Raw genomic sequence first — 116,489 nt, 5'->3', positions numbered from 1 at the left:
CACAGACGCATACACACACTTCTGCAGAGAGGCAGAACGGGCCATATTATCCTGTCTAATGCAATCTTTCTCACATCTCCACAGTTAAGACATCGCTTAGCTGGGCAGTGTCAGCCCAACCTTTAGTTCCAGCACTTTCGAGGCAGAACAGGCAGATCTCTGAGTTCCAGGCCAACCTCGTCTACAGACTAAGTTCTAGGATAGCCAGAACTACACAGAGAAACCCTGCTTTGACAAACTAAAAACACTGCTCAAGTGAATTGGGTGGGAAGCCAAGAACACAGCTCACTGAACCAAGGGCTTCAAATGCCTGAGATGTGAGAATGAAGCCACACACTGAACCTCAGGGCTGTCCACCCGTTCTTCCTTTTATTATGGTTCCTGCCTACTGGAAGCCTGGGCATAGCTTACAGACATGAACAGCCCTTCAGTGTGCTGACAAGACAGTAACACTGAGACAGAGGAAGCCACCTACCTGTCACACAGCTGATCAAGAATGACAAACTGATGTCTTGTGAGTCCCTCACTTCTGTCCATTGTACTTGCCCAATTCCCTTGTCCCTTTCTGTCCTCCAAAGAGGACTCAAGAGTCATTCCAGATTCCTTCTTGACCGCTGGCATCGGTTACTTGTCCCTATTCAGACTCAGTGGGACCTTCTGCTTCTGATGTCATCCACAAAGCATCCTCTGAGAACATCTTCCAGTGGCTGTAGGTTCTGGAGAAAGTTAAGACCCTCCAACATCCTCATCATGATGCTAGGCCACAGATCCAGAAGCTCAGTGTCAGATGTGACCAGTGAAGAAGCTGGCTGTCCCCTGGTAGACTGTCCAGGCTGAAATCTCAGTCAAGAAAATGGCAACATCAGCATGGCCTTTGAACTCCTCACCCAAGAGATCTACAAACTGTGTCACATCTTGAACCGAGCCACAGGAAGATGATGAAAAAAGCAGGGACCAAAAGTAGGTGTGGTTGTGCTGTGGTCCCTAGGTCAAGCAGCCATCTTCCCCTAAGCCCATGGGGCCCTCACAATCCACAAGGCTTGTGCTAGGTGTGGGTCAGGATGATGCCTGGGAAGAACATCCTGCTGTTGAGACAGGGCCTGCTTCCCTCTGGTGACAGAATCCTAGCAACAGGACTTTCCCCAAAGCTACTCGCATCCTTCTTCAGGGACAAGGATGAATACAATCTTCTATGGAGATCCGGAGAGGTCCAAAGGGGCTCTCAGAAGCCAGACGTGATGACACACACTGTGCTCTCAGTTCATTGAGAGGGGAGGCAGGAGGGTCAGCTCAGGCATAGCCCCAGCAAGACACTGAGTTTGAGCCCACTCAAGAGCTTGCCTCAAAACAGACACCACACATACATGCACACACGTATGCATGCACGCACGCACACACACTCCCACAAAAAGGTCCTAGGGACACTAACATTATCAAAACTAGAATGCTTGTTTATTTTGGGGCTTAGCAGAGTTCACCGTGTCTGGTGACAGAGAAAGTGCTCCAACTCCTACTGCTGGCTTGTTCCTTTGGAGTAAAATGGTGGGAAATCCCTGCCTGTTCCTCTAACACGATCACCCCTGTGCTGCCACCTGCTGACTGCAGGGACCCTGGCATTTCAAAGGCTCTCAGCTATGCACCCTGTGTCTTCAATTAATAACTCCTTTATTCTGGAAAAGCAAATCAAGTTCATAGTCATAGAAACACTGACATTACAAAGTACAGGGATGGGGAAGGAGGAGACAAACCCTCTACAAATCTACTAACACTGTCTCACCCAGCACGACCAAAACGCTCTTCCTGCAGCCACTCACTTATATAATAAACCACGGGCAAAATCTTCTCCGGGATGCACTGCTTCTCTTTGAGACGGCAGGGAAAAGGGACCAGAAGGTGGGGTAGGAGGCTTTATTCTTTTGGCAGATCTTCTCAGTCATTATAGATATTGCTGCACTGTTAATAAAAAATATATGCTTCTCTGTAAAGCATTTAAAAAAAAATCCAAGGATGAGATGGCTGAGGTCTCAGCTCAAGTATCTGCAAATACATGTCGTCCATTCCTGACTGTTCCCTGTGCTATTTCTTGGTTGTTTTCCGGATCAACGCCATTCTCTGAAAGGAGACAGAGATGAGCAGTTAATGGGGTCAGTGTTAGGAGCTTTCTGGAACATCCAGATGCCACAGCACGTAGTGCGGTCTGTCTTTAGGGAGCAGTGCACAGGGCTAAGAGGTGGCTGCAGAGGCCACTGGGCCCAGTTCAAGAACCAGGAGACCAGCCTGCTCACCGCAGCGCACACTCCCATCAGGGCAGCTGTGAGATCACAACAGAAGGATGCCCGGTTTGTCAGTGGGAGGCCAGTGCCCTTTTTGGACTAAGGACAGGGACAACTGGTTCTTGATCAGAAATGATGTCCTCTCAGTGTCGGGGAGGGCAGAGGACAGCTGCTAACGTGGAACATACATAACCCAGAATGTCGGGCAGAAGAGCCAGGGTGGCTCAGCACAGGCCTGACATAACCCAGAATGTCGGGCAGAAGAGCCAGGGTGGCTCAGCACAGGCCTGACATAACCCAGAATGTCGGGCAGAAGAGCCAGGGTGGCTCAGCACAGGCCTGACATAACCCAGAATGTCGGGCAGAAGAGCCAGGGTGGCTCAGCACAGGCCTGACATAACCCAGAATGTCGGGCAGAAGAGCCAGGGTGGCTCAGCACAGGCCTGACATAACCCAACTCCTTCCTCTGACCGGGTGGTGGGTGCTATTCAAGCCAGTTCTCAGTGAGAGCAGTGGACACGCCCGCAGGGATCTGGAGTCAAGAGCTCTAAATGGAAACTGAAAGGCACGCACAGCAGCACGGCATCAGGGCACCTCTGATGGAGCGTCCCTGACCTCTGACCTCTGGTGCAGCGAAGCTGGCTATGTAGGGGACTGACACCCAGCAGGCAGCTGGTTGTACTCCCTGAGATGCAGTTCTAGGGGCCAGTCCTGGCTGCCCCAGGCTCCTTACCTGTTTGTGAGCTTCTGTGGTACAAGCTTTTTTGTAGGGCCGGATCTCCTCAGAGCCAAATCCTGGGATCCACATGTTCCATTGGCGCTCTGCAAAGAAGACACCAGCACAGAGCTGAGGCCCCAGCCAGACGGGCAGTGAAGCTGCAGCAAGCAGCAAAGACAGACTTGGACTGGGTTATACACACGTGGCCTCTGCAGGCCTCTTCACTGCTGTTAACACTGGGTTTACTACACACGCATGGAGTTATGTGTTTCATCTGCATGTATGGATGTGTATGGTGTGCAAGCTTGTCCCCAAAGAAGCCAAAAGAGGGCGCTAGATTCCCCGGATCTGGAGTTAAAGACAGTTAGGAGCCACCATGTGGATGCTGGGAATCAAACTTGAGTCCTCAGGAAAAACATCAAGTATTCTTTTTTTTTTTTTTTTCTTCTTTTTTTCGGAGCTGGGGACCAAACCCAGGGCCTTGTGCTTCCTAGGCAAGCGCTCTACCACTGAGCTAAATCCCCAACCCCAACATCAAGTATTCTTAACCACTGAGCCATCTCTCTAGCTTTTATTTTTATTTTTTAATTTGTTTTTTAATATATGAGAACACTAAACCCATCTTCAGACACACCAGAAGAGGGCATCAGATCTCATTACAGATGGTTGTGAGCCACCATGTGGTTGCTGGGAATTGAACTCAGGACCTCTGGAAGAGCAGTCAGTGCTCTTAACCACTGAGCCATCTGTCCAGCCCCCATTTTTATATTGCGGAGGCAAAGATTAACATGACCTGAGCGCACAGTGACCTCCCTGCCTGTACTAGCTGCGTAAGTGCTGGGATGATGATGCTATGCTGGCTACTGCCTATCTTACTTCTTATGTTTTTAAATCTTTATTATGTTTTTATTTATTTTATTTTTGGCTAGGCATGGTGACAAATGATTTTAGTTCCAGCAGTAAGGAGGCAGAGGCGGAGGCGGAGGCGGAGGCGGGGGCGGGGCGGGGGCGGGGGCGGGGGCGGGGGCGGGGGCGGGGGCGGGGGCGGAGGCGGAGGCAGAGGCAGAGGCAGAGGCAGAGGCAGAGGCAGAGGCAGAGGCAGAGGCAGAGGCAGAGGCAGAGGCGGATGGGTCTATGTGAGTTCCAGGCCAAAATGATCCTTTCTTTCTTTCTTTTTTTGTTTTTCAAGACAAGGTTTCTCTTTGTAACATGCCCTAGCTGTCTAGGGAGGTGACACTTTCTTTTAAAAAAGTGTACAAAAGGGGTTGGGGATTTAGCTCAGTGGTAGAGCGCTTACCTAGGAAGCACAAGGCCCTGGGTTCGGTCCCCAGCTCCGAAAAAAAGAACCAAAAAAAAAAAAAAAAAAAAAAAGAAAAAAAAAGAAAAAGTGTACAAACACACTTCGAGAGAAAAGTTCCACTCAGAAGGGTTTACCTAGACACCACTGTTCCTTTCTATATTTTTACCCTATTTTCATATTTAATTACAACATGAGATTTCTTTTTTTTTTTTTTTTTCCGGAGCTAGGGACCGAACCCGGGGCCTTGCACTTGCTAGGCAAGCGCTCTACCACTGAGCTAAATCCCCAACCCCGGAGATTTCTTTAAATCAAAAAAATACATTGAATACAATATTACAGGCCTAAAAATTCAGCTCCTAACTTGCCCCTAGTTGTATACAAGTGGCCCCTTTATCATTCCTCCATTAGTGTTCCCAGAGCATAGGAGACACGGTTTGTCTTGTAACTCTAGACAGACCAATGACTTAAATCAAACTGGGGTTGTATTATATATGCGTGTGTGTGTATGTGTGTGTGTATGTGTGTGTGTGTGTGCACGCGCGCACAAGTGCACATGCTCCTGTGTGCCTGGGGGTTAGAGGACAGCTGGTGCCTTCCTCTCTAACTGCGCACCTTTTTCTGAGACAGGATCTGTCACTGAACCAGAAGCACATAGTTTTCCAGACAGGCTGGTCGCCAGCAGCCCAGAAGCCCTTCTGCACATCCCGACTTCCTAGGGCTTTGAATACAGGAATGCACAGCCCTGACTTATTATGTGGGTGCATGGAGGTCATCACGCATCCACGGCAAGGGCTCTTACCCACTGAGCCATCTCCTTGGCCCTTAAACAGAAATTTAATGACTTTATGATTGTATGTTACATCTGATGCACATACATATGATGAGAGTTATTGTGTTCAGTTGTAGAATATGCCCATTTTTTTCCAGTTCATCAATATAATCAGTAGTTCTCATAATTACCTTCAAGTGAGACATTATGATCCTCACTTTCTGAAAAGGGAGACAGACTCAGAAATCAAGCACAAAGGTTGTTGTGCAATGGAAAGTGGAGGGATGTTTTAAATCTGATGTCCTGGGGTATCCCCCTTCCATAAAGGCCTTTCTCTCTTCTATTCAGAAGGTGCTGAATGGTAAATTCCAGACCTAAAGGTCTGGTTGTGGCATGAAGGTTTCTCTGACATTTGTCAGAGGTCCTACCAACGAGTTATGAGGCTACTTCAGGGAGAAAGGAAACAACATACCTAGATGCAGCTGGACATCTTTCACCTCCAGGGTGCTGGACTTGCGGTGCCGAGCGAGCTGGCAGGCAGCTGTCACCACACTCTCGATAAAATCATCAGCGATCTGCAGCAGCATCTGGAGAGGTGGAATGGGAGATAAGCCAGTGGCAGGGCAGGCGCCTGCTGCTGGGACAGCGGTGTGCTTTCTGAGTCTCATTTGGCAAGATTTGCTTTCTTTCTTTCTTTTGTTTTTCTTTTTCTTTTTTCTTTTTTTCGGAGCTGGGGATCGAACCCAGGGCCTTGCGCTTCCTAGGCAAGCGCTCTACCACTGAGCTAAATCCCCAACCCCCAGCCCCATATTTTTATTTTCTATTCATCCATGTAGGTGTACGCATATGCCCCATGTGTGAGGATGCCCCAGGAAGCCAGAAGAGGGCACTAGATTATTTGCAGGTGGTGTTAAGGCAGTTTGTAAGGTTCAGTAAATGCTCTTAACTGCTGAGCCATTTCCCAGACCCAGCATCTCTGCTCCAACTCACCACGATGCCTCAACCGCAGGGACAGGTGCCCGAGTCCACCTTACCTCTTCCACATCTTCATCCAGCTGCTCGTTAGGATCCACTTCTCTTACTAGGTCTTGTAACTTCTTCTTGGTCAATACCTATAGTGAATTGAGGAGAGAGTTTTCAGAAGTATTAAGGAAGCAAATCTCATTATGGCTACAGAAGACATGATGTCAAATTGCTGGGTTTAGTCTCGTTCAGACAGCCCTACCTTGTGGTACAGCTATAAAGGTACAATCCAGACAAAAGCTGTCATGGGAAAGAGAGCAAGAGCGGTTTGGAGGGAGAGGGGAATCGTTTAAAGCGGAGGCCCGCGTCCCACTGTCGGGCAGTTTATGCAGTTCCAGCTTTCACCCTCTTCTCTGCATCTGGCTAACAGTTCGAGCTGGGTGTGGTGGGTGGCACAGATCTTTTTTTTTTTTTTTCCAGAGCTGAGGACCGAACCCAGGGCCTTGTGCTTGCTAGGCAAGTGCTCTACCACTGAGCTAAATCCCCAGCCCCAGCACAGATCTTTAATTCCAGCACCAGGTAGGTGGAGGCAGGCAGACACCTAAGTTTGAGCCATCCTGCCCTACAAAGTGAATTCCAGGACAGCTCTGGCTACACAAAGAAACATTGTCTCAAAACAAACTTACACACACACACACACACACACACACACACACACACACACACACACACACACGCGCGCGCGCGCGAGAAACAGAAAAGAGAAGAAAAGAAAATGAAAAAGAAAAATCTAACAGTTCCATGAGGACAACCAGTGTGTGGCCATCTCTGTAACCTAAGTAATGTGGAGCAGCTACAGTTAATCTCCCTCTTCTCCGCGGAAAGGCAATCGCATCTGGATTACATTAAAACATGACGAGGAAGCTCAAGACTCAGCTTGGTCATACACTGCTTGTCTGACTTGATCCTGCTGTAGATCCCAGCATCAGGAATAGAAACAAACAACAAAACGCAACAAACAGTCTGCCCGCCCCTCTATGAGAACTGCACTGCTCCCACAATGCAGCTCTGGTTGTCCTGGGGCTCACTCTGTAGACCAGGCTGGCCTTCGACTGGGATCTGCTTGGCTCTGCCTCCTGAGTGCTAGGATTAAAGGCTTCTCTTTACCGTAATTTAGGGGTATGTTGTGTTTGCACGTGCCACAATGCATATGTAGAAGAGGATAATTTGAGGAACTAGGATCTCTCCTTCCACCATAGATTTAGAGACTGAACTCTGAGTATGAAGCTTGGCAGCATGGGTCTTTACTGGCTGAGCCATCTTGGTGGCCCTCTGTGTCTTTGAGACAGGGTCCTGACTTGCTTTGTAGTAGAGGATGAGGAATGACCGACTTCCCTCCTCCCACCTCCCAAGTGCTGGGATCACAGGCGTGACCACCACACCCACTTTCTCTCTCTCGCTCTTTTCCAGCGGCTTCAAGAGTCAACGCAGGTTGGTTTCTGCTCCTTTCCCAAGCAGCTCAGCTAGTCCTTCGACCCACTTCCTTGAATCGCTCCTCACCCACCCTATGCAGCCTACAAGATCCAAGGCAAAGGTTATACTTCTTTTCTTGTTGCCCTAGAAGGTGGAATCAGGGTCACAGGTTCAGAGAGGGGATCCCTGCTGACATTGACAGCAGCAGTAAGATAAACTACCAGAAGGAACAACTGAAGAGAAGACTCTCATTTTACGAATATGGAAATACAGTACAGTATAGACACTATACTATACTATACTATACTATTACAGATAGCTATGCTGTATAGGTAACTCTGAAATATGTGCTACTGCTGAGTGTGCTGGTTCACTCCTGTCATCCCAAGGCTTGGCAGGAGGCTTGCCTATGACCTGAGGCTGGCTGGGGCTACGCAGTGACTGGGGTTCCAGTCACTCTGGGCTACAGACTAAAACACTAGCTCAACAAAATAAAACCAGAACTCCAGCCACCTGCCATATGAAAGCATGTTATTACATGTGTTTATGTGGATACACACATACACGTCTATGCAGCCATATGTAACAGAGTAAAAACTGACACTGTAGACAATAATTAAAAAAAAAAAAAACAACAATAACAACAAAAAAAACCCAAAAGAACCCCAAAAAACCACTAGAGCGGACGACCTTCTTTAACAGAAAGAATGAGAGCCTGACAACGTCCATCTTTGTGTGGACAGGGTCAAACTAGAGAGGGGGCTATGAGGAAGAAAGGCTGAGAGGTACCTGGTTGTTTTCAGGGCTGAGACGACCACCTGTGCCAGGAGTGCCCGGCATCTTTCCCACGGTGGTGCTATTGGCCATGGAGCCTTGTGGTGGGGTGCTGGCTGGCTCTGGTTTTATAGAGGAGAAGCTGGAGAGGTTGATTAGCGCTGAGGGGCCAAACTGGTTCATAATCTGTCCAGCTTTACACTTCAGCTCATAGAGCTTATCAAGATCCTGCTTCTTTTTTGAGCTGTGAGGACCAAGGCCAATCAACTGTAGAAGGAAAAGAGTCAGAGTTACTCTGGGGACACCTGCAGTAGTGGCTGAGTTTTGAAAGTAACATGAACTCTGTCAGACTTTGAGTCTTTCTTTTTTTTTTTTTTAATCACTGGTCTTTTTTTTTTTTTTTTTTTTTTTGGTTCTTTTTTTTCGGAGCTGGGGACCGAACCCAGGGCCTTGCGCTTCCTAGGTAAGCGCTCTACCACTGAGCTAAATCCCCAGCCCCCAGACTTTGAGTCTTATCTGAGAGGGTGACCTCTTGATGATGACAGTAAAACGGAGGGAATAAAGAATTTCATTGCTCTCACCTGGTTTTTAGAAACCATCTTGTCTCCAAAACCGAAATGAAATAGTTCACAAAATTGAAATAAGGACAAAAGTAAGTGAAATCAGCAATCTTATTTAAAAAAAACAAACATTTTTGAGGAATTCATACAAGCAGAATCCTGGGTTAAGTACTTACATGCATTATTTTAAGTATCAAATAATGTTAAATTCAAATAAACAGAAGCACAATCAAATACTTGAAACTCAGTCACAAAGCTTAAGAAAACCATTAGTTCACTTTCAAAACGAGTTGAAGCTTTTCAAAACATGCTTAAGTCCAAGGCAGGCCCTGCCCAGTGAACACAACCTTTAGCAGCTGTGAAGAGCTCTGCTTTCCCAATAGAGAACTTTTCCACTTGTGTTTTAGTGTTCTTCAAGACATGCCAAGGCCCTTGCCTAAAGCAGCCACAATTCCTAAATCTCAGAGCCACTAGGCTGACTCTGTGGACATCGGCTGTGGTGTCAAGACCAGAAGCACATTCACCAAGTTCTGCCCAAGGCGGCCTCGAGGAATTTACTTACTGCTATCTGAGTGTCTAGATCTTTAATTACATCAGCGACAGCTGTAAGCCCGCTGTACGGAGAGGCAGCCATTCTCAAAAACTACCTGTAAACAAATAACTAGGATCAAGAACCACCCTGGCCACAGAAGGCTTCCAGTTGTGTGGCCCAGTGCAGCTTCCCAACGGATCCAGCTGAAGATGCAGTTCAGCATGCTAGCCTAGTGTGTGTGAGCTATGGCTTCCTAACCCCATGAAGACAGTAGAGTCAGGGGTGGCAGCTGAGGCAGGAGGATCTTGGGTATAAAGCCAGAATCAGCTATCCAGGTCCATGTTCTCACCCCAAACAACAAAACTGTACACCCAGCATGATTGAGAATTCAATTAAATAACCAAGTCTAACCCGCCTCATCCCATCTGCTGGGGTTAAGCTGGGGTTGGCTCACAGGAGAATAGCATGCCCTAATGGCTTTTCTTTTTAAAAATCTTGTACCGCGAATAGAATCCAGTTGCTATCCTTTGTATGGTGATACGAAGAGGACCTGATTTCTCAGAGAATAGTGGGTATCAGACAACAGAAGGAGCCCCTCCTCCTCTGGGCACCTGTTCCATTAACTCTGTGTGTGTGTGTGTTTTGTTGTTATTATCACTGTTTAAAGTGATGGTGGATGTTTTTAATGTCATCATTCAGGAGGAAGAGGCAGATCTCTATGAGTTCTAGACTAACCAAGACTATACAGTGAGTGAGACCTGTCTCAAAGAAAGAAAAGGAAGGACGGAAGACAAAAGGAAGAAAGGAAGGAGGGAAAGTTGGGAGACAGGAATAAAGACAGATTCTATTTAAACAACTTTACTTCTGCAATGCTTAGGAATTTTATAATTAAAATACAATATCAGAGTCAAGGGGACTATTTCCCTGGTGGCAGAAAAGTCTTGCGACTATGGTGCCCAGCCTGACTTAACTGAGTTTTACTTGGCTGTTTCCTCCCCAGCTTTTAGCTGTCTATACAAATTAATGTTTCATAGTCTACGTGACTGAAAAGAACCAGTTACTTGTGATCTGAGACTAGGGGGCAAAAGAAAAATTTTTTGTTTTGTTTAGTTTTTTCCCTTAAATTTTTAAAAATGATTTATTTATGTATATGAGTACACTGTCACTGTCTTCAGACACACCAGAATAGGGCATCAGATCCCATTACAGATGGTTGTGAGCCACCATGTGGATGCTGGGAATTGAACTCAGGACCTCTGGAAGAGGAGTCAGTGCTCTTAACCACTGAGCCATCTCTCCAGCCCCATTTTTGGACAGTTGAGCTTATGTAGATTGTTCTGAATTGGTTGAACCTGTGTATCTGGTTCAAGTACCAATGCCGTCATTTACCTGTACGGCCTTGAACGACGTTTTCCATCCTGTGTGTGTTCATGTTCATGTGCAGTTGTCTATATGGGCATGAGGAGATTAACTTCAGGTACAGTTCCTTACTCAGGCCTGCGGTACTTTTCTTTTCTTCACGATAGGGGATCTCTGTGTAGCCCTGTCTGCCCTGAAACTCAACTCTCTAGACCAGGCTGGCTTTGAACTCACAGATCTACCTCCCTCTGCCTCCCAGAGTGCTGGGACTAAAGGTGTGTGCTACCACCATCTGGTTCCCCCAGTTTCTTTAACTAAAAAAAAAAAAAAAAAAAAAAAAAAAACAAACAACAGTTAAAAAGTGTCATGAGACCTGACACTGATTTCTGAAATTTTCCGATTTACTGAGTTTCTGAAATGCAAGCACATGGAAGAGTGCATAAAAATATGAATGTTTTCTCTTGTAAATATGCATGTGCTCCATGCTCTTCTAAATCAGTTTCAAGAGTCAGTTTTGTGGGGGTTTTGTTTTGCTGAAGCAAGAACTCTATGTAGCCCTGACTAGCCTGATCTCAGCTCTGCCGCTGACTCCAGCGCTAGGATGAAAGATTAAAGACATCGGCACCACTGTCTTGTGGGATTCTCTCCCTGTTTTTGAGACAGGGTCTTATGCTCTTACTATCCTGGACGCACTGCAGACAAGACTAACCTGCTTCCCAAGTGCTGGGACTAAAGGCATACTACCTCATGCACGGTGGCAAGAGCAGTATATTAGGAAGTTTTGCTCATTTTGGTAATTCATTACACTACCCCATGCATTATAACCAGCCTGGGTTTGTTTTTTTGAGGAGGGATTTATTTCTTATTGTATGTTTTTAGGGTCTTGCTATGTACCCCAGATTGACCTAGAATTTGCTAGGAGACAACTGAACTCATAAACGACCTTCCTGCCTTAGCCTTCCAAATGCTGGCGTTACAGGCCTGAAGCACCGGACCCAGGTGTTTTCTGAGACAGAATGTTGTTACAGACCCTTGGTTAGATTAGCATTTGTTAGTAGCCTAAATTGACTTTGAATCAGGAGTGCTTCCCCTGACTAACCCCTCCTGCTCCTTGTGCTAAAATCAAAGTGTATACCACCATGCCTAACTTCTATAATCATTTTACAGCTAGAGAATCTTTTCTATTTAGTTCTTGTTTGTGTTGGGGAAGGGTCAGACATGGGTCATAGTGAGTATGGGGGTCAGAAAATAACTTTGGGCAGTTGGTTCTCTCATTTCACCAGGGTCATCAATCAAGCTTAGGTAAGGTTAGGATTGACAGCAAGCACTTTGGTTCTCTGAGGAATCTTCTTTTTTTTTTTTTTTCTTTTTTTCTCTTTTTCGGAGCTGAGGACCGAACCCAGGGCTTTGCACTAGCTAGGCAAGTGCTCTACCACTGAGCTAAATCCCCAACCCCTTCTCTGAGGAATCTTATTGGCTCTAATGAGGAGGGTTATTTTGGAGAGTTTTTGTTTGTTTGTTAGGGAAGAAACTGGATATTTAAGTTGGGGTAGGATATTTTGCCTTATGTACAAGGCTATGGGTTTGATCTCCTGCACAGGGAGTGATGGAGGAAGGGTTGAAGATGGCAACCCCAGCTACTTGGAAAATCAGGCAGGAGGATCACTTAAGCCCAGGCATTCAAGGGCAGCCTGGGCTACGTTGTAAGGCCCCACCTCAAAGAATAAAAATAAACAGCTGGATACGGTGGTGAGTGCCTACCGTCCCGGTACCTCTGAGGTGGAGGCAGGAAGTACTTCAAGGTAGTCTTGAGCTGCAGAATCAGTTCAAGGTACTGTGGGTTACATGACATACCATAAAAAAAAAGGACAAAAAGTATAAAAAGTAAGATAATAAAGGGAACCATGAAGTAACAAACTTTATAAATGCAGGGTGGTGATGCACACATTTAATCCCAGCCCTTGGGAAGCAGAGGCATGTGAGAGCTTGAAGCTAGCCTGGTCTACAGACTGAGTTTCTGAGTTCCAGGACAGCCGGGGTTACACAGAGAACACCTGTCTCAAATAAGAATAAGGTGAAGGGGGTTGGGGATCACAACCCCCAAAACCCCCATTTCTAGGGGATCTGACTTCTCTGATCTCCAGCAGCACCTACACTCACATATAAAGACAAATACACAAAATTTAAAAAGGAAAAGGTTGAAGTATTTTGTGAAATAGGTAAGAATGCTAACTCAGCAATCCATTATCACTGACTCAACTATCAAGCTGGGCACTGTGGTGCATAAATGTCATGCCAGCATTCAGGAAGCCAAGGCAACAGTCTTAGGTACAGTGAGACCCTATCTAAAAACCACAACCTCCCCCTCAATTTAAAATCAACAGGATGGTGATATGGGTCTGCTTTTGGTCATAATTTGGTATAAATAAATCCTGATCACTTTCACGCAGGCTTCTGAAAACAATATTGGAGCAGGAGATGGGTGAGTGGTTAAGAGAACTTGTTGCTTTTGCAGGGGACCTAGTTTTTGCCCCTGACATCCACACAATGGATCATAATCCAGTTCTAGGGAGACCCAATGGCCTTTTCAGGACTCTGGGAGAATCAAGCACAGAGGGACACAATCATATATCGAGGCAAAACATTCATGTGAATTTGAGGCCAGCTTGGTCTGCAGAGTTCTAAGGCAGTCAGGACTAAACAGAGACACCCTGCCTCAATGCCCCTTCCCAATAAGAAATGAACAAACAAACAAACCTTTAAAAATGGCACCAGAGGGGGTTGGGGATTTAGCTCAGTGGTAGAGCGCTTGCCTAGCAAGCGCAAAGCCCTGGGTTCGGTCCCCAGCTCCGAAAAAAAGAAAAAAGAAAAAAAAAATGGCACCAGAGGCTTTAGCTTTACAAATCCTCCCTTTGCTTTGTGGATGGTCTTTCTCGTGTGCCGGCTGTACAAGTCTCATCACCCTTAGTAAAAGTCTTAAAAACTAATAGTAGCGGCTAAGCTACCGGAAAAATAATAGCTTCAAGGATGTTAAAAACGACAATAACAAAAAAAAAAAAAAAAAAAAAAACTTTTTCAGAGGATAATTTTGGGGTTGGGTCTCTCCTTCCATCACTCAGGACTCAGAGACTGAACTGAAATCATCCCTCTTTGTGACAATCACCTCAGCAGAAGAACCACCTCACCTGATCTGCTTCTTTTTTTTTTTTTTCCTTTGAGATAAAGTCTCATGTTGACATCGAACTCCTAATTTTCCAGCCTCTACCTCCAATGTAATGGGATCACAGTCAAGCACTATGATGCTTGGCTATGTTAGCCCAAGCGTCCACATCTAGTACACACTAGCAATTAATGATGTCGCCCTAATTTTCAAAAAAATTAAATATAACCTGTTCTATTGTAGGAGTCTACAAATATTTCTCTTTCTACCTGGAATATCTATGCTTCTGTGAAAACACAGGAACTTAAGATCTCAAATACTATGGAGGTATCCTAAACGTCACAGTCCTTGACTTTAAAAGGAGTTAAGGAAGAAGCTGGGTATGATGGTGCAGCTTTGGATCCCAGGGCTCTGAAGGCAGAGGCAGGTGGCTCTCAGAGTTTGAGGCCAGCCTGGTCTACATAGCAATTTCCAGGCTAGGAGGAGCTAAATAGTTGGGGGAGGAGGGGTGTGCTTTCATTCAGTGGCAGGCTTTATAAATATTATGTATATTTTGCTCACATGCAAATTACACATGGAGGGGAGTCCACTTAGGAAAGTTCAAGACAGTTTTAGAGGCACATCTGGGGATAAGCTACTCCATACTATGCTGTTTAAGACAAACTCCTTATCCTCTATGGACATAAGACATAGTACAACATGACTAACCATACTTAACTGTGGAATTGTGATAACAAAGTAATGGAATGCTTGAAAGTGTTGAAGTTGTTCATGGTGGCACACACCTTTGATCCTAACACTCCCAAGGCAGAGACAGGAGGATTTCTTGGGGTTTGAAACCGGACTGGCCTACAGAGTGAGTTCCAGGATAGCCAGGGCTACACAGAAAAACTGTCTTAAAAAAGGAAGAAAGAAAGAAAGAAAGAGAGAGAGAGAGAGAGAGAGAGAGAGAGAGAGAGAGAGAGAAAGGAGGGAGGGAAGGAAAGAGAACAGAACAAACAAACAAAAAAAAAACCCAAAGTGATTAAGTTTTGCCCGATTCATCTGAGGAGGTTTCAGTCGTGGATCTTTATGAAGAGAAACGACAAGGTCCAAGTCACTCTTCTAAAAGCAATCCCTAGAAAATATTCTAGGTCACATTTACTTGTGAATTTCTCAACACATTTTTGAAAAGTAAGTAAAATGGGTTTCACTTAAGTTTGTTTCCTCACATTGTAACACAATGCCATAATAGGTACTAAAATATTAAAATCCATTAAAAAAATCCCTTCTGAGTTTGAGGGTAGAGATTCTAAAAGCATTTTATTCGAGTAATTTCAACCAAGCATCTCTTATTTGCTGTACATGGTAGAGGTCGGTATAACCGAATTGGCTCATAGTGATGCTAATCTTTCTTTGGCCCCTCTTTTCCTGAAATGTAAAAGAATTCAAAATGATCTTTTGCTGCCCTTCCATCTATGACAGTTTGCTTGTGATGCAGAGATCTGTGCTCCACAGGGACTGAATGGAATAGGGCTTAAGTAACATATATATATATATTTGAGTTCAACCGCTTTCAACTTTATATCTGATTCACAATAATGAAGAAAAACGAAGATGTTTTGTGTGGGTTTTCTAGATTAAGTATCTGACACAAGAAGCAGCCTAAATGCAAAAAGCCAAATAGGCAGCGCCAAGAAGTCTTCCCCCGAACATATCGTAACCCTCTGGGTACAGAGAACAGATCGCTAAATCTTTTCAACCTCTTTCCCTGGAAGGTTGATCTCCCAGCCTTCAAGGACCCCTTAGATCTTCCACTTTTAGGAGCTCGGGTCCTCACATCCCTGTCCCTTCAGAAACTCTTGAGTCTGAAAGCCCAGATCTTGTCCCCAAAGAAGACCCAGTCCTCACTGCCCATTTCTGTTCCCTTTCAAACTCAAGTCTTCTCTGCCTGCTTTTCTATCTCCAGTCCCTAAGTCTTTGCTGCCCTGTTTCTGAATCCTTAGGAGCTGGGACTTTACCGTTCTGCTTCTGTCTCTTAGGAGCCCGAGACTCGGGCTCCACTTTTACCTCTCTGGAGCCGGTGTCTTCACGCCCCGTTTCGTTCCTATCCTCGCTTCCTATAAAGTACAGGGTCTTCACCATCTGTGTCCCTCTCAGAAGGATTTCCCTCAGATGCTGCAGAACTCACATCCGTCCCCGTTTCCTAAGTCTCATTCAGAGCCCGAGTCCCCAACAGCCGCTGCTTCTGCGAGCCCGAACCCCTCAAGTCCCGTCCCAAGAGCCTGGCTCCTCACAGCCCCGTCTCTTCCACAACCTAGTTCTTCCAGCACTGACCCGCTGTGGGTCTGGGTCCTGACACCCTCCTCCCGCTCTTCATCCTCAACTGCCAGGGCCCAAGACTCACAGGCAGCAGCGTCTATCTCCCCATGATATGCGGAGACTGCCCCAGTGAAGCTTTCGTCTCAGCAGCCGGTCCGACTGCGCGGCCCTCCCCAAGCACTTCCGGCACCGCTCCCCGCCTCCAACCCGGAAACGCGCGGCTCTTCCGGCCGCCGGGCGCGCGCCTGACTAGCGCAGGCGCAGACCTTACTACAGCACGTGGTTGAGCTGTGAGCCTAGCGCCTATCTGGTCAGTTGTGTTTTCTGCTGTGTGTTGTGTGGCTGACTGGTGGACCAACTGCATCTCCTACCTCGGCGTGAATCCCTGTCCTAGATGTTTCTTTCCGACTCATATCTAGGTAACCAACGGCCTCGGAGGGCTTCCAAGTCGCCATTTTTGGTTGGTGCCTTTGTCGTGATATGAGGATGGGACCTCAGTTCGGCATAGATTTCAACTATTTGGCAGCTCGAGAACTTGGGGACTAGAGAGGCTGATTGTGCCTATTACTTAATTTCTAGCTCAATAACACTTGAACGAGAGCTGTCTGAGGAAGTGGTTAAGTCCTTCACTTGGAATGTCATGTACTAGTGGAAGAAACTTGTGTGAAATTCTACCTAAGAGATGTAGGTTCTCGACTTGAACTGAAAATTCTCACTCCAAAGCCCGGGATGGTCCAGTAACCGTTAAACCATTAAGTCCTGAGCTTTGAGTACATTTTTTGTTATTTTCCCTGTTCCAAGTGCTAGGCATGTAAGCAACACGCGGTTTTAGCCCCTGGCAAGGATTCTCAGTAAAATGGAAATCTTGCAAACCGATGTATACATGTCTAACATCTCAGCTACTAACGGTTCCCGCCCAAACAAATTCCATTCCATCTTTCCATCCTCTTCCTATTAGGCGCATCCACCCTCCCGGTCCAAAGTCCTGGATGCAAGAGCTTAGTTACCATTAAGTGGCAAACTGACTATAGTCTGATTTTTATTTTGGATTTATTTTATGCGTAAAAGTGTTTTGTCTGCATTTATATATGTATGCCATGTTCATGGCTGGTGCACAAAGAGGTCAGAAAAGGGCATCTGAAGCCTTGGAGTTGAAGTTACAGATAGTTGTGAGCCACCATGTGGCAACTGGCATTGACCATAGATCCTCTTCGAGAGTAAGAGATTCCTTAAACCACTGAGCCATCTCTCCAGCCTCAGCGTTATTTTTCTATCATGGTTCTCCTTAGAGAACAAATCAGTTGCTACTGTTGCATTCTTCCATCTTTTTTTTTTTTTTTTTTTTTGCTATGTGCTGGGTGTTTCCTGTGGGGGAAGTCAGACAAATTTGTCTTTAAGAGTTTACAGGCAAGTGCACGAGAGGTAAGAATAAGGACTGTGAGTGATGGAGGGTCCTGAGTCAATGCTCAAGACTAAGAGAGCCAGCATGGCTGAAGCTCGGTTGGGTGACAGGAAGGGACAGCTGGAAGAGGTGGGAGGGTTCTGTTCAGTGTGCAGTGAAAAGACATGGAAACTGAGGAGTGAGATGGGAATTTGTATTTAAGGAAACATCTGAAGTATGGCATCTTAGCTTCAGCTGTTGGTCCCTATTCTCGGGAGGCAGGGGCAGGTAGGAGTTTAAGGGTAGCCTGGTCTTCAGGCTTCACAGTAAGAGCACTGTGTCAAATGAAGGGTGTGGTGACAAATGAACACTTGGATTATAGAAGGATCCTTTTATGGACCGTTGGCAGCACCCACCCTGGTCCTCACCTGTTTCAACTACAGCATTCTTCCTGTTTAGCTCCTTTTGTAGCTTCCACTTTACAAAGGGCAGGGAACTCCATTATTAAAGCACTCAAAAAGTATTGTAGGCTTCTGTACGCCCTTTTTAACATAAAAACAGGAGTGGGGGGGAGGGCTCATAAAATGGTTAAAGTACTTTGTGTTCAAACTTAGGATCTGCATTCCATCCCCAGCATCCTCAGAAAAAGACTAATGTCTGTAGGCTCTGGGAGCCAAACACAGGAGGATCCCTGCAACTTGCTGGTCAGTCTAGGTGAGGACAGTTGAGTGAGAGACCTGATCTCAAACAATGGAAGTGACTGAGGAAAGACTTCAGATGTTGACCTCGAACCTATCACTGGAGGCTAGATTCAGAGTAGAGGGCCCTATAGACATGCAGCATAGCGAGAGCTAACACTTTAACTTAAAATGCATTCTGGGGAGGCTGGAGAGATGGCTCAGCGGTTAAAAGCACTGACTGCTCTTCCAGAGGTCCTGAGGTCAATTCTCAGCAACCACATGGTGTCTCACAACCATCTGTAATGGGATCTGATGCCCTGTTCTGGTGTGACTGAAGACAGCAACAGTGTATGCCCTCTTCTATGTTTCTGAAGACAGCGACAGTGTACTCATAAGTAAAATAAATCTTAAAAACAAACAAAGCACTATGGAGGCTGAAGCAGCAGGCACTCAAGTTCAGTGCTGGGCTACCTGATGAGATACTTGGCTAAACTTCCTTCCCTGGAGGAGACATAGTCTGCCCTTCTTCCCAGCCTGCGGCACGATTCCACCAAAATTCACTCTAGGCAGCTAGTTAGTTTATTTGGTTTATTTACATAGCAAGTGGGAGGTTACAACAGGGGTGTGTGGTTAATTTGTCCCCCAAAAGCCACACCTTAAAAAGCGCTATTTAGCATGGATAACGAGTGTCCTATAGTGCATGGATAGAGCCCTCTCCCTAGTGTTACTTGGTTTACAGACTATAACCTTTCTTGCACACCACAGACAATCAGTCACGTGTGATCTGTTGTTCATTCTAGAGCAGCTGGGTTCTCAGGTGAGTTTTCTGACCACCCCATCCACCTCTTTGAGGGGGATGTTAAAAATCAACAAACTGGGCTGTTCCTTTGCAAGTAGGCTCTGTTGAACACACCAAAATGGTGATCTCTTCAATCAGGGCCTAAGTCACACACAACCTCCGTCTCAGAGATAAGTAAATGAAAGGCTATCATTCTTTTCTGGGGTGCATTTTGTCTTTTGATACAGGTTCCTCAGGAAACCCAGGCCAACCTGGAAGTTGTAGGAGTCATTCTGCAGCAGCCTTCCATGTAGGATTACATGTGCCAATATACTCAGTCCAGTGGTTTCGTTTTTGTTGAAATGGGTGTCATGTAGACCAGGCGGGCTTGGAACTCAACGTGTACAATAGCCTAGCCCATAACTCACTGTAATGCTCGTGTGTCAGCCTCCTGAGTTCAGGGATTACAGGCCACACCTGGATTCCTTTTAAAAACTGTATCTGATTTCATTGAGGTACAGAATAAATCGTCCCGTCATATGAGCACAAGAGTCAGCTTTCTTTAACCCCTCCCCATCACCTAGAATCTAGGTCTTTGAGGATACATTTACTCCATTTTTGCTTTTACAATCACAGTCTCCTCCTGTGCGTCCCTGTCAGAAGACCTAAGTTCAATCCCTAGCCACCCATATGACAGCACAACGTCCGAACTGGAGGCTACGAGTGGCACTCGATTACACATTTTCAGTTTTGACAAGTTGGGGCACCATGTATCCCCAGTTAAGTTACCTAAACGCTCCTAGAACCCAACATCCCACTTCTAGCTGGAAGCAGCTGTTTTGCACTAGCGCCACCTACCTTTCTCTCCGCGCGGACCAGAGCCTTCCCGGCAAGCACTGCTCTGATTTGCATATTGACTCAGGGACATTCCGTTATTTTTATACAAAAATCGAAGACAACAGTTTTCTTTGTGAAGGCTTTCCCTCAGCTTGAAAAGAATCGAGAGTTTGCTTCTTAGCTTCGACAATAGACAGTTGAAAGTTGGTTAGATTTTTGTCACCTTTACCCTAAGATGGGTGGGATGCCAATGCCTTTGTGCTTCTGAAGTTGCTCGAGCAAAAAGGGCTTCTGTCGTGAGTGGCACACGCAGGGCAACTCGATTGCTCTGCGTGCGGAATCGACATCAAGAGATTTCGGAAGCATAATTTTTTGGTACTTGGGCAGCTGGTGATCGTTGGTCCCGGCGCCTGCGCGGTTGTGAAAATAAAGGTTTTCTTTAGTAGTTTAATAGTTTTAGATCTTTGTCTTTTCTGTGTAGTAATGAAGGGCTGGTGTTTATAATTTGTGACACCCATTTTTGTCCTGGACAACATAATTTACAGTGTTTGCAGGTTTTATTTGATATCCTTTTTTGGTACCTTAGTATTATCCTTGTCTGGTTTTATGCTGTGTGAGCTTTCTGAATATTGGAGTTAGAAGTCAATGTTGTAACACCAGATCACAAATATTTATTTGTGGTAATGTTAAAATAAGTGGAGTGTTCTCAACAATTGGTATTGTTTTCAAAGGTGCATGACTGTGTGCCATCATATGTATTTGTGTTGGCATAGAAAGGGAGGGCATGGGGTCCTCCGGAACTAGCGTTTACATTCCAATGTGTTCTGTCATATGGGTGCTTGGATCGAGCTCTGGTTCTGGAAGAGTGCTTTCACCTCTGAGATGTCTTTCCAGCCTGTTAGCTATTTCTTTTTCATTTAAATTATTTTTGTTTTACTTGCTTGTGTGCCTAGGCACTGGATTTCTTGGGATTAACAGTTGAAGACTGATAATGAGCCACCCTGTAGGTGCCTGAGATTGAATTTGGGACTCTGGAAGAGCAGCCACTGCTCTTAACCAAATGGCCATCTCTCTAGCCCTGCAACTGGATTCCTGAGAATTGGGTGTGGCTCTGCTTCACAGGTTAGAAAATTGAAGGTTATATTGTATTAATGCAGGCAAAAGGAATATCCCACTTCAAAATGCCTTCCTGTAAGAATAAGCAAATTAGGGCTGGAGAGATGGCTCAGCGGTTAGGAGCACTGACTGCTCTTCCAGAGGTCCTGAGTTCAAATCCCAGCAACCACATGGTGGCTCACAACCATCTGTAATGAGATCTGATGCCCTCTTCTGGTGTGTCTGAAGACAGCTACAGTGTACTCATATATAATAAATAAATAAATCTTTAAAAAAACTTTGAAGTAACTACTCATATATATGTGTCCATATACAGTACCAAGGTACCAAGGTGTGTATATGTATATGTATGTATGTATGTGTGTGTATATATATATATCCATACACAGTACCAATGTACCAATGCTGGTGTACCATTTCACCCAGCTTTTATTAGCTTTAGAAAAGGATGTGGGGCTAGGGAGATGGCTCAGCAGTTATGAGCATTGTTCAGTTACCAGTACCCAGTATTCCCACCTCTTCTGGTTTCCTTGGCACTAGGTACAAATGAAATATGTATACATGAATGCAAACAAACACACATAAGTTAAAGATTATATATACATAGTCCAGGTGTGGTGGCATTTTGTTTTGTTTTGGTTTTGGAGACGGGATTTCTCTGTGTATCTGTGTAGCCTTGGCTGTCCTAGAACTCACTCTATAGACCAGGTTAGCCTCGAACTTAGAGATCTGCCTACCTCTGCCTCCCAAGTGCTGGGATTAGAGGCATGGGCCACCACTGGCCCTGTAATGGTAGATCTCTTTAGCCTAGCACTCAGGAGGCAGAGGTAAGCGAGATCTCTGTGAGTACTAGCCAGGGTTGTATAGTGAGGAAGGCGTGAAGCAACAAAGGAAAACAAGAAAACAGGGAGGAAGAACAGAGTTCTTATGGGCTTTGACATTCCTGCACTGGGCTGGGAAGTGGTCACAGGCTCAAGGAGCGTATACCCCAGGGGACAAAACTGCATGTGTGGCACAGGCTCGTGTTATACCCAGGGCGGAAGAAACTCTGGTCCTAGCTAAGTTCCCATGGGCACCTGAAGGACCACTGTCTGGGCACGGCGGCATTGTGGGTAGGTAGATAGTAATAGGGATGCTGGCTGAACGTCTTTTTTGTTGGTGGTGTTTTTGGTTTTGTGACAGAGGTGCACCCTGTAAACCAGACTGGCCTAGAGCGCAGAGATCTGCTGGGATTGAACCAAAACACGCAGCTCCAGTGGGCACCCCTACCATCAGTTTGTTTATTTTTTGCTCTTTGAGACAGAGTTTCTCTGTGTAGCCCTGGCTGTCCTGGAACTCACCCTGCAGACCAGGCTGGCCTCGAACTCACAGAGATCCTCTTGCTTCTACCTCCTGAGTGCTGGGATTAAAGCTGTGGGCCAGTACTCCTGACGGCCATCTTTTTTTTTTTTTTTTTTTTTTTTTGTTCTTTTTTTCGGAGCTGGGGATTGAACCCAGGGCCTTGCGCTTCCTAGGCAAGCGCTCTACCACTGAGCTAAATCCCCAACCCCTCCTTCTTATACATAGGGATGCTGAGGTTGAGACAGAGACTCATAAGCACAGTGCCAGCGGGGCTCTCACCCTTCCTCCTAAGCCAGAAGTCAGCTTTTCCCTTTGATGCTGACACCTCAGATGGGGCTGAGGTGGCTGAGGCAGTGACTAACCTGTCCTCATCTACATTAGTCTCAGTTTTTGGGTTGGTTTTTTTTTTTTTTTTTTTTTTTCAATTGGCAGAGCTTCCTCTCTTTCTGAGTCTGCCTTCTTTTCTGATTCACATCCCATCTGTTACTAGTTTCTGGTTTCAGAGTGTGGATGATACAGAAGAGGGGGAAAAGCTGTTGGGGGTGGGGAGGGAGGGACAGAAAATGCAGTAGTTCTTAAGCAACAAATTCTTTTTTTTTTATTTTTTTATTTTTAGATCCAACTGGTAAGATATAATTGCTCACTTAAACATACAAAGCCCGGTACCATCCATCCCTTAGGAACATTGATAACAACCTGTAAATACACAGAGCAGAATCTTAACGTCACCTGCCATATTGTCCTGCCACAGCTTCTCTGCCCCTCTCAACAAATTCTTTTGAGAGTTCTGTGTACCAGGGAGTCCTCTGAGACTAATATAATCTGTCTGAACCTTCACAGAGAAAGTACGTATTATGGAGGGAGCAAGTCCAGGCAGGAGGAAGCCCTGTTGGGTATGGGTGTATTAGTCGGTTCTCTAGGGTCACAGAACTTATGGGTAGTCTCTAAATAGTAAGGGAATTTGTCTGTAGTCCAACTCCACAGCAGTGGTCAGCTGTGAATGGAAGCCCAAGGATCTAGCAGTTGCTCAGTCCCACAAGACAAGTAGAATCTTCCTTCTTCCTATATCCTCATGTAGGTCTCCAGCAGAAGGTATGGCCCAGATTAAAAGTGTGTACCACCATGCCTGGATCTTGGACTTGCTTTGTCCCAGATAACCTTAAATTCAGAGATCTCCTTGCCTTAGTCTCCTGGGATTCATAGCCACTATGCCTCAAGATCCCCATGCCAAGATCCAGGTCAGAAACTTGTATCTTAGGCTGGAGAGATGGCTCAGTGGTTCACACATGCTAACCAACTCACTCTGCAACGCAGGCTGACCTTGAACTTATGCTCTGTATGCCTCTCTACTGTAGCAGAGGTTGCAGGTACTGGGCTACCAGGCTGGGTCAAAGCATTTTTTTTTTTCAAGATACAGGGTTTCTCTCTGTAGCCTTTGCTATACTGGAACTTGACATGTAGAACAGGCTGGCCTTGAACTCAGATCTGCCTGCCTCTGCCTCTCCCGGGGTTTCCCACCCCCTGGTTGTGATGTACCTTTCTTAGCATGCACCAGACACTGGGTTTGATCCCAGCACCACAAAACCAAATCAAAGCTCAAATATCCTAACATCTCTTCAATTCCTAAGAAACGGCATTTAGTGAACTAAAAAAAAAAAAAAGTATAATTCAGAACTGTGTATGGATGAAGGTAAAGGAAGAAATTAATAGAAAAATATTGGCTGGAAATATGTCAGTTCTAAATAGAAATGCATTCTGTGTTTTTCCACCCTTTGTGAGTGAGCATTTGGTTACAGGAAGAATGATTAAGCGGGGGTGGGATCTTCCACATCACTTTCCTCTGAAAGCCAACAGTCATCCTATTACCTTGGTTTGTTGTTCCCTTCATTCCAGCAATATAATAAATATAATTACAGTTGTCGCTACCCAGTGTTTTCCGCACAAGCTCCATTTACTGCCATCCAGCTCCGTTTAGTCCCCTGCCTCAGAAAGGACTCCCTCCACTCCAGCAGGATCAGCTCCTCAGGTGCTGAACCCCAGTGGCTACCCCTTTTCCCTTCCAGAGTTTCTTGGCAGCTCTGATGTTGTTGGCACCATCTCCTCTTAGGAACATCCAGGCTGCTCTGTGGAATTCCTTTCTCCCTCTGCCCAGTAACCCAACCTTTCCAGCCACTTAGGCTGGCCCCTGAGGGTTCCTTCAGGCTCGATGTCCTCTAAGTTTGGGTACCTGGCTTCTACCCTATTTCTGTATGCTCTTTCTGGGTGGCCCCACTAAATGTCCCAGGCACAAAAATCAATCTTAAAAATAAACAGTGGTGGGGGCTGGAGAGATGGCTCAGCGGTTAAGAGCACTGTCTGCTCTTTCAGAGGTCCTGAGTTCAAATCCCAGCAACCACATGGTGGTTCACAACCATCTGTAATGAGATCCGATGCCCTCTTCTGGTGTGTGTGAAGACAGCTACAGTGTACTTATATATAATAAATAAATAAATAAATAAATAAATAAATAAATAAATAAAAGTGGGTGGGTAGGTGGGGGAGCACCCTCCTTGAAGCAGGGGGGGGGGTTGGGATAGGGGGTTGCCGGAAGGGAAGGGAATAACATTTGAAATGTAAATAAAGAAAATATCCAATAAAAGAAAAAGCAAACAAAAGACCAGGGGCTGACAATATAGCCCAATTGGAAAATGCTTGGCTAGCATTTATAAAGGCCTGGAGTTTATCCCCAGCACCTCAGAACCTGGGCATGGTGTTATTGGTATGTAATCTAGCACTTGGGAGTCAGAGGCAGGAGGAGCAAGAATTCGAGACCATCATCTACTGGAGTGCTGGTCTCATAATCATACAGATGTAAAGTACAGAGTCTCCTTATAGGGTTCTGGTGACAGTCTCCAGTGGGACAACTAACTGTTTTTTAGGTGAAGACAGCAGGGTTAAGCGAGCTGTGCTCGGCCATGATCCCAAGGCTGTCAACACCAATCACCAACTGTGGAATGCCAAATGTCACACTCGCGTGTGCACACACACACACACACACACACACACCACTCACACATTTAGTTCTGCTGTATGATTCCTGTCTCTGGGGGTGGCAGGAGCTTGAGATCTTATTTCTTATGTATAACTGTATGTGTGTTTGTCATGTGAATGCAGTATCACCGGAGGCTAGAACAGAGGTTGGATCCCCTAAAGATGATTGTTACAGGTAATGATGGGCCAGCCCACAGGAGTGCTGGGAACCCAACTCAGGTCCCCAGCAAGAAGAGTACACACCCTTAATTGCTGAGCCATCTCTCCAGCCTCCAGTGATTCTTTTCCTGCTTGCTCTTAAATTAAAAAAACCCTGTTAAAACCCTCTCACATACTTATATATGTGTGTGTTCTCCTTCCACTGTGTAAGTTCGAGTGGTGGAACTCAGGTGGTCAGGGGCCTGTACCCGAGGAGCCATCTACACACACAAACCCAGCCCACAATCTGCCCTTTGGCAGCAAAGAAGACAGACACAATGTATATAGGAAGCGACAGGGGGAAATAATTCTGGCTTTCCACATGTGTTCTACCTACTGACCTACTTTCCTCCTCATATCCCTCATCTCTACTTTTCACTTGCTTTTTTTGAGACAAGGTCTATGGTAGCCTTGGCTGGCCTAGAACTCACTATATAGACCAGGCTAGACAGGAATTCTATTGGAATTAAAGGGGTGTACCACCACGTGCTAGGGTTCCTGTTTAACCTTTTAAGATAAGAATGAAAGGGTAAGATGCTGCGAGGATTTTATAAACAAAAAGCATCTTCCCCAAGGCCTGACCACACTACACTGTGTTAAAGCTTGTCAGGATTCCCGGCCTCAAAAACTTGCCCAAGTACTTTTCTTTCTTTCTTTTTTTTTTTTTTTCCGGACCTGAGGACCGAACCCAGGGCCTTGCGTTTGCTAGGCAAGCGCTCTACCACTGAGCTAAATCCCCAACCCCCAAAGTACTTTTCAAGTATCATTTCATTCTATATGAGCGACATACACCACCTCGAAGTAAGTGGCTTAGAGTTGTCAAGTCACTCCATAGTTTTATCCATTCCAAGGAAGTTCAAACTTGAGCCCAGAACCCGCACAAGCAGGAGAACCTCGGCAAAGAACCATGGTTTGGACACAGGAAGGAGTTATTATCCTCAGCCACATCTTTTGATTCCACGTTGGTAACCTGAAACTCTGATAAACTGTAAGCATCAATAAAGAGCATTTGGGGAAAGAAAAGCCCCCGCCCTCCACAAGAGTCAAGGCAAATTGATCTTTGCATCTAAACCTTATTTAGTCCCTGGGCGACTTCTCCAACAATGCCTTTCAAAGGCCGAAGGCCTAAGCTCCGGAGCTGCCCAAATCGCTCGGCTAAGGTGGGTGTTCTCTGCGCAGCCCACAATAAGGACGCGTCCCCTTTAAGGCGCCAGCTCGCCCGCGGCGGCGGCCGGAAGTGCTGGAGCCCGGCTTCGCGGCGGCGGTGGCGGCGGCAGCCGTGGCGGCTTGTGCGCATGCTCCGTCGCCCGCCCGCCCTGGCCGCTCGCCGCCCGCCCGCCCGACGGAGACGGTGAGGAGGGGGAGGGGTGGGCGCGCGGCGCGGGCGCGGCGAGGGCTGGGGGCGGGGGGGCGGGCGCGGGGGCCGCGCGGCGGCCGGCGAGGGCGGGCGGGCACGCAGGGGGCGGGGGGCTGCTGCCTCCGCGGGCGCCTCCCCACGCCCTGTGCGTGCCGCCGCCGCCGCCGGGGAGCGAGCGGACGTCGCGGCGCCGCGGGGGGGGTGGGGGGACGCTGCCGCTGGGTCCGCCCGAGCAGCCGGGCCGCCCCCAGCGTGGCCAGCCGGGCCTAGGCTCCCGGCCCTGCGAACCCTGTGCTGGGCGGGGGTTGGGGGGAGGCTCGGCGCCCCCGGACCGAGGGGCCCGGAAGTCCTCGCGGAAGGGCCTGGGGAACCGGGAAACCCCCCCCAAATACGGGATCTGGGAGCTCGGGCCTTATGCGGAGGAGCTGGGTCAGGCCTGGGTCGTGCCGGGGGGAGAGAGCGGCGTGTTGGGGTGGGGGTGGGGTGCGGAGTGTAAGAAGTAGGGTCCAGCCTTTCCCAGAGGGAAGAGGCCTCGGCCACCGGTCCTAGGGGGAAGGAGGCAGGTCCTTTAGAGGGCTAGGAGAGGAAGGAACGTCCTTCCCAAGATGAAGGGCAGTAAAGAGAAGGTTCCACCCGAGGGCTTCGGAATACCTCCGGTGGCCAGGTGGAGAGCAGGGTGGTTTTCTTCTTCGGGAAGAGGGAAACCTAAGATTAGGAGGGTTGGTGAGAAGATATTTGTTGGGAAGAGGGTCCTCCTTGCTTTCAGAAGTAACCGGGGGAGTTAGCCAGGTGTCTTCTATTTGAGAGGCAAGAGAAATGTGGGCAGAATCTTACCCGAGGGCCTTGACCTTGCTATTCAAGCAGCAGGAAAACCCTGAACTCTCAAAATGAGACCTGTTACTGTGTCTAGGAGAACCAGGAAGTAGGGGTTTTCTCCGTATCTGCAGACTTCCCATCTGCAGGGCCCTCTTGGCTAGTATTCTGGAACGTTTTCATAAGAGCTTGGGCCTAACGCTTCTAGTGTTTCCACCATATAACTTGTTTTTCATTTATAAGTTCATTGGTTACTTACGCTGAGATTAGTTGGGTTGGTTTGGGCCCTGTTTTGATTTCTTACAATCTAGAGAGGTGACTTCCAAAAAAACACGTCCTTTGATTCCTCCAAATACATATATAGAAGTCTCCAGTCTGTGATCTATATAGAACTTCATTTCCTCTGCATACTTCCTGCAGAGTGGGTCTGCGGGATGAATGACCTTGGGTTCCTTATAACTGAGTCCACTTTGGCTCAACTACTCAGGGTATAAGAAAGAGGTGAACTGGGGTTGGGGATTTGGTTCAGTGGTAAAAGCGCTTGCCTAGCAAGCGCAAGGCCCTGGGTTGGATTCCCCAGCTCCGAAAAAAAGAATAGGAAAAAAAAAAAAAAAAGAGGTGGACTTAGTGAGTTTTGTGCTTAAGTAATAAAGTTGCAACTTGGAGACTGGTTTTTTTTGTTGATTTTGGTTATTTATCTATTTGAGATTGGGTTTCTCTGTGTGGCTCTGGCTGCTCCGGAACTCACTCTAAAGATGAGGCTGCTCTCCAATTATTTTGTTATTTGAGTCAGGGTATCTCTGTGTAGTCCTGGCTGCTCAAAAATTCGTGTAGACCAGCGTGGCCTTGAACTCGAGATTTACCTGCCTCGGCCTCGGGAGTGCTGAGATGAAAGGCACATGCCATCACTGCCTGGCTTTTTTGTTTCTTTTTGAGATAAGGTCTCATTATGTCGTTCTGGCTGGTGTCAAACTCCAAGATTCACCTGCTTCTACCTTCCAAATCTGCCAGGCTGTCCTGTAGGTTATTTGACACTGGGGCTCACTATGTTTCCCCTGCTAACTTTGAATCCACTATATAGCCCGGGCTGGTCTTGAACTTACGTAGTCTTGTCTCTGGTGCCCAGGTGATTGAATGTAGGTAGGAGGTCATTATATCAAACATGTGCTTGCTTTTCTTGCTTTTGTTTTTCTTGGCATCTTATTTTGTAGCTCCGGTTTGACTGGAACTTGCTATGTAGACCAGGCCGACTCATGTATCTTCTGCTTCTGCCTCTACTGGGTGAGGTTTTTTTTTTTTTTTAATTAAGAATTTATTTATTTTATTTATACGAGTACACTGTCACTGTCTCCAGACACACCAGAAGAAGGCATCCAACCCCATTACAGTTGGTTGTGGGCCACCATGTGGTTGCTGGGAATTGAACTCAGGACCTCTGGAAGAGCAGTCAGTGCTCCTAACCACTGAGCCATATCTCCCCCACCCCCCACCCCTTTTTTTTTCTGGGCTGAGATTTTAAAATTAGATTTATTACTTGGCACGGTGGTACATACCTTTTATCCTGTCCTCACTCACTTGTAAGGCAGAAAAGCAGGCCGATAACTGAGATTGAGGCCTACTACATTGCAAGTTCCAGGATAGCCAGGGCTATATAGTGAGCCCATATCTCAAAAAAACAACATCAAAAATGTTTATGTTCCTGTGGCCTGTACCTGTGTGTGTGTGTCTGTCTGTGTCTGTCTGCTGTGCTGTACTTGTGCAGGTCAGAGGACAACACCAGGTTTGATTTTCTCCTTCAACTATGTGTCCTTGGGATCAAACTCAGGCATTCACACTTCACTGTAGCCTGTCTTTACCTTTTGAGCCCTCTTGCTATGTGCAGTACCCTCTTCCCCCCTTTTTTTTGACAAAGGTTTCGAGTAGCCTCAGCCTTCTTATGTAACTGAAGATGACCTTGAATCCCTAACCCTTCTGCTTCCACCCCCAGAGTGCTGTTTACAGATTTGTGCTACTATGCCTGGCTTCCTGCTCACTTTAAATATTTTTCAATTTATAATACTGTATGCATAATGTTGGGAGGGGGTACATGTTCCGCGGTGTGCAAGTGGGTAAAGGCCGGAGGGTTTTATGGAGTTGGTTCTCTCCTTTTACCCTTACACGAGTGAGGTCTAGAGAGAAACTCAGGTAACCAGGCCTTTTTTTTTCTTGTCATGACAATAACTGCAGAGCAAGCATTAGCTCCTGTCTGTAATCCCAGCTCTCTGTAGCCTGAGCCAGGAGTATTGAAAACTCAATCCAGCTTGGACTACCTAGTGAGACTTTTGTCTCAAATGCCCCAGTAACTGGACGTGGTGGCTCTTGTCTGCAATTCCTGAGCTTGGTAGGTAGAAGCTGGAAGCTCAGTAGCACAAGGTCACCCTCAGCTACATAGTGAGTTCGAGACCAGCCCAAAGCAAACTACAGACCAACTCTGTTTTCCTGTAGGTTGACCCCCATGGCTCATGCCAAGCCTCTGCCCTGAGATGTACTACCCCAGCAATACTTTTCACATGATTGACTAAATTTTATTAAAACTGTGTCATGTTTTTACATGTTCTCTTAGAATTACAGCGCACACAGTGGTATGATGTCAGGCGGATGTTGCAAAGCCTCCTCTGTGAAGTACCCATGGGATGAGCTCCCTCGCCTCACCTCACCTCTGGAGTTTGTGTTGTTATAAACAAGGGGCAGTTTTGTGTTCACGCATCTTACAGAGATGATCCTGCAGTTAGCCATGTAGTCAGCTGTTGTACTAAGAATTATGAGCTGTCTTGTTGGAGTGGATTCTTCTCTGTCACTAAAAACATGTTCTAGATGACTCTTAGTCTCAATGGTTAGAAGCCAGAACATTCCTCCTCGGTTCCAAGGTATGGAAGGAATAAAATACAAATTCTTTAGAGGCTGTTAACAACTTAGCCACCCTACTTATTCAAGATGTCTACAGGACCTCAACCTTACTGGGTAGAAGGTTGAATTTGGAAGTTCCATTCTGATTCTATGACACAGTAGTTTATCTGAGCTATTAATGTTAAAAAAAAAAAGTTAGAACCTGGTGGTGATGGCACATGCTTTTAGCATTTTTTTTTTTTTTTTGGTTCTTTTTTTCGGAGCTGGGGACCGAACCCAGGGCCTTGCGCTTCCTAGGTAAGCGCTCTACCACTGAGCTAAATCCCCAGCCCTGGCACATGCTTTTAATTCCAGCAATCATGAGGCTGAGGCAGGTGGGTCTCTGGGTTCCAGACCAGCCTGGTCTACAGAGTGAATTTCATGATAGCCAGAGCTACACAGAGAAACCCTGTGTACCTAAAGGCAGTCTTTGACTCAACACGTAGAGCCCCAATACTCAAAGGCAGTAGGATTCTTATAAATTTGAGGCTAACCTGGGCTACATGTGAGTCCAAGCCAGGAAGCTATTAAATAACAAGATCGGTCCCACCCTCCTGTTTCCTCACAGCCTCCCAAAGTTAAAACTCTGCTCCTTTTCTGGTGGAATAAATCTTGCTTGGGAGTCAAATTTATACCGCAAATGTTATTTGTTTCTTTTCTTAATATTTACCTTCTTGGGGTTGGGGATTTAGCTCAGTGGTAGAGCGCTTGCCTAGCAAGCGCAAGGCCCTGGGTTCGGTCCCCAGCTCCGAAAAAAAGGAAAAAAAAAATTACCTTCTTATCTGGGCCTGGTGGCACACACCTTTAATCCCAGCACATGGGAGTCAAAGGCAGGTGGATCTCTGCAAGTTCAAGGCCAGTCTAGTGTACAGATAAGAGTCCCAGGACAACAGCCTAGTCTACAAAGAAAAGCCTTTTCTTGAAGAAAAAAAGATTTAGTTTCTTGTTTGAGGCCAACCTTATTTAGTGAGTTTCAGACTAGTCAAAGCCACATGATAAAATCCTATCTCAAAAAAACAAGATGAAACAAAAGGTCTATTATGCATAATATTTTGCCTAAATGTATGTATGTATGTCACATCCACGCCTAGGGAAGTCAGAAAAGAGTATCAGCCCCCGCCCTAGGACTGGAGTTAAGGTGATTGTGAGCCCATGTGGGTGTTGGGAATCCCACCTGAGTCCTCTATAAGATGAACAAAGGCTCTTGCCAGGCAACACATCTCTCCAGTCCCTACTTCAGATTTAAGATGCTACTATAAAGTAATATATCTAAAAGATGCAAAACCTCAGAGGGTTTCTCTTTAAGTTGTACTGCACAGCTGAGCACAGTGGCACACATCTGTAATGCCATCATCTGGGATGTGGAAGGAGGAGGAGGACCAGGAGTTCCAGATCATCCTCAGCGACAGGGTGATTTTCAAGGCCACCCCAAAATTAGTAAACCTATAGTTGAATGGCTCTGGAGGCTGTGGTAGGAGGGTCCCTGGGACCCAGGAGTTAGAGAGCAGCCTGGTCAGCACAGCAGAGACAAGCTGTGGGAAAAACAGCCTGTACTTAGAGCTAAGCAGAAGACCTTTCACCTCAATCCTCAATGCCCATCCACCCCCTCACCTAAAAAAGGAAAGAAGAGGGGGCTGGGGATTTAGCTCAGTGGTAGAGCGCTTACCTAGGAAGCGCAAGGCCCTGGGTTCGGTCCCCAGCTCCGAAAAAAAAGAACCAAAAAAAAAAAAAAAAAAAGGAAAGAAGAGCATGATGGGAAACTCATGAGCAGTCTCCCAGGGTTAACAGACTAGCCTGAAGGGAGGGAAGGACAATGCTGGGGGCAGAAAGCAAGGTCAGAGGCTCAGTCCAGGAAATGGGACCTGTTTGAAAGCTGGAAATCTGTGATAGGAGCCCAGGATGTGCCACCTTTGAGAAGGGGGCTGATTTGTAGGCCACGGTAAGAGCGCTTGAGCTTTATTTTCATAGTAATGGGTGCATATTAAGGTGCACTTTGGCAGGATCACTTTGTTATGTGGGGAATGAATTGGAATTGAAGACCAAAGGTTAGGGTATAGAGAAATCGCTAGAAAAACCAGGTGACAGTTGGCATCCCAGATAGAGTGTTGGTAGCACAGATGGAGAATGGGAGGCACGGAAACACACACACAGCCCTCACCTGCACATAGACATCAACCTGCAGAATAGGGTTTTGTGGCTGATTGGATTTAGAAAGAAGAAGCAAAAGTAATTCCTGACTTCCCTCCTTTTGAAAATGGATGGGGGCTAGCACTAAGGGAAACAGGAAATCTAAGAGCAGGTTTAAGAGATTATGGTTTGATGTAGTAGAGGCCAATAAATACAGAGATGTAGAATCCATTAAAAAAGAAAAGGAAACCACAAACACACTGAGCCTGATGTCTACACCTGAGAGGCAGACATTTGAGGCTAGCCTGAGCTACATAGCAATACTTTGTCTTGAAAAATCAAGAATAAGCTGGGTGTTGTGGTGCATACCTTTAATTCCAGCACTTGGGAGGCAGAGGCAGGGGGATCTTTGAGTTTTGTTTCACAGAGTAATTTACAGGACAGCCAGGACTACACAGAGAAACTTCTCTCAAAAAACCAAGGAGTAGTAGAGTGCTTGCCTAGCAAGCGCAAGGCCCTGGGTTCGGTCCCCAGCTCCGGAAAACAAAAACAAAAACAAAAACAAAAAACCAAGGAGTAAAGGGCTGTAATCCCAGCACTCTGGAGGCAGAGTCTAGCCTGGTCTATAGAGTGAATTCCAGGACAGCCAGAGCTACACAGAGAAACCCTTTCTTAAAAAAACAAATAAGGGCTGGGGAGATGGCTCAGTGGTTAAGAGCACTGACTGCTCTTCCAGAGGTCCTGAGTTCAATTCCAAGCTACCACATGGTGGCTCACAACCATCTGTAATGAGATCTGATGCCCTCTTCTGGTGTGTCTGACGACATCTACTTATGTACATAAAATAAATAAATCTTTAAAAAAGAGATTACTATTTTAAAAAAGCAAAAAAACAAAAAAAAAAAAAAGGAAAGAGAAGAAGCAAAGAGCTATGGTTTACAGTTTAGTGATAAAACACGCGCTGATGTGCATGGCTCTGTGTTCAGTCTCCAGAAGCAGCAGAACAAATGGAGAGAAGGCACAGGACAGCTATGGCTGTCAAGGTCTATACAGGGCACTGGGCAGTGTGAACAGCAGGAGAGAGTGACAGGCCACATGGGAAATTCTGAATAGCAATTGCAGGGATGGTGGCTTTATGAAGGGGTGAACTTCGCTTTGTGCTGGGCTTAGAGAGTAGACAGGTTAGAGGGCTGGAAACACATTAGTGCGTGTTCTGGGCATAATGAGTGGCTGATAGGGTTGGAGATGGATGCTGTAGGAAACTGGAGTATCCTGAGGCCAGTGAAGTCCACTTTGGACAACATGTTAAGTACATGTATTTTAGGCAAACAAGGCTGGCAGAGCTGAGGAGTGACTTGGGTCTCTGACCACCAGTTACAAGTTCCATTTTGAATCCATGATCAACGTGACTGTCTCCTGCTTACCTTCATACACTCATGTATACTGAGTTAGTAAGTTCAGTGAATTTTCTTGTTCCCTTTACCAGCCGCACTTTTCCCTCTCTCCCCTCCCTCCTTGTCCTCCTCTTTTTTAAAGACAGGTTGGCCTTCCATTTATGTATCAGGCTGTATTAAAATGTTTTCATAATCTTCCTGACTCAGCCTCCCAGTGTGAGTGACAGCACCTGGCCCCTCCTCTCTTCTCAAGTGTAGTGTGAAGGACTGCTCATTGCTAGAATGCTTACCCACCATCCACAAGGCTCTGATTTGGGTTCCTACCACTGGGAAAAAAAGAAAAGAATTTTCCTGAGCTCTGAAGTCTAACTGAGACCGTCTAAGTTTTCCTGACGATTGGTGCAGTAGGTAAAAGTGCTTGCCATTGCAAGCCTGAACCCCCTGGTGGAAGGAGAGAGCTGACTCCTGAAAGTTGTCCTCTGACCTCCACATGGGTATCTTGGCATGTGCACAGACATACAAACAAGAATTTAAAAAAACAGAAAGATCGGGTCAATACTTGTGCTTGCAGGAGCACATGGTCCTTGGGGGCGGTGTCCTCAGTAGCTCTGCGAGGAGCTGTCAGACAGAGTCATCTCCATTCACTCTGAGCAACTGATGTTCCTGTGACCCATGTGGGGGTGCAAAACTTGGTCCCAGCAGGAAGATCAAGAGTTCCAGATCATCCTCAGCTGCAGAGAAAGTTCCAAGCAAGCCTGGACTATTTGAGACTCCCTCTCTAAAAATACAAAAGAGCATAAAGTTCTTAGAGCCAGACTTGGTGACTTATACCCTGTAATTCCAGCACGTTGAAGCTGAGGCAGAAGGATTGCTTTGAGTTTGAGACCTTGTCTCAAAAAGAAAAGTTGTGAACTAGAGAGGTGGCTCAGTGGTTAAGAGCATTTAACTGTTATTCCAGAGGATGGGGTTTGACACCCTCACAGACATTCATGTGGGCAAAACAGAGATAGAAAGAAAGAGATAGGTTTTTAAGACAGTGAAGTCAGTATTTATTAACAGCTATGCAGCTGAATTCAGATACTTACTGAGTGTTTATTAAGGCTAGGGCACTATATGTATTATCACATACCTGATATGTTATGGCTACTTGCACTTAAAATAGGTATGATTCCTACTTTCCAGGGGCCACTCTTTGGGATGGAACTAGTCTATGCTGTAACCCACAGAAAAACAAGCCAGGTATGGTGCATGCTTGCAGTGCCAGCACTTGGGAGGCAGAGGTGGAAGGACCAGCAACCTGGAGCCAGCCTGGAATACTTACTGGGATTCCCTTCTCAAAACCAAAACAAAGAACAACATTCTTTGATCCCAGAACTCAGGAGGCAAAGGCAGACTCTTTGAATTTGAGGTCAGCCTGGTCTACATATTGATTTCCAGGTCAGACAACATTACACAGTGAGACCCTGTCTTAAAAACAAAACGAGAAAACCTCAAATAAAATCTTCTAATACTGTTAATTCCTGTGCTATCATAATCCCTCCCAGTGCCGATGATCCCAGGCTACCAATTTAATTTCTCTAAACTTGAGAGATGCACAGTTAGGTCTGAGGAGCTGGTAGAGTTGGCTCTGGCAAACCACTGGTGAGTCATAGGTACTGTGAAAACATACTAAGAGCCTGTGTGCCTGTCAGCTCCTCTCGGTCCTCATCCTTTGCAGAGGATAGTTTTCCAGGCACCCCGAACCGTTCCTTATCTCGCCATCCTCTCCTGTTGCTGTCTCTTTCAAGATGGAGTTTCTCATGCTTCTTGTTCCCCTCAGCAGCCCCAGCTAGCTGACTTCATGTGAAAGATGGCCAATGCGGAAGTGAGTGTCCCAGTGGGAGACGTGGTTGTGGTGCCCACTGAAGGAAATGAAGGCGAGAACCCTGAAGACACTAAAACTCAAGTGATCTTGCAGTTACAGCCTGTGCAGCAAGGGTGAGTGGCCAGAGGTTTGGTTTTTCAGACATTTGTTATGGGAGGGTAAAGGATGGGGAGACGAGGACTGTGCAGTGGTCTGGCACAGCATGAACGTTCGGCTTCAGTTAGAGCTGGCTCTTCCTCTCCGTCACAGAACTCCTTCCGTCATCTCAGAGCTGTTCCTAGAGTCCTCCTCTGCCTTGTCACTGTGAGCTCTCGGAGGGCGAGTTATGTGGCTCCCTCATCTTCTCTGTCCACACTATTTAGCACAGGGTCCAAGTATACTTCTCAAATGTGGTGTTGATTCAGAAACTAAGAAAGGCACATCCAAAAATATTCCTGCTGTAAGCTCTCAAACACTTACAGATTGGCACATTATCAAGCACAGTCTATCAGAAGTGTCTGTCCACAACCATTGTTGTAAAAATATAAAAAATAAAATGTTGTCTTTTTCCCGCTCTTGGTCGGGCACCACAGTGTCCCAAGATATCTGCTAGATATCTTAATTCTCAGTCAGCAAAGCCTCTCACCTACCTGCTTTGTTCCATTCCCCTATCACACTGCTAAAGGCCTCTCTCTGAGCCTGGCAGCAATCTCTACCTATCTAGTTCCCAAGGCAGGTTTCCATGCCAGAAACACACATCCCAATTCCACAGTGGCCCAATGTCTCCAGCCACTACGGACACTTTCTTACACTTAAACCATCACATAAAAGAACACACAACACAATAACCTTTGACCCAATTGATAAGATATATTTGCCCCCCTAAACATACAAAGCCCAGTACACATCCATCCTTTAAGAACATTAATAACAACCTGTAAATACACAGAGTGGAATCTTAAGGCCAGCTTCCATTTTCTCTCCCCTGCGGCTACCCTTTCTGTCCTTCCTATCTCCTCCTCTTTCCATTCCAGTCTTCTTCTCTTCCTTCAAGCTTCTCTCCCGCCCATCCTTCCTTCTCATCCAATGACAGGCCTCCTTCTATCCTGTAACTGCCCTCACCTGTATTTTACAAATTAAATGGGAGAAGGTTCTGGTGAAGTCACCTGAGTCCTGAGTACGTGACTCGCAGCCATGATGTCCTTGGAGCAGTGGAATTAGCATCAAAATACAGATAACTCCCGGGCAAACCACAACACCTTAAAGATGCACTAAGAAGGTGTTAGAGGAAGCAGAGTACCAGGTCCTCGCCAGCATGAAGCTTGTGTTCTAGTTGTAAAAGCCAAAAGAGCATGGATGTAAGTGTGGAAACCCTTACATAGTGAAGATGAAGAAGGGTGGAGTGGATCTCTATCAGTCAGAAAGAAAATGCCTGGTTGGGGATTTAGCTCAGTGGTAGAGCGTTTGCCTAGCAACCGCAAGGTCCTGGGTTCGGTCCCCAGCTCCCAAAAAAAAAAGAAAAAAAAAAGAAAAAAGAAAATGCCTTGGCAGTGTCCAGGTCACCTGGAACCTCTCTTGTGCTGCACAGATGATCTGTCCCTGAACTGTGCCATATGCTAGCCCTCGATTATAAGTTAAGTTTTTCTTTGCTAGGTGGTGGTGGCACACGCCTTTGCTAGCACTTGGAAGGCAGAGGCAGGTGGATCTCTTGAGCTGGAGGTCAGCCTGGTCTACAGAGCAAGTTCCAGAACAGGCAGGGCTACACAGAAAAACCCTGGAGGGGACAAATTGATGGTAGTGGTTTGTCTGTCTTCCTTCCTTCCTTCCTTTCTTTCCTTCCTTCCTTCTTTCCTTCCTTCCTTCCTTCCTTCCTTCCTTCCTTCCTTTCTTTATGTGTTTGAGACAAGGTCTTGTTATGTAGCCCAGATTGGACTCAAGTTCACTATCCTCTCCCTTAGCTTCTTCAGTGTTGAGGCGATGGGTGTGTGGTGCTGCCATGCCTAGCTTTAAATGGGTAACTAAAAAAAAAATGAAAAAGCCTAGTGGTGTGGCACATGCCTTTAGCCCCAGAACTCTGGAGGCAGAAGCAGGCAGATCTCTGTGAGTTCAAAGCCAGCCTTTTCTACAGAATGAAAAGGACAGCCAGGGCTACACAAAAAAACTGTTTTTGAAAACTTGTGTGTGTGTGTGTGTGTCTGTGTATGTGTGTCTGTGTGTGTGTGTGTTTATATATGTTATATGTAATTAGGCCAGGTGGTGGCACACACTTTTAATCCTAGCACTGAGGCAGGCTGACTTCTATGAGTTCAAGGGTCGCCTGGTCTCCAGAGCTATTTTGAATTACACACACTCATACACTCACATACTCACACACTCACACGGGCTGGAGAAATAGCTCAGCAGTTAAAAACACTGACTGCTCCTGAAGGGGACCCTGAGCCCACTCCTAGCCTTCTCATGGCAGTGGGCACAGTATGTATGTGGTGTGTATGCATGCATACAGGTATTCACCTATAAAAGTAAATCAATTTTTAAAATCACCAAAAGGAATAAACAAAAGCTAAGGTGTAACTGGACCCAAAAAGGAAAAAATAGAAAGCAAAAGGGACTTGGTGGCATGGTGACCACCAGGCAGGTAAGCTGGTTCTAGAGCTGAGGGTGTGGGCAAAGGGAGGCCTTCAGTGGAGTTTGATACTTTATCCTTTGTTTGTTTGTCTGTCTGTCTGTCTGTCTGTCTGAAGATGGTCTTGGTAGGTAGCACAGATTTGTCTTGTATTCCAGACCCTTCTGCGTCTACCTTTCGAATGCCAGTATTTGGGTGTAAAACACTGTCTCCAGCTTTTTGTTTGCCTAATAGTTTTAAATTTTTAATTTTTAAATTACTTCTTAAATTTTTGCATGGGAATGTGCACACGTGTGTAGGTGCACATGGAGACCAGAAGAGGGCGTCAGATCCTGAACCAGAGTTGCATTCAGTTTGAGCCAACAGACATGGGTGGGTCCTCTGGGAGCAGGCAGTGTTTTTAGCCTCAGAGCCAGCTCTTCTGCACAGCGCTCTTCTTTTGTCTTTGAAAGTAGAATCTCAAGCTGTGCTGGAACTCACCACAAAGTCTACACCAACCTCAAACTAGGATTGCTCCTGTCTCAGCTTCCCCTTGTCGGATTACAGGCATCCAGCACTAAACTTGACTTACTTGTACTTGCCCAGGTCTTTATTCTGTGCATGTTCTCAGGAATGCCTTAGGCAGCAAAGACAGGCAAGCATCTTCCCATGTGCACAGAGACACTGACAGTGTATGACATGATACTTTATAACACAGGCCTACAACCTAACCTTTGTTTATTCCATAGACCGTGAAATATCTAGAAGCCTTTTGCTAATTCTAGGGAAGGCCTGGGGTATATCTCAGGGGTTGAGCACTTGCCAAACGTGGGCAAGGCTCTTGAGTTCACACTTCTGTCACTGCAAATGATAATTCCCAGAACTTTCCATAATAGAAAGGATACTCTGTGTACGTGTGTGTGTGTGTGTGTGTGTGTGTGTGTGTGTGAGAGAGAGAGAGAGAGAGAGAGAGAGAGAGAGAGAGAGAATGCACACTGGGGATAAGTGGGGCACAGGGGAGCATGCCTGTGATTCCTTGTGAGTACTCAAGGCTCTGCTCCGGGCAGGGCAAATTGGAGGCAGCCTGAACTATGTGAAATCCAATCTGAGAACACACACGAACCTGGTGAGAATGACCCAGTAGGTCCCCCGCTGCTGCAATACTTCCCAGCGTGCGGAGGGCCTGACTTACATCTCTAGCATCACAAGTCACTTCAGAATGGTTATTAATTTTTCAAATAAATCTCTTTTACAACATTTTAGAGATCTCAGAGGAAACGAAGGGACCAAGACTCTGTCACCTTCCCTGACTTTCCAGGCATTTTGAATTTATTATAATTCATAATGAGTAGTGTATGCTTTCATTGTGTTGATGTTACCGACTTTTGTTATTGGGTTTTAATGTGTGTGAGTGGTTTGCTGCAGATGTGTTTGAGTACCATGTACGGCAGTGTTCACAGTACTAGAGATGGTATTTAGGTGCTCAGAATTAAACGGAGGTTGTTAGCCGGGCATGTATTCACCTTTAGCCCCAGCGCTCAGGAGGCGAGGCAGTCTGTGAGTTCAAACCCAGCTTGGTCTACAGAACGAGTTCCAGGACCACCAAATCTATGTAGTAAAACCATAGCTCAAAAAAAGGACAAGGGGTTGGGGATTTAGCTCAGTGGTAGAGCACGGAGACAAGAGTCTGGTTGTTCTGCGTTTTATTCTTCCACAGACATTATGTATATGTACCATACACACACTTACTGCCCTTGGAGTTCAGAGGGAGGCCTCAGAGACCCTGAAACTGGATTTACCAGTGACTGTGAGCTACCCACTGGGTGGGTGCGGGGAACTGAATGTGGGTCCTTTGCAGGGCCCTTCACCAGCCCCACATATGTTTTTTAGTGAATACTAAAGTGCAGTAACCAAAGCTCATGAACAGCCGTACCAAAGGAGGATGGGCGAGTTCTGGCGGCGTTAGAAGGAGAAGCGTCTTCTATTTATCTTAGTGATTTACTTTTATTTCATGTGCATTAGCATTTTGCCCGCAAGTATGTCTGTGTGAGGATGTCAGGTCCCACGGAACTGGACTTGCAGTCAGTTGTGAGCCATCATGTGGGTGTTAGGAACTGAACCCAGTCCTCTGCAAGAACCACTCATTTTTTCAACTGCTAAAGCATGCTTCCAATCTTTCTTGTTCTTTTTAATTAGCATTGTAAAATTTACAGTACGATCCATACCAGGAGGGAAGTTACAGTCAGCAGGGAAAATAATTTAAAATAACTTTAAAGTAGCAAGGAGATAATTTCATGGTTCAGGGGTCACACAGCATTAGTAGCTGTGTCAGAGGGCCACATCGAAAGGAAGGTGAGAACCTGCCCAGTAGTTAGTGAGGAAGGACTAGGAGGTAGCTCAGCAGGTAAAGAGAACGCGTTGCTCTTCCAGAGGACCCAACTGTGCTCCTAACACCCACATCAGGCAGGCAGCTAGCTCACCACCGCCTGTAACTCCAGCTCCAGGGTACCCTACATCCCCCCCCCCCCCCCCCGATCTCCGTCGGCGCGCACACACACACACACACACACACACACACACACACACATGTTTATAAGCAATCACATGGTTTTATGTACATAAGTAACACAAGTCTTTAAAATTATTAAGGAAGGGGTCAATATAGTCCAATAGCAAAGGGAGTGAGTGTAGCAAGAGTCGATTTACCTGGGGTGAGCGGAGTTGTGTTTTGTCTTCCTGGCAGTAACTGCCAAATGGTCTGGGCCTCTTGGAGTTTAGGTACAATGGGAAACTTGCCAAAGAATTAAAGTCGTGTCATAAAATACACGTATTTTACTCCTTTCAGATAGTTAAAACAAATGCCTTAACCTTGTGCTATGAATATCAATTTTTTCATGACTTATGTAGTTTCTTTATTGATGGACACTTTTACTACAGGATTTATGAAGCCGGGTCAGAGAACAGTGCAGCAGTTGTAGCCGTAGAGACCCACACGATACACAAAATCGAAGAAGGAATTGGTAAGTCTTTCTGACAGTCTATCCAGTATCCAGCTTGTTTGTATGTTTTTGCTTTGAAATCTCTGGAGATGGAACCCAGGATCTTGTCCACTACTTAGCTGTGCCCCAGCCTGTGATTTCTGGTCTTTTGTGCCTTATTTTCTGTCCCAACCAATGCAGTGTACCAACTGAATAATGCCAGTTAAGAGGGCAGACTTGGCAGGCATGGCGGAGCATGGCTTTAACCTCAGCACGCAGGGGGCAAAGACAGGCACATCTCTGAGTCTTAGGCTCTTGGACTACATCGAAAAACTCTGTCTCAAAAACCAACCAGTCTGGGTGGTGTGTGCACATGCCTTCTGCCCCAGTACTAGGGAGTTCAGAGGCCAGCCTGGTCTACAGAGCAAGTTCCAGGCCAGCTAGGACTGTACAGAGAAACCTTATCTCAACAAAACAAAACAAAACAAAACCAGAAAACAGACAAAAAGATGGTAGACCTGTCACTTGATTACTTAAGAGCAATATATTATAGTAGCCAAAAAGTTTGGTTTTTTTGGTCTAAAAAGAATCCTACAAGGAGAGGTGGGGTAAAATGCTTGGCTTGAGTCTCTATGTGGGAATCCCTTGGCACCATTGGGGGGGAAAACAAACAAAATACAAAGAAACGAACAAGCGTGGGCCTGTGGTGTGAGTCTGTAAGTCTAGCTATTTGGGCAGCTGAGGCAGAAGAATCACATGATTAGGGCCGACCTGGACTGCAGAGCAAGTTCAAAGCCAGGTCAGGGCATAAACTCAATAGCAAAATGCTTTCATCGAATGTACAAGGTCCTACGTTCAATCCTTAGTCACCTGTTCCCCCTTCCTCTACCCACACATCACAGTGGGCACAGTGAGGCACACTGCAAACAGTTGAGCACCCGAGACAGGAAGCTGGTGTTTGAGGTTGGGCTATATAACAAGACTTTGTCTTTAAAAATAGAAAGATCCCACGAAGAAACAGGAGCTGTAGATTGATCCCTTTCAATAGGTTAGGCTGTTGGTGAAGACCGAAGAGATATATTAACCGGAAATTTGTCACTGGAAGGAAACTCAGAAACTAAGTGAATCTGACTTTCTTTTTTTTTTCTTTTTTCTTTTTCCGGAGCTGGGAACCGAACCCAGGGCCTTGCACTTGCTAGGCAAGCGCTCTACCACTGAGCTAAATCCCCAACCCCGAATCTGACTTTCTTGCATTTCCGTGTGTTCCTGGGGAACTCCTCTTTCTGAAGCTCATGTATTTATATGTAAAATGTAGGAAGTGTTCCCATCTCAAAAGATTATAGGAAGAACTAAGAATTCTGGGCATTTTGGAAACAGTGGCAGCAAGATAGGAGTTCAAGGGCACCCTTTGCTACATGAAAGTTCACAGCAGCTTGAGGTAGACAAAACATTGTCTCAGAAAACAAACAAAAGAATCATAATATTAAAACAAGTTGGGGCTGGGGATTTAGCTCAGTGGTAGAGCGCTTACCTAGGAAGCGCAAGGGCCTGGGTTCGGTTCCCAGCTCCGGAAAAAAAAATAAATAAATAAAACAAGTAAAGGTTCGTGTAGGGTTGGCCATACCGGTCAGAGGTCCAACACTTAACTAGCGTGCACAAAGCCCTGGGGTTGATCCTCAACAACGTACAAACAAGAGAATCTGAGGGGCTGGAAGATGGCACAGCAGATAAAAAGTACTTGTGGTGCAAGCAGGCGAAAGTGCAGTGGGTTCACTCACCAGAACCTGCATGAAGGTGGAGGAGGAGAACGGAGCCTCGAGGGGTGAGCTGTTTTCTGATCTCTACAGGCGCGACACCGTGCTTACCCCCAATAAGGCGTAGCTGTTATGTCAAACTTCACAAGTATTCCTGGGGCTGGTGAGGTTAAGTAGTTAATCTTTTTTTTTTTTTACAAGGTTTATTTGTTTTGTGTATATGAGTACACTGTAGCTGTCTTCAGACACACCAGAAGGGGGCATCAGATCCCACCACAGATGGTTGTGAGCCACCATGTGGTTGCTGGGAATTGAACTCAGGACCTCTGGAAGAGCAGTCAGTGCTTTTAACCACTGAGCCATCTCTCCAGCCCCTGTACTTAATAATCTTTTTTTTTTAAAGATTTATATATTTATTATATATAAGTACCTTGTAGCTGTCTTCAGACACATGAGAAGAGGGCATCAGATCCCATTACAGACGGTTGTGAGCCACCATGTTGTTGCTGGGATTTGAACTCTGGAAGAGCAGTCGGTGCTCTTAACCACTGAGCCATCTCTCCAGCCCTGTAGTTAATAATCTTAAGTAAGCTGTGAGGATCTGGCTTAGATTCCCAGCACTCATGGGAGCTCACAACCATCGTAACTCCAGTACCAGGGGATCCAATGCTTTCTTCTGGTCTCTGCAGGCATCTTGCAAACAAGCGGTGTACAGACTTGCATGTAGACAAAACACTCATGCACATAAAATAAAATAAAAATTTTTAAAAAAAGGGGGAGTTGGGGATTTAGCTCAGTGGTAGAGCGCTTGCCTAGCAAGCGTAAGGCCCTGGGTTCAGTCCCCAGCTCCGGAAAAAAAAAAGAGTGCCTGTTGGTGCTGAGGATGTACTCAGTTGGTAGAGTGCAGGATCAGTGATCTGAGCTCATCATTGCTGTATACTCAGTGCAAGGCCAACCTGAGCTACATGAGACCTTCTCCAGAGAAGAAGAAGGAAAAAAAGAATCCACGGTCCGCAAGGAACCAAAAAACCTGTATTAGGACTTGTGTTAGGAAAGAGTCATTCAGTCATGTCAGATTCTTTCCCGTTCCAGATGCAAGCAGTATAGAAGCAAACGAGGACATGGAAATCGCTTACCCTATAACCTGTGGGGAGAGTAAAGCCGTCCTCCTCTGGAAGAAGTTCGTGTGTCCTGGAATAAATGTGAAGTGCGTCAAGGTAATCGTCTCCTGTCCTGAGGTTTGGCTTCAGTGCCTTATCTCTCTCCCTCACCAGATCAGCTTCTGCAGGGAAATGGAGGACTCTGACCCAGGGTCTCGAACATCCTAGGCAAGGGCTCTGCCACAGAACTGTCACCAGTTTTTATTTTGCAGCTATTTTCGTCTTTATTAAACATTTATTTAGTTATTTTGCATGGCAGCCATGCAAAAGTCAGCAGAAACTTGCCACCCCCTGTTCTGTCTTTTACCACATGGATTCATATGTGGATTGAACTCCGCCCATCAGGCTTGGCAGCATGGCTGCCGCTCCTAGGTGGCTTGGGTAGAACCCTGGCCATGGACATCCAGACAATGAAGAAAGGACAGCCACTTGTACCGTAAAGCTAGGTCAGGTGGGGTGCTCTTAGCGGCTCTCTGGAAACTTAGCACAGAGGGAGAGGTTTGCTAGTCTTGGGAGCAGGTCTCTGTGGATGGGCAATCTCAGGCTAGGAAACATCTCGGAGGGGGAAGCTGCCATTGCTGTTCTTTGCTCACACCGATCAATTATTCATAAGCACTCAGTCATACTGGGACTGGACCATCAAGATTTTGCCAATTGCCACATGGTCTGAGGCTTTGGGCTCCCTTGGCATGACTGTGGCACAGGGGTACACACCTTTAACTGCAGCACTTGGAAGGCAGAGGCAACCAGACGGTCTACAGAGTGAAACCCTGTCTTGAAACAACAACACACTCTCCGAGACCTTCACTGACACAGGCCCCTCTGCTTCCTCCAGGCAACAAATACCTTTATCTGTTAAGCTGTGTTGCTGTCCACACAGCTTTTTTGTTTTAATGCTATCACAGTAGAAAACATGAAGATTTTGAAGTAAAATGGGCCTGGCTCCAGTTCCACTGGAGCGTGAGTCTGGTCCAGGCAGAGTACATTGTCTGTTTTCACGGAGGCAAACCTAGTACATACTATGATGCCTTGTGCATGACAGGGCTGTCCCTGTGTGGTAGTTAATATATAATAGTGTTTGATAAGTACTGGTTCAACAATAAGTGAATGGCCAGAACTCTTCTCTATGTCTGCCTAGCCATGTGATTTTGAGCAAAGTATGTAATAATTAATATTTTAGAGTTTCACCAGGCATTGTGGTGAACAACGTTAATCCCAGCACAGAGGCAGGCAGATCTCTGTGAGTTTGAGGCCAGTCCGGTCTACAAAGGGAGTTCCAGAATAGCTGGGGCTGCACAGAAAAATCCTGTCTCCCAAAAAAGAAAAAAAAAAAAAATTCAGAATCTCATGATTTAAAATAGCAGTCTTTCTTATCAATATACATACACATAAATATGCACACATTTATATAGAACACACTGTGCTGTATGAAGTGAATGAAATCATATGTAATGTGCCTGAGCTGGTATGTAGCATAATAGCCTTATTCATAATCGTCGTGGATAAGAGTGAGCAGGTGAAATGTGTCGTGACTGTGACCATCATGGAGGCAGAGGATTGGTTTCAGTTTGTGGGCAAGAGGTAATGAGTGGAGCCCTCTAATCAGGCAGTTCTGCTTTGTGGAATCTTCTTTCTTCAACCTTCCTCATCACCCTTTCCACCCCTCACACTAGAGAAGAGTTAAAAGAGGGTAGCAAGGAAAGGAAAGAGGTCCCTGAATTAACCAGGCCTGAAAGAGGGCAGTGTATCAGTAGACAACTTCCTGCTGATTGGGCATCGAGTCCTTGGGGCAAGTTTGATCTTCGCCATCAAGATATCTAATTTTGGGGCTGGGGATTTAGCTCAGTGGTAGAGCGCTTACCTAGGAAGCGCAAGGCCCTGGGTTCGGTCCCCAGCTCCGGAAAAAAAAGAACCAAAAAAAAAAAAAAAAAAAAGATATCTAATTTTTTCTTCTCGTTTATTCTTTGTGCATGAGTGCTTAACAGAGACCAACAACAACCCACCTATCAAGACCCTCTGAGAAGTCCCCAGAATTCCAAAACATACAATCACAGAAGCTCTCTGTAGCTGGCAGAATCCTGCTCTGCCAGAGCAGGAGGAAATCATAGTCAGTGGCTGTGGACACTCTGAAGCAGCCCCGTGTCCCACTCGTGGGAGTAAAATGAAAACAAATTCTTATAATATTTCTGTGATTTTTAGAGAAACTAAAACTCAAAAATTCTCAATACAGACCCTGTCTCAAAAAACCCAAAAGGTTATGGTGGCTCATACCTTTAACGTCACCACTTAGAAGCAGAAGAAGGTGGATCTCAGTGAGTTCAGGGCCAACCTGGTCTACACACAGGGAGTCATAGACCAGCTTGGACTATATAATGAAACCAATATAAACAAACCAAAAACCAAACAAACAAATGAAAAAAAATCTCATGAGAGACAGGCATGGTGGTTTACACCTCACTTGGGGAGGCAGATTGCTGTGAATTTAAAGCCTGCCTGGTTCGCATATTAAGTTCCAGGCCAGCCAGAGCTGCACAGTGAGACCCCATCTCAAGAAAAAAATAAACTTTAAAAAAAAAAAAAAAAAAGGACAAACTCCCAAGTGTTAGGGTTTAAATCTCAGCCCGCACCTGGACAAAGCACACCAAGCCAATATGGTTCCACATGGAGAGGTTTAATGAGAGAAGAAGAGTAGAAGAAGAGAGGAAAGGAGGCCGGCCATGGGCATGTCAGGAGGAGAGGGGCAATGGGGAGAGAAGGGACAGGGAAGAGCAGAGAACAAAGAGAATGAGGAGGGGGCAAGCAGCCCCTTTTATAGTGTGTTAGGCACAGCTAGCTGTTGCCAGGCAACTGTGGGGTGGAGCATACCTGGCTGCTGCCAGATAGCTGTGAGGGTGGAGCTTAAACAGAATACCAACATTCCCCTGTTTTGATTCAATTAAAAAAGAAAAATTAGGGTTGGGGATTTAGCTCAGTGGTAGAGCGCTTGCCTAGGAAGCGCAAGGCCCTGGGTTCAGTCCCCAGCTCCGAAAAAAAGAACCAAAAAAAAAAAAAAAAAGAAAGAAAAAGAAAAATTAGAGGCAATGGTGGAGCAGGAATAGGGTCATCGTGATCTCTGACTTCTTCCTGCTTGCTTCAGGGCAACATGTCTCTAGGGAACCTAGAAAAATGGATATGGGATGTTTGTCCAGTCTTAGAATTGGCTGTTTCCTTGTTGTCCATGGTCTGTGGAACCATCTGAGGATAGGTCAGAAGGAACAGGTCCAATAGAAGCGTCTGTGTCTGTGAGAGGAGATTGGAACATCTGGAGGTGGCTTCTCTGGAGCTGCCCTGGGTGTAGTAAGCACCTGGACTTGACAAGATGCTAGAACACACATATATGTTTATTATAGGTAGAGAGTAAGATTAAGAGCATTTGGCAAAAAAGAAAGTTTTTTCTTAGATGTACATTTGAAACCCAGAGGAATCCCACCCTCTGGAATAGGTAGTAAGTGGGAACTCTAGGCAGATGTACTTATCTGGGTGGAGTCTATTTGGCTCATGAGAGGTAGATCCGAGTAGGTTTCCTGAAGCTTATAAGTTTACAAAAGAGATAGCAACATGAGTTAACAACGTGAAACAGTCTTTAAGATAAGCTTTTTGTGGAGCAGAAGAAAGAATTTATTCTATAGAACGTATCCTAGATGTCTTAAAACAGTTTGTCATGACAGAAAGACAGAGAAAGCAGTTTCCAGATCATATTTGGAAAGATTGTTTAGCAACAGAGGGGTTCTGGACCTCCCAGACCTGGGATCTACCTGAGAAGCTGGTAACGGAAGCAGCATGTCCGTGTTAGTAGGTTGGCTGGCTAGAGAGAGCAGAAGGGCTGCAGGCGAGCTTGAGTTTGGGCAAATGGGTGCAGCAAACCAGAGGCTCCCAACTTAGCTAGAAGATTCCTTCCCAATAAGGGGCAGGGAATGTTGGCACTACCAAAAAGGAATGGGTGAGAGGTACACCCCTAAAAATGTAGCTTAATGGTGGGGTTGGTGAGGAAGGTAAGATTACCCCCTACCCTGACAATGGGGAACAGGAGAGAGAATTGGGTCCTCAAAAGTCTGTTAGAACTGAATAAGTGGCCCCAGTGTCCAAGAGGAAGGAGATGGGCTTCCCACATACCATGATAGTTACCTGGGGCTCTGTTGGTGATGGCAGTGGTCAGGTCCAGGGAACTCAGGCCCCTTCAGTCGTCCATAGCCAAGCCTAGATCAGCTGGAAGGTTATCTGGATGTGATGTCCCTCTGTCGTATGCAACATGAGCACAATTGACACCCCAGTCCCTCTTGATGGCACCTAAAACATAACCCCTTGGCTTGCAGAAGTTAGGGAAAGCCCTTATCCAATGACCTTGTTAACCATACTTGTAGCAGGAGCCTGGTAATCTCTTAGCCTCAAAAGGCTAGGAGTTCTGGGCAGTGGTTGAGGCTGGTCAGACAGCCTTTGCTAGCATATGGTACTTTAGTCTGCGAGCCTTCTCATCCCTTCCATGGTGCACTTAAAGGCCAGTGCTAAAACTTCTGCCTGTGAAGTTAGGGGGCCCACATCAAACTCTAACTTCTTTTTTTTTTTTTTTTTTTTTTTGTTTTGGTTCTTTTTTTCGGAGCTGGGGACCGAACCCAGGGCCTTGCGCTTCCTAGGTAAGCGCTCTACCACTGAGCTAAATCCCCAGCCCCAAACTCTAACTTCTTAAGTTTGTCTTTTATGTGGAGGTAGCTCTGGGACAAGATCTAGGTCATCAGAAGTTGCTTACCTTCTGGGTTTTCAGGGTCTAGATTAGTGTATTGCAATAAAACCTTGGTAAGGCGTTCAAAAAATTGGGATGGGTTTTCCTGTTTTTCCTGGATGACCTTTTGTCATTTTTCAAAATTCACTGGTTTTAAGACTGTCCTCAGATCCAATTGGGTATGTTTGTCTGCATGTATTCTCGCCTGCTCCCAAACTTGCCAGTGTTCCTCAGGAAGTAAATTATTAATAAGGATCATATGTCAAGACAGGGTAGGAATGAAAAATCTGCAGAGCAAGGGAGAGGTGGGAGCAAGTGTGCGCAGGCGTGCGTACTGAGGCGCTGGTGTGCAGGTGGTGGGGTGAGCATGCCGGAAAAGACATTGTGAAAGCTGTTTTTCTCGAGGCTATGGTGGGCTGAGCGCAGGAGCAAAGTCCCAGAAAGAAAGAGAAAGCTCGCTTGCACTTGGGTAGCAAGCAGAATACCTGGCAGGATGCAAGGGGTGGGGCCAGACTCGCTTTTCCTGCTGCTTCGAACCAGGGGCTGCAGCAGCAGGCTAAGCACTGAAGCCCCACAAGAGTGTGAAGAGTGTGCCAGGTGTAGGGGTTGCACATTCGTGGGAAAGCAGGCCTCACAGACAGAGTCCCCGGTGGGTGGACGAAAGGGATGGGGCCAGACCTGCGTTTCACGGGGCGCAAACAAGGAGTTGCAGCAATGAGGAAGGGAGGAAGGGGAGGTCTGGGGATGGGGTCAGACAGAGATAATTGTTTTCTGCCTAGTGTAAATTAGACCAAAACATCCCAGGAAATGGGGACAGGCGATGATACTGACAGACCTGCGGTTGAGACTAGGGACTATTAATTGCCCCCACCAGTGCTGGGGCTACATATAGAGTCGGTGCTCCTGAGCCAGAGAGCAGTTTATCCAGGCCGGGACTGGCATTAAACTGTCTCAAAAAGAGAGAGGAAAAATCTCAACCAAGGGAAAAGGTCCTAGAACGAGGGTCAGTGAAAGGATCCATCTCCAGGGGCAGCACAGGTAGCTCCAAGCTCAAGAACGCTCCTCTGAGACCATGTGTACATCATGGAAAGTCAGGCTCTGAGGTAAAGAAAGCGCACAGAGGTTGAGTAGGTACTGCTCACCAACAAGTGCTTCTCTCCTGGGCGGGCAGCTGTAAGCAGGGCATCATGGCGATGAGGATGCCTGCTGGAGTGGTGGAAGTCCTGAGTCCAACAGCAGCCAGCAGGTGGTGGTGGTGGTGGTCGGATTGTGTAGATGGAGGCAGCAACTGCGATCGAATTCGGGCGCTCACCTCCAGTCCTCCTCGACACAGCTAGTACGAGCACGCGGCCCAGGTTGAGCGACCGCCACTGCTGTGGGCTGGCGGGCGCTGCAACAGGACCACGAGGCTCCAAACCTCCCCACCGTGGTCCCACCGCTCCGCTCGATCGGTGGGTGGCAGAGGCACTCAGTGGGAAAGACCTGTCCTCCGTCCTGTAGTCAGGGGAGGCAGGGTGCCAGGCCATGTAGGCATGGGGAGATAAATCTCCCCATACGGGCCACCAATGTTAGGGTTTAAATCTCGTCTTGCGCCTAGACAAAGCACACCACGCCAACATGGTTCCTCGTGGAGAGGTTTAATGAGAGAAGAGTAGAAAATTTGAGAAAAGGAGGCAGACCATGGGCATGTGGGGGGGAAGAGAGGATGGGGAGAAAAGGGATAGGGACAGAGAGGAAGAGGGCAGAGAAGAGAAGGACAAAGAGAATGAGGAGGGGGCAAGGAGCCCCCTTTGTAGTCAGGCACAGCTAGCTGTTGCCAGGCAACTGTGGTGGTGGAGCTTAGACAGAATACCAACACCAACAGCATCTGTAAGTAGTTGTTTGTTTTGCCTCCGTTGGTGGCCACAGTGATTCCTGCATATTGTTGTCAACTGGGCCTGTGTGGTGCCAGCCTAGGGCAAAGAAAGCTTTCAGAGTTCTGAAGCTATGCAGCGTTTTTATGGTTTTTACTATACTTATGTTTTCTAACATCTTGAATCCTTAAAAAATAATGAGGTAGGGGGCTGGAGAAACGATGCAGTGGTTAAGAGCACTGGCTGCTCTTTCAGGGACCTGGGTTCAGTTCCCAACACCAACATGGCAGCTCAGAACCAGTCTATAACTCCGGTATCAGGGGACCTTGCAGCGCCATACATTGCAAATAGGTTTTTGGTTTTGTTTTTTATTTTATTTATTTATTTATTTATTTATTTATTTATTTATTTATTTATTCATTCATTCATTCATTCATTTATTATGAGTACACTGTCCCTGTCTTCAGACACACCAGGAGAGGGCATCAGATCCCATTACAGATGGTTGTGAGCCACCGTGTAGTTGCTGGGAATTGAACTCAGGACCTCTGGAAGAGCAGTCAGTGCTCCTAACCACTGAGCCATCTCTCCAGTCCTGTGAATAGTTTTTTACTGCTCCACTTTGGAGCTCCCTGCGAGCCACAAGCGGGCACCTTCCCAGGGGCTATCTCAAATCCACAGATGAAGGACACACACATATTAGGTCATTTTTAACCTGCCTTACTGGCTCATTGACTGGGCTCTTCCAAGTCTCCTGCAGCTGGTGCGCCCTTACCTTCACTCCTGGCTCAACCTCTAACTCTGCCCTCAGCTCAGTTGCCCAGTTACCTTCTGTGAAGCCATTGATCTTGTTGCCCAAGATGCTTTCGGGGTGCCCTTCTGTGGACCGGTTTCCCTTTACCCCCACATTTTGGAAGCTCTCTCCTGTAGCTCTGGGCCTGTTTTTTCTCACTCTCCCAAGTATCTTGATTCACCTCCTCTTCTCTTTTAGCCTGCGGGAACCTAGAAGTCCCGCCTCTTTCTTTTTTTTTTTTTTTTTTTTTCTGGAGCTGGGGACCGAACCCAGGGCCTTGCTCTTGCTAGGCAAGCGCTCTACCACTGAGCTAAATCCCCAACCCCATCCTGCCTCTTTCTTAATGCCCAACATTGGCTGCTGGCATCTTTACTGATTGGTGAACCAGTTGGCGACAAGGACCTTTAGTGTCAGTACTCACAGCTTCCAGATTAAATCAAAGCGTTAGGACTACTCTTCTACAGGACCTGTCACCTTCTGGGCTCTGTGAGCACTGCATCATGGGGTGCACAGACACATATGCGGGCAAGAAAGACATCCATACACATAAGATAAAAATAAATCTTTAAAATAGTTTCCAGTGTGTGTACAGAGTTCAGGGTGTGTGTGTGTGTGTGTGTGTGTGTGTGTGTGTGTGTGTGTGTGTGTGTGTGTGTATGACTGACTGACTGACTGACTTCTGCTGTATTCTACTGAGCATTCCAAGCTGACTACTCTTCTAGCTTCTACGGGATTCTTGTGTCTCTGAGTTCTGTCTTATAATAAAAGTAAGCAGATGTTGGTGCAGGCCTTTAAACTCAGCCCTCAAGAGAGGAGGCAGAGGCAGGAAGGTCTCTGAGTAGACCCAGCCTGGTCTACAGAGTGAGTTCCTGGATAGCTAGGCCTACAGAGTGCTTCCACTCTCTCAAACAGCTGAACAAACAAGTAAAAAGGGTGTGGAACTACAGATCCACTTCCCTGCATCTGTTTTTTATGTGGTTTCTGGGATGGAACTCAGTTTGTACTCTTTTGCATGTAGCACTTTTACTGGTGACTTATCTCCCTGACCTGTGTGTATCTTTCTACTACTTAGACCTCCTCAGTTTACTTAGCCACCCTCTGGACCCGCCCCCTGCTTCAGACTGAGAATGGATGTGTAGATGGCGCCCCTTAGCGTGTTTGTTTTCAGCCTCATCCTCTGTGACGTTGTCCTAGGAAAGGACAGGGACTGAGAGCAGGAGACTGTCTGGTAACCTGGGTCAGGAGGTTGAGTCATACTGATTCGGCTTGTGGCATTGTCTGTGAGCATTACTTCGTTCTTCCCTTGCTATCCTCCCTGTGTTGACACTAGTTCACTTTGGATTTTCCAGTTCAATGATCAGTTGATCAGCCCCAAGCACTTTGTTCATCTGGCTGGCAAGTCCACTCTGAAGGACTGGAAGAGGGCCATCCGTCTAGGCGGCATCATGCTCAGGTAAGTGCTGGCAGAGTCTTCTCTTTGACCTGACACTTGTATCCTCTCTGTAGGGTTAGCCTGGGCAGTCTACACTGTTTGACTTTCATCAGCTTATCTTTCATTTTTTTTCCTTTGTGACTTGGGAGGGAACCCAGGGCCTTGTGCCTGAGAAGTCAGCACTCTACCGCTGAGTTACCCCTGCAAGTCCTAACTGTTCAATCAATTTGTATGAAGAGCAACTAAATAACAATCAAAGCAAACAAACTACCAGAGTCCACATCAGATGTTTTATTCTTTCTAGTTCAGGTGAGCCCTGAACTTGCCATGTAGCCAAGGCTGATGCCAGCATGCCTGGCTTAGGCTCCTGATATCAGGAGGTTCTCTCTCGGCAGAGAAACTCCAGGTAGCTGATAATCCTCCCTGTCCTCCTCACGCAGAGGCGGCTGTCTCGGTGCTGAGTAAAGGCCATGGCCAATAGATCCTGGGACCATCACTGTCTAACAAAAACAAGTGTCAGTGTGTAAAGTGGCACACCCACACTTTTTTTGCTCCAACAAGTTTAGTGTTGTGGTTTTCCCTCCTGAATACATTAGTTAGTATTTTTCGTATATTCGCCTTCCGATAGAAAAAAATTAAGTGCAAAGAGTGGAGCCATAAGATGACTCAGCTGTCATGGGTGCTGCCTGCTGTGCTAGAGGATCTGGGTTCAGGTCTCAGCACCAGTGACAGCTCACAACCATCTATGACTCTAGTTCCCAGGGATCCGGCACCTCCTCTCAGCCTTCACAGCAAGCAGTGTGCACATAGTGCACAGAAACACATGCAAACAATGCACCCACACACATACAATTCTAAAAAAAAGTCAAAAGTTAGTCCTGTCCAGCTAGATATGAGTGCACCTTTAATGCCAGCACTTGGGAGGCGGAGGCAGGAGGCTCTCAACTTAAGATCAAGCAGGACTACATGACAAGTTCCAGAGCAGTCTGGCCTATAGAAGGAGACCCTGTGTAGAGATAAAATACAGACAAGGGACTCGTTCCATTGGGCACAGTTTCTCAGTGGCGGAGACTCAACCTTACCAGAGCCCAGGCCCTGGGTCTGTTCTGTAGTTTGAAAGGAATGGCTTTCCTTACCTTTCTGTTCTGTCCTTCTTGACTTATTTATGTGCAGGAAGGCAAACATGTGCCACTTCCCACAAATGTTAAAAGGACTCGGAAGGCCCAAAGTTCTGTTAGTGGAATCCAGGTGACAGGATGGTATAGATGTAGTATAATTAAAGTGTGTCCTGGGGCTGGGGATTTAGCTCAGCGGTAGAGCGCTTGCCTAGGAAGCGCAAGACCCTGGGTTCAGTCCCCAGCTCCGAAAAAAAGAACCAAATAAATAAATAAATAAAGGTGTCCTGATGACGTAGAGTGTACCATAGTTATCTTGCTTCCTGGTTGTTCTCAGGGTCTGTAATAGACTCATGGGTCTCATTCCAAGGACATTTTCCAGAAGGGGCTTTATATCATCAATGTTGTACACTATTTCTAGGAGTCGTCTTACTTTTATACATTTTCCTTAGGGTTTTTTTTTTTTTTCTTTTTTCTTTTTTCTTTTTTTTGGAGCTGGGGACTGAACCCAGGGCCTTGCACTTGCTAGGCAAGCGCTCTACCACTGAGCTAAATCCCCAACCCCTTTTCCTTAATTTTTAATGGATTATTTTTTTGCTATTATATTGAACTGACTGTCTCATACATGCAAGACAAGGACCCCACCGCTGTGCCATAGCTTCTAGCAGCTAGAATGTAGCCCTTACTTTTTCCTGTCCTTCCCTCTTTTACTCCTCTCTCTTCCTCTGCCTTCTGAAATGTTATATCTCTAAAAGTAGCAATAAACTAGGCTTTTGTTTTGTTTTGTTTTGTTTTGTTTCTTTTGTGTGTGTGTGTGTGTGTGTGTGTTTTTTTCCCCAGTTCCTAAGAGATGCAGACAGGAATCGGGGGTTCAAGACCATCCTAGGCACCATAGTGAATTGAGGCCAGCCTGGACTAAGGAATAGTAATTTATCAGAATCTCTCAGACTCCACATTCTGAACATCATTTTTTAGTTGAGCTTTGATATATGCTAGAATTCTCATCTCCTAGTTGTTTTATTTTTTGTTTTGTTTCTGGGACAGGGTCTTACTCTGTAGCCTGGGATAGACTGGAATTTGCTATGTAGATCAGGTTGGCCTTGAACTCACAGGGCCTCTGCCTCCCATGTGCTGGGACTGTCAGGTTTGCTGTTAATGACACTCCTGACTCCTATAGTGTACTGCAGTGTGGTGAAGAACACTGACACTCCGCAAACCGCACAGTAGCATGTGGGCGGGACCAGTGGACAGTTGTAGTCCAATTAGAATTTTCAGAGTTTGATGACCTCAGATGTCGCTAGGCTTCTCTGCTTCTCTCATTTTCATCACTGATTCAGCAGGCTTGTCCCCACCTGCTCCACTGGCCTACTTCTCAAAGGGGAATGCAGGCTGACCTGCCCTTGTTTCCCTCCGTACAGGAAGATGATGGACTCTGGACAGATCGACTTTTACCAGCATGACAAAGTTTGCTCCAACACCTGCAGGAGCACCAAGTTTGACCTTCTGATCAGCAGCGCGAGGGCTCCAGTGCCGGGACAGCAGACAAGTGTGGTGCAGACGCCCACCTCGGCCGATGGTAGGGGGTAGGACACCACCCGGAGCCTTACCTTGTACATCACGGGGCACCCTTCTCTGTGGCTTTGTTGCTTGACTTTGGCATTTAAGACCCAGTCTCACCCACCATGTAGCCCAGGCTGGACTTGAACTTGCTGTGATTCTCATCCTTCTGCCTCCTAAGGCTTATGCCTCAAAAACATGCCAGGTGCCCCTGGTATTTCTCAGTTTCCAGTTCTTGTGAGCATTGATGTGCTCTGTTGTAAAGTATTACAGCAGTCTTAGGTGGTGTCTTACACTGGAAACAAACTCCTGTTTGGTTTTTTTTTTTTTGTTTTTTTTTTTGTTTTGTTTTTTTTTTTTAAAGATTTATTTATTTATTATATATAAGTACACTGTAGCTGTCTTCAGATACACCAGAAGAGGGCATCAGATCTCTTTACAGATGGTTGTGAACCACCATGTGGTTGCTGGGAATTGAACTCATGACCTCTGGAAGAGTGGTCGGGCGCTCTTAACCGCTGAGCCATCTCTCCAGCCCCACTCCTGTTTGTTTTGAGACGACGTTTCCATAGCCAAGACTGTCCAGGTACTTTCTGTGTAGCCCAGGTTGGCTACATAGTGTTCTCATCTCTCAACCTCTACAGTCACAGGCTTGACTCACCCATGCCTCCTTCTCTCTGTTCCTTCTTCTTTTTTTTTTTTTTTTGCAGGGGAGGTGGGGGCTGGTGGTTTTGAGACCGTGTTTCTCTGTATTGCCAGAGAGCCACCTTTTTCTGCCTCCTGATTGCTGGGACTAAAAGCATGTAACACTACTCCTGGCCTGCCTGGTTATCTGAATTGATGGTGGTTTGTTTGTTTTGGTTTTTTTTTCTTTGTTTGTTTGTTTTTGGTTTTTTTTGTTGGTTGGTTTTTCTTTTCTTTTCTTTCTTCTTTCTGTTTGTTTTGTTTTCTTTGAGACAGGGTTTCTCTGTGTATTCCTGGCTGTCCTAGAACTCACTGTGTAGACCAGGCTGGTCTCAAACTCACAGAGATCCACCTGCCTCTGGCTTCTGAGTGCTGAGATTAAAGGCACACACCACCACCAACTGGCTTGCTAGAATTTAAGTTAGAACTTAAATTTCCAGCATTCTTATTTCTTTTTCTTTTTCTTTTTCTTTTCTTTTTTTTTTTTTTTTTTTGGAGCTGGGGACTGAACTCAGGGCCTTGTGCTTCCTAGGCAAGTGCTCTACCACTGAGCTAAATCCCCAACCCCTTTTATTTCTTTCTTACAGTGCATACCAAGTATTATAAAAATGATGTTTTTTTTTTTCACAGTGCTCTCACAGTGCTTCTCACAGATGAACAGGGTGGGCCCACGCAGACCCTCAAGATTTGTTTGTTTAGATACAGTTTTGCTATAGCACCTGGATGGAATTTGCTGTGTAGATCGACTGCTCCCAAACTTAGGGCAGTTGTTTTGTCTTATTTACATGTAATCAGACATAATCTGATTGTGTGGTCCAAGCTGGCCTAGAGCGTGTGTCTCCTGCATCTGCCTCCTGAGTGCTGGGGTGACACTATGCTCTACTGACCTTTTCTTTTAAGATTTATTTATTCATAGAGTACTTTATTTGCATATGTAATTGCATGAGAGGAGAGGCCATCAGATCCCATTACAGATGGCTGTGAGCCACCATGTAGTTGGGAATTAAACTCAGGACCTCTGGAAGAGCAGTCAGTGCTCTTAACCTTTGAGCCGTCTCTCCAGCCTAGCCTTCAGTGGTTTCGAACTTGTATCTAGAGCTCCTTCTTATTATCTAGGGGAGAGGAAAAGGGAAGAGAGAGAGAGGAGAGGGGGGAATGAGTGTATATAGATATGAATTCTGACAGATTCAGTCATGACCTCTGGAGACACCCTACTTACATAAAACATGTCTCAACTACTATTTTAAAGCCTTGGTACAGTGACACCCGGGCTGACCACAAATTCATGGTGACCACTCTGCCTCAGCCTCCTGACCTACCTCGTATGGCCTTGTGGGGTTGGTTTTGGTTTAGTTTTTGCTGAACCCTCATATTCTGAGAGTAACCAATAGGTGGGTAAAAGGAAAATTCTCAGAGCCTAGATGCCCTTAACCAACAGTGCTCTTGACCACTGAGCCGTTCGTCCCTGCAGTCTCAGGCCTATGTCTATGTTCATGGATCGTTACCTAATTAATTGGGTTGGGGGTTTTGTAGTTTTTTGGCTTGTTTTGCCCTCCGTTCCTCTTGCGTTTGCACCCGTGAGCTGCACAGCCTCAGACGTGCTCAACACGTCTCAGGGCTCAGGGCAAGCAAGCTCCTCCTCGTCCTCAGCAAGTATGGGGCGGGCAGCCTGGTGGCCACGTCTACCCTCCGTCACTTTGGAGGCAGATTGTCCTCGCATGGCCTTCTCTTCTCTTCAGAGCAGGAGGAAAGCTTTTCCCTCTGCAGGGCAAGTTTTCTTTGCCTAGAGGTTCGGGTTTTTAGATGTGGGCACATAGGCAGGAGGCAGCGTGCTAAAGTACTGGGCCTTTGTGTTGAGTCTGAGAAGGTAGCTAGGAATGTTTCTCATAGACCTGACTGGTTTTGCGTCTAATGGACTCTCCTAGGGAACATCACACAGATCGCCATCTCAGAGGAGAGCATGGAAGAGGCCGGGCTGGAGTGGAACTCAGCCCTCACCGCCGCTGTCACCATGGCCACAGAGGAGGGGATAAAGAAAGAGTCTGAAGAGATTTCAGGTATTTTCCTGTACAGCTCAGGTCCTTTTGAAGGTTTATAACCTTGTTATGTCTGCTGGTTTTCCTTGTAAATATGAGTACTAATGTTGCTAATCGGCTCCTTTTACCCCAAGCAACTGTCTGCAAAATCACATTTTAAAAATGGAGGAATTGTGATTTAAGGTGGTCTGAGGCTGGTTATACAGTGCACACGGGCACTGGAACGCTGAATATTTGACCCCATTGTCTGTGCCCTCTTCCAACCAGTGGCCGGTCCCTAACACATTTCTCAGGCAAATCAAACCAGGAGATGAGAGAGAGAATTTTGGTAGCAGGTGGCACAGTATAGTGATTGTTAATATTAATTCCCTTAGAGGGCCCAAGAAAAGTGTCTCCACTTTCTTTTGCTAATCATTCATTTAATAGATATTTGTTGCTGGGTACATGCATAAAGAGACTTAGTGACCATCCTAGCGAACCTGCAGGCCTCTTATCCAGCTATCCAGCTGTTTGGTTTGATGTAGAACTAATAAAAATTAATCTTTAATTAATATTTAGCTTACTACCTTTATTAGCTAACTTTCATAACATTAAATCTTATCTAATCAAAAGCAAAATTAGAATTGAATTTACTCAAATAATACTTAACCTTAAATGTTGAATGCCTATTTAATATTTAACTGAATCTCTTTATTGGAGTAAGATGCCTGTTTTTATAGCTAGAATCATAACAAATCAAGGGTCTGACAAATTGAGGTAAATATCCTAAGCCCCTAGTGACTGAAGGGGCTAATTAGGTACCAACTCATGGAGGCAGCCAGTCTTTCATGTCCTAGTACAGAATCCTTTTGAATTGAGATGACACTGTAGCCATGTGCTGAGGTCTCTGCTAATGTCTCCATTCACCTCTGTCTTATCCGGCTCGGCCAGAGGACACTCTGATGTTCTGGAAGGGGATAGCTGATGTGGGGCTGATGGAGGAGGTGGTCTGCAACATACAAAAGGAGATAGAAGAGCTTCTCAGGGGTGTCCAGCAGCGGCTCATTCATGCTCCTTTCCAGGTCACAGGTGAGTCCACTGAGTCCAGAAAGTGCTGTCCTTTCCGACTGTGTCCTCACGTTACTGTTGGCCTCACAACTCCAGAGGCCAAGGCATAGCTACCTTAACATTTTACAGAGAGGAAAAGTAAGGCTTGTAGAAGTTAAGGCATTGCTTTTTTTTTTTTTTTATTTCATTTTATTTTATTTTTTAACTTGAGTATTTCTTATTTACATTTCGAGTGTTATTCCCTTTCCCGGTTTACGGGCCAACATCCCCCTAATCCCTCCCCCTCCCCTTCTTTATGGGTGTTCCCCTCCCCATCCTCCCCCCATTGCCGCCCTCCCCCCAACAATCACGTTCAGCCTTAGCAGGACCCAGGGCTTCCCCTTACACTGGTGCTCTTACTAGGATATTCATTGCTACCTATGAGGTCAGAGTCCAGGGTCAGTCCATGTATAGTCTTTAGGTAGTGGCTTAGTCCCTGGAAGCTCTGGTTGCTTGGCATTGTTGTTCATATGGGGTCTCGAGCCCCTTCAAGCTCTTCCAGTTCTTTCTCTGATTCCTTCAACGGGGGTCCTGTTCTCAGTTCAGTGGTTTGCTGCTGGCATTTGCCTCTGTATTTGCTATATTCTGGCTGTGTCTCTCAGGAGAGATCTACATGCGGTTCCTGTCTGCCTGCACTTCTTTGCTTCATCCATCTTGTCTAATTGGGTGGCTGTATATGTATGGGCCACATGTGGGGCAGGCTCTGAATGGGTGTTCCTTCTGTCTCTGTTTTAATCTTTGCCTCTCTATTCCCTGCCAAGGGTATTCTTGTCCCCCTTTTTAACTTTTTTTTTTTTTTTTTTTTCCGGAGCTGGGGACCGAACCCAGGGCCTTGCGCTTCCTAGGTAAGCGCTCTACCACTGAGCTAAATCCCCAGCCCCCTTGTCCCCCTTTTAAAGAAGGAGTGAAGCATTCACATTTTGATCATCCGTCTTGAGTTTCATGTGTTCTAGGCATCTAGGGTAATTCAAGCATTTGGGCTAATAGCCACTTATCAATGAGTGCATACCATGTGTGTTTCTCTGTGATTGGGTTGCCTCACTCAGGATGATATTTTCCAGTTCCAACCATTTGCCTACGAATTTCATAAAGTCATTGTTTTTGATAGCTGAGTAATATTCCATTGTGTAGATGTACCACATTTTCTGTATCCATTCCTCTGTTGAAGGGCATCTGGGTTCTTTCCAGCTTCTGGCTATTGTAAATAAGGCTGCTATGAACATAGTGGAACACGTGTCTTTTTTATATGTTGGGGCATCTTGTGGGTATATGCCCAAGAGAGGTATAGCTGGATCCTCAGGCAGTTCAATGTCCAATTTTCTGAGGAACCTCCAGACTGACTTCCAGAATGGTTGTACCAGTCTGCAATCCCACCAACAATGGAGGAGTGTTCTTCTTTCTCCACATCCTCACCAGCATTTGCTGTCAACTGAGTTTTTGATCTTAGCCATTCTCACTGGTGTGAGGTGAAATCTCAGGGTTGTTTTGATTTGCATTTCCCTTATGACTAAAGATGTTGAACATTTCTTTAGGTGTTTCTCAGCCATTCGGCATTCCTCAGCTGTGAATTCTTTGTTTAGCTCTGAACCCCATTTTTTTTTTGTTCTTTTTTTCGGAGCTGGGGACCGAACCCAGGGCCTTGCGCTTCCTAGGTAAGTGCTCTACCACTGAGCTAAATCCCCAGCCCCTGAACCCCATTTTTTAATAGGGTTATTTGTCTCCCTGTGGTCTACCTTCTTGAGTTCTTTGTATATTTTGGATATAAGGCCTCTATCTGTTGTAGGATTGGTAAAGATCTTTTCCCAATCTGTTGGTTGCCGTTTTGTCCTAACCACAGTGTCCTTTGCCTTACAGAAGCTTTGCAGTTTTATGAGATCCCATTTGTCGATTCTTGATCTTAGAGCATAAGCCATTGGTGTTTTGTTCAGGAAATTTTTTCCAGTGCCCATGTGTTCCAGATGCTGCCCTAGTTTTTCTTCTATTAGTTTGAATGTATCTGGTTTGATGTGGAGGTCCTTGATCCACTTGGACTTAAGCTTTGTACAGGGTGATAAGCATGGATCGATCTGCAAGGCATTGCTTTTTTATGGTTCATGACTGCTTCGTTTATGTGATCCCAGGGATTTAGCTTGGCCTCAACATGCGAGGAAAATACTCTCCCACTGAGGCATAGCTCCAGCCTGATTTCATTCATTCACTAACTGGGTTTTCAACTTTGGTTTGGTCATAGCTTGTTGTTTTAAAGATTACTTTTCTTTTTAAATTCTGTCTTAAAAGTTTCTACTACTGTGATAAAACAGCTTAACAAAAGGAACTTGGGTGTGTGGTGGGGGAAGGGCTTCTCTGTCACTGAGGGAAGTCGGGGCAGGAACGGAGCAGAGGCCACGGAGGAGTGAGTGCTGCTTATTGGCCTTCTTAATAACCAGGAGCTTGGGAGGCGCAAAAAAAAAAAAAAAAAAAGATAAAAAGAAAATGCTTCATGCCGGTTAGCACACTCCTTTAACCACAGCATTCTGGAGTTAAAGGCAGTAAGATCCCTGAGTTTGAGGCCAGCCTGATCTGCAGAGCTTCAGAACAGCCAGAGGTACACATAGAAACCCTGTCACTGGACTGTCTCAGGCTTGCCAGCCACCCAAATAATGGCACGAAGATCTTTTTATTAATTGTGAAAGCTTGGCCCTAGCTTACGCTTGTTCCCAACAAGCTCTTAAACTTAGTGACCCACTGACACTGACCTACAGCTCGTCACCTCCCGAATCCTGGCATCTGCCTTTTCTTCCTTGTCTGCATGGTGAATCTCTTGCCTCTGACTCTTTCCCAGAGTTCCTTTCTCTCCTGGATGTCCCGCCAGTCCTATAGGCTGTTCAGCTCTTTATTAAACCAATCAGAAGGGATGGAGAAAATGTTTACAAAACACTGAGGCAGGTGAACTATTGTAAAAATAAAATACCAAACTCTGGCCTGTAATCAGATCCCTGCCAGTACAGAAACCAGTATTTGAATAATAGAAAGACAACCTTTACGCAATGTGCAAGGAGATCACCCCTGCAAAACCCTGTGTGGGGAGTGGGGTGGGGTGGGTGGGAATGCATCGCGGGCTTGCCCACAGACCATACTGCTGGGGATATTTTCCAGACTGTCGTTTTCCCTTTGAAACAATTCTAGCTTGTGTTGAGTTGACATGAAACTATTTAACACACATGTGTGTGTTTGTGTATCTGTATGTGCACATCAGTGTGCGTGCTCATGGAGAGCAGAGGCACCAGATCCTCCTGGAACTGGCAGATGTGCAGATTGACATGGGTGCAGGGAACTTAGCACAGTGCTTCTGGAAGAGCAGAGTGTGCTCTTAACCGCTCTTCAAAGCCGGCAGGGCTTAGAAGGGGCTAAGTGCATACTGTACCATTTAGCTACTCAGTTGAGATGACTGTGAGGTCTTTGAATAGAAGCATCAGCTAATTAGAGGGGGTGTGAATGTGGAACACAGGAAACAGCAGATCTGGGGAACCTCGTGTGGGAGTTCTCAGCTTTTGTCTGTATAAAACCACTGAGTTGGACACACCAGCACCAGCCTGTGGTCTCAGCTCCTTGGTGGATTAAAAGGCAGACACTGATATATATCTATAATCCTAGCCCACAGGAAGTGGAGGCTCAGGAGTTTAAGGCTAGCAGGTTACATATTGAGACCTCTCTAAACACCAAAAGCAACACCTAGAACTGTGAAGGAACTGTGGAAAGGAGTGTACCTAAAGGGTGTGAGTTAAAGAAGCCAGTGTGTGTAGAGGGAGTGGTGATATTACTAGCAGTGTTGTATGCAGTAGTGTACCGTGTAAAACATGGCATGTGCATGTGTGTTTGTATAGGTCTTTGTTTAAGGTAAGGTCTCTCTTATAAATAGTCTTGGCTGTCTGTCCTGGAACTCACTATGTAGAACAGGGTAGCCATGATGATGTCTCTGCCACCTGAGTTCTAGGAAATACCACCACACCTAGCCATTTATTGGTTCTTTTTTTTCTTTTACATTTATTGATTTTTTTTATTTTTTTGAGACAAGGCTTTACTCTAACCCAGGTTGGTTGTCAACTCAAGGCAGTGATCTCCCCTCAGCCTCCCAGATGCTAGGACTACAGTGTGAGCTGTTATCCCTGGCCTGTTATTGTGTTATCCGAAGATGTAGTCTCACCATATTGCCCAGGCCGATCTTGAACTCCTAGGCTCGAATGGTCCTTCTGCCTCAGCCGGGGCTAGAGCTGCCCACGCACCCAGCTTTCCTGTTTCCTAAACAATGGGTCAGAATTTAAAACTTGATGCAAGTTTTAAAGTTTGTTGTTGTTGTTCTTTTGTGGCTTTCTTAAAAGATTGTTTCTCTTATTGCTTGACCTTTGCTTTTGTTTTTCCAGTGGTCAGGATGGAACCATCATACTAAGCAAGCACCCTACAACTGCCCTATACCCCTACCCCTGCGTGATTGTTCACGTAGGAAGACCTGCCAATATGTTAGAAAATCAAAGTGAATACATGTGATAAATCTTAGCTTAAAACAATTGCCAGACACGGTGGTGAGCACCTATCATCCAGAAGTAAAGATGCAGAAATAGGAGTTCAGTTATCTTTGGCCAGTTTGAGGCCAGCCTGGGCGATAGAACCCCATCTCAGAACCACTACCACCACAATTGTTGAAATGTATTCAAGAGAGTCCCATAAGTTCCTGGTTCTTTTCCTTGTGGTGGGTAAGGGAGTGTTATTGAAACAGAGCCTAACAAAGCTCAGGCTGGCCTAGAGCTCACCCTGTAGCTTAGGCTATCCTTGAACCCCTGACCATACTGCCTGTGTCTCCCAAGCGCTGGGTCTGCAGGCATGTACTGCTGCTCTTCTGGCTTCCTTCAGGTCCCTAACTAGCACAGGAGAGAGCTGGCAGGAGCTTCTGTTTTGACTCTGCAGGCCTGTGCTCTGTTTAATAGATGCTGCTGTTCTGAACAATGTGGCCAACACATTTGGCCTCATGGACACAGTCAAGAGAGTTTTGGACAACAGACGGAAGCAAGTGGAGCATGGAGAGGAACAGTTTCTCTATACCCTGGCGGGTACGTGGAGCTCAGCTCTTTCAGTAATGTGCTTGTTCTCGAGTGCTTTTTAGGGGTTGACTTGTCACTGGGTTATTCTAATAGTCTAGGAATGGTGGTCACAGAGAACACAAATCAGCTTTCCCTTTTCACATTCTTGTATTGCTCTTTTGCTAACTGTGGGTTTTTGTACATTTCCCATTTTTTGTCATAATCCTAAATTATGACTGGAGAGATGGCCGGCTGAGTTGTAATGTGTCGGCCTTATACACGTGAGGACTTCATGTTAGCCAACATGTCTCCAACAGCCACATGAGAAGTCCAGCCATGCATCTGCAGTCCCAGCATAGGGAAGAGGAGACAGGCAGATGCCCGGTGCTCAGTGGTCAGCTGCCGAGCCAAACTGTGGAGCTCCAGGTTCAGGGAAAGACCCTGTTTCAAAAAACTAAGGCAGAAAATGATCAAGGAAATCTCCCTCTCTTGTGCACATCCCTACACTAACATATGCCTACACCACAAACACAAAAACACAAAGCAGTCAGGAACTGTGAGCATCTCGGTCATTTAGTTCTTCCACAGACTTTGTTCATTTCCACAGAGGCTTAGAAATATAACACAGAACAGTCGCTGTCTCTTCAGGGTCTTTAAGGAACGTAAGGAAAAGCAAACGTAGAAACAGATAAAAACAAGAAAATGCTCAGGTGCATAGGCATGCTGGAAGAGCACAAAGAATCTTCACGCAGACCCGGGGAGAGCTGTGAAGGCTGTGGAAGTGGGGTAGCCTCGGCTGTACAGCATGTTAAACTGCCCAGCTGGTTTAAATGTTCTTAAAGGATTGCTTTAATTGGTACACTATTTAACTCAGCCTCTGAGACAGCCACTCCAGCCTAATTGATGAGTCGAAGGCTAATGAGAGACTTTGTCTTGAAGGAAGTAAACAGTGCTCCTGTGGTGACACCCGAGTTTGTCCTCGTGTCTGCACAAGACATTCACATGGATACACGTGTGCTCATACATGTATACATACACACACAAAACCTCAAAAGGTAAAAGAAAAATGTTGTGTATGCCTCATAAATATGTTCAGTTTAAGGGTGTTGGAGTGATACCTCTCAGTTCAGAGCTTACTGCTTCCTCTTCAGAGAACCCTGCTTTCGTTCCCAGCACCTACACACCTGAAACCAGCTGGGGTGATCGGATTCCCTCTCTGGCCGCCTCAGGCTCCTGCACTCATGGGTCATCCCCCCCCCCCACACACACACACATAATTAAAAATAAAAAAATAATCTTTAACATACATGTCTGAATACATGCAAGCTGGGAGCTGAAGCTCAGTGCTAAAGCACATCCTTAGGGTGCTGGTGGTCCTCAGTGTAAAGCACACACTTGTGAGAAGGAAAAAGACTATGGGAACTTCTTGGATTTGTGTTTTGGCAAGAGATGAAAAATTTGTAGGGGTGTGCGGTGAGTTAAGTAGGATCATAGTTTAAAGGCTCTCAAGTGTTGCCTGGCCCATAATCCCACCATTAAATGCAATTACTGAAGGTTTTTGTTTTTGTTTTAATTATCTCCAGGAGTTATTTGGGAAACAGTAGTGTGACGTGCCCGAGGTTACATAATGTAGGACCAGGACAGGACCCTGTGTCTCATGACCCATGGTGAATGTTCCCAAGATGACATTTCTTTCCACAAGGTCTGACTAGCTTTGTTTTTTTTCCCCATAGACTTGGAACGGCAGTTGGAAGAGCAGAAAAAGCAAGCCCAAGATCCCAGACTGAAATCCCAGACGGTTCAAAATGTGGTACTGATGCCTGTGAGCACCCCAAAGCCTCCAAAAAGACCTCGGCTCCAGCGGCCAGCCTCCACCACCGTCCTGAGCCCTTCTCCTGTCCAGCAACCCCAGTTTACTGTCATCTCGCCCATTACCATCACTCCCGTGGGTCAGTCTTTCTCCATGGGCAATATCCCGGTGGCTACCCTCAGCCAGGGCACCAGTCCTGTGACTGTCCACACGCTGCCTTCTGGCCCTCAGCTCTTCCGCTATGCCACAGTGGTTTCCTCTGCCAAGAGCAACTCACCAGACACAGTAACCATCCACCCTTCATCAAGTTTGGCACTGCTAAGCTCCACCTCTATGCAGGATGGGAGTACCCTGGGCAATATGGCCACCATGGTGAGCCCCGTGGAGCTGGTGGCCATGGAGTCTGGCCTGACTTCAGCAATCCAGGCTGTGGAAAGCACCTCTGAGGATGGGCAAACCATCATTGAAATCGACCCTGCCCCAGATCCCGAGGCTGATGACCCTGAGGGCAAAGCAGTGATCTTGGAGACAGAGCTGAGGACTGAGGAGAAAGTGGTAGCCAACATGGAAGAACGCCAGCACCAGGTCCACAATGTGGAGATTGTGGTCCTGGAGGACTGACCGGGACGGGGCCAGAGCTGGGTTTTGGTTTGGAATTTTAATTATGTTTATTTTTATCATTGTCCCACTCATTTCCACATAGAAACTTTTTTTTTTTTGTTAAAAAAACCAAACAAACTACAAAATCTTGTTGTAACTGAAAATGTTGGGTTCCTCCTACACCCTCATTGACAAACGGACAGAACAAGCTACCTTTCCAGATGTTAGGAACAGACCACCCAGGGTCCAAATCGTCTTTCCCCAAGAAAGGTAATTGCTTTTAGGGGAGGTGTCAGAATAACCAGGAATCCTTTCCAGAATAGTCTGTCTGTGTATACATGCATGGTTTCACTCTTGTAAAGATGTACTGACCAGACCCTGGGACACAGATCTGATGCCAGAAGACGACCGGCTCTGCTCTGGATCCAGAAGCCTGCCCACCTCTGTATCCTAGATATGATGGCCTCAGACACTGGTGCAAAACTCTGAAACAACAGGAAGTTGGCTCTGCTTGGGCAGAGAGTAGCATGATCAGCAGCTTAAGGGGAAGCCCTTTGACAAGGAGAGGGCAAGGAAGGGTCATCCACATGTGCATCCCACACCCCTCGAGCTCTCTGAGAGTTGGGTACCATTTTCATAAGAGGCCAGAGATATTCAGAAAGATACACAGCTGTGCTTTTGGGATAGCACACCTTGCCCCCAGCCCTGACCCTCCTCACCAAGGATTGTTAGTCCATTCCTTTGCAGACTGATGTGGTATAAATTGTTCTAGTTCTTGGACTGTGGCTGTCATGGAGGGGGGCCTCCAAGGCCATCATTTTTTGTTTCTTGACTCCAGGAATGGCAGAGTCCCTCATGTAGACTAGCTGCTATTTTCAGTGGATCCCTGCATGTGTGTGTGTGCGTGTGTGGTATGTGTGTGTGTGGATGTGGTGTGTGTATGTGTGCATGCGTGTGGTGTGTGTGTGTGCATGTGATGTGTGTATGTATGCATGCGTGTGGAGAGTGTGTGTGTGTGTGTGTGTGTGTGTGTGTGTGTGTGTGTGTGTGAGAACGTGTACATGTTTTGGCTTTGGAACCAAAAGCAGTCCTTCATTTGGTGCTTCCCCTTCTTTTACTTCAGTCTGCTGGATCCCACGCTCTGAAACCTCTCGGCAGAGAGCAGTGACAGGTGCCTGCCTGCCTTCATCCCCTTGGAGATTCTCCTCTACTGTTTATACCTCAGATGTTTCTGAGAGATACAGTACTCATAAAATGACTTCAACTTGGCAGGGAACCAACAACTCCAGCCTTTCCTGAGGCATGGACTAGATGTCTCCTGAGAGAGCTGGACTTCCTAGGAAAGAGACATTGTCTATGACAGTGTAAGAAATATGACAGCAATGTCAGTAACATCTGGGTGGGGCCTCTTTCTAAATGCTGTTTGTACATTCAGAACTCCTAGGCCACTTTTCCTACTGTGATCTCATTTCTTTGACTCTCTTCAGGGTTTGGGGAAGAGGGAGCAGTTTCTGATTTCTTTAATTATATTGTTTACTATATTAGAGGAAATACAGACACTCTCCTGGTGACTTTATAGGTCAGAAAGACATACAGCTTAGGAGTCGGATTTATTATTATTATTATTATTAAAAGTAAGATTTTTACTTTAGTTTTTAAAAAAGATGGAGAAGGATGCCTGTCTAAACTTGTCTTCCTACCTGCAGGTTTTGAAAATCCTGTAAGCAACCGAAAGTTGTACCTCCCATCTCTTAGATGGCCATGTGTCACCGGGGAAGCCCTTGGGGATCACTCTGAAGGCCCTTGAGAGTACGATTTCTGAACTCTATTCAGACTTGTTTCAGCTTTAAAACTGGACTTTTCTTTTCAGAATATTTAATTAGGCTGGGGACAGAACTGAGTAGATGAAGGGTTCACCTAGCATGCATGGAACCTTGGGTCCAGTCTCCAGCAGGAGTTAAAGTGGGCACAGGGCACATGCCTTTGACCCTAATGCTTAGGAAGTAGAGACAGGAGACTTAGAGGTTCAAGGTCATACAAAACAAGTTCAAGACTGACCTAGGATATATGGAATAATGTCTCAAGAACAGTTCTGGTTTTGGTCTGTTTTTGGACAAGCTTTTGGTCTCTTATATTATTAGTGAAGGAAGTAGAATTTATTTCTGGCTTCCTTAGACTCTCTGTTAATATATAGGAATTTTTATTACACTTATTTATCTGTGTGTGTGCATGTGTGCTGTGTGTGCTGTGCGTGTGTGTGTCTGTGTGTGTGTATGTGATGGAGAGCTTGCTATGGTATGTATGTGGAGGTCAGAGGAGTCCGTTCTCTCCTTCCACCATGTGGGTCCTGGGGATTGAACTCAGGTTGCCAGGCTTGGTGGCAAGCACCCTCATCCACTGAGCCATCTTGCCAGCCCTTAAAGTTTCAGTCTTAAGGCTGAAACTGTTACTTGAACCTAGAAAACCACATCTCATCCCCATTGTGCCCTTTAGGTCATTTCTCTTTTCCAGAGATGGGCGGACCAATTCAGGACCCGGGAGACACCCTAGAGAAGAGAGGCAGGCTCCCTCGGGTCCTGTCTTTTCGCTCTTCATGGGTCTGTAGCATTAAAGGTCGTGTGAGCATCATGCTTCCAAAGTCAGATTTCCTTCTTGAGACAGAGCTTGTTTACTTCAGACATTTCGGCGGGTGGATTACATGAGCTTTGCTGTTTTCCTGGTCTTCCAATTGCTGTCATTGCTAGCTGCTGTGGTACTTGTAGGGGTGAGATCTCTCACAGCCCCAGTCTAGATTATTTTAGATGGGGTGATCCACATGCAAGTTACTGATATGTGAATAGGCAGTTGCAATGAAGTTACTCCTCAGGCTGACTTGATGGTAGCTATCTTTTCTCTAGTCATTCATTAAATAAACATTTGTAAGTACTGTCTATGTATAAGTACTGAACGCCAATCGATTGCGTCACCAAGACCCCAGTAAGTACCATGAAGATGTAAGTTCTGTGCTAGACACTGATCTTGCAGACAATCCCTGTTCTCAAGAAGTCCGTACCCAGACATCTTTGCAGTTAATACTACTTTTTTGTTTGATTGGTTTGTTTTTAGAGACAGGGTTTCTCTGCATAGCCCTGGCTGTCCTAGAACTCACTATGTAGCTGACTCAAACTCACAGAGATCTGCCTGCCTCTGCATCCCAAGTTCTGGGATTAAAGGTGCGAGCCACCACCACCATGGTGAAGAGTCAACCATAGTTTAATGTCCTTTTGTAATCCTGTTTTATCTTAAGCACCGAGAAGGACTCTGAGACTTTAGTTCCTAGGTTTCAACAAGCTGGCGAAGTCACAGAGGTGAAGCCACCCCTGGTGAGGTGTTGTATTGAAGTGAATGTTGCTATGGACTGGAGTTAAGCACACAGGACCAAGCACCTCACTCAGCGTGGGCTACGAATGGGTTCAGCTAGTCTTAGGCAGTCTCTTGGAGGAAGTGTGTGCTCCAGCTCAGTTTTATTTTATTTTATTTTATTTTATTTGGAGCTGGGGACCGAACCCAGGGCTAGGCAAGTGCTCTACCGTTGAGCTAAATCCCTAACCCCTCCAGCTCAGTTTTAAATGTTTGGGCTTATGTATACAAGAGGAAACTTCTCTAGCCCCACTCACTCTTTCTACTAGAAGAGTCAGGCTCCCTGTCAGCAAGAAAGCACCCGACTGGATAAAGTGGGGTAACCATGAGATGGGGCATTGGGCTTTTTTTTTTTTAAAGGTTTATTTATTTATATGAGTGCATTGTAGCTGTCTTCAGACACACCAGAAGAGGGTATCAGATCTCATTACAGAGGGTTGTGAGCCACCATGTGGTTGCTGGAATATGAACTCAGGACCTCTGGAAGAGCAGTGAGTGCTCTTAACCGCTGAGCCATCTCTCCAGCCTTCGGGGGCTTAATCTACAGCATGGCTCGTTTTTCTGGTAGAAAGTGAATCTCTGAACTTGTGTCTCTGTATACCCCTATTTGCCACTGAACTTGGCTATGTGGAGCAGCCTGGCTTTGAACTCATAGAGGTCCATCTGCTTCTGCCTCCCAAGCACTGGGATTACAGCTACCACACTTGGCTCTGTTACTTCTCAGTTTCTAGGCTTCCAAAGAGTGGCGGTGGTGCATGTGTGCCCGTGGCCTCAGCCCCAGAGGGCAGGTGCAGGAGGATAGAAAGCTTCAAGATCCTGTCTCACAAACCAGAAATGTCGGCTTCCACGCCCAAAACCAAAAGGTTACTCTGCTTTTGTTTGTGTTGTCCCTCCTCCCCCATGGATGATAGACGTTCAAGATTCAAAACCACTTTGGTGTCTACTTCCTTCTCCCGCCATAGTAGGAGGGGGAAACGATATAAATGAAAGTATTTTGGAAATCAATATCAGACAGTTCTTTTATTGTTGGTGTCTTGTTCCATCTCATGAAAGACACTGAAGGTGAGTGTATATGGACAGTATTGATTTTATTTACAGAAAATGTACATGTACCCGCGCGCATGCATGCGTGCGTGCGTGCGTGCGTGCGTGCGTGTGTGCGTGCGTGCGTGCGTGCGTGCGTGCGTGCGTGTGTGTGATGCCAGGGTGTTCAGTATCTTTGTCGAAGAACAACTTCTCTGCTTCCACCATGTGGGTCCCAGGAATCGGTTTGCCTGGTTAGGCAAGCAAGCACCTTTACTCACTGAGCCATCTTGCTGGCCGAAGAGATTTGTTTGTTTTAGACGTATTTATTTTTGTTTGTGTGTATAAATGCTGCTCTTAAGAGTATGTATGTGTGGGGTTGGGGATTTAGCTCAGTGGTAGAGCGCTTGCCTAGCAAATGCAAGGCCCTGGGTTCGGTCCCCAGCTCCGAAAAAAAAAAAAAAAGAACAAAGTGGTGGTGGTGCACACCTTTGATTACAGCTCTTGGGAGGCAGTTGGATCTCTGAGTTTGAGGCCACACGGTACAGAGAGAGTTCCAGGACAGCCAAGGCTACACAGAGAAATCCTATCTTGGAAAAATAAATGACGTTACGGTTTGCTTTGGTCAATCCTGAGGATAAATAAACTCAGTGAGAGGAAGTCCCGATGCAGCCCAGTCCCTGCACCTCCAGATGATTTCCTAGTAGTTGATCACTTGGAGGTGAGGCATGTCCCTTCCACCTAGAATAATTCTTACCTGGGAAATCCTGGTGTAGAGGCAGTGGGTGTGATTCAAAAGCCCTTGCCTAGAAGGCACAACGCCCCGGTTGATAATTCTAGTATAGTCTATGATGTGCTAGCGAGCAACCAAGGTGGCCAGGTGAGGTGCATTCTACCCTCATCCCAACTCTCCCTGCTGAGTCCCGAGCTTGAATTTGAGGTCAGCTTGGGTTCTAAAGCAAAATCCTTTTTTTCTTTCTTTCCTTCCTTCCTTCCTCCCTTCCTTTCTTTCAGATTTATTTATTATATATAAGTACACTGTAACTGTCTTCAGACACACCAGAAGAGGGCATCAGATCTCATTACAGATGGTTGTGAGCCACCATGTGGTTGCTGGGATTCGAACTCAGGACCTCTGGAAGAGCAGTCAGTGCTCTTAACCCCTGAGCCATCTCTCCAGCCCCACAATCCTGTTTCAATTAAATACTCAGAACCAAGTTTGTCAGGGACTCCAGGGGACTCTTTCCTCTTCAAAGTCTGTTCCCTGTCCCTCTGTTCAGGACTGAGGAGGACACCTGGAAAGAGCTCAGAATCCCAGATCCACACTTCTGCATCATCTTTTCTCCTCAGCTCCTAAAAAGCCATAGTTTGATTCTTGTGCTTTGCCACATTAGTAACTCTGCCTGCCCATCTTGGTTTATTAATATATTTTTTTTTTGGTTCTTTTTTTTGGAGCTGGGGACCGAACCAAGGGCCTTGCGCTTCCTAGGCAAGCGCTCTACCACTGAGCTAAATCCCCAACCCCTATTAATATATTTTTTAAGATTCATGTATTCCTATATTTTATGTATATAGGTTTTTATCTGCCTATGCATCTGCACACCAGAAGAAGGCATTGGCTCCCATGTGCCTAAAGTTATTGATGGCTGTGAGCCACCATGTGGGTGCTGGGAATTGAACTCAGAACCCCTGGAAGAGCAGCCAGTGCCCTTAACCACTGAACCATCTCTCCAGCCTCTTTTCTTTTTTTAATTATTACTTTTATTTTACGTGTGTGAGTGTTTTGTTTGCCTGCATATGGGCATACTCACTTTGCAAGTGCCTGATGCCCTCACAAGTCAAAACACAGTGCCTTAACTCCTGGGACTGAAGTTAAGGACTGTTGTAAGCTGGCGTACGGGTGCTGGAAACCAAACCTGGGTCTTAGATTTAAGCAAGTGCTCTAAACCATTGAGCCATCTCTTCAGCTCCACTTGTCCTCTTTATTATTTATTATTTTTTGAAAATATTTTAAGAGATTGATTATTTTGTCAGGTGGTGATGGTGCACACCTTTAGTCCCAGCACTTGGGAAGCAGAGGCAGGAGGATCTCTCTGAGTTAGAGACCTGGTTTACAGAGTGAGTTCCAGGACAGCCAAGACTACACAGAGAAACCCTGTCTCAAAACAAACAAACAAACAAACAAACAAACAAACACAAAGTAAGAGAGAGGGAGATTTATTTTAAGATAATGTATTTAATGCATACGAGAGATTTATTTTTTGAGTATGAGTGTTCTGTCTGCATGTGTAGATTATGCTCACTTTGTGAGTACCTGGCACCCTCAGAGGCCGAAAAAGAACATCAGGTCCCCTGGATCTTCAGGTACAGATGGGTATGAGTGTAGGTGCTAGGGATTGAACCTGCGCCCTCTAAAACAGTAGTCGATGCTCCTACACCGGGAGCCGTCTCCCCAGCCTGCATATTTGACATTTTGAAGCAATCTTTTTTTTTTTTTTTTTAAACTTAAGGCACTGTCAGGACTCCAACATATCAGTATACATTCACACAGTATCAGCTTCACCGGCTGAGAGACAGTCTAACGCCACTGGTCACTGAACTAAGTGCGTTGTTGTTGCTGTTGTTGTTGTTGCTGTTGTTGTTGTTATATGGTGCAGTATTGGGGGTTGAACCTAGGGCCTGCAATGTGATAAGGTAAACCCTTTGCTACTGCGCTATAGCCCCAGGTCTCTGGTCTCTTTTTATGCATCTTTTTTCCTTTGTGTGTGTGTGTGTGTGTGTGTGTGTGTGTGTGTGTGTGTGTGTAGAAGGAGCACGGCACATTAGTGACATTAGAGGACAACTTCTGGAAGTCTATTCTTATCATTTGCTCTTCCTTTTTTTTTTTTTTTTTTTTTCCCGGAGCTGGGGACCAAACCCAGGGCCTTGCGCTCCCTAGGCAAGCGCTCTACCACTGAGCTAAATCCCCAACCCCTTATTCTTATCATTTGCAATGTGGTTTCTTTTTTATTTTTCTTTAAAGATTTATTTATTTATTATATGTGAATACACTGTAGCTGTCTTCAGACACACCAGAAAAGGGCATCGGATCCCATTACAGATGGTTGTGAGCCACCATGTGGTTGCTGGGATTTGAACTCAGGACCTTTGGAATAGCAATCAGTCCTCTTAACCGCTGAGCTGTCTCTCCAGCCCCCTGCAATGTGGTTTCTAAGAATTGAACTCAGATCGTTATGGTTGACAAGAGCCATTTTACTGACTCCAGACCTCTTTTTGAGAGAGAAAGAGAGAGGGGGGGGGGAGACAGAGAGAGAGACAGAGAGACAGAGACAGAGAGAGAGGAGAGACAGAGACAGAGGCAGAGGCAGAGACAGAGAGAAATCACTTAGGTTGTCCAGGCTGGTTTCGAACTTCCTTTCTCAGCTTCCTAAGAAGCAGTGATGACCAGTCTGTACCACCAGATCTGAAACACCTTTTGTCATGTACTGTGCACACAACATAAGTTTTCCAGAATACACAGACTCTAAGAGCATATCTGGGTCCAGGAGACGGCTCACTGGGTTAGAGTACTTTCTGTGTAAGCTTGAGGACTTCAGTTTGAATTCCAGCATCTGTGCCAAGAGCTTGATGTGTCCTCGTGCACACAGATAACCCACTGCTGTATGGGCAGAACCGGAAGTGTTGGTAGTCTGTGAGTCTAGCTCCAGGTTCAGTGAGAGACCCAGTCTCAAGAAAATAAGGTGAGGAGGGATAGAACGGAACACCTGACATCTTCCTCAGACTTCCATACGTGCATGTGATATGCATACCTGCATATACATGTGTCCCTGCATACATAAATGTGTGTATCTTTATATACCTGTATGCTTGCATATATCCATATATACGTATACCTACACATATATACAAATATGGAACACACACACACACACACACACACACACACACACACACACCTATAAAGCCTATCTTTTACACCTGCTCCTTCTTTACCCAGGATCACAATTACCTGAAATTCCTACTATGTCTGGTAAGCTGCTCAATTGTAATAGAGCTCTGCCTTGGAGAATTGCCCTGGGTTCTCACACATCTCTAGTCTCCCGATAGCTACAGCTTAGCACATGTTGTGCGTGGCTCTGTCACTAGTGTGAGAACCGGAAGGCCAATGCGTTTGAATATGTATAAACTAATAAAGGTAGCTGGCAATGGTGGCCTACACCTGCAATCCCGACTAAGACCCGTTCCCAGAAATCCAAACTGAAAGTCAGCTGCAGATCCAGCACTCAGGTGGCCAAGGAGGGACCGGAACCTCAAAGACAGTGCTGGCTACATACCGAGTCGGAGGCTAGCCAGGTTTGTGTGAGCCCCTGCTTCAAACAGAAACAAACGCAACTGCTACCAGAAGTTCTGATAACAGTGTTTCCTCACAGAGCCCTTGAGACGTGTCTTACCTGGCCTCTTCATAGACCTCAGCTGCCTATGGCCAACCATATCTCCTGATGTTGGCACTGTATGGTTTTGCTTCTGCAGTCTCTTACGTCACCCCACAGATAGCCGCCCAGCTCCTCTCCTCACTCTTTTCAGTCTCTGTTCACATGTTGTCTCGTTAGAGAAGATAACCTGCCACTTCCTCCTGCCCCTTGTTCTCTGCTTCCTGTTCTCATTCATTCTGCTTCGCTTTATTTCTCTGTTTGTTATTGTTTTGTTTTTTTTTTTTGTTTTTTTTTTAAAGATTTATTTATTTATTATATATAAGTACACTGTAGCTGTCTTCAGATACACCAGAAGAGGGCATCAGATCTCTTTACAGATGGTTGTGAGCCACCATGTGGTTGCTGGGAATTGAACTCATGACCTCTGGAAGAGCAGTCGGGTGCTCTTAACCGCTGAGCCATCTCTCCAGCCCTGTTGTTGTTTTGTTTTGAGACAGGTCTCTCTATGTAGCTCTGGCTGTCCTAGAACTGGCTATAGAGACCCGGGGGCCTTCAACTCAGAGATGTGCCTGCCCCTACCTCCCATGTAACCCTAGGTCTGACCCAGGCTACACTAAAAAGAGAGAGAAAGAATGGACCATGAGCCGGGCATGATGGTGCATAGCTTTAATCCCAGCTTGGCGGCAGGGCTGGGTGTATTTAGGCCAACCTGGGTGGTATAGTAAAACCTTGGCTATAAATAAATGTTTTCCTCAGTATAAGAGTGCATACCTTTATTTCCAGCACTCGAGCAACAGAGACTAGTGGATGAGTAAGTCAAAGCCAGCTATAGCTACATAGGGAGTTTTACCAGCCAGGGCTACATAGTGAGATACTTCCTCAAAGGAAACTAAAAGAAACGAAATAATAAAGTAAAATAAACTTTGAGATCAGGTTGACCTTGCCTCTCCCTTAATCTTGGTTCTATCTCCCAAGTGCTCAGACTGCCCACGCGCTGCCACAGGCCGCTATGAAGATTGGTTCCTCTCTTTTACTTCCTTCTTCCAGATTCCTTTTTTGGATCCAAGACTTTTCTCTTTAAGATTTATTTATTATATGTAGGTGAGTTCACTGTCGCTGTCTTCAGACACACCAGAAGGGGGCATCGGATCCCATTACAGATGGTTGTGAGTCACCATGTGGTTGCTGGGAATTGAACTCAGGACCTCTGGAAGAGCAGTCAGTGCTCTTAGCCACTGAGCCATCTCTCCAGCCCCAAGACTCCCTTTAATTATATGTTTGTTTATTTGAGACTGGGTCCCTCTGTGTTTCTCTGGCTGTCCTAGAACTCAGAAATCTACCTGCCTCTGCCTCCTTAAATGCTAGGATTAAAGGAATGCCTTTGTTTTTTTCTTTTTTGAGATAAGGTTTCTCTGTGTAGCCCTGGCTGTCCTGGAACTTGCTCTGTAGACCAGGCTGGCCTGGAACTCAGAGAACTGCCTGCCTCTGATTCCTGAGTGTTAGGGTTAAAAGCGTGTGCCAGGGTTGGAAAGATGACTCAGTGGTTAAGAGCACTAACTGTGCTTCTAAAGGTCTTGAGTTCAGTTGGCAGCAAAGGCATGGTGGCTCACAACTATCTGTAATGGGATCTTCTGGTGTGTGTGGAGAGAGCCAAATGTACTCGCATACATTAAAAAAAAAAGTGTTTGGAGTTGGGGATTTAGCTCAGTGGTAGAGCGCTTGCCTAGCAAGCGCAAGGCCCTAGGTTCAGTCCCCAGCTCCGAAAAAAAAAAAAAGTGTTTGCCACCACCGCTTGGTAGCTTTGTTTTTTTTTTTTGTTTGTTTGTTTTTTGTTTTTTGTTTTGTTGTTTTTTTTGTTTGTTTGTTTTTTGTGACTTCAAGACTTTCAAAAGAAAAACAAGTACTATTGTAAACAGGTTTTTTTTTAATATTTATTTTTATTTAAGTGTATGTTTATGCCATGTGAGTGCTGGTGTCCTGGGAGGCCATGGGTCATAGGTCATCTGGAGTTGGAGTTACAAGTGGTTCACATGCAGCTTGACACAATTTAATGGAAATTGTGTCCTCTGGGCAAGCCCTAAATGGTTTTTAAATACTAAAACGAATTCCCATACAGTTAACAAAGAATCATACACCTCATTTCCGTCTGAGGGGGAAGAAACAGATTTCACTATCAAGGATATTTTGGGATAGAGAGCAGTGGGTGGGGAAGATAACATTCCAGGCAAGATCGAGCTCAGATGGTCTGACCTTACAGGAAAGATTACATTTCAGGTACAAAGAACTGGGGATGTTGGGCTGGAGAGATGGGTCAGTGGTTAAGAGCACTGACTGCTCTTCCAGAGGTCTTGAGTTCAATTCCCAGCAACCACATGGTGGCTCACAACCATCTGTAATGGGATCCGATCCGATGCCCTTTTCTGGTGTGTCTGAAGACAGCTACAGTGTACTTATATATATATAATAAATGAATAAATCTTTTTATTATTTTTTATTATTTTTATTTATTTGAGTACATACTAGCTGTACATAGTTAAGTACATACTTAAGACACATCAGAAGAGGGCATCGGATCCCATTACAGATGGTTGTGAGCCACCATGTGGTTGCTGGGAATTGAACTCAGGACCTCTGGAAGAGCAGTCGGAGCTCTTTTTTTTTTTTTTTTTTTTTTTTTTTTGGAGCTGGGGACCGAACCCAGGGCCTTGCGCTTCCTAGGCAAGCGCTCTACCACTGAGCTAAATCCCCAACCCCGCAGTCGGAGCTCTTAACCACTGAGCCATCTCTCCAGCTCCCATGAATAAATCTTTAAAAAAAAAAAGGGGGGTTGGGGATTTAGCTCAGTGGTAGAGCGCTTGCCTAGGAAGCACAAGGCCCTGGGTTCGGTCCTCAGCTCCAAAAAAAAAGAACAAAAAAAAAAAAGAACTGGGGATGTGACTGTGTAGAACGCTGCCTACCATGTGTTGGTCCCTGGGATTCTATCCCCAACAGCACTGAAGGAAAACAACATAGAGAAGCAAGTCAGATATAAACAGCCTGTAACTCTGTCTGTTTGGGAGCCTGAGGCAGGAGGATCATAAAGTCAAGGTCTACTTGGGCTACTGAATAAATTCAATGGCTAGGCACAGTATCGCACACCTTTGATCCTAGTGCTTCAGAGGCAGAGGCAGGCAGATCTCCGGGAGTTCAAGGCCAGCCTGATCTTCAGAGTAAAGATCCATGACAGCCATATGTTCCAGGACAACATACATATGTTCCAAACCAAAGGAATTAATAAATTAGTTAAAATGTACTTCATTTTTAGCAGAGTGTGGTGGTGCAGGCCTTTTAATCCCAGCACTCAGGAGGCTGCAGAGGCAGATGTATCTTTATGAATTTGAGGCCAGCGTGGTCTACATAGAGTGAGCCTCTCTCGAAAAACAAAGAGGTTTTATGTGTTTGAGTGTTTTATATGTATATATGTAAATAAATACACCAGAAGCCATACACACACACACACCATAGCCCCTGGATTTAGAGTTAACAGATGGTTGTAGCCTCTGTATGGTGGTGGAGGTCAAACCTAGGGCTTTGTAAGAGCAACAAATGCTCTTAAAGGCTGAGCCATCTTTCTACCTCCAACTGAGGTTTTTTTTAAAAATAGTTTATTATTTTAAAGTTTATTTATTTCTTCTTTTTGTTTTTTGTTTTGTTTTTCTTTTTTTTTTTAAGATTTATTCATTTATTATATATAAGTACACTGTAGCTGTCTTCAGATACACCAGAAGAGGGAATCGGATCTCTTTACAGATGGTTGTGAGCCACCATGTGGTTGCTGGGAATTGAACTCATGACCTCTGGAAGAGCAGTCAGGTGCTCTTAACCACTGAGCCATCTCTCCAGCCCCTTGTTTTGTTTTTCTAGACGGGGTTTCTCTACATAGTCCTGGATGTCCTAGAACTCACTGTGTAGATCAGGCTGTCCTTGAACTCACGGATTTAAGGATATGGTGGTGTGCCACCACACTTGGCAAATTTTATTTTGTTTTTATTTGTGTATGTGTGTGTATGGAGACCAGATTCTCTCCAGTCCCTGTGGATTTTAGAGAGACTCTCATGCAGGCAAGGCTGCCCCTGAAGGATCCTGCCTCTCCCTCCTGAGGACGGTGTTATAGGCATGGCCCACCATGGCTGGTTAGATTTCTACTGTGCCTACAAGTTAGTCTACACTGAATTTGCTGCTGTTATTTTTGGCCTAGATTTAGTGTCATGATCTTTTAATCCCTAATCCCTCTTTTCCCACAGTGCACTGGGACTTAGTATACTTTTAACCTCTTACTGGCTAATCAAAATTTGTAGCAAAAGAATGAGGTCCTTGCGGCTTTTCTGCTTAAATTCTCCACCCACCCTGTCGTGATGAGCCAGCCATGGCAACCTCCTATCAGCCCTGCTGCTGCCTGCCTCTTCCTCATTTAGGGTCTTTGCACATCGTGTCTCCTTGCTAGTTTCCTTCCTTGTCTGGCCAATAACTCTTGGTCCTTCAAGTCTGCATTATAGCTCACTCCTCAGTGAGAACTTTCACGCTCTTCTCAAGAGGCCATTTGCCTGTACTTCCTCATTGCACTTTGCACAGCTATAATTGAGTCACTTTGAATAACTATTTGCATGGTCTCAATGTCCTTAACTAGTCTATAAACGCCAAGGGAAAGTGAATCGTAAGCCTTTCTCCCTAGCACGTTGCTGAGCGCTCAGTGGATGCTGTTAAAACGCTCCAGTGGGGAGCCTGCACTAGAACCTAAACTCAGTTCCCGTGTCATAGTCTCCAAGCCCTAAAAATACTACCAACCACTCCAGCCTTCCCTTCCTGCTTCTCAGGGATTAAACATATCGGTTTGGTATGTTTATTTAGGAGTCTGTGAAACCAATCTGCTAAACAAACCCAGGGTTAGCATTACTCTACCCACAAGGGGGTTTTAGCGTTTAACCCAGGAGCTCCTGCAGAAGAGGTGCTCTCACAGGAGGTAATCAAGGTTCCCTGTACCCGAAGAAGCTGTCAGAAGCACTCCCACCCCCACACAAAAGGAACCTACAGCATACCTGACATTTTCAAATGTTTTCAACTTATTCATTTACTTTTGCTTTCAATTTTTTTTAACCTTTATTTTTTTGGGACAAACTTGGTGGGCAGGAGGTATTATCTTCTTTCTTAAAGGAGGGAATCTGGGACAGGTGTAATAATTTTCCTAGTGTTGTACCTGGACTCGGGAGACCAGTGTTTACACTCTCTCTTGCTCTCAGGGGATGATTTCCAGTCTAATTCTCTTTTTGCAAAACCATGCTGCCTCCAAGCGTAAGCTATTGCTGATACAGTTTATATACAAATCTGGGCCGGGAGGTGACCCGCTACTTATCGTTCATAAAAAGCATTAGGCTTCTCTCATTCAATTAGCGGGATCTCCACTCTGAGATGGGACATTTTACTAAGAGTTCTTCAACTTTGGTGCCTGATCGAGTTCACTTAAGCCGTAAATGTGAGTATCAGCAGAAAAGAAATGCTTTTGCACTCTGAGCGACTTATGAAGTAAAATCCAAGAATCTTGGCCTTTTCCTCCTGAGTCTGTCAAATCAAAACCTTCTCTATCTAGCGAGCAGATGGTGTTAGGTTAACAATATCGCATTGCTCAGGTGTCTGCTATTTGCAATAACAAAACCTACTATTAAATATCCCTGTACAGTGATGATGATGATTAAGAGTGCATTTAGGGGGCTGGAGAGATGGTTCAGTGGTTAAGAGCACTGACTGCTCTTCCAGAGGTCCTGAGTCAATTCCCAGCAACCACATGGTGGCTCACAATCATCTGTAATGAGATCCGATGCCCTCTTCTGGTGTGTCTGAAGACAGCTACAGTGTTCTCATATAAATAAAATAAATGTTTTTTTTTTTTTTTTTAAAGTGCATTTGGATGGTGCATGCCTTTGATAACAGCATTTCGGAGGCAAGGGCAGGCAGAAATATGAGTTCAAGGCTAGCCTGGTCTACCTAGTGAGTTCAAGGACACCTAGAGGCACCCTGTCTCAAAAAACTAACCAAAACCCCCTACAAACAAAAAGTCTTTGCTCATCCTTTGGATCTCTTCTGGATCTTAGTTCACGAATAGATGATTTCTTTTCGAGCTGTTGTACGGTGACATTATGTTCTTCTTCGGGTCAAAAGCAGGGATCTATTTAATAGCTTGGTAACTTCCACAGCATGCTTAATCTCGATCTCCCCAGCTCTAACACCGGTTGGTAGCCACTTTGAACTTGAGAGTCTCTAAGATTAATGTGTCAGAAAGCACTTAATGGCAAAGCCCTGCACACAGCACGTCCTGGAATAGTGTTCATTTTCCTGTCCTCAGATCAAGAATATTTCCTCTTAAGGTCTGACAGACTCCGTGGAAGTATGTGCAACATTGTGTGCACACGTGTGAGGTGTCTTTTTCTTGGAAATAAAGTCCAGAGTTTACTAGATTATTTTGGGGTCACTGCTCTGCAAAGGGACTGTCTATTTTTTTTTTCCCCTCAAATGCCAAAGGAGTAAATGTCTTGTGTACAGGGCAATGGCGGCGGGCTTTTTAATATTTAGTGGAAGTGGTGCTCCTGGGTGCTTTTTTCAAGTCCCTGAGGAAGAAAGGTGACAAAAGTCCTAAGGAAGGGCGCTGGTGTCTTCTGGGCGGACCTCCGTGAAGTTTTCTCGGTGAGCTCTTAAGATCTCTCTCCTGGTTCCTTTTCAAATTGGGGGAGAGTTAGCAAATGCAGTTATGAATTAGGGCTCAAGTCTCGCAAGTAGCAGAAGCCTCTGCAACATTAAGAAACGCGCTTCTGCGTGTTTTCTTAAGACAAAGCAATTTTCCTCTGCACGTTTCTTAAAAAACTCCAGTCGCGACCCCGGCCACTCAGGGCTCCTAGGCCCAAAGTAGTGGCGGTGGGGGCGGAGAGACCGCGCGCGCCGCTTCCGCTCCTCCAGCCCACCAGAGGGCGTCACGGGCACGATTCTACCTTCCCGAGATGCTCCGCGCCGGGCCCCTTCCGCGTGGGTTAGTGAATGTGAGAGTCAGCGCTCGCGCCGCGCGCGCCGCCCGTCTCTGCCGCTCGGCTCCCACATCCCGGCTGTGAGAGGCGGGCGCGCGCGCCAGAGCATAGAGACGGGCGTTGAGCTGTCCGGCTAGAGCGTCGCTGAATCGGAGCCGGAGCCCGAGCCGCGCGCTGTGTCTCCGCTGCGTCCGCCGAGGCTCCGAGTGTCAGGGACAAAAGCCGCCGCCGCGCCCTCTGCTCCTGCCGCCGGGGCTCATCCGCCGCCGCCGCCGTGCTGACGAGGAGTCCGCCACCGACGTTACCAGTGAGGATCCGAGAGCCATGTCGGCCAGCAGCCTCTTGGAGCAGGTACAGGCCCAGCCCGCATGTCTCGGCCATTGTGTGAGGCGAGATGGGGCCCGACTAGGCCCGGGCCCGCCGCTCCGGGCCGGGCCGCGGCGTCGCCTCTCGCGGGTCGGGATTCGGGCCTCAGGCCGGCCGCGCCCTGAGCCTCCCCGCCTGGCCCGCTCTTCCCGCTCCTCCCCAGGCCTCGCTCGCCGCGCCGCGCTCCGTCCCATTAGCGGCCAGGGCTTCCCTTCCTCGTTTCCTTCTCCTTCCCTCGTGTCGCTGCCGGCGCTGCCCCGCTGACTCGCCGGCCTAGCGCTCTTCCCCGCCTTCCCCTCACCACGCGTGCCCCCCAGGCCTGTTCCTTTCTTCCCGGCTCGGGCCCTGCTTTCATTTGTCTTTCCCTTTCCGTTTTCTTCCCGGACGACTTGCTGCTCGGCGACGTCCCCTCCTCTCGCAGAGACCAAAAGGTCAAGGAAACAAAGGTAAGCCCCGCTCCGCCGGTGACCGCCGGCCGGGATGTTGGGGGGGGGGTACGCCGGGCAGTGGGGGCGGTGTCTCGGGGACGTGCCCCGGGGAAAGGACCATTCCGAAGCCGCTCAGTTCGCAGGTGCCTCGCGCGGGTTGTTCGACCCTTTTGGTGTGTTCCTGCAGCTGGCGTGTAGCTTTTTCGTTAACAACGAGTAATTCATGAGCGGGTGGGGGTGGAATGCATTTTGAAAAGCACCAGGTCCTTAGTTTCCCGTAGGTCTTAGGAGGCCTTTGTTTTTCCTCCTCGCGGATCACTTTCTGGAAGTAACTCACATGTGAAAGGGGGTAGAGAAAGCCGGAGGGAATTGAAATTCGAAGGAGCCAATAAACTGACCTTTTAAAAAGATCGGCTTGCTCTGGGGTGGAGAGACTTTTTACTGTTGAATCTTGCTTTAGCCTTGGCGCCCATCGTTATCTGTCCGTTCCCCCCCACTCCCCCGGAGCTTCAAACTAAGTGGCTCTCTGAACTAGCATAGTTTCTTCTTGGGGAGGATGTAAATTGATGGATTTGGAAGGGAGTTTGTCAGACCAGGGCATTACTAATTTGACTTTTCCCCTCTAGTACAAAATGGTTCTGTGCATCAAAAGGATGGTCTAAATGATGATGATTTCGAACCTTACTTGAGCCCACAGGCAAGGCCGGTGAGTAGTTGATCTTTATTATCTGAGGATCTGAGGGGACAGTGTACTGTTAGACATTCTCTGCCCTATCAGTAAGTCTCACTATTGTGTTGGGGGGTGGTTGACTCTCCTAATATAACTTACTAACTTGTTATATGGAATATTTATTGGAAGCATACGCTGTGTGGTCAAGAAATCGTGTGCTCTGAAACCGTAGTACTGATAACATTCGTTGTATAAGAGCGATAACACTGGCATGAGTAATTGCCCCTAGTTTGCCAGGAATGGATCAGTGCAGAACTTAAGAATGTTGACCAGTGTTTAGCTTGAGCTCTAAAGAAAACAAAACCTTTTTTTTTTTTTTTTTTTTTTTTTTAGGAAAACTGGGATGATAATGGGAGGAAAATCTAGTGAATTATCACTTGAACTTCACCTATACAAAACCATCATCCCTTTGGTCTCTAATTAGGCTCTTTGTGTATTAAAACTATTTCATATGAGACAGTATGATGCTTGCTCGTTTGATTTTTTTTTTTTTTTTTTTTTTTGTTATTTAGTGTCCATAGAGAACAACCTCGTTCCTAGCTCTTTTGGCTGATGTGTTTAGGAAATGGAGTTCAAGGAGGTTAAAACACTGTCGAACTGTTGACACTTAGACCAATAATGATAACAGTTGCAGGTAGGGGTCAATGGTAGAGGGTTTTTGCATCAGTGTGTCCTTTAGCATAGTCCCCATTGCCACCAAGAAAAGTTTGAGACACATTTATTATTTTTGATGGGAAGATTAGTTGCATATGTATTTAGATACTCCTGATATGAACTGTAGGTATTGAAATAGATTCACCAACTTTGTTTCTCCATCTCAAGACAGCCACAAAATTTTAGTTAACATTAAGTCTGTAGATAAATGTACCCAAAAGAATTGAAGATTTTGATTTTAAGATGCTACAGCATAAATTAAGAAGTTCAAGGAGGGGTTGGGGATTTAGCTCAGTGGTAGAGCGCTTGCTAGACAAGCTCAAGGTCCTGAGTTCTGTCCTCAGCTCCGGAAAAAAAAGTTCAAGGAGTGGAACGTTTACATACAAATTTTAACCTATTCTGTAGGAAAGAAATATAGCTGGTTTTTAGTGACTTGACATTGTGTATGTGTTCAGATTTGGACCTGATTGTTTGGTAAGATTTTTGAGCCTATCTAAGATTTTCACATTGAGAGTACAAAAACTATCTAGGAAGTGATTGGCAAGAGTTTCCACACTGGCCAAACAGCCAGTCAAAAAAAGCAGAGACAGAAATAGAGGAATGAAATATTAATAGTTGCTACTAATGGTGTAGTTTGCTTTCCTAATCATTGTTACTGAGTGGGAGCATTTAGAACCCATTCTAGGTAGTTCTTATAAAGTGTTGTGTAATTCAGATTTTTGAGCTCTGTGGCGTGTGTGAACTTGCTACTTTGAGTATAGCCATTCACCTATGTCTTGGCATAATCTGTGCTAGTAAGAACATTTTGTTTTTCTTAGAGAAGCTGAAGCTTAATGACTTTTTAAAAATTTTGTTTTAAAATAATGTGTGGTTATAGACCTTGAAGAAGTGTGGGTGTGTTTTGTGTTCTTGTGTTATATTATTAAGACTAATTCACATAGCTGGGTATTGTACCTCATGCTTTTAATTCAAGGACTAGGGAGACAGAAATAAGTGGATCTTTTGAGTTTCAGGCCAGTTTGGTCTTAAGAATTCTACCAGTTCCTCTCTCTCTGCCCCAGGGCCAATTTCTCTCTTCCTCCCTAACTCTCCCTTCCTCATGGCTACTTCTCTGGCCTTGGTCCTTAGGGCCAGTGAACCTGCCCACGGAAGAGCAGCTTCCCAATAAACCTGCCTTTAATATTAAAACATTCTGGGCCAGCTTGTGGATGGTGATGTAAGTCTTTAGTCTCCCAGCATTTGGTGGGTAGAGGAAGGGGGTGGTCTCTAGTTTCAGGGCAGCTAGTACTGTTACACAGAGGTTTAAATTATGTCTTAAAACAAACCAAAACAAAAAATATTCCAAAGAATTCTAGGCTAGCCATGACTATATTTGTAAAACCCTATCTCAAAATAAAAAAAGTAATTTATGAGGGTTTCTGTGTTTTTTTAATTGAATATATATACTGTGTCCAATATTTAGCCTCATGCTAAATATTTTCTTTTTTCTTTTCCTTTTTTTTTTTTTTGAGAGTCTCTATGTAGACTAGCCTCATACTGAGATCTGTTTGCCTCTGTCTCCTGAATCCTAGAACTAAAGGTATAAGGCACTATACTTGGCCTTATCACTCCATTAGTTGAAAATTTTTTTATGTAGATGTATTTAGAGCTAAATAATACAGTTTATATTGTTTCCTGGCCTTGGTAACACAAGTTTAAGTACTAAAGTATTTAGTTTTCCAAGTTTCTTCAGGTCATATCTGCCTGTTGGTAGCTAATGGATTGGTAAAGAATGAGTGCCTTACATTACTAGAACTATTACAACTAAGGCAGACTACTTTGAATTGGGCTATGTATTTATGGGGATCAAGATTATATACCTCTCGGTTTTCACTTGATTATTCTGTACACTGTGGGTTCGTTGAGTTTTGAGATAGGGTTTTAGCAGTCTTGCCCAGGCTGACTTGGAACTATGTCAATGTAGGCCAAGTTGTCTTCCAATTGCTAGACATTTACCTGCCTCTGCCTCTCCAGTGCTGTTCTGTAGTAAGTTTTTTGCAATGCAGAACAAAACAAAACAAAAAACCCCAAAACAAAATTATCACAAACTAAGGTCAAGAATGATTAAGGCTTTCAAAGAATAATAATCTGTATCCTTGATATGGAAAGCAATTGTACATAATGGGAGTCTGAATTTCAGATGGTAGCCATTTATTTTATAGGTGAAATGAAATGGGAGTTACACTCCTCTGAATTTTAAGTCCTTTGGAAGCTACTATTTCCCTTCCAGATTATTGTACAGTTTACTTAGTGAACAATGTTAGTTTATGAGGGAAGAATGCTTAGACTGGACATTTGGACTAGAACTTCAAATTTCTAGTTCTTTTTGTTTTTTTCTCCAAAATTTTCTTACATGCATATATGTATACACACACACACACACACACACACACACACACACAACTTGGCATGCATGTGCCACCTACAGATATGAAGGGCAGAGAACAGTTGGCAGAAGTTGGCTTTCTCTGTTCACAATGTGGGTTCCAGGGATCAAACTCAGGTCCTTGAGCCTGGCTACTGAGCCATCTCACCAAGCTTTGTTTCTTATTTATCTCCTCATGTGGGTGTGGGCCTGCTGTGACATGTGTGTACAAGTCAGAGGACAACTTGACAGTGCCAGTTCTCAGCACCATATGAGTGCTGGTGATGGAACCCCGGGTATCAAGCGTGACAGCAGATATCTTGATTGACCCTTGGAGCCATCTTTTGACTTTCATTTTTAGGATTTATTAGTTTTATGTTTTAAGTGTTTTGCTTGTGTATATGTATGTGCAGCACATGTGTGCCTGGTGCATGTGGAGGTCAGAAGGGGACATCAGGTTCTTGTTGGACATATTATCTGGTTTTATTATGTTTTAAACTTACTGTACAACAAAGAAAGACCTTGAATTCTACCTTCATGCTTGTACCCCTTCCCCACTTCCCCTAACTGCTAGGATTATAGGCATGTGCCATGAAGTCTGGCTCTTTTCCTAGAAATCTTGAACACTGATCTTCCTTAACACCCCCCCCCCCTTTTGTTGTTGTTTTTGTTTTTCCAGATAGGATTTTTCTGTGTAGCCTTGGGTGTTCTTGTGGGGTTCTGTAGACCAGGCTGGCCTAACTCATAAAGGTCTGCCTGCTTCTACCTCTCAAGTGCTGAGATCAAAGGTGTATGCCACCACCATCCAGCAAAATTCCCACTTTTTAAATCCAAAACTAAGTAGTTTTCATAAAGACATCATCTCCACTGGACCTGGATTAGCAGGAGTTAGAAGATGCCCCACCTCTTTGGGATATAGAGTAAAATCCTATTAGGGAAATTAAAAGCCGGGCATGGTGATACAAGCCTTTAATTCTAGCTCTTGGGAGGCAGAGGCCAGAAGATCTCTGGGGGCATAGGGCCAGCCTGGTTTGCCAGCTACATAGTGAGAACTTACCTAAGCAACAACTTAAGCAACAGCTGGCAGGCGTGGTGGCACATTTTTATATGTATGTATGTATGTATGTATGTATGTATGTATGTATGTATGTATCTATCTATCTATCTATCTATCTATCTATCTATCTATCTATATCTATCTATTTGTATGGATGATTTGTTTGCAGGTATGTCATGTACCTACCACATATGTGCATTGCTTATAGAAGGGACCATCAAATCCCTTGGGACTGGAGTAACATGTTTGTTAGCTGCCATGGGTGTGCTGGGAACCAAACCTGGATCTTCTGGAAGTACTGAAATGCTATTAACTGTTGAGCCATCTGTCTGGTCCCAGTGGCACACTCCTTTAATCCCACCCTGGTTTATACAGAAATTTTTAGAATAGCCAAAACTACATAGTTAGACTGTCTAACCCCCAAAATTTATATTTACTATATGTGTCAGCTTGACTTATGTTTATGCAGAATCTCAGATGTGGTGTGACACACATATAATCCCAACACTTAGAGCTGAGGCAGGAGGCTTGCCTTAATATTAAAGTTTGAGGCCAGTTAGACTACATAGCATGTGAAAACTAGCAGCCAAAAGGGTTAAGCAGTTCAGTTACCACATCAAATTCCATATAGTTGAAAATGCTAGAAAGTTTACAGAAAGATCACGTGAATGGGCTACTCCCTTTTGTAGTGATGGCTCAAATCTTTGAGTTGTGATTGATGTGGAAGGAAAAGTCCTGCTATTTATATATATTATTTATATATATATATATATATATATGTTATTTTGATGTATCTGCCTTTTTTCCTTCCACAGAATAATGCATATACTGCCATGTCAGACTCCTACTTACCCAGTTACTACAGCCCCTCTATTGGCTTTTCCTATTCTTTGGGTGAAGCTGCTTGGTCTACTGGAGGTGACACAGCCATGCCCTATCTAACTTCTTATGGACAACTGAGCAACGGAGAGCCCCACTTTCTACCAGATGCAATGTTTGGGCAACCAGGAGCCCTAGGTAGCACTCCATTTCTTGGTCAGCATGGTTTTAATTTTTTTCCCAGTGGGATTGACTTCTCAGCATGGGGAAATAACAGTTCTCAGGGACAGTCTACTCAAAGCTCTGGATATAGTAGCAATTATGCTTATGCACCCAGCTCCTTAGGTGGAGCCATGATTGATGGACAGTCAGCTTTTGCCAATGAGACCCTCAATAAAGCTCCTGGCATGAATACTATAGACCAAGGGATGGCAGCACTGAAACTAGGTAGCACAGAAGTTGCGAGCAGTGTTCCCAAAGTTGTAGGCTCTGCTGTTGGTAGTGGGTCCATCACTAGTAACATTGTGGCTTCTAGCAGTTTGCCTCCAGCTACTATTGCTCCTCCAAAACCAGCATCTTGGGCTGATATTGCTAGCAAACCTGCAAAACAACAACCTAAGCTGAAGACCAAGAATGGCATTGCAGGATCAAGTCTTCCACCGCCCCCAATAAAGCATAACATGGATATTGGAACTTGGGATAACAAGGGTCCTGTGGCAAAAGCCCCCTCACAGGCTTTGGTTCAAAATATAGGTCAGCCAACCCAGGGATCTCCTCAGCCTGTAGGACAGCAGGCCAATAATAGCCCACCAGTGACTCAGACATCAGTAGGGCAACAGACACAGCCATTGCCTCCACCTCCACCACAGCCTGCTCAGCTCTCAGTCCAGCAGCAGGCAGCTCAGCCAACTCGCTGGGTAGCACCTCGGAACCGTGGCAGTGGGTTCGGTCATAATGGGGTGGATGGTAATGGAGTAGGACAGTCTCAGGCGGGTTCTGGATCTACTCCTTCAGAGCCTCACCCAGTGTTGGAGAAACTTCGGTCCATTAATAACTATAACCCTAAAGATTTCGACTGGAATCTGAAACACGGCCGGGTTTTCATCATTAAGAGCTACTCTGAGGACGATATCCACCGTTCCATTAAGTATAATATCTGGTGCAGCACAGAGCATGGTAACAAGAGACTGGATGCCGCCTATCGTTCCATGAACGGGAAGGGTCCCGTGTACTTACTTTTCAGTGTCAACGGCAGTGGACACTTCTGTGGAGTTGCAGAGATGAAATCTGCTGTGGACTACAACACATGTGCAGGTGTGTGGTCCCAGGACAAATGGAAGGGTCGTTTTGACGTCAGATGGATTTTTGTGAAGGACGTTCCCAATAGCCAACTGCGACACATTCGTCTAGAGAACAACGAGAATAAACCAGTGACCAACTCTAGGGACACTCAGGAAGTGCCTCTGGAAAAAGCTAAGCAGGTGTTGAAAATCATAGCCAGCTACAAGCACACCACTTCCATTTTTGATGACTTCTCACACTATGAGAAACGCCAAGAGGAAGAAGAAAGTGTTAAAAAGGTAAAGGGGCTCATCAGACTATTGGCAAGGGGGGGACATTAGAAAGGATAAGAAAGGCATTGTAGTGACTGAATGGTTAATAAAAGCTGGGTAAATAATGGTGTCACTTAGCAGCTTAAGGCTTTATGGGAGTATAATTGGTCTTTTGAACCCTAGTGTGAAGGAATGTGAGCATTAGTGGAGAGCAGAAACAATACAGTATGAACTTAACTGGTATGGACAGGTAATTGTAAAGATACAAAGGGGTAATTGAAGTGATGGTGTGATGGAAAGGGGATGTAATTACAGAAAAGAATGAAAGTTCTGTGTTGGAGTTTGTGTCTTTGGTCTTTTTTTTTTTTTTCTTTCAAGAATTGGTGTGTTTCTGCCCTGAAATCAGCCTGCTTCTGACAGTTGACAATATTATCTGTCAGAACTTTGTTTTCCTCTTTGTTGTAATCCTCATTTTATTTTCTCTTTTCCTTTTTAGTTATAGGAAATGAACCAAGTATACACTAGGTGAGCCCTCTGTCAATGAAGCACACCCCCAGCTGTAAGAAAGTTACTGTTTGTTATATAAAACCTTAAAAGCAGCATTAGAGAGGCTGGAGAGATGGCGCAGCAGTTAAAAAGCACTAGCTGTTCTTGCAGAGCATCAGTTCAGTTCCTGTCACCCACATGGTGGCTCCTAAACACCTATAACCATAGTTCCAGGGGAACCAACGGGCTCGCATGTGCGCCACATCCATTCTTTTTTTTTTTTTTTTTTTTTAAGTTTTTTTTTTTTTTTTTTTTTGGTTCTTTTTTTTCGGAGCTGGGGACCGAACCCAGGGCCTTGTGCTTCCTAGGTAAGCGCTCTACCACTGAGCTAAATCCCCAGCAACGCCACATCCATTCTTAACAAAAATCCATACACATAAAAATCTTTAAAAACCCAAAAAAACTGAATGTTAGAAAAGCTATCTATTGGCTTTAACATTTTATTACACAGTCACTTTCTCTTGCTTTTTCTTTACCAAGTGGAAAGAGTGATAGAAAATGGATCCCAACTAGACTAATTTATTTGAAACAGATAAGGCTCGCTCTGGGAGTAGTAGGTATCTGTAAATTTTAGGGCTACAGTGGGGGTGTTTGTCTTGTGTTTTTTTGTTTGTTTGGTATCTTAGTTAGGGTTTTACTACTGTGAACAGACATTATGATCAAGACAACTCTTAAGTTATAAACAACATGTTATTGGGACCGGCTTACAGGTTCAGAGTTCATTATCAAGGTGGGAACCTGGCAGTGTCCAGACAGGCCTGGTGCAGGCAGAGCTGAGAGTTCTGCATCTTCATCTGAACACTGCTAGAAGAGGGTATTAAAGCCCATGCACACAGTGACACACCTACTCCAACAAGGCTACACCTAATAATGCCACTCCTGGGCCAAACAGTCAAACTATCACAGTTGACTTTTCAAGGGTTTCTCTGGCTGTGTATCCCTGGCTGTCCTAGAACTCAATCTGTAGACCAGGTTGGCCTCCAACTCACAGAGATCTGCCTGTCTCTGGCTTCTTAAGTGCTAGGATTAAAGGCATGCCCCACCGCCTTCCAGTCATTTGTTTTTTAAGATTTATTTTTACTTCATGTGTATGGGCCTGCATTTATGCATGTGCAATACATGCATACTTGCCAAGACCAGAAGAGGTATTGGGTGTCCTAGAAATTGGAGTTACAGGTAGTTGTAAGCTCTGCCTTGTAGGTCTTGAAGTTGAACCCAGTTTCCAAGCACAGGCAGCGAGTGATCTTAACAACTGACTCATCTTTCCAGCTTGTTTGCTACTTACTCATATTTTATTAACTTTTATGTGTACAGGTGTTTTGCATGTATGTATGTATACATACTACACAGGGTCTCGCTGTGTAGTCCTCTGGTCAGGAATTTACTTTGTAGACCAGGCTGGTCTTGAACTCACAGAGATCTATTTGCCTCTGCTGGGATTAAAGACATTCAGCAACATACCCAGTGCTGAAATTAATATATTTTTTAATATATTAGTTTATTTAAAAAATTTTTTTTAGATTTATGTATAAATATTTTGCTCCTATGCATGTCTGTGTACCACAGTGTTATAACAGTTGTGAGCTGCCTTCCGAGTGCAGGGACATGAACCCTGATCCTTTGCAAAACCAAAGCTCTTAACTGCTGGGCTCTCTCTCTAGCCCCATAAATAATATAGCCCAGGCTGGCCTTGAACTTGTGATCCTCCTGCCTGTTTATCCTTCAGCAGATAGTACCAGTATGAGCTACCACAACCGTCTTTTTAAGGCTTGATTGTGTGTATGTGTGTGTGGTGTGTCTGGGTCTACATGGGCTTAGGGAATACAGAACACAGTTCTTTCTCACTCTCTACCTTTACTTCATATGTGTTCGTGGGCTCAAACTAGGTATTCTGTTTTTTTGTGGCCAGAACCTTTACCCATTGAACTAGAGTTTCTCATACTCGTATCTCCACTTTCCAGGTGCTGGTATTTTAGATACCACCATTTTAGATGTCACCATGTCCTGTTTACATTGCTTGGGATTGAACTAAAGACTTTATTCACACTGAGTTAGAGCTCTACTGAGTCAGGCTTAGTTCTGATAATAACCTCATAATATAGTTAGATGTAGGACTCTTATCTTAGAATTGGCCAGCCTTTTCCTAGAATGAATATTGAAAGCTGTTAAATAGTCCCTATTTAACTCTGGTAGAATGTTTGAGGAGCATGAACCAAACCTTGGGTTCTATCCCCAGCATCATCCTCCTTTAAATAAAGAGGTAATGGTTCATCTCCAACACCGTTTGTATAAAGACATAGATCGATTGAGTATCCTGATTGTTCTTAGACTGGTGAACAGAACACCTGGTTATACTTGTGTCTCGTTGCCTTTTGATGTTCTGTGGGAAGAGACTGTGGACTTTGAAGAAGATTCACTGCTAGCTGTCAGCGTTGCCTCCTCTATTGGTTGCTTCTCCTGTCCATGCATAACTGACTGTAATCTCTTAATAGTTTATTAGGCTTCCAAGAAAGTTTCATGAGAATGGAACTCAGAGCTCATCAAGGCTCTTGTTTAGGTGTGTGTGCCTATGTGTTAGTGGCTGAAGACTTGACAAGTCGGGCAGGAATGCAGGAACTCAAGAAGCACTTAAACTCACACGGAGGACGGTATGTCACAGCTGTTGTAAAGGCCCACGATCAGATTTGTACTTGGCAGACCACACCGAGTATAGATCGCTGTTATTGCCAGTCATTGTAGAATCATTCTGTCACCTGAGGTAATTCAGTACTCGGAAACCTTCAAACATTGCATCTGTCTAGCAGTAATTTATCTCCAGTAATTTTTAGTGAATCTTTGCATCTTTTGGGTTTCTCACTCCACCTAACCCCTGCAACCCCCTTGTCTCTAGCCCAGCTGGCCTTGAACTTCTGATCCTCTTCCCTACACCTGAATGCTGGGATTACAGGCCAGCTATGTCTTGGTTTGTAGCTTTTTTTTTTTAACTTTGTATTTAAAACATTTTTAATTGTGTGTGTGAGAGAGAGTTGAATGAGAGAGAGCAAGCACACCCCAATGTATGAAAGTGGAGGCTAGAGGCAACTTTTAGGGGTTGATTCTCTACTGTGTAGGTAGGTCTCTGGGTTGCCTTTACCCATTGAGCCATCTCACTGGCTTGGTTTAGAACAACTCTTTCAGTGGCTTTGTAATCTGTTAAAACATTGATTTTACTCTTTGAGTCAGCCTGACTGTAGCTCAGGCTGATCGCAAACCCTCATCAGTTTTTCTAGTGAATCCTCTCACGTGTTAGGATCGCAGGTGAGAGATATTGCATACAGGTTCTATATTCATTCTTATTAAATGATTAGGGTAGAAATTACCATACTTGCCCAGTATGGTGGCAAATGCCTTTACACAGAGGCAGGTGGATCAAGTGAGTTTGAGGCCAGCCTGGTCTCCTTGGTGACTTCCAGGGCTACACAATGAAGCTTTGTCTTAAAAAAAGAAAAGAGGGGTTGGGGATTTAGCTCAGTGGTAGAGCACTTGCCTAGCAAGCGCAAGGCCTGGGTTCAGTCCCCAGGTCTGAAAAAAAGAAAAAAGAAAAAAAAAAAAAAGAGAGACGAGAAAAACCATACTTATTGTTGTATTCCTTCAACACTCTGAAGTTCCCTCTTCAGACCCACTGTGGGTGTATTTGTATACTCAACACGTGTGGAAGTCAAAAAACAGCTTGTGGGAGCTGGTTCTTTTTCCACTGTCTAGGAGTATAGCTCTGTTGGTAAAATGCTTGCTCAGACTGCACAAAATCTGGGTTCAGCTCCTAGCCCTGCATAACGGAGTGGCCCATACCTCTAATTCCAGCATTGGACGGGTGGAGGCAGGAGGATTAGAAGTTCAGAGTTACCTCAGGCTATCCAGGGAGGGAAAGGAGGAATTCGAGTGAAAATTCTGCAGGTTCAGCATCTTTGTTACTTTTGTTGGGTTGTTTCGTGGGGGTTGGGCAGAGGTCTAGATGTCCTTGTCAAGGGACTGTGTGATTAAGGACTTTCCTATAGCTCTTTTATTTTGTTTTTGTGTACACATGTTGTTTGCATTAGCCACAGTGCGCATGTGTAGATCAGGGCAGTCTGTTGTAGTTCTCTGATACTGTTGTGGTTCCCTGGGATCATACTCAAGTCAGTAGGCTTGATGGCAAGCACCTTTACTTGCTGAGCCATTGTTGTTGACCTGATTTGTCACTCAAAAAAAAAAAAAAAAGCAAAAAACAAACTAGTGACTTAAGGCAAGTAGAGCCGATGCCTCTCTTTTTTTAACCCCGTATTCACTGTTGACCCCAAAGTTTGCAGACTGAGCCAAGAAGCACACTGAGTGTGGCAGTTTAGATGGTTCCTTTGCCAGAGGTTGACAGTAAAGTTGTTGCTGCCCCCTTCTGGACACAATTGTAGCGCCAAGAGAGGTAGTGCAAGTGTCTGGGTAAAGTCTGCACCCTGCTGAGTAAACAAGTCTCAACAGACCTGATGTTAAAGGATAATTAGAACCTGAGGTCACCTGCAGTGCTGCAGAATAGTGTATGCTAAAATGCTGACACTGGGCCAACAAGATGGCACGGTGGGTAAAGTGCTGTGTGGGCCTGGCAACTTGAGTTCAATCCCTCGATCCCATGTTTGTGGTGGTGGTTTTTTTTTTTAAAGGGTGGAACAGAATAACTGCGGGGATGGCTCGGCAGTTAAGAGCATGTCCTGCACTGTACTGCACTGTACTGCACAGCCAAGGACCTGAGTTCACGCTGGGGGGCTGGCAAATGCCAATAACTTCAGCTCAAGGAGATCAGTGCCTCTGGTCTCTGAGGGCACCTGCACTCACTTGCATAGACACACACATAATTAAAAATAATCTTTTATTAAAAAGTGGAGTGTGAGGGGGCAGGAGAGATGGCTCAATGGTAAAGAGCACTGACTGCTCTTCCAGAGCGATTCCCAGCAACCACATGGTGGCTCACAACCATCTGTGATCTAATGCCCTCTTCCGGTGTGTCTGAAGACCGCTACAGTGACTCATAAACATAAAATAAAAGTACAGTGTGGTAGAGGAAGACACTTGATGTCAACCTCCAGCAGAGACAAGCACATGTACAACACACTCAGCTGTTCATGGGCATAAAACAAAAAATGAGGGAACTAACTACCTTTAAAATTTTCCCCTGAGGGACTAGAAAGATGGCTCAGTGCTTAAGTTCAATTCTGAGTTCAATTCCCAGCACCCACATGGTGGCTCACAACTATTAGATCTGTAATGGGATCTGATGGCTTCTTCTGGTGTATTTGAAGGCAGCAACAGTGTACTCACATATATTAAAAATACTTTTTTAAAAAAGTCTAATCCAAATTTGAGTTGTTGGTAGAGGAAACTGTTCTTTTCAACTTATTTGCACTTAGTCTGCTCTCTAGCTGTGGTTTCTGCCTGTGTCTGCCCATTCAGCTGACAGATTAGAAATATGTATGGTTGTAGTCTAACTCTAGAGTACTTAGTACAGAGAAGGCCTGAGGTAAGTTTCCTTCACTTACATATAAACAGTATAGTATAGCAATTACTTAGAAGGCATTTACACTTGATAATGTATGATTTAGGAGTGATTTAAAGTGTATCAAGGTACATTGCTTAGCGGTAAATGTTGTCAGAGAATTTTCCAAGTCTACCGTTCTATCTTCAGTATCACACAAGAAAAATTGTGTTGGTTGTATGCAAACACTACCGTTTTCTTTATTATTATTGGCTATTATACTGTGTTATTTTCTGTGAAGTACTGAGTATCTCTGGATTTTTATTTTTTATTTTTTTTAATTTAGACAATGGACCTACCCTATGGACTTTCAGGCTTTAATTTTTATTTAATTTTTGAGATAGGCTCTCATATATCCCAGAACTTGATAATATGGGCAAGGATGACCTTGAACCTGTTGTGCTTCTGTGTTCTGGATGCTGGGATTGTAGGCCTCTGCTACGGTATCTGATTCTATATGGTGTTGGAGCTTGAACCCAGCACTGTGTGCATACACAGTGAATCCCACCAGCATGGTTACATCCCCAGTCCTCTTGTGGGCCTTAACAAACATCAGAAACTGCTTGCTAAATATACAAATTCAATCCTTTCACTTTTTTCATATAAGATTTGACTTTATATGAATTTATTCATTTATCTATTTTGGAGACAGTCTCACTATTTAGCTAAAACTGTGTAAATCAGGCCCTCTTCAAACTCACAGGGCTGCCTCATTAGCGCTGGGTTAAAGGGGTGGACCACTGCGCCCTACATGAACTTTAAAGAAAATATGAAACTGGAAAGATGGCTCAAAAGATTTAAGAGCAGGCAAGCCAGGCCTCTACCACTGAGCTAAATCCCCAACCCAAGATTTTTTTTTTTTTTTTAAATCGTGTCAAGCCAGGAGAGGAAGAGAGAGAGAGAGAGAGAGAGAGAGAGAGAGAGAGAGAGAGAGAGAGAAGATTTTTTTTTTTTTAATTTGAAAAAAACATGGATGTGGGTGTGGGAGGAATATACTACAGCACAGGTGCAGGTCGGAGAACAAGCTTTGAAGTTGCCTCTTCCTCCACTTTGATGTAGGCTTTGGAGATTGAATTTGCTTGTCAGGCTTTGTTTTGTTTTTCTGTGTAAATCAGGCTGAACTGGGATCTAGAGGTTCACCTGCCTCTGCCTCCCGAGTGCTGAGATTAAAGGTGTGTGCCACCACACCCAGCAGTTCTCAGAGGTTTCTGAAGCATGGACCTTCACTTACGGGTCCTCCTCTGTATGCTTAACCTTTATTTCTACTTTATGTGTATGAATGTGCTGCCTGTGTGTACGTCTGTACACCAAGTATGTGCGGTGCCTGTAGAGAATAGAAGAGGGTATTAGTCTCCTATGGTTGTGAGCTGCTATGTGTCGAACCCAGGTCTTCTGGAAGAGTAGCCATAGCCAGTATTCTTACCTGCTGAGGAATAATCCCCCCCACCCCCCCCCACACACACACCTCGGGGTTAGATTATGTAGTCCTGGAACTCACTGGCCAGATCCCTCTGCCTCTTGAGCTCTGGGAAAAGGTGTGTCTTTCACCATAACTGACTCTTGTTACCTTTGAGACTGTTTTTCATTTATTTATTTTTTTTTTTAGGATAACCTATGCTGGGATTACAACCCAGGATAACATTTGAGTTGTTTGAAAGGGTTTAAAGCTATTTCTATAGCTAGATTCTACCTCGAGTTCTTTAAGTTTTATCAGAGAAGCATTCTAGGCATTTCTTTTATAAATGAAGAGCCATGTGCAGTGATCTATACCTGTAGTTCCTTTTACTTCAGTGACTGAGATGCAGGTAAAAGGCCTGGGGTCAGTGTTTGAGGCAAGCATGGAGAGAGTTAATTGTCTTTCCTCTCTCTCTCCCATTGTGTTGTCTAGGCTGGTCTCAGATCATCCTGCTTCAGTCTCCAGAACAATTGAGGCTGTTTGTGGGTGGTGCCATTGCCTCTGGCTCTGAACTGTCTTTTAACTAAAATTTTTTTAAGTTTATTTATGTTTATGACTACACTGTTACTGTCTTCAAACACACTAGAAGAAGGCATTGGATCCCATTACAAATGGTTGTAAGCTACCATATGGTTGCTGGGATTTGAACTCAGAACCTCTGGGAGAGCAGTCAGTGCTCTTAACTGCTGAGCCATCTCTCTCTCCAGCCCCTTAATTGTTTTCCTTTTTTAAAAATATTTATTATACATATATCGTATAGCTTTCTGCCAGCATGTATGCCTGCAGGCCAGAAGAGGGCACCAGATCTGATCATAGATGGTTGTGAGCCACCGTGTGGTTGCTGGGATTTGAACTCAGGACCTCTGGAAGAGCAGTCAGTGCTCTTAACCTCTGAGCCATCTCTCCAGCCCTATTTTAAAGTGTGTCTGTGTGAGAGATTATATGCCACATGTGTATGAGTGCCTGAAGAAGCCAAAGGAAGTGTTAGATCTGGAACTGGATTTATAAACAGTTGTAAGCCACCCTTATAGATAGTCCCTCCTATTTGTAAGTTTTAAACTTGAAAATTGAGTGCCCCTTAGATATCCTGAATTCTCTATAAGTGACTTTAAATGTTGTAGCGGTGTTCCTTTGCTTGAGAAAGGGTTTACTCTAGCTCAGCCTAACTTTTAATTCACTTAATAGTTTAAGAATGGTCTTGAACGGGGCTGGAGAGATGGCTCAGTGGTTAAGAGCACCCGACTGCTCTTCCAGAGGTCATGAGTTCGATTCCCAGCAACCACATGGTGGCTCACAACCATCTGTAAAGAGATCCGATGCCCTCTTCTGGTGTATCTGAAGACAGCTACAGTGTACTTATATATAATAAATAAATAAATCTTTAAAAAAAAAAAAAAAAGAATGGTCTTGAACATAAATGATCTTGCCTCCACTTCCCAACTACTGGGATCACAGACTTGTGGCGTTGTGCCTTGCCTGATAGAATGGTTTGTGAAATTGTTGCGGTTCACATGTAGCTCTTGTTGGTAGAGGATCATGTCACAATTCTGAGAGTAGTCGAGCATGGCAAGCAGTTTTCTTCAGTTTAGAAACAGTACTAAATTTCTACCTTTCGTTCCACTTAAAAAGTTCCACTTTATCATACAGCCTAGAAATTGTTACGTTTACTCAGGGACGGGGACAGATTTTGGGCTTTTAAGCTGGTTCCAATTAAGTGTATACAGGACTGGGCTACCAAATACTAGTCTTGGAAAATAATGAGCCAGTAGGAAAGTGAGGGAGTTTATGTGTATATTTTTGTTCTGGCTATGTTATTTAGCACAGGCTGGCCTTGAACTCAGCATTTTTTTCTTGCCTTTAGCCTCAGAATGCTGGGATTATAGGTTGAGCTAGCATGCTGTAAATAAAATTTATTAATGAATGTGTTTATTTCATCCTGGTGTTATCAGGACTTTAGCCAGTTACATGACTAAAGAGGGGATGGGAAGGTAAAAGGTATTTTTTTTTTTTTTTTTTGGTTCTTTTTTTCGGAGCTGGGGACCGAACCCAGGGCCTTGCGCTTCCTAGGTAAGCGCTCTACCACTGAGCTAAATCCCCAGCCCCAAAAGGTATTTTTTATAAGCTATTTCAGCCTTCTTTTAAAGCCGGAAACTGATAAAGTGGCACTCCTTGGCCTGTAGTAGTCTGGACATGCTGTTAGAGTCATCCAGTCAGCACTGTTAGGCTTCTTCATTCATAACACTTGAGTACAAATTGATTACTATTCATAACTATTCAGATTTTTTGTGGGGGGTGAATAATTACATTTTTAGCATTAATAAAATTATATTCAATGGATGTAGATATGACTCAGTTGTGTTTTATGAACACTTATCAGTAGAAAGAGGCCTGGGGAGTATAGATTAGTGGTAGAGCTTGTCTAGCATGCACAAAGCTTTGGGCTCAATCTCTAGTACCACAAAAAGAAAAAGAAAAAAGTAGAAGAAGAAAGAATAAACAAATACAGAATTTGGAAAGGTAACACACTATCTAGGAGTTTGAAACTCTCAGCCTGTGTCACCAACACTGTCTTTAAAATAAAATTTGGGACTGGAGAGATGTCTTAGCATTAGCTTTTCTTGCAGTGGCTGGAATTTGGTTACTAGTAAAAATGTCAGGCTGTTGACAACTGGTTGCCAGTAATTCTAATTTGTGGGATCATTCAATGTCCTTGGGCTCCATGGGCACTTGCATGCATATTTAAAATAATGTGAAAACTAAAAAGTGAGAAGAGAGCCTGGAGAGAGAGATGGCTCTGTGGTTAAGAGAACGACTGATCCAGGCTCAGCCAGCCCCCACATGGCAGTTCATAATTCTGTGTAACTCTTCTTCCAGGTGATCCAGTGCTCTCTTCTGGGCTCTGAAGGCACATAACACACAGATAAGCGGGCAGATAAAACACCACACAAAACAAAGACTAAAGGAGAGAGAATATTTTGTACGGGTTTGCATGGGTTGGCTTGCTTGCATGTGTACGTTGTCAGGTGTCTACCTCTGTTGATCTGCAGCTTTTTTTTTTTTTTTTTTTTTTTTTTTTTGTTCTTTTTTTTCGGAGCTGGGGACCGAACCCAGGGCCTTGCGCTTCCTAGGTAAGCGCTCTACCACTGAGCTAAATCCCCAGCCCCTGCAGCTTACTTTTGAGAATTCATTTCTCACTGGACCTGGAGTTTAACTGCTGGTCAGTGAGAGCTTTCTGAGATTTGCTTGTCTGTCCTGACTTTTCTTTCCCTCTAGTATTATAGATTTGCACATCCTTGTTGGCTTTTACAATGAGTCTTGTGATCTGAGCTCAGATCTCCATGCTTGTAGATCTCCCTGCTTATACAGAACTCCATCTGTAGACCAGGCTGGCCTTGAACTCATAAATGCCCACCTGTCTTTGTCTCCCAGAGGCTGGAAAGGATTTTATTTTATTTTATTTTTATTTTTTTCGGAGCTGGGGACTGAACCCAGGGCCTTGCGCTTGCTAGGCAAGCGCTCTACCACTGAGCTAAATCCCCAACCCCAAGGATTTTATTTTTAAAGAATTATTTTATGTATATGAGCACACTTTAGCTGTCTTCAGACAGACCAGAAGAGGGCACTGGTTCCCATTACAGATGGTTGTGAGCCACCATGTGGTTGCCAGGATTGGAACTCAGGACTTCTGGAAAAGCAGTCAGTGTTCTTAACCGCTGAACCGTCTCTCCAGCCCGTGGAAAGGATATCTTTAAAGAAGAAAGGGTACTAAATTAGAGGCAAGAGTGTTGGCCAATCTTCTAATCCCAGCCTTTAGGAGGCTAAGGCAAAGAGATTTCAGCCACTTTGATGCTAACCTAGATTGCAAATTATATTTGTGCAGGCAAAACGAGTGTGTGTCTGTGTCTGTCTGTCTGTGCCTGCCAGTGTCATAGTTGGGCCTGAGCTGCTGTTTGAGGCATCCGTTTAAGGGTAAGGAGCAGGAGAGTTGAGTCTATGTATTTGTACTTTGAGATTTTATAGAGTAGAATCAAGCCACTTTGAGGTTTTTAGGATCCCTCCACTCAGGAGGCAGAGAGACAAAAGATTCCTGAAGCAAGCTGGCTCTTAGTGTTATCCAAATCAGGAAATTCTATATTGGTAATAGATTTATTACCTGCACGCAGCTTTTTGCACTTGTCTGGCCTTACTTGGTTACCTTACTATGGTTACCATGCTAGCCGAGAACACCTTGGTTCAAGTGCGCCCAACGAGTAAATGGCACCATAGATGCTTGCCACAGTGCTTGTTTCTTATTGTCACATAGCAATCTTGTTTTGTCCAGGATTATTTGGTTTCATGTGCTTTAATTTTAGTGATTTCAAGAGAGTTTATGCCATTATTGGGAATGTTAATTTTGATCATTTCATATAAGGTATAACCTTCCAGAGTTTCCACTTTACTATTAGTAGATGTGATGGTGTACACCTGTAATTTTAGCACATGGGAGACCGAGGTGACAGTTGTAATTTCAAGGCACATTGGGTTACATAAAACCCTGTTACTATCTGTAAAACCCTATTGGAGAGATGGCTCAGCAGTTAAGAGAACTTGCTGAACTTTTTCAGAGGACCTGAGTTGAGTTCCCAGCACCTGTGTTGGGCAGGTCACAACATCTTATAGTTCTGGCTCCCGGAGATCTGACATCCTTTTCTGGCCTCCACAGGCATGCGCGAGCGCGTACACACACACACACACACGCACGCACGCACGCACGCACGCACGCACACGCACACACGCACACAAATTAAAATCTTAAAAATTGTATTAAAATCCTAGGGTTTTTGTTTTGTTTTCTATAAGGAAACTATGAATATTTTGTTCTTTATCAGAGTTTCACCTTTAAAAACTTACAAATCTTGCCTTGCTCAGATAATAATTAGCTTTGTTAATTTGCATGTGTGTATGTGTTGCCTGGATGTGTTTGTGTGTACCATGTGTATATTCTGACCTACAGAGGTCAAAAGAGGATGTTGGGTTGGATCTCCTGGAACTAGAATTAGATTGTGTGAACTGCCTCATTGGTGCTGGGAATAGAACCCTAGTCCTCTAGTCCTCTGAAAAAGCAGCCAGTACTCTTAACCACAGAGCTTTCTCTCTAGCACCTCAGCACTATTTTAAAACATAATTTAGTGTGTAAAATCCTGTGATTTATTTACTAGTTTCAAAATCATTTACTTTTTAAGATGCTTTGGTGTAAATGCTAAAGTGTCTTTATAAACTTTAAGGACTTTGTTGTTATTATCATCATTTTGGGTGTGTGTAAATAAAATGTTTAAGATGTCTCCTTGAATTTTAACACTGAAATGCTAGCCTAGTACTTGAGATCCTACCGCTGAGTTCAGATTTTTTTCTTACTAACATATTTTTTAAAATTTATTATATAGAAGTACACTGTAGCTGTCCTTAGACACACCAGAAGAGGGCATCAGATCTCATTACAGATGGTTGTGAGCCACCATGTGGTTGCTGGGAATTGAACTCAGGACCTCTGGAAGAGCAGTTGGTGCTCTTAACCGCTGAGCCATCTCTCCAGCCTCTCACTAATATTTTAAGTGATTTGTTTTTTGTTTGTATTTTGAAGCCATGTCTCTCTGTAGCCCTGGCTGTTCTGGAACTCACTATGTAAAGAAGGCTGGCCTCAAACTCACAGGATCCAACTGCCTCTGTCTCCCCAGTGCTGGGATTAGAAGCTTGTGTCACATGCCGAGCTTAAGTGTTATGACTAAACATTTTGATAAAACTAGATGTATGAGTTAGGGTCTGATCTCTTACAGTATTTCTGGGTATATTTAAGGTATAACAAGCACCATTTTATTTAATAGTTAATCACCTATTAGGTAAATGACATTTTTTTTGTTTGCTTTTGGGTTTTTTTTTTTTTTTTAAAGATTGTTATGGTACTTGGGGGTGAACTAGTAGACTAGTTTTTAAAATTCAGGCTGCCCTTGAACTCCTGTGTACCTCTGGCTGCTCCTGAGTTCCTGGTCCTGTCTCGGCCTCACAAGTGCTGAGTTATAGAAGTGTGCCAGCTGATTTGTTTTTGTTAGTGCTGGAGACTGAGCCCAGAGCCCTGCCATGCGGCGAAGCATTCTACCACTGAGCCACCCTACTCTAAATGAAAGGTTAATAGAGGTGCTACTGAGAGATTATTTAACCTCAGGATTATTTATGATTTGAAGCAGGCTCACATTCTAATACTCAAGTAGACCTAAACTCTTGGTGATGGTGCTCCAACTATAGCATCCTGAGTGCTGGGACGCTTGGCTTGTGCCATTCTGCCTGACAGTTTTGTTCAATTTTTTTTTAAACCAGTTTTCCTACTGTAAGCAATAAGTGTTTTCATTACTTTTCTTTGCTGTGATAAAACACCATGTCAAAGAAATTTCTAAAAGAAATTCATTTAATTTAGATTTCAGAGGGTTACAGTCAATGGCAGAACAAAGGCATAGTGGTAGGAACAACTGAGAGGGAATGTGTATGTGTGTGTGAGAGACACACATACAAACTGGAAGGGAGCCTCAAAGCCTTTTCCCACAATTAACATCTCCAATAAAGCTAGCCTCCTAATCCTTTCCAAATACGTCTACCATCTGGGGACCAAGTATTTAAACATGAACTGTGGGGGCTGTTTTCATGCATACCCTCACAATATCCATTATTGAAATTTTAGGAGACTTTAATAGAAAATTTCTAGGAACATTAAAGCTTATTCTATTACATTGATAGAACTTTTCATTTTTGAATGACAATTGATTTCTTAAGAGATTGGAATATATGGATTAGTTACAGTGTTTACTCTTGTGATAAGTAGTGCCTCCTTGTGAAATTTTCATACATGTACATAAGGTATTTGGTATTTAAATTTTTGGTGCATACAGTATGTAGTGGGCCAAAGGTGACATGGGTATCTTTGGTTGCTCTCTAATTTATGCATTGAAGCAGGGTCTCTTGCTGGACTGGAGTTTCCCAATTCTAGTTTGGCTCTCCAGTTTGCCCCTGGGAATCCCCTCTCTATCTCCTGAGTAATGTTGAGTAAAGTTGTTTATAGTTTTTCTCAAAGATAAACACGTAGGAAGAGAATCGTATAGTAGCTGCATAGTCCTCGTTATTAATTTTGGTTCTTTTTCCTCTTGGGTAGATAGTCTCAGGCAGGTGAGTAACCTTGAGGTTTAATTTAAGATGAAAATAATGTTTTCGTGTGGTCTTCCCATCTGTAATAGTAACACACAGAGGGCTGCGGTAGGAGGGGAGATTCCAAGTTGGGGTCAGTTTGGATTGTGGGTTTTTTTTTTGTTTTTGTTTTTTTTGTTTTTAATGTATTTGAGTACACTGTACTGTCTTCAGACACACCAGAAAAGGGCATCAGACCCCTCTACAGATGGTTGTGAGCCAACATGTGGTTGCTGGGAATTAAACTGGGAACCTCTGGGAGAGCAGTCAGTGCTCTTTAACTGCTGAGCCATCTCTCCAGCCCCGGTTGTGACTCTCTTAAAGCAACATAAGCCTCAGAAGTAATTATAGTTTTGGAGTAAAAATAGGAGATTGTTAATATTTACAGTACCTGGAATATGGAAGTCCATTTGGGTTGTTATAGTTTTTAGAAGATTCATACTAACATCAGAACCATAGTTGAAATGTCACTGGGAGAAAATAGGTGAGTTTAGGACTGTGCATTTCTTTATTGTTATATTTTGAGACAGTCTCTACGTAGCTCTGGCTCTCTGAGAATTCACTTTGTAGACCCCCCAGGCTGGCCTGGTGCTCACAGAGATCATCTGCCTTTGCCTCCTGAGAGCTGGGGTCAAAGGTGGGCGCACCCCAGCTGTATAGACAGCCCTTTTTTCCTCTTAAAACCTTGTAGTTCTGAGTTTGTGTGTTTATTGTTTCCTTTCAGACAAGGTCTTATTAGCTTCTAATTTATGATGATCCTCCTGTCTCAGCATTCCCAAATAATGGGATTGTAGGTTTGTGCAGTCACACTGGCTATTCATTAAGTTTTGTAAAAATTGTGTACAAAATTACTCATTTTTATTTGGGATAAGAGGTTGGAGGTTCTGGTCTATAAAGTTTTAATTTAGATAATTTTTAGCTAACTATTTTAACTCTCTTTACCTTCTTAGGAACGTCAAGGCCGTGGGAAATAAAAAGCGGTTCTGCATAGACTGCAGCAACGGTTGCGTCTGCTTATCCTAAGAGGACACGATGACCTGCAAGAAAATTAGGACTTTTTTTCTTAATTTCATTGACTTCAGAGACAATTGCAAACTTGCAGTTTAAGTATTGGAATTTCACAAAAGACATAGGACTTAACTGGAAAATGGGGAAAAAAAAAAAGGAAAAAAGAAAAACCTAAACAAAAATTCCCTCTAGGTAGTTTAGGTAAAAAAAAAAAATGTCCCTTTTATTTTGGCTTTGGTTGTGATTCAGAGCATAATGCTTTGGGTTGGTTTTTTTTTTTTTTTTTTTTTTTTTGTCTTTTTACTATATTTTTCGGATTTTTAAGTCCGTAAGTGCATACAATTTTCTCTAATTTTTAAACCCTTTCCTCCTCCCATTTTGACATTTGCACTTGGAGAACACTTGAGTTGCGCAGATTTTGGGTGTCCACCCCAGAAAGTGGGAATTTGATTTTTCCCTTCCGAACTGGAAGAAAATTTTTATGAAGAATTTTTGTCTAGGAAAGTTTAATAACAGTGTTAGCCAAGGTTGAGTCTGTAAGGGTGGTTCATTTCTCTGACCCTTTGTTACTCAAAGTAAAGTGCTCGGAGTCCTAAGAAATGTTCTGTTCTTGTGTATTATACTGATTAAGTCAGGATTAATTTGATTTCAAAGCTAAGAACAGTGGTAAAAACTTGTTTTCAGAAATGCATTTTGGAAGAGAAAATATTGTAAACATGTAGTGAATGTTTCTTCAGTTTCTTGTTCAGCCAATGAGGAAAGGGCATTGCCTTTCTTTTTACCATTAATCACTTCTCAATAAACGTGAGATCCTGTTGAGCATCATTCTAGTACCACTTAGTATTATTTGAGTCTGCTATATTTTGGGGAGAGGTTTTGGAGTATAAGGAGTTTTGAGAGGCAAAATAGCGATTCGTTTTAGGAAGTTTGTGCTAAAGGCCCTGCATGGTGTTGCATGCCTGTAGTCCTTGCATGCAGGAGACGGAGCAGGATGGGTAAGGTCAGAGATGATCCTCATTGCCTGGCAAGTTTCAGGCCAGTTGGGCTGCATGAGACTCTGTCAACAGAAAGTTGTATTGGAAGGACATAGTTTGGGTTTGCTTTGTACCTAAGGACGAGAATCCCTGACTTCTGTAAACTAGGGTATGGCAATATTCATAGTGCTTTGTTTCTGCTTCTTCATAGAGAAACACAGCACTGCTAAACCAACAGTATTTGTGTTTTATGGTGCCAGGTACTGTGCTGATTCCATAGGAACCTCACCCCTGTAAAAAGAGGTGTCCTAGTATGTAAGTGTCTGATCCAATATACGGCTAATTTAGACAGTATGCCCCAGAGGTGTAGGACCCAAAAGTGAATTCTAGTGGTTTGCTCTTTGCAAACTTTGATCACAGAGGAATTTATCTTTCCCTCTAAGGTTTAAAAGCCTTTTCTGCTTTAGAGAGTCTTTGCTCTTAAGATGTCCTCATTCTAGAGAGTTAAATGTGCAAAAACTCTATACTAAGAGATTCTGGAAATAAAGTTTAGTACTGTGGACAGTGTTACACTGGAATGCAGGGCCTTGTTCCACACATCCAAGCTGCTAGGTAGGGGAGCTAGCTCAGGGATGCTCCCCAGGCGCTGGTGAGAGAAGTCATTGTAGGTCTCTAGCATTGTATTTAGCACTGTATAGGAAAGGCACAGCAAAGTCTGTTGCATATTTTTTCTGCCAAACTTTGTTTTAAGATTTATTTATGCATATGAGCACTCTCTGTCTTCAGACACACCAGAAGAGGGCATCAGGTCCCATTACAGATGGTTGTGAGCCACCATGTGGTTGCTGGGATTTGAACTCAGGACCTCTGGAAGAACAGTCAGTGCTCTTAACCACTGGGCCATCTCTCCAGCCACCTCTGCCAGAATTTTTATTATAAAATATATCTTCCCCCATATTGGAATTCTCAGTGTTTTTGCTTGTTTGAATATACAAATTTGTTACATTTAATTTTTAAAAAGTCTCTTATGTGCATTGGTGTTTGACCTGCATGTGTTTTTGTGCAAGAGTGTCAGATCCACTGGAACTTGAGTTATAGGCAATTATGAGCTGCCATGTGGGTGCTGGGAATTGAACCCTGGTCCTCTGGAAGAACAGCCAATGCATTCAACCACTGAGCCGTCTCTCCAGGTTTAACAGGATTCTCATAAGGTCACTTTGTTTAGTAATTTGCTTTTAAGTGGAAACATATCCAGAGAAAAGCAGGCTTACCTGTATTTTTGTTTGTTTGTTTTTGCACTTTATTTAGGTTGGACATGAGATTATTCAAAAAAATTTTTTGGCAATTTGAAACATTAGCACCATAGTGATTTAAGCTGTTTCTTCCCAACCTCTTCGTATCACATAGAAATTGTTTCCGGGCCTTGGGAACAGACCAAAAGGATCTTCCTGGATATTGAGGGGTTCAGTATTGCTGAATGTTGGAGGCGTTAATAATCTTGGATTTGGTTTGTTAAAAAAAAAAAAATTACACCCTCCCCCCCACACACACATTGGCCTTTTATTTTGAAGAAGTTAGACTCAAGATGGAGATGTAGCCCAGTTGGTGCAGTACTACCCTAGCGTGCACAAAATCCTGTGGTTGATTCCTAGTAGCACATAAAACAACACAGGAGCAACACTTTAATCCCTGTACTGGGGGTACGGGGGGCAGCGAGGGCAGGGAGTTGGTCTTGGTCCCAAAGTGAGTTCAGGGCCAGCCTGGGCCATGTGAGACCCTACGAGCAGGTGATGCTGCTTCCTGACTGAAGAGTGGTCTCAAAGCTAGTTGAGGCTGACCTCAGGCAGCAGCTAACCCCTCTCTCCTGCTCTGAGTAGGCTCACAGCTTGGCTCGTTTTGTCATTTGCGAGTGTCGTAACATGGGAGAGCAATGCTTGCTTTCCTTCCCTTTGTTGAAATGAGGGGAAACAGTCTTAAATCGGTGTCAAGAGTTCAGAGAATTTCAAATTTTGAATATTAACAGTGCATGAATCTCTCAAGTCTACTCACTTTATTTTCAGTTATATCTGATTGCTGTCTACTCTCAGCATGTCCTATTTTAAAAACTTATTTTTTCAAAAATAATAGAACTTCTATTCACTCAGCTTCCCTTTAAGTGTTAACATTCTGCATAACCATAATAAAGTTACCCAAACCAGTACATATCCATAAAGCACTGTCAGATAATCCGCAGACTCCAATTGTGCCTGTTGTCTTTTTTCTGGTTCAGCATACCGTCTAGAATCTCACGGGGCATCCCCTTGTTTCTACATTTTAGAACACGTAGTTCTACAGAGTTTTGTCTCTGACCTTTATTAATTTGAGGTGGTTTGGCTGAATCTTGGCAGCCTGACATTGAGTCTGTAACCCTGTCATGGCTTCCCCAGAAGCTGAGGTTACACAGATCAGTGCCACCACACCTGGCTTTAGGCAATATTTCTCAGATTGACACCTAAGAATGCCATGCTAGCCAGTCACAGAATGTCCTTTAGGTTGTGTCTATTCACCTCTAGTTTGAGGTTATTCTTTGACAGTAGACACACAATCCATTCTTTCATTGTATCGTATCCATTAGATGATGGTGATAGACTACCAATCCCAAACCCACTAGGTTAGAGTGGTGTCTGCCAGACCTCTGCACTGTTCGCAGTTTTCCCTTTGTAGTCACTTGCAGGGAGGGATGTAATGAGGCTGTGTTCTCTGACCCTAATTTCTGCATGTATGGATTGCTGACTGCAACAAATACTACTGTGGGTTTGGCCAAATTCACTACTTCTGTTCCTTCATTCTAATTTGAAAGATGTGGCATATCTCCCCTTTTATTCAGGAATATCATTATGGGTTATTTTTTTCTCCATCTTTATTAACTTGGGTATTTCTTATTTACATTTCGATTGTTATTCCTGGTTTCTGGGCCAACATCCCCCTAACCCTTCCCCCTCCCCTTCTATATGGGTGTTCCCCTCCCCATCCTCCCCCATCATTATGGGTTATTATTTCTGTTGTTTATATTCTTGGTTGGATTGTCCCAGCTCTAACCAATAGAAACATAAGGTGACTCTGGAGTTTTTGTTTTTACCTCAGTGTTGGGGATTGAACCCAGAGCTTTATGCTACTATAGCCCTCTCCCACTGGGCCATATCCCTGGCTACCCATGTGTGCCATGACAGTGTAATGGAGTACACACACACACACACCCCAGGGTTTCTTTGTAGCTCCTGGCAGTCCTGAAATTAGTTCTGTAGACCAGGCTGATCTTGAAATCACAGAGATCCACCTGCCTCTGCCTCCCAAGTGCTGGGATTAAAGGTGACATGCACCACCACCCCTGCTGGCTAGTTTACACTTTTTTTTTTGTTGGTTTTTTTGTTTGTTTTGAGACAGGTTTTCTTTGTTTAGCCCTGGCTGTTTTAGAACTCTGTAGACCAGACTGGCCTTGCTCAGCCCATCTCTCTCTCTTTCTTTCCCTCTCCCCGATATCCCCTCTCTCTCTCTCAAACAAGGTGATTGATCTAGGTGGAGAGATAACTTAGCCTAACAGAAACTTCGACATCTCACTTCTCCCCTTCCTAACTGGGTAAAGGGGTCTTTGAATTGAAGGGTACTTTTATTTGTCCTTATTCTAAAACAAAACGGGGTTTAAGAGACATGAATTGGTTTCCATCCTAAATTTTTTTACCTTTAGCAGGTTACAAGTTGTTCCCATTCCTCCCATGGAAAATGGCAGTGAACTAGAGTGTTCGGTTCCTTGGTGCTTAAAGAGCAGGGGAATAGAATACACTTTGGTTCTTCAGAAGTGCCCTGAAGATGAGAGTGTAGGTAACATAGGTCTCCAGATCTGAGGAGTCCATTCCAAGGTGTTGGGAGCTGAATGACCACAGGCTGTGAAACTCCTTAAGCCTGAGGCTTAATCCTTAGGCTGGGGGCTTTGCAGGTGCAGAAGTGCTTTCCTGCAAAGGTTTAAGGGGGTGATGCTTCTACCGGCCTGTGCCTGTATCTGGAGGCTGCTTCTGGACCAACTCTGGAACTCCTGCTGTATAATGATGGCCGCTTCACTGCTGGTCCAGTTCTCTCGTGCTCCGCAGACTGCTCTCAGCCGCTGTTCCAGTCCACTTAACCTCTAGCCTGGACGGTTCTGGGGCGTGCTCAACACGTTCTGCTTCTGTGCTGTTTCTGCGCTTGCGCAGCCTTACTAGCCAACTGACACCTTGTTTGGAAGGCAAAGATGCCTTTTGTCCCTTTGTTCATTTGTTTCTTGTATATGTAGGTTTGTGGAGTTGGATCTTTCCCTCACCGTGTGAGTCCCGAGATTGACCTCAGGTCGTCAATCTTGGCACACCCTTTAACTCTTGCACCCCTAAGAATGAGAAGCCTCAATGCTGAAAGTTGGAAAGTCCCACCTGCTGGCCCAGTTGTCCTGTAAGCGAGCAGCACCCTCAGAAGACTCCCAGTTTTGCTTCTCTGTCTGGCGCAGCTGTCAACTGTTTGATTTCTTCCTGTACTGAGTCCTTCAGCCTGTTCTGTGTGCACCCATGTTGCTCCTGCTGGGCACGGGGAAAGAAGTAAGAGACGACGGTACTGAGTTTGGGGAGAGAATTCTGAATGAGCAGGAAGTGGTACAGGTCTGCAACCCGGCTGATTGGAAAATGGAGGCAAAGGTCAACATGGGCATCGCATGGATGCACCCGCTTCTCAAGTCTCAAAATGTTCAAAGTCCTCAGTACAACGCTTGCCTAACTTTTCAGCAGACCAAGATTGAATGCCCAGTACTGTGCATGCGCTGCGATGGCAAGTCGGATGGCGTCCTACCTACAACATTGTTACAGTTGGACTTCCCAATGTGGCTTCTCTTTTGCTTTTTACTTTTCACAGGCTCACCTTTCCGGGTGTTCTGTTCCATCCTCACCCCATTGTGTAATCCTGGGTGAGCCTCAGTGTAAATCTCATCATTGTAAAGGAAAATGGCTGCCGAAGGCAGTGACATTCTTTTTTTTTTTTTAATATTTTATTTATTTAGTATATATGAGTACGTTGTAGCTGTCTTCAGATACACCAGAATCTGTTATAGATGGTTGTGTGCCACCATGTGGTTGCTGGGAATTGAACTCAGGACCTCTGGAAGAGCAGTCAGTGCTCTTAACCGCTGAGCCATCTCCCTAGCCCGTGACATTCCCCCCCCTCCCCTGTCTTTATTAACTTGAGTATTATTTACATTTCGATTGTTATTCCCCTTCCCGGTTTCCAGGCCAACATCCCCCAACCCCTCCCCCTCCCCTTTTACATGGGTGTTCCCCTCCCCATCCTCCCCCCATTACCGCCCTCCCCCCAACAATCACGTTCACTGGGGATTCAGTCTTGGCAGGACCGAGGGCTTCCCCTTCCACTGGTGCTCTTCCTAGGCTATTCCTTGCTACCTATGAAGTTGGAGCCCAGGGTCAGTCCATGTATAGTCTTTGGGTAGTGGCTTAGTCCCTGGAACCGGGACATTCTTTTATAGAGCTTTAAATTAATTTTAGGGCTTGGAACGATGGCTTTAGTGAATTATTTGAGGTGCTGGTGTGAGGACCTGAGTTAAGAGTCCTCAACACCGGGTTGGGGATTTAGCTCAGTGGTAGAGCGCTTGCCTAGCAAGCGCAAGGCCCTGGGTTCGGTCCCCAGCTCCGAAGGAAAACAAAACAAAACAAACAAACAAAAAAAAAAAAACAGAAAATTAAAAAAAAAAAAGTCCTTAACACCTGTAAAAAGCTGGATCCCTGCTTTGGGGGATGAGAACAGGAAGATTCCTTGGGACTATCCTTTAAAACTTGCTTTTACCTGGGCTAGAGAGATGGCTTGCTGTCTAAGAGCACTGACTGCTCTTCCAGAGGACCTGGATTCCAGTCCTCGTAACCACTCTTAACTCCAGTTCCAAGGGATTCGGCAGCGCCCTCTTCTGGCTTCTGCGGATACTACATGCATATGGTACATAAGCAACAAACGGTCCAAAACTAGATTTGACAGCAGAGTGGTGGTGCTACATGCCTTTAATCTCAGCACTCGGGAGGCAGAAGCAGGTAGATATCAGAGTGGTCTACCCAGTGAGTTTCAGAAAACCAGAAATACCTATAGAAACCCTGTCTTGAGAAGCCAAAATAAATAGATGGAGAAATTAAAAATAAATAAATAAATAAAATTACATTTATTGGCTTAGGATGTGTGCATGTAGAGGACAACCTGCAAACGTTGTTTCTATCCCTTCATGTATCCAACTCGGGTGGGCAGGCTTGCTGGCAAGCACCTTTACTCACCCATCTTGCCAGTCTGGGAGACCTTGTCTCAGGTGGTGTGCTGCAGAATCTTGTTTACTTATTTACCCTCCTCGTTCCTTGCTCTTATTCAGTGTCTCCTCTCTGGTTCTCGCTAACCCACTCAGTCAGTTCTCCAGTTCCTCCCAGTGCTGATTCCCAGTTGGCTTGGCCTGGCAGGGCAGATGATGGTGCTGGTATGCTGATCTTTGTGTCCTTGAACCCTGGCAAAGCATCTTGACATGGAGGGCCACTGTAGGCCTAGTACTTGGGAGATGTGAGCAGGGGGATCATGGATTTGACTAAAGCCAGCCTGGGCTACATAATGAAGACTTGTCTCAAAAAAAAAAAAAAAAAAAAAGCCCCCCAAACCAGGGCAATGGTAAGATGGTTCAGTAGATAAGGGTGCTGGCTACCAAATTTCATGAACTAAGTGTTAGAGCCTACATGGTAGAAGAAGAGACCTGACTCCTGAAAGTTACCCTCTGACCTCTATACGCACACTGTGGCACAACGTGTGTAGCACACACAATGGTAAACCACAGCACAAAGCAATTTAATCTAGTCTTGGGTCATGTCTTAGGGTTTTCCTCCTAGGAACAGACAACCTGATCAAGGCACATCTTATAAGGACAACATGTAATTGGGGCTGGTATACAGGGTCAGAGGTTCAGTCCATTATCAAGGCAGGAGCACGGCAGCATCCAGGCAGGCATGGTGCAGGAGGAGCTGAGAGTTCTACACCTTCATCTGAAGGCTGCTAGCAGAAGACTGGCTTCCAGGCAGCTAGGACAAGGGTCTTAAAGCCCATGCCCACAATGACACACCTACTCCAACAAAGCCACACCTCTTTTTTTTTTTTTAAAGATTTATTTTATATGAATACACTGTAGCTGTCTTCAGACACACCAGAAGAGGGATGATTGTGAGCTACCATGTGGTTGCTGGGAATTGAACTCAGGACCTCTGGAAGAGCAGGTCGGTGCTCTTAACCACTGAGCCATCTCTCCAGCCCAAGGCTACACCTCTTAATAGTGTCACTTTCTGGGCCAAGCATATACAAACTATCACAGGTCAATACATTTAAACAGACCAAATCTCTTCTGAACGATGCAGTGACCCACTGTTGGCTATGCCATTTATCCATGTCTGTGGCCCAAACCCAAACTTTTCCCTGGTCTGATCCATCTCATTAATAACCAATTTGTCCTTCCACGTCTACACTGCTAATGTCAGCTCGACACAAGCAAGAGTCATCTGAGAACCTCGGTTGGGAAAATGTTCCCCTAAGGTCAGGCTGTAGGCAAGCCTGTGAGGCATTTTTCTTAACTGATGATTGATGGAGGAGGGCCCAGCTTATCGTGGGTGATGCCATCCCTGGGCTGGGTTCTATCCATCAGTTCCTGCCCTGACTTCCATCAATGATGAATTGTGATGTGGAAGTGTAAGTTTCTCTGTCTTAGGGTTTTTTTTTTTTTTTCTTTTCTTTTTTTCGGAGCTGGGGACCGAACCCAGGGCCTTGCGCTTGGTAGGCAAGAGCTCTACCACTGAACTAAATCCCCAACCCCTGTTTTAGGGTTTTATTGCTGTGAAGAGACACCAGAACCGTGGCAATCCTCCTTAAGGCAAACATTTAATGGGGGCTGCCTTACAGCTGGAGAGGTTTAATGCATACACTCAGGACAGGAAGGCAGACCTGGTGCTGGAGAAGTGGCTGAGAGTTCTATATCTGCATCCTGCAGTGGGAAGAGAGAGAGAGAGAGAGAGAGAGAGAGAGAGAGAGAGAGAGAGAGAGAGAGAGAGAGAGAGAGAGAGAGAGAGAGAGAGAGAGAGAGGAGAGAGAGAGAGAGAGAGAGAGAGAGAGAGATTGATTCTGAGTCTGGCTTGAGCATCTGAAACCTCAAAGCCTTCCACCACCCCTTCCTCCATAAGGCCACACTTACTTCTACAAGGCCACACCTCCTAATAGTGCCACTCCCTATGGGCCTAGGAAGGTAGTTTTTATTCAGACACCGCCACTCTCCCCAAGTTGCTTTGGTCACATCATGTCACGACAGCAATAGCAAACCTGAGCAGGACAGCTTCCTTAGGACACCTCTGGTGGCTGACGGGCTTTCTTATCCTGGACTATGTGACTTAGCACATTTTGGCTGGCCATAGCTGGCCATAGTTTCTGTATTCCCTTACCCTGGGGACTGCAGTAGCCTCTCGGGTAGTGTTCACTTCTCTCTTTGCCTGCTGTAGTCC

General features: G+C 45.0%; 3 protein-coding genes and 1 non-coding gene across 13 annotated transcripts; 3 read left to right on the top strand and 1 right to left on the bottom strand.

Moving 5' to 3' along the window:
* Window positions 1-350: 350 nt before the first annotated feature.
* On the bottom strand, window positions 351-16,411 carry Taf12 (TATA-box binding protein associated factor 12). Of its 3 annotated transcripts, XM_006239067.5 has the most exons (7): window positions 16,268-16,411; window positions 9,393-9,477; window positions 8,286-8,537; window positions 6,095-6,172; window positions 5,533-5,647; window positions 3,007-3,095; window positions 351-2,112 (listed from the first exon to the last, which is right to left on the bottom strand). In XM_006239067.5, the coding sequence occupies exons 2-7, from the start codon at window positions 9,462-9,464 to the stop codon at window positions 2,077-2,079; spliced, it is 642 nt and encodes a 213-aa protein (XP_006239129.1). In that variant the 5' UTR covers window positions 9,465-9,477; window positions 16,268-16,411; the 3' UTR covers window positions 351-2,076. The 3 variants fall into 3 exon arrangements, with proteins under 3 accessions (XP_006239129.1, XP_006239130.1, NP_001108508.1); XM_006239068.5 differs by lacking the exons at window positions 9,393-9,477; window positions 16,268-16,411 and adding an exon at window positions 16,198-16,222; NM_001115036.1 differs by lacking the exon at window positions 9,393-9,477 and having other exon boundaries at window positions 1,433-2,112; window positions 16,268-16,343.
* Window positions 16,412-20,138: 3,727 nt separating this feature from the next.
* On the top strand, window positions 20,139-20,272 carry LOC120103286 (U11 spliceosomal RNA). Its single transcript, XR_005505364.1, has one exon. It is a non-coding gene; the product is annotated as a U11 spliceosomal RNA (small nuclear RNA).
* Window positions 20,273-26,762: 6,490 nt separating this feature from the next.
* Window positions 26,763-70,202, top strand: Gmeb1 (glucocorticoid modulatory element binding protein 1). Of its 7 annotated transcripts, none has more exons than XM_063288267.1 (11): window positions 26,804-26,894; window positions 35,342-35,398; window positions 35,982-36,136; window positions 41,542-41,624; window positions 44,429-44,553; window positions 53,248-53,351; window positions 55,864-56,021; window positions 58,612-58,743; window positions 59,653-59,790; window positions 64,770-64,892; window positions 66,596-70,202. In XM_063288267.1, exons 3-11 carry the CDS (start codon window positions 36,009-36,011, stop codon window positions 67,291-67,293), a joined length of 1,689 nt encoding a protein of 562 aa, XP_063144337.1. In that variant the 5' UTR covers window positions 26,804-26,894; window positions 35,342-35,398; window positions 35,982-36,008; the 3' UTR covers window positions 67,294-70,202. The 7 variants fall into 7 exon arrangements, with proteins under 7 accessions (XP_038966541.1, XP_063144337.1, NP_001102738.1 ...); XM_039110614.2 differs by having other exon boundaries at window positions 26,877-26,894; window positions 35,979-36,136; XM_063288269.1 differs by lacking the exon at window positions 26,804-26,894 and adding an exon at window positions 27,020-28,736.
* Window positions 70,203-80,109: 9,907 nt separating this feature from the next.
* Ythdf2 (YTH N6-methyladenosine RNA binding protein F2) lies at window positions 80,110-107,770 on the top strand. Of its 2 annotated transcripts, none has more exons than XM_039109798.2 (5): window positions 80,110-83,527; window positions 83,964-83,988; window positions 84,597-84,676; window positions 89,631-91,211; window positions 106,886-107,770. In XM_039109798.2, exons 1-5 carry the CDS (start codon window positions 83,501-83,503, stop codon window positions 106,958-106,960), a joined length of 1,788 nt encoding a protein of 595 aa, XP_038965726.1. In that variant the 5' UTR covers window positions 80,110-83,500; the 3' UTR covers window positions 106,961-107,770.
* The last annotated feature ends 8,719 nt before the right edge of the window (window positions 107,771-116,489 follow it).

This window comes from Rattus norvegicus, chromosome 5 (assembly GCF_036323735.1).
Source record: "Rattus norvegicus strain BN/NHsdMcwi chromosome 5, GRCr8, whole genome shotgun sequence".
Taxonomy (NCBI): Eukaryota; Metazoa; Chordata; class Mammalia; order Rodentia; family Muridae; genus Rattus; species Rattus norvegicus.
The sequence above is the reverse complement of the archived record's forward strand: the minus strand, read 5'-3'. Positions and strand labels throughout refer to the sequence as shown.

Bases quoted from the DNA above. Each gene is read 5' to 3' on its own strand.
- Gmeb1 (XM_039110613.2), top strand. From the start codon at position 36,009: ATGGCCAATGCGGAAGTGAGTGTCCCAGTGGGAGACGTGGTTGTGGTG. The intron at 36,137-41,541 runs GTGAGTGGCCAG...CTTTTACTACAG, and splicing joins TTACAGCCTGTGCAGCAAGG to GATTTATGAAGCCGGGTCAG. The intron at 53,352-55,863 runs GTAAGTGCTGGC...CCCTCCGTACAG, and splicing joins CTAGGCGGCATCATGCTCAG to GAAGATGATGGACTCTGGAC.
- Taf12 (XM_006239067.5), bottom strand. From the start codon at position 9,464: ATGGCTGCCTCTCCGTACAGCGGGCTTACAGCTGTCGCTGATGTAATT. The intron at 8,538-9,392 runs GTAAGTAAATTC...TTCCTTCTACAG, and splicing joins ATCTAGACACTCAGATAGCA to TTGATTGGCCTTGGTCCTCA. The intron at 3,096-5,532 runs GTATGTTGTTTC...TCTTCTTTGCAG, and splicing joins AGATGTCCAGCTGCATCTAG to AGCGCCAATGGAACATGTGG.
- Ythdf2 (XM_039109798.2), top strand. From the start codon at position 83,501: ATGTCGGCCAGCAGCCTCTTGGAGCAG. The intron at 83,528-83,963 runs GTACAGGCCCAG...CTCCTCTCGCAG, and splicing joins CCAGCAGCCTCTTGGAGCAG to AGACCAAAAGGTCAAGGAAA. The intron at 91,212-106,885 runs AAGGTAAAGGGG...CTTTACCTTCTT, and splicing joins AGGAAGAAGAAAGTGTTAAA to AGGAACGTCAAGGCCGTGGG.